Source organism: Cydia pomonella, chromosome 7 (assembly GCF_033807575.1).
Source record: "Cydia pomonella isolate Wapato2018A chromosome 7, ilCydPomo1, whole genome shotgun sequence".
NCBI lineage: Eukaryota > Metazoa > Arthropoda > Insecta > Lepidoptera > Tortricidae > Cydia > Cydia pomonella.
Window position 1 is genome coordinate 14,488,376 of NC_084709.1, and position 113,569 is coordinate 14,601,944.

A 113,569-nucleotide genomic window follows, 5' to 3' on the forward strand; every position below is an offset into this window, starting at 1 on the left:
CTATCAGTTTTCCTGAAAAACATGAGTGGCTTACAGCTATGAGAATCGAACTTGATTCAATGGTAAGAAATAATGTATGGGAACTAATAGACCGGCCTATGAATCAGAATGTTGTTAAAAATAAGTGGGTTTTTAAAAGAAAATTAGATTCTGCAGGTAATCTTGTTAGATACAAAGCTCGTTTGGTTGCCTGTGGTTACAGTCAAAAAGAGGGTAAAGATTTTTCAGATATCTATGCACCAGTAGTAAGACATCAAACCCTCAGACTTTTGTTTAGCATTTCAAATCAGCTGGCACTACATATGGATCATATAGACGTTACAACCGCGTTCTTAAACGGTAATCTTGATGAAACAATCTATATGGAGCAACCGGCTGGTTTTAAAACTGACAAAAATAGTAATAAAGTATGTTTATTGAGGAAAAGCATATACGGCTTGAAGCAAGCAAGTCGTATGTGGAATGTAAAAATTCATCAAGTGTTAAATGAAAATGGCTATAAACAAAGTAAATGTGAGCCTTGTGTTTATGTTAAGAAAACCAAAGAGGAAAATATTATCTTAGCATTATATGTTGATGATTTTTATGTGTTTCATAATGGCTGTATTGATAAATTGATTTTACTTTTAAAGAACCATTTTGAAATTTGACATTTAGGAAATTTGAAAAATTGTCTTGGTATGAAAGTAACTGTAACAAACAATATCACTGTATTAGATCAGTCAGACTACATAAGGCGCATTTTAGCTAAATTTAATATGAGTAATTGTAAACCTGTATCTACTCCATTGCCAGTAAACTGCAGGCTGGATAGATCTGATAAGCCATGTTTAGAAGATGAGAAATATAAATACAGACAGCTTTTAGGGTCACTTATGTATTTATCAGTGTGCACTCGCCCAGATATATCTTACGCTTGCAGTCAGCTGAGTCAGTATAGTACATGTTTCGACCAAAGTCATTGGCGTGTTGCTAAACGGGTACTTAGATATTTGGCTGGAACAATAAATTATGGTCTTTGTTTTCAAATCACTATCGGCATAAGCTACTATATCAGTTTCGATATTGTAGCTTATGCCGATAGTGATTGGGCAAATGACTTGTCGGATCGCAGATCTTATACTGGCTATGTTATAAAAATTGGTGAAAATGTGATTAATTGGGAGGCTAAAAAGCAGAGATGTACAGCCCTGTCAACATGTGAATCTGAGTATATTACCATAAGTGATGTTACTGTACATAATGACAATCAGAGTGCTCAGAAATTGTTATTAGTTAAAGAATATTCCCATAAAAGAACTAAACATATTGATTTGCGATACCATTATGTTAAACAGCTGATACAGGATAAGAAAATCAATGTTATGTATTTACCTACAGATAAAATGCTTGCTGATATATTTACTAAGCCTTTGTGTATTGAAAAACATACATGTTTTGTAAAGGGTCTAAAATTGAAATGTATAGAATGTTAGTGCATTCATTGACATTTGTAATTTTGCTTCTTCCTTTTTAGTTTATTAACATGTATGTACCAATAGCTATCACAGAGCTTTTTATTACAGGAGCATATAAGGAGGAGTGTTAGAAAAATACACTTTTCATGGTTGTCTATGCTCCCTTCCTATAAAAAGCTAGGTGACCATAGAGTTCTCTCTCTCTCATTTCTGACAAGCCGCCTATGTAGCTGTAAGTTATATGTGTCGTCCATTAATTTATTTTAAAACATAATTGAAATACGAAGTCTCTACAGTCGTTGTGTGTACCTAATTCCAAATGCATATTAATTATTCAATATAATTCCTGCATGAAGATGATTGTTTGATTTGTGTCCGCAACCACGAAAACCTTCCTGCGCTCTCAACTCTGCTAAAAGTATCGTTTCCAAAAATCTGAAAATTATGATAATTTTCTATTATTCTTGTATTATCAATGTTTGTTTTTCATCATAATATGTAATAAGTATACACTATTGCATCATGAATTGAAAAAAATGAATATAGGTTTACTAATTAAAAAGTTTTCCTCAAATTACTGGGAACTTTACTGCATGCTCACACTAACGTTTTTAGTATCGTTTCCAAAAATCTGAAAATTATGATCATCTTCTATTATTCTTCTATTATCAACGTTTGTTTTTCATCATAATAATAAGTATACACTATTGCATCATGAATAAAAAAAAATGAATATAGGTTTACTAATTAAAAAGTTTTCCTCAAATTACTGGGAACTTTACTGCATGCTCACACTAAAAACTGATAACTGTGATTGCTGTAGGAGAGATCGGCGCTGTGAAATACGGCGTGTTAGTGGCTGGCTAGGAGGTTGGCTTCTTAAATACACACATGGTGCAGATGAAGGAATCTGTATTATATACAATACAATCACTTCATGTTTGTCAGGCAGGTAACAGCAGGAGACAAGATAACACAATTCTACTATTAATTATAATATTAAATAAGTTTAACATACAGCGGCCATCATGGTAAGCCATCAAGGAAGAGAAGTAACAGAATGAACACAGGTGTTGCCAGTGTTGAGCATACAATTGTATGTGTGGAAAAAAAACCAACAATTGCAATAAATTTTTTTTCAAGACGCCGCCTTTTTCTACTGATGGAAATCGAAGATAGGAAATGATATAATCGATTACGTATATATAAATACATTGTTTGAAAAACCGTTTCAGTAATACAATATTATGTATAAATGTGACTGTGCAATGTTAAAGGACTTAGGATTAATATTTTGTTAATTATTTATTCTGTAATAACTCTCATTCCACCGATTTAAACATGCCGAAATAAAAATATACCAATTTAGATAAACTTACTTTTGAGTACGTAATAAGAATTGTGTAAAGCTGGTCCACATCGTGCCGACATCATAGTCACCCTAACGAGTTTGACAATATTGTGTTGTATCTTTATAATAAATATGAATGATTATGGCATACCGGTAAAAAGATATACCACATTCAGCAAAACTTTCACTTCTATAACCTGCCACACATAATTTTTTACCCATTTTTTAAAACATTTCGCTATTAAATACTGAGCGTGGCCATTCACGTATTTTGAAAATATCTCCAAATCATGTCATCAAGTTGGGGATACCAATTAATATTCAAAGTTAGTATAATGTCTACCATATTAAAATTAAAAAATATTCATAATTTAATCTAAGGTCCGACCGAGAACGCTTTTTTTGTCTCGGCCGAGACCGAGACCGAGATTCAATGGGATTCTCGGCCGAGACCGAGACCGAGAATTTATAAAATAGAAAAAAAAATACGAATTTTGCACTAAAAATGTTTTTGTGTTTCGAAATTCGAAACACAAAAACATTTTTAGTTAATATCGAAATTCGACGATTTATCAGCAAAAAGTTATCATAGGTAATCAATTCGTAGCGCTATAAAATAGTATTTTCAGGGTTCCGTAGCCAAAATGGCAAAAATGGAACCCTTATAGTTTAGTCACGCCCTTATGTCTGTCGGTCTGTGCGCATGTCACAGCCATTTTACTCATCAACTATACAATATATTTTATAAACAAATTTGGAACGTAGGTGTAAATGTATTATGTAAGTTGCTTCTTAGTTTAGAAAAAAATTGTAAAATATATTTTCAAATATATAGGTACTCCATACAAATGTAACTAAAAGTTAAAAATAATTCATGTGGCTCATCATTATATAGGTCTTTACAAATACATAAAGATTCATAAAAATGTTTTTATTTTTATTTTATTAAGTCAATATTTTTAGAAATAAATGCTCCAAAAAAATTGTGTGATCTCCTCTAACTTTTGATCCGGGAGAGCTAAACCATTTTCAAAATATCTAAATAATACCTAAAGCTTCATAAGCAAATAATTTTCCTGAAAAATTATTTAGAATATGGTCGCGCGGTTAAGCCATTTAAGAGTTATAAAAAACTGATCTTATTAAAACGACGAAAGTGCTAATAACATATCCTCTTTTGCTTGTACGGCTTTTTTGTATTGTGTGAAGGTACGGAACCTTCCATTATGCGTGGTCCGACACGCACTTGGCAGGTTTTTTCAGTACGGATGTGCACAAAAAGATGTACAATAATAATACTCAAAATAAAGAGTTATATATTGTAACCCAAAAAATCCGCTATAGGTGTCGTTTTGTACTTACCTACTGCTTTGTTTTTCCCGTTAACACAAATATATCCAGTGTCATCTTCCACTCACAAAAAGTTAATCTAAGTTACATCCCGAGCACAATATACACTCATTTTTTCATCAATAACAACAACCACAAACGAAAAGACCCAAATGAAATGAACAAGTCATTACTTACAACCGCGCCTATCCGATCCCAACACTTAGTATTTGGTACGTAATTGGCTTCAAATGTGGGTACTAAACCAATCAATATTACAAAAAACGTCACACCAATCGGGCGATGCAACCAACGGGTGGCTTAGATCCCGGTGCTCGTGCGCGGAAAATTCAAATACACCAATGATAACTCATTGCCTAGTCTCGGTCTCGGCAGGAATCTCGGCCCATTTTGGCCGAGAGCCGAGACCGAGATCTCGGCTCGATTTTTGGCCGAGAATGCCGAGACCGAGACCGAGACCGAGATCTCGGTCGGACCTTAATTTAATCAGTTAATAATATTGACATCATAAATATTTACAAATTACTTAAAAGATATCAGAACCGCACTCTGAATATAGCACTAAAATAGCATAAGAAGGTATTTAATTCCAGTAGTATATTGATATAGATACTACCGCGATGGTATCTTTTAAACTAAGAGCTTAGTCTAAAACTTTACTTAAACAATTTATCTGCCACTGTTTTACTTGGTGTTTAAATGACTTATGAATATTACACTCTCTTATAACAAAAACCTAATTGTAAATTATATTACTGCAGTTCATATCGCTTGTCATGCTTTGCTACAAAATGCCGTTGATTTTACACTATATCACCATAAAAGGTAATCACGGTTTATATCGCGGTCGATTTAAGTCTAGTGAAACTAACCGTAAATCATTCAAAACTGTTATTGTATTCAGTCCTACCCCTACAGCTCTATCGCATGAGATGACTAGTGGCGTAAAGGAGGCTCTTAGGTCGTCTGTTGCCCTGTCGTATTTTAGATGGTTTTCCCGGCTCTGTGCTGTTGTTTGCCAGGTGAGGTTGCTGTAAGAGGAAGCGTCAGCATTTATTATGCAAACGTCGAAGAACGCTTTCCTTGCAGGTTTCCACACTGTTTAGTAATAAATCCCCTGTGAGGGCTGGTTGAGTCGTAGTGGTATCACGCATTACGGTTTCAGTTGTGCTGGTTCCCCAGGCAAGTTCAGCCCAGTGCTTCGGGTTGTCTCTATATTGGTCGTGGGTGTCATGGCCTTGTTTTATTAAACCGCCTTTTTTTACGGTCGAGTCCGTGGTTTAGGTCAAAGTTATCCCCCCATCTATCGCAGGCCTGAGGGAGACATGCAGGTCCGTGCGCGTAGGGAATAGCTAGGGCATCTTTGAATTGAAATGTCGGTCTTGTTCGCGGTGGAAGGCATAATTGATAGCCATTGTGACGAGGTCGTTTCAAACACCCTTTGGGCACATCTTTTCATTTTGTTTTGTAGTTTGGATATGATATCTTTGCTTGTTTCGATTTCTCTTATTCGCCTGGTCAGCTTTTCCCCTTTCATTGTGTCCGTAGCATGAGTATGGTGATCTAACAAGTATAGGTTTTCAGCATTTTTTTATTGCATTATTAAGTATCTTGTTTGCTTCTATGGAAGTCTAGAAGTAATCCATATTTTTTGTTGGATAATTAATGCCAAGGCCTCCTAGTTTCACTGGCAGAGCGAATAATTCATGTTCTAATGGTGTGATTTCTCTGTCTAAAATAGATGGTGTTAACATTGTAATTATAGTTTCTCTTTAGGTGTGGAATTCTTTGTCATGGTATCTTTTTAACATTGGCAACATGTGCGAGTGAGACACTGCGCCCCACTTTTGCTATCTCATGTGGATCGTTTTCTGTCTGGTACGAACACCTTTCTCGCTCAGTGATAAGGTTCAATTTTGTATGACAAAAAAGTGAAAGCGTCCACTACTTTATATCTCCATGCTTCAGTTGGCTTAAAGGCTTCGAATCCGGGCAAAACATGTCACTGTCACTACTACGCTTGTCAAGTTGTCATTGTTCATGCTCAATACTAACCTGCATAGGCAGTAAAATTCTCGCAAAAATACAGTATAATATAATAAGTACAATGAATATTCCTGGCATCAGGAGTCTAATTAAGACTTCAGTAGCGCTGTACCACCAGTCTTACAATGTTGTTGGTGCCTGTGTCCCTGTTTTCAACAGAAAAACCTTACACACAACTAATGTTGTTCAAGATTTAATGGAATTTTTCGATAACAAGAAAAACTGGAAGGAGACTAATGTTAAAGTAGGAAGAGCGTGGAAACTAGATGAGCTGAGGATAAAATCGAACACGGATCTACATAAGCTGTGGTATGTGCTCTTAAAAGAACGCAACATGCTTTATACTATGGAACATGCATGTAATGAAAAAGTGAGATTGTTTCCTAATCCAGAAAGAATAGATAAAGTGCAAGAGTCTATGAATAACATAGAGACAGTTGTGAGGGAGCGTAATGTCGCATATTACCAGTTGGAGACGGGCGAAACTGGAGAGAGACCAGTAACTGATGTTGTAAATGTTTTTGGTTTGCCTGAAAAGTACGAAAAGAAGGAATATTTTATCCCGCAATTCATGAATAGTCGGTGGGTGAAGCCTTATTTGGAACATGGAATTGTTAACAGCAGGGCTGTGAAAAAGTTCTTCCGATTATATAGAGAGAAACAGCTCAATGAGAAACGCAAGGCTCGGAATAGGGACTTTAATCATGTGCAACATCTTTTGAAAAGATTCCCTGATGTGGATATGGAAAAACTTAAAGCAGAGTACCCTGACGTTGATATAGAGAGAGCTAAACGCAGCAGGAAGGCTAGAGGTCATTTCATGCCGAAATATTAATTAGAAATTTATGTATGGTAGTTTAATTAAAACATTTGAAAAGACAGAAGTATCATTTATTTTTGAAGGCTCATGGTAACTTTTTATAACTTATTTAAAAATAGTTTAATCAGCAGGTACATCTGGGTTTAAAACATGGAATCAAAAAGTAAAAATAGGTATTGAGAATGCTATTGCAGTATATTATTAAACAGGTCTAGAACTTCTGGCCGCCTTTCATCTTTCATCATTCTTTCCTTCATCTTTATAAGTTCTTGCAGGGATGCATAAATTGTCCTGTATTTCTTTATGTAATCTACAGAAACAGAATATATGCCAGGTTTGGGCATAACAATATTGAAAGGTTGTGAAGAGTCTTGCAGTAATTTGTTATTGAGATCATCTAACGTCTCTTGTACGGTTTTGACACTATAGGCATGTAAAAGAGCTTCAAGTGTTACATATAGTACATGTACTACATGATATTCACTGACAACTTTATCGGACTTCAATGGTGACATTTTTGGAAAGTCATTATTGTTATTGTTATCCGAGTTAAAAGGACTAACTTCATCCAGTCTGCATTGTTCCATCAAAGAGTGTAACATGTCATATGTTTTATCTGTTGTGGAAGATTGTGATTTCAATACTTGTATTTCACTGCATTGAGGATATCCTTCCTTTTGGCCCTTTTCAATGTAGTCAATTAAAACTCTAATCACATTGCCCTCTTTTTCTTTGACTTTTAAAAAAGATTTGGTAACATGCATTCCTATCAAGTATCTCATGAATGAGGGCTGAATTCTTTCCAATATATGTATTACTGAATCATTAGACAGACCTGCAAAATAAAGGCAATTGGAATGTATTCAGACTGTCAGTAAAAATACTCAAAGACAATAATGGAATGTTAACTATTAGATATAAAATAAGTAATGCAGAAATACAAATACATATACAACTACATAGCAATTCATATGGCTTGCTGCTGTGAGAGTGAAACAGTGCTATGTATGTATCTATGTATGTATATACTTTATTGTACATAGAAATAAAAACACGATAAACACAGTTACAGAGTAAATTAAATACAACAAAGGCGAACTTATCCCTGTATGGGATCTCTTCCAGTTAACTTTTGAGGAAATGAGTAAAACAGAAGTAACAGTGAATGGTGATGTAATGGCTATGCATATCAATAACAAAATCTCACTCATACTAATGTTACCATAGGCTCAGACTTTATATTATTCTGTAGTATTATTAGCCAGCACTTGTAAATAAATTTGTTCTTACCTTTTTCGTTACTTGTCATGCTTTCATAAAATTTTGTTGCAAATGAATTGCAGTATTTTCCTAAATTGGGGTAGTCGCTATTGGAGTTAGTTTCACATATATAGATAATTTGAATCATTGTGTTCAGCCAGGTCTGAAAGAAATAAACACTAATAAAAGCATTTACAATTTTCGTTTTAATCGTAAAATGTAGTCCATATTCAACAAATATTCCACAACAGTAAAAATGCTCAGTATATTAGATACTCTAATATTATAATATAGCCCATAAAACCCTCAAAAGTGGATACGTGTAATAAGGCGGGTCCACACAGAGCAAGCACGCGTGAGGCATTTCCTCACGCACAGTGCCGGATTAAGACATTTTGGTGCCCTAAGCATTTCTAGACCATGGTGCCCCCTCATCAAGATTACATTTAATTTTCTTGGTAAATTGAGTGACGTTTATTGCCGCATTGCTCCTGAGAATAGAATTTTCAATCCGTCACATCATTTTATCACGGAAATTGACAGTACTGCAGCAGTAATGTTCCAAGAGTAGGTAAGGTGAAGTGTAAGCAAATTCGAAGACCGTGCTTCGCATAAGTCCGGAGGCCGAGCCAACCATTGTCCAAGTGTAAGCGAAGACGTAAGACATAGGCCGTTCTCCGCACAGGGTTTTGCAACCTCTAGAGCTTTCCTGCGAAGCTCATTCATGTGAGGGCAAAGGCCGAGCTTCAGTAGGGGCTTAGCCATTGGCCATTGGTTTTTGTCAGAACAAGTACCAATGGCCACAAATGTCTTAAATAGCAAATTATTGTTTACGAAAACGGGACTTAATAGGGTAAGTTTTAAAATGACCTCTGACCAGACGTTTCAAGGACGGCGTTGTCCCCACGGTTTCGGAGAAGACTGTGTAAAGTCGACATCATTATTTTGACGTTGGAGGTAATTTTGGAACTTAATCAAACGCGATTAAGTCCCGTTTTCTTACATAATAATGTGTCACAATTAGGCCAATACAATTAGATTTTTTCCACCTAAAAATACGTATAATCCGAGTTTGCTCCATTCCAGGAGATTTTCATTGTTACCCAAATAAACATTTTCATTTTCAAATCGAAAACGGTACGGCCGACGGAAAAAATGTTTTAATTACGAGTATTATTAAAATTGATATCAGAGGATCCAAAATGTAATTTAACTATGTTCTTGCAATAAAATATATTGATTGATTGATTGATTTAAGGTAGGTACCTTAATATGTATTCGTAGTAAATTGTAAAAAACCGGGCAAGTGCGAGTCGGACTCGCGCACGAAGGGTTCCGTACCATTTATGACGTATTAAAAAAACTACTTACTAGATCTCGTTCAAACCAATTTTCGGTGGAAGTTTGCATGGTAATGTATATCATATATTTTTTTAGATTTTTCATTCTGTTATTTTAGAAGTTACAGCTTACAGGGGGGGGGGGGACACACTTTTTTTCACTTTGGAAGTGTCTCTCGCGCAAACTATTCAGTTTAGAAAAAAATGATATTAGAAACCTACATATCATTTTTGAAGACCTATCCATAGATACCCCACACGTACGGGTTTGATGAAAAAAAAAATTTTATTTTATTTTATGACGTATTAATAAAAACTACTTACTAGATCTCGTTCAAACCAATTTTCGGTGGAAGTTTGCATGGTAATGTATATCATATATTTTTTTTAGATTTTTCATTCTGTTATTTTAGAAGTTAGAGGGGGGGGGGGGCACAAATTTTTTCACTTGGGAAGTGTCTCTCGCGCAAACTATTCAGTTTAGAAAAAGATGATATTAGAAACCTAAATATCATTTTTGAAGGCCTATCCATAGATAGGTACCCCACACGAATGGGTTTGATGAAAAAACATTTTTTATTTTATAACGTATTAAAAAAAACTACTTACTAGATCTCGTTCAAACCAATTTTCGGTGGAAGTTTGCATGGCAATATATATCATATATTTTTTTTCGATTTTTCATTCTGTTATTTTAGAAGTTACGGGACACACACACACACACACACACATTTTACCACTTTGGAAGTTTCTCTCGCGCAAACTATTCAGTTTAGAAAAAAATGGTATTAGAAACCTCAATATCATTTTTAAAGACCTATCCATAGATACCCCACACGTATGGGTTTGATGAAAAAAATTTATTGTTTTTTTTATATGTTTGTGTAAAAATCCAAATGCGGTTCATAGAATACATCTACTTACCAAGTTTGAACAGTTATAGCTCTTATAGTTTCGGAAAAAAGTGGCGGTGACATAATCGGACAGACAGACGGACATGACGAATCTATAAGGGTTCCGTTTTTTGCCATTTGGCTACGGAACCCTAAAAAAGGTCGACATTTTTTATTTTTGGTAAAATCATGTTAATAATCCGAAAACGCTTTCTTACCAGTGTCGGATCCACCATAATTTATAGGGAATTCCTTCTACATCGAGTGGTTTGGCAATCCAAAGGAAAAAATTATCTCCTAAGGATCCCAAAATGTATGCACACCTCCTGGGATAGAGTAAACTTGAATTATACGCATTTAGGACCAAATAAATGTATTAAAACAATTTCCAGTTCCATTTCCTATTTTTGGATCTAATTTGATTGGCCTAAATCGTGATGGTTTAAATCAGTGTATTTAAAGGCAAAGTCTAGGCTGAATGCGATGAGCGTTCGATCGGCGCTTACGGATGAGGCCAAAGGTCGAGCTGGAAGAAAGCAAGGCTTGAATTTGACCAATGGCGAGGTATGACTAGCTGGACTTCCGCAGCGTCCGATTGCGGCGCGTTATCATATAATACAATCAATGGCGAGGTGTGAGCAAGGCAGCCCAGCTGCGAAAGAGGACAGCATGGATTTGGATCCATGGCCAAGCGAAAGTGAGGCAGTTTGCATAAAGTAAAAGGCCTGTGGCGTCGCATAAGACCTAACGCCGAACTGCAAAAGAGTGGCTTGAAATTGAACCTATGTAATCACGGTCCTCCTACTGCTCGGCCTTTGCCTTAACTCGAAAGCGCAACTTGATAAAGATGCTTTTATTGCCATGAGCTTTGATGGCCTCCGCGTAAGGTTGGGGATGTGCTTACGTGTCCTCACTCACTTTACGACCCTTCGTTGTTAGATGGGTACACACGTATCAAAAAGTTTCGTGTACATAAGTACTACACTTTGAGTGCGACGCTGATGCAGCCTGCGCGTTTTTTTTTTTCTACGATTTTGGTGCCCCCCTACACGTGGTGCCCTAAGCAAGTGCTTATTTTGCTTAATGGTTAATCCGGCACTGCTCACGCACAAACCGGCCAGTGTAGACGTGCCTCCGCCGAGGCGCCGCGCGCGTTTTCCTCGCCTGAGCGCGCCACCTCTGCCAAGGCACGTTCACACTGGTTGACTAGGCCCATTGACATATATACCATAGTTACCAATTGGAAGAGCGAGACTTTCTGACACAGGTTCTATATACCTACTAGAAGGTCTCAACCCCTTGTATTATTGTATCATTTTATATTGAATGAAATAAACTTTATTATTATTATTATTATTATTATATATATATGGACGCGCCTTATGGGCACTAAGAATGTTTCTAGTTCAGTGGTGTCAATCACGAATTCGAGCCAATCGTGCAGTCTAACGCAACTAGTTGCGACCAATCGCGTGCGTGATGCGAACTCATCAACCAATCGCGTTGTGGCGTTAGACTGCACGATTGGCTCCAATTCGTGTGCGCGACACCACTATACTGGCCCCATTCTAGTAGTCTTTTTTGAGATAAGTCATTGGTACAGTCAGCATCAAAAGTAGCGGATGAAACAACGCGCCAAAAGTATCTGATATGCGGGATAACTTTTCCAAATATAAATAAATTTCTAGAATTCGCGTTCCAAAGTATATCTTTTACAGTCTTTGTTGTTCTATATTCAAGACATCACTTTTTGTTAAGCTGTTACCGAATGGTAGATACTTATGAATCATTATTTGATCCGCTACTGTTGATGCTGACTGTACAGTTGATATCAAATATATTTCTAATCATATTTATTTATTGCCTCTAACATACTTACAGTCATCACCTGAATGTGTTCCTCCGGATACTGCAGGTGAATGACGTATATAAACAAGTCTACTATCTGACGACAATTTTTGGTGAAACCCCCAGTGTTTAGGGGATTAGTTGGCCACAGAAGTGCAGCGAGCAATGGTCTTCCCTTCAAATTCATTATATGTCTGCCCATATTCCTGGTGTGCCTGTAACAATTTATTATTAACTACAAACTCCCTTGAAAAGAAATTTTACCATCCTTTTTATATGGTTCAAAACTTCAAATACATGTAACAACAACAACACATTCTGTTATCCGACTGCCACACAGACCTATCGTCCTACATTACCCAAACTCGTTATCTCAGAACGAGCCGTTACATAGATTTGAACCTTAATACTATCAAGATAGTTGCTTTTTAACAATATGGTTGCTTTAGCATGTGCCTAGGACGCCTCTCCATAAAAGAAACAAAGGCTTTCGTTTAACAGATTAGGGTCTGAGGCGAAAAATAGTTAAGTAATTACCTAATAATTAAGTTAGTAATTACCAGGCAGGGTATTTAACTATTGTATGATTAGCATTGGCAATGAAAATTATCAAATTATCAGTCTTTACCACTTATGTTTGCAGCAAAGTCACCATTGCTGTATTTAAATAGGTTAAGGTGTCAATAGGCGGGTCCACACAGAGCGAGCGAACGAGCACGTAAGTGCGAGGCACTTACACGCTACACCGGGCAGTGTAGACGTGCCTTAGCCGAGGCGGCGCGCTCGGGCGAGTAAAACGCACGCGCCGCCTCTGCCGAGGCACGTCTACACTGGCCGGTTTGTGCGTGAGGAAATTGCCTCGCGCGTATGCTCGCTCTGTGTGGACCCGGCTAATGCCAATTTATTGAGTGTCAAAAATGGGGTAGTTTACCCTGTTATCGATGCAACACTCAATGTTGCTCACACATTCACTTTCTTAGTCTACAAGTTTTCAGATGCATGCATGGAATGTAGAATTCAAAATATGCCTATGTCCAAAGTATGACAATAAAATTGATGATAATAAAAATAGAAAACCTTGTAAGCCATATGGCGAAGTCGTACTGTATTAGTTCAATAGTGCTCTCAAGGACAGCCAGCAGCCTTTTTATTCTTTCCGGTCTTTCAAGTCCTTCAAATATTTCGAAATTTTTCTTTTGCCAATGTAAGCCTTGAACACCTTCCTTCATTTCGCAAGGTGTATTCTCATAGAGATTAACTATGGGTTCATTGCTTTCAGCGTTTATATCATTTTCTAGCCGGTTCATAGAATATTTAATTATTCCTTCGTTATACCCACATTCCTTCCGGTTTGTAAATGTGTTGCCTTTCAAATCCATAGGTGTTGTAAGAAAGTTTTCGTAGCACTTTCTTAGTGCTATGGGACATGGAGGGTGAGTGCTGAAGTTCACAGCAAGGACTTGTTGGCATTTGTCTATAAGCTCCTCCACTGTGTAGTTAACATAACTATCATCATGTGCATTCTGAAATACATAATACCAATTTTTGAATTGTTACTAAAAAATTTTAGTATTAGAAAAAAAGGTAAACAATCTTGACGTGTCCTTTTATTGGAAATTATTGCAAAACCCATTTTTTTAATGAGATTATATTACGTATGTTATAAACGTATGTTATGAAAGCAAAAGAATGTAAATAATTGTAATTTTAGCCCTTTTATAATAAAAAGACATGTCAAGAACATTTACATTCTTTCTAATGCAAAAAAAAAACTATGGTCAAATTTACATATATCCCCTTTATCACCTTATTTATCTTGCCTTGGCTTATAGTGCCACGGCAGCCCAGTTATTCTCAGCCATTGTAATAAAATGCGGTATAAAAACTGACGCTTACCAGCATTATTTCAATAATTTCTTTCATGACTTCAGCCGATAAGTATTGATCACATGAAATGCTGACTTGGCATACTTCTAATGCATCATACCACATTCCGCTTTTTATTTCAATGTTGAACGTCTCTGCAGCATAACAAGGCATTTCTTGTACAGTCTGAAATAAATTGAACAAATATGATTAAATTGATAATTATTATATTACTTGTTATAAACTTAAATAAATGTCATGTACCAAGAAATAGTGACCAAGGGCCACCAGTGCTCCAGGCTGTAAACGACCCCGCATCCTCTTACTTTAAGTAAGTAAATATTCTTTATTGTGCACCATACATTTAAAAATAGACAGGAAATGAAAAAACACATAAAAGTTAGGTAACAACAGGCGGTCTTATCGCTAAGAAGCGATCTCTCCCAGACAACCTTTGGGTAGCAGGAAACTATGAACTTACAACATTGAACGGGAAGTGCCGATATACATATAATTCAACAAAATGAAGACGCAAACAATATAATACATACCTACATACTAATAAAATAAATACATATATACATACATACATTATATATTATACAATCATAAATAAAGGCAAGTTAAGGCAGCGAAAGGTAATGAGTCTTCAAAAGATTTTTGAAAACGGGAAGGGATTTAGCACGTCTAATGTCTAATGGCAAATACATAATAATATATTGTCTTACTTGCTGTTTTCAAAAGCACAAATATTCATACATATTTCATATAACGAATATTTTTCATTTGTAGGATTAAACAGTTAGGTGATTATTAGTAAAACTGTTCTAGTTTTACCCAAACTATTAAAACACTCACTTTGCCATTTGACATACAAACTCCAAACTTGGACAAATCCTGGGATATCTGAGTAATTACAGTCCCAGCCTGAATTTATACCTATAAAGTTCTATAGGGCTCTAGAAAGAGAGGACATCCACTAGCCAGATGGCAGGACGAAATTGCTACTACTGAGGGCATTGCAACATATAATAGATGGCAATAGCTGGAGGAGGCTTTTAGCCAGAAGGAAGGAAAGTTATATACATTCCCTGTAGAATAAAGAAGCTCCAATAAATAAATATAGTTCCTTATCACACATTTACTATGTTTATAGGTACAGTTATGATACATAAAGATACCTATTATTATTATTATACTAAACGTTGGACATGTAGCTTACCCCATGTTTTAAATGGTTGCATTCACTTTTTGCACAGTCTGGTAAATTCAAAATTTGTAGTCGTTTTTGCCGATTTAAATATGCTTCACATGACACCTTTTCACATGCATTTACAAAATTTTTCCTCTTCATGGTTTGCAGCTCTTTTTGCCGCTCTAATTCTGATTTTTCTTCAGACCTTGTCCGCTTTTCTATTACATTTGTGGAATCCACAAACAAACGTTGTACTTGATTTTTAGGACCATATTTCATACGTTTCTTTTCGGGACTCGACATGGCTTGTTAATTACTAGGTGTAGAGCATGTTAAAAATCTGGATTTAGGTTGATTTCTTGTAAATTACTGAAAACAAATGGAAAACAACAACAAATCCAATAAATCAACAACGCGCCAACTTCTCACTGTCAACTGTCCTCATACTCCTCATATATTATTATACTCTTTGCAACTGTCATAACTAGTGACTACCAAAGAATATAATACTCACTAGGAGAAGAACGATAACTCCATACAAAAAAATGTCCCTTTCAAAAGTTTGTTTATACTAGTGGCGCTCTCTTTGTATCTCAGTACTAAAATTGACAACCGGTTTAGCCTGGCGGGTTTTGGTAGGTAGTGATCCAGTTCTAGCTAGTGGTTCTGGGTTCGAATCCCGGCGACGGAATTCCTTTTTGTATTTTTTCATTTTTGTTTTTGTTGGGTGAGGTTTTTAAATTAGCATTTCACTAAAATATTATGTTACATATTAATCAAAATCACAGGCATCTTTTGTCCTAAGAGATAATGATATATATATTATGAAGTTTTTTTCAATATAAAAGGTAACAAAACAGTTTATTATCAAGTCATAATTTTTTTTATTCCTATATATTAGGATCAAAAGAGCTTAATTCGTTCGAAAAACATACAATAGGCAGGAAAAAAGTAATTTTCTAAACAAATTTATGTATCGGACGGGGCTTGTTGAACTAACTGTGACACTTCCATATAATATCTACATACCTATATGAATTTTATTCAATAAGACCACAGGTCGGTAATTTCGGTTCATTATTGTTGTGGCTACCAAATAGTTAACCTATCCTGTGCGTGTGATTATTAAATTTTGATTTTTTTAAAGCGTTATTTATGTTTAGGTCGCCTATATATTAGCGCATGTTTTAATTCCCAGATTGCCTTCATAACAATAATCTTCATGATATAAACAATTTTATATACACCGTGTTTTTAATGAATTTCGTTAACTTCAGGGTATAGGTAAGTACGTTTAAGGAAACTAAATGGCATAGTTAATTAAAAAAATTTTTTTTTTTTACTATTTTTTTTTTATAAAAAGTAACTAAATGTTGCATATAGCGTTGTTGTAACACGGGCATTACATTTAACTCAACCAAACAATTGAAAACTGTGACATATCAATGTCATTTCGAACGTCAATCGTCCGAGATAGTACTACGTTTAGTAGCAAATGTATGAACTCGCACTAAACACTAATCAAAAAGTAAACAGGCTCTAAGGCAAGTGTACATGCTCGTAAGGGCCTTATAAGATAAAAAATAATGATTGATTATCTCCGAAATGGAGTTAATTAGAATATCGGTGTCTTTGAGAAAGTTACTTAATTTAAGCTCAGGAATGCACCCTCGAAATTAACGCAAATAAAAAACACGGTGTGTATATATATATATATATATATATATATACATATACTATTTATTGCATTTAATATAGCTTTTTATATATCTAAAACATGATCTTTGGCATATCTGATTTTACTTCATTACAATTAGTGTAAATAGTAATCATATCATATATATCAGGCAAAAAACTAAAAATACATGAATATATGACAGCCAAAGTTGTTATTACATCTATCCGATTGTCGGACACTCTCTGCTCCATAGCTCAGAGGGCCTACCGCGAACCACGTTCGACGTGTTGCCTCCCTGTCACACTTATGTACAAATTTACAAGTGCGACAGAGAGGCAACACGTCGAACGGGGTTCGCGGTAGGCCCTCAGTGCAGCGGTCTTGTTGATGGTCACCGGGAAACTACAACTAGTCGGAACTATGCGGCTGATCCGTGCCTTTTAATTTTGAGACTTTCCAAGGAAATTATATGACGGCCAAGGATTATTTTTTCACGTTCACCCTCTAAAACAAAACAGTCACATTTTAAACAACCCTAATTTAATTACTAACCTTGCTAATAGCTACCAGAGTTCTAAATTGCCAGCTAAAACAATGTTAAATTTTACATCTATGATGAATTTTGATTGTAATTTTGGACGCGATAGGGCGTCCGTGGGACTTAAGAGGGTGGTAAGATTAAATTTATGTATTTGAATTTGGCAATAGTACACTTATTTTATTTATAGATTAAAACATGGACCTAGAAACTAGAAAACTAAGGACGTAGTTTCGCTAAAACACAAATAGGATTCCATCATTCACCAATTTTCTAGTATTTAAGCGTGCCACACTCACATTGACAGTTATCTCTATGGCCTCATCCACCAATCTGCCGTCAGTCGAATTGAAACGTCAGTGCATTAATTGTTCGAAGAAAAAAATTAAATAAGCGAAAATGCGAAGTCGAATGTTGCAAAAATTATACCGATCGAAAGAAAAAAGAGGCAGGATAAGTTTTTATACATAAGTTAATCAATTATCACATTACGATCGATATTATCGTAAAATACGATATTTATCCATGAGGTTGTACCTAAAGTCGAGGGCGCTCTCACTTTTTTTGCCACACTAAATTGAATCTTATCCCCGAGATAGAAAGGTGTTCGTACCAAACTAGAGAAAATGTACTCAATCCGCCTGGGTACACATTCGTGACACGCACACATTGAATCGGCCAGTGCTGCCAGCGCATGTCTCCAATTTCGGACGGTGTGTAATCTGAAAAGGGACGGTTTTTATGACAATGGGACGAAAACGAACTTGGAATATTTTATCATAGTTAGTGTATCTCAATATATGTTTAAAACAAATGTGTATTACTGAATATGTATGTGTATGTGTGTTAATATGTGATACTTATGATAGTTATGATGTTATGCATTTGTAGATGTGCAGAGCCATAGATGGTAGTATCCTACAAATGTGATACGCGTGCGTCCATGAGGAACAGAACATATGCAACACAGCAAGATGATTGGTCGGATATGGTGGGCAACAAATAATTCGACCAATCATCTTGCTCAATTTAAGGTGGGGAATTTAAAAAATTGTGAGACTGACAAGGACAAACAATAATATCGCTTTTTCGCTACTCCTACTGAAAGATACATAAGACTATCCCGTTCTGTCAGTTCTTCCCACCACTCATGCCCAATCCATACTTAATACTAGATTCATGGGCAGAGCAAAACAAATTATTTCATATTACCTATTTATTTCTTCATACATTTACATAAAAAATGAAAACAACATTAAATATAGACCATATTTAATGTTGTTTTCTTTTTTTTTTCTCATTCTTCTCAGATTTTGATTTAAGTTTTTGGATATATAGAGTTCCGTTATCTGTACAACTCGTGCGCCACCGTGTCCTCAAAAATATTCTAGCGAAAACGTATAGAATTTCCATAAATAAAGGGAACATTACATACATATCTTTTGTCCATAATTGAGATTTCGTGTTTATTCTGATCAGAAGGGAAAGCCTGAACCTACCAATTTTCATATCAATCGAAATCTGAGAAAAAAATATAAACTGGCACATTTACTTATTCATTTTATAAACGTACCGTCGAACCTAGCGACGTCGCTATTTGGGCTATGTATTTGATTCAGATACTGTTAGTTAACTTTGTTTTCTCTCGCAAAATAATCTAGATATGTTCTTCTGAGATAATGTCAGAGATTATCATCTCCTCTGTAAGACTAAAAGTCTATATTCCCAATGCAAACTACATAATGAAACTATAGCAGTTGTACCCAAATAATTACGAAGAAATAGACAATTATTTAATTTAATACTTACATAAATACAATAGGATTCACCACGTTACCAAAGTTTGCCGTTTCTTTGACCGACCGATCAAACGGTTGTAGGAGTTTCTATACTTTCAACTGAATGAACGCTTTAAAACAAAATCATTTTGGAAAACTTTAAACTTTACCTTGATCACAGTGTTTCTCTGACTCTCTCTAGTCGCTTTTAAAGTTTTCAGTCCTCGACGTTACCACAGATAATGGCTACAACAAAACAAACTAAAACTAAACTAAGGCGAGATGTAGATTAGATACAAACGCGGAAACTATTTTTGTTACTTAAGTTACATTTCTGATGTTGGTACACCTGTAAAACACTATAGGCTACTACAAAGTGAGATATGAAGCTTTATAAAACTATATATAAGCGAATGCTACACATTCGATATTCGCCGTGGATGGAAGATATTTATCGACCATGTAGCAAAGTAAATTGTCGTTCGTCACTTTAAAATTAATTATTTTAGGCACTTGATTCCCAAAAGGGACGGTAGCTTGAAAGGGGCGGGAAAGGGACGGTGTGGCATTAAAAAGGACGGAAAACCGTCCCTTTTAGGACGATCTGGCAACGCTGTTGAATCCTTCCGCCATTCCAGTGTTGTGACACTGGTTGTCAGTTGCGCGGCCTCTGTCAAATCGTTCCTCTATAGATTAAAATATTTCTTACCTTGAAATAATTGTCGTTTCTTAGTTTAGTACAAATACGAGTAGTAAAATGGATTAAACTTTAACCGAGTTTGAGCGGACACTCTGTGCGGTGGATTTTTAATTTTAAAAATTAATCAATAAATCTATTTCAAGAACATAAATCGTTATTTAATCATTTTATATGAAAACTGATAGTTTTGAAAATGAAAATAGTTTTGCGTCAATGACTTTGACAGCATTGACATTGCAGACTTTTTTTTTTTTTTTTAATGGCTTCGCGCTCCTGGCGCACATTGCAGACTTTTGTCTATGTTCTAACCGGCCAGGGCGGCTACCGGGAAAATCGAAATTCGACAATTGCGGGCATTTTTCTCTGTCACTCTAATTACGTGTTAGTGAGAGTAAAAGAGAAAGATCCCCGCAAATTGCGAATTTCGGTTTTTGCGGTAGGCCCCCAGACCCAAGTGCAAGGCTTTATTGAGGGTAATATGTGCCTCTGACCTCCATAGATTTTATGAACATAGACAAAGACAAATTGAAATAGGTAATAATTTATATAAAATAATAATAATTTACATATGGTAGTGTGACATAAATCAAAATATTTGATAAAAATGATTTCATTTGTTCCCAAAGTTGAATAGACAAAGTCAGATAGAAGCAATGTTGCTGTAGCTATCTCAATTGGACTGTTTTCTCTGTAGTATTTAATTTATATCAATATAATACTGAAATTAAATACCTTCTTACACAATATACTGCTATATTTAGAATGCGTTTTTATATCTTTTAAGTAATTTGTAAATAATTATGATGTCAATATTATTAACTGATTAAACCAAGCATGTGCACAACAACAAAAAAAAAAACATTAATTTTAATATGGTAGACATTGTTGAAATTTTGAAAATTAATCCAAAATACGTGAATGGCGACGCTCAGCATTTGATTGCGAAATATTTAATAAAATGAGTACCGTGACACGGGGTAAATAGGTCCAATCTTCACTTTCAACTGGAATTTTAGCCTGGCTTCTTCCGTAAGTCATAGGGTATTTTATAGAACTACATAAAAATGTGTGATAAACTCATTTAGATGCTTAGTAGCCTTAGATTCCCAACTTATTGCCATATTTTGAAAAATTAAACAATATCCCTATCGGATTCCAATTTACCCCTGACGGGGTTAATAGACTCGAAAGTGAGGTAAATCGTAATTTTGCCTAGGGCTGTCACTCAATCCATCCAAATCTAAGTAGGTACCTACTAAACTAATTGAAAAAAATGATTACAATAGGTACTAAAATTAAATAATTTATTTGGCAATGTCAATTTTCCCCATACACACACCGAATACCGCGTTGTTCCAATTATACCTGTTGACATGCCAATTTTCATCTACTACTACTACTACTGAAGACTTCGGTGGTTTTCAGTAGCTCCAACAAGTCTTGGCTATTTGGTGCAAATAATTTGAGGTCATCCATGTACACAATGCCGGATTTAGAGGTCTGGAGGCCTCGGGCAATAAAGGAGTGGAGGCCCCCTAGCCCCAATTTTTTTCCAAATAAAATGGTAAATTTACCGAATTGTCTATTGTGGGGGGCCCCTCTTTTGTGGAGGCCCGGGGCAGTAGCCCCGGTTGCCCTCCCCTAAATCCGGCCCTGCATGTACAGAAGGTGAGAAACGACTTCACCCTCTCTCCGAAGCCGACAACCTAGTCCCGAATCCTTCAGCAGGGTGCTGAGGGGATTCAGAGCTAGGCAGAACCACAGGGGACTCAGACTATCACCCTGGAATATTCTTCGCTCAATCCTTATAAAGTCCTGCGGGCTAGGGCGGTCATCCCCGCCTCCTGGTTGACGAAGGACTGTGGTCCACTGCCTCATACACGCGCTTAGAAAGGCTCTTAAAGCTGTATCAACTTTATACAGCTCTAAGACTCTCCGCAGCCATGGGTGAGGCACCGAATCATAGGCCTTCTTGCAGTCAATCCAAGGAGCTGAGAGGGCCCCCTTGTTCCACCGGGTTTGTTGGCAAATGGTCATGTCTATGAGGAGGAGCTCTTTAGTACCACGGGACCTTACCCTACATCCATTTTGAGCAGTGTCCAAAATGTTATTAGCGACAATATGCGCGTTAATTTTTGCTCTCAAAATGGATGTAAGGAGCTTGTAAAGTGTAGGCAAGCACGTGATGGGTCTGTAGTTCTTCGCTTCTGTGGTACTACCGGACTTGTAGAGCAGGAAGGTTACTCCAGTTGTTAGGGAAGGCGGGAGGGAACCAAGCTCGAGGGCTTGTTGGAACTGCGTTGCCAACCGTGAGTGCGAGCACCGAAACCATTTTAGCCAGAAGTTGTACAATCCGTCTGGTCCAGGACTTTTCCAGTTCTGGACTGTACGGATGGCACAACTTACGTCATCGGGGCTGATGATGATAGCCCCTAGGTTCGATGTTCTCGCACTCACGTTCGACAACGTTTATCCACTCGCCCTCCGTCTGTTCAACGGGCACCGACCAGATGCTACGCAAGAAATCAGTCATGGCAGTAGCATCCGGCAGCCGCACGTCGGACACATACAAAATACAAATACAAAATTCTTTATTTCCTTAAAATACATATGGCCATGATTTAGGGGATGGAGCCGCCCGGTAAGCAAAGAACTGCCTGTGTTTGGAGGCACCGCTTTTCCTTAACACCAAAACAACAAGTAAATTTTTTATACTAGATATGATAACCTAAAAATCTAAAAATATAATTTCTAAATATTTAATAAAAACAATTTTAGTTACTTTAGACATGCTTATAAATTAAGTATTAAATTTTAAGACTTATTTTATTGTATTATAAATATAACTACTTAACTTAAATATGATAGTAGCTGTACATACATGAAAACGTTTGCTGTACGTACACATGAGGGTCGGCTTCCTCCCACCTTCTGTATACCTTCCTTTGGTCACTTTGAAAAAGACGATTCCGCTGGAATCGGTCCACACGCTCTCTGTAGCGGCGAATACGGTTTGCCCATGCATAGACTTTCTGCTTTAGAAAGTCGATGCGCTTTGTGACATTGGCCATGTAGTCGCGGGGCCTGATATCCGTCCCGCGAACGCCTGGTTCACAAAGCGCATTACTCGGGGGCGGTTGTTGCCCCCCCCCCCCCCCTGAAGCAGGTCAGCTTTGCAATGAGAGTCCTAAACGAGGTGATACGTCTCTCGATCCGCGCTTGCCATGCAGGCACACCTCCGACAGTCCTAGGTGCACGTTCAGCGTCCGGAAACTTGACTCGAGCAACACGGCACGCCACGATGGCTCCGCAGTACATGATCGAGTGCGCATCATCTAAATCTTTACTAGTCCGTATGTGTGGCTCTAGTAAAGCGTTCAGGGCTCCCACTAGCGCTAGGTTGCGTCTATTCATAGGCAGACGTGGTAATCGTGGCCTAGAGTGGGTTGTGGAGCAATACTGCTTAATTGCCTCTTCCAAAGTCCTCCTCAGTTGCTCATTAGCAGGGGTGCTCATGCTCTGACTCGTAAAGTCCCCCTCGTCGGTACTGAAATCGACCCGCGGCGCCCCCGGTGCCAGGTCGGGTGCGGGCACCGGATCCGGCGACGTGGCGGGCAGATCCCGCACAGAGGTGGAGGCCGCACGAGCAGAGAGAGCCTCCAGGCGAAGCCGGTCAAGTGTCGCGTCGTCCAACCGCTTTAGCTGTTGAATGACGCGCACCTGATCCGATAGTCGTTGCTCCGACACGGTGATGGTACGGTATTATTATTATTTCCCAAATACGTAAATGGTGGGGCTCAGCCCCAAATATTTAAAAAATGAGTAAAAAATGTGTGTGTGACAGGTTGTTGAAGTGAAAGTTTTGCTGATTGTGGTATATATTTTCACAGCTGCACTGCTTACACTCAGGCGGGCGGTATGCTTGTTTGCCACCGTCGTGGTATAAAAAAAACATTTGTCATAAAAATATTGATTTATTTCGGTCCAATAATTATCGAAATAAACAGTTTTTTGTGTCTCCTGTAAAGTAGGTTAAAAACACATGGCGACTTTTGTACGCACAGCGACGATATGTGGCGTACATACCGAAACCCCGAGTCGCAAACCAGTCGCCAGTCTTAGGGAGGTCGGATCCAAGAAAGATGTACTTACTGTAATTTATGTATTGTATTAAATTAAAATAGGTTCACGTACAAATTTCGCAGTTTCTAATACACAATGTGTTTGTCCACGTATAGTGGAGCCGTTATAACCACGTAATAGTACGATGAATTTTATCGACAAATCACCCCCCCTACCTATGTTTTTAGGGTTCCGTAGCCAAACGGAACCCTTATGGATTCGTCATGTCTGTCTGTCTGTCCGTCCGTATGTCACAGCCACTTTTTTCCAAGACTATAAGAACTATACTGTTGAAACTTGGTAAGTAGATGTATTTTGTGAACCGCATTAAGATATTAACACAAAAATAGAAAAAAAACAGTAAATTTTGGGGGTTCCCCATACTTAGAACTGAAACTCAAAAAAAAATTTTTCATCAAACCCATACGTGTGGTATATCTGTGGATAGGTCTTCAAAAATGATATTGAGGTTTCGAATATAATTTTTTTCCAAAGTGGTAAAATGTGCCCCCCCCCCCCCCCCTGTAACTTCTAAAATAAGAGAATGATAAAACTAAAAAAAAGATATGATGTACATTACCATGCAAACTTCCACCGAAAATTGGTTTGAATGAGATCTAGTAAGTAGTTATTTTAATATGTCATAAATCCGACGTTTGACGAGCGGTTTGGCCTAGTGGGTAGTGACCCTGCCTACGAAGCTGATGGTCCCGGGTTCAAATCCTGGTAAGGGCATTTATTCGTGTGATGAGCATGGATATTTGTTCCTGAGTCATGGGTGTTTTCTATGTATTTAAGTATTTATAAATATTTATATATTATATATATCGTTGTCTAAGTACCTACCCTCAACACAAGCCTTATTGAGCTTACTGTGGGACTTAGTCAATTTGTGTAATAATGTCCTATAATATTTATTTATTTATTTATTTTAAATAGTACGGAACCCTTCATGGGTGAGTCCGACTCGCACTTGGCCGCTTTTTTTTCAACCATTTTAAACCGGCAAGTATTTAACCGGGCAACTAATTAATCGGATTTCGGTAGCTAAAAAAAATAGAAATAGGTACTAAAATTAATAGTTTGGCGACCAAAACGGAACCTCAAAAATATTTCAATGGGCGAATTGGTTAACTAATATGTGCGATCTGTATGTATGTAGTGGTTTTTCAGGGATAATTCTTTATCATGTGAACCGATTTAAATAATTTTTATTTTATTTGAAAGATGGTGCCTTTAGTGTACTCTCATAGGAATTTCAACTGTAATAAACAAACGGTAATAAATTGAAAATTGAATTACAAAATGTTTTTTGTTAATTAAAAAAAAGTTATCAAGATAGAGGTCTGATTTTATTTTTCCTGTAATCTTTATGACAATGTTATTATTATGTAAACATTTCATAATTTTTTATTCGTAAACTTCGGAGATAAGGGGGAATGGGGAATGGTATTTTTTTTCACATTTTCCTACATAAATCAATTTTTTTTCACTGTGAAAAAAATTTTTTTTTTTTTTGTAATGTTAAATTTGAGCTCTTTCAAATGATATCCCACTTGACCTAGTAACTAGACTTTGAAATTTTGCCCCCTCTTTATATTGGGAATTTTCCATAATTAATACAAATAAAATAACAAAATTACACATCCAATATGTCTGGGTTAGCGTTATTCATTACTATTCCTAATTTCAAATCGAGAGCTTAAGTACTTCTCGAGATATTTAGCAATGTGACAGACGGACGGACGAACGGACGGATGGACGGACGGACGGATGGACGGACGGACGGATGGACGGACGGACGGACGGACGGATGGACGGACAGAGTCGCACCATAAGAGTTCCTTTAGTACCTTTTTGGTACGGAACCTTAAAAAGGATCCTTAAAAAGTTATTGTGATCGTATAAACATGGAATGGAACCTATGGGTAGAAAACTTAAAGTGTTGGTTAAAATAATGTTTGTGGAATAATGACGGAACGTTAGTGTGTACATACAAACATCACTTTTATAATTTTACAGTACATATGGTGTTACTTTATGGCACTAGTGCGAAAATTAGCATATTACGTTACTGTGTCGAACATTTAAAGGGCCGTATGTACTGTAAAACGTTGTACGATACATGTGCGAATAGGTAATTCGCCACTCGTTTCAAATTTCCTATTTTTCGCATTGTATCGTAATGTACTATTATTAGTTTGTTAGGCTACTAGTAAGCCGCGATAGTTTCAAGCGCGTGAGATAGACTAGGTACAGTCGATTTCATAATTATGTATGCATATTTATGAACACGACTGATTTCGTCTTTTTCTTAATGTATCAATTAAAGAGGGAGGGATAGTCTATCTCATGCATGAGATACTGTCTATTCAAGCTTACAAGGACACTTCTTAATATTTTTTAAAAAAAAATTTTAGGTGTAGGAATAAAAAAATCAGCATCAATTATTTATTGTTATTCCTACAAAAAAGCCTTAATAATATTTTTCGTATGTCATAAATGTAAACAGCTACGTAAAGTAGCATTTTTTGAATAATTGTATTAAAATCGTTTTACCTACTTAATGAAATATCAAATTTTAAAAACCTTATGATTATTTAAACTATATTATACCCAATGAACGAATTACCTACCTTCCTAAGGTAAATTCTTATCATAAAGCACCTTTTCTATACAGGGTGATTCAGGAGACGTGAGCAGGATCAAGCCTGCATATTCGGTAAAATATCAGCAACTGTTTCATACCAGTATTTGTGAGATTAACGTTAATTTAATTTTTACTGTTAAAAAAAAAGAGTTTTATTTTATTTACGATATGTATGGTCACCCTCTTTGTTTTATCCATAATAAGTGACAAATTGAATGTCATCGGAGTCTGGTTACTTTTATAAAATCGTATCTCACTCAAGTGTGACATTTTATTTTCTTCATAATCAAAGTGCTGTCATAACGGTTAAAGAGGTTTTATCTTTGTTAATTAAGTGTTGTAGGGTGTCCATGATTGTAGATAATCAAATTTGTCCTTAAGAAAAAGTTAAATAACAGATAAAAAGCGTGATTGTTTTACTTAAATATGATGGTGAACGATTCATTAACATTTACTGATTGTGTAGGCTTAGTCCAGCTCACGTCTCATGAATCACCCTGTATAAACTATGGTGGAAATACTTAATTTTGAAAAGTTTAATGGTCGTTATGCCTTAAATTAGCCTAATGAACGAATTATCTGAATTTAATGTCATTTAGTATGCTCGCTTCGCTCTCTCGGTACTTACTTGAGTATTTAAGTCCCAGTTAATTCTTTCTTACATGCTCTTCCCGGCCTCACTCACGATCACGATAGTTGATATCCTAACCCAGGACTTAAAATTTTATATTACCTACTCAGAAATAGGAATATTTTAAATTGTACCTTGTAGAGTACCTTGAAATATTTATGTGTGCCGAAGAGTGCAGCGAGGAGGAACGTGTTAGATTTTACTTAAACTCGTATTAGTACCTATAACCCGAACCAAGTGCCAAAACAGAGTGACATGCGTTTTCCCGAATGAAAATAGCTGTAAATAATAACTTAGTTTTAGGTAGATAAGTTGGTGATTAAAAATTAGTTGTTACTTTTATTATGTACATTCGTTCGATGTTATGTATATCAGTTTTATAGGTATAATGGATGTTAGGAATTTCGACTAGTCGCAGTCAGTGTTATCATAAACAAACGATGTGTTTTATTACAAATAAATCAACTAATATTCATTAAATTTAGCTGCTTCCGTAATTTAAATACTACCTGCAACGATGTGCTCAATACGATTACTTAGGTGTAAACAACTATATGACAACAAAAATAAAAAAAATCATACGCGCATATATATTTACAATAATAGGTGCCAATTTATTATTTAGTCGCCAAACTATCATTTCAAGCTCCAATAAAAAAAATTGTGGCTTGAATTTGCTGCCTTTTTTTTAATAATATGATGCTTATATTTGGAGCTTATATATATTTTTAGGCTCTAAAATATTATTAGTTATTACACGGCCAAATAATTTTATTATATACCCAATGAAAATTCCTGGTTAATATTTTAGTTGCCCGAATAATAATAAGCCTTTTAAAACCGCACCCTCTCAAAGTTTTATGGTGCAATACACTACTGCACTTGGTTAATGTACCATTATCTGCCCATTTACCTATCGAACATCTAAAAACTATTAATCATTCGATAGCTTATGAATCAGGACATAAATCTGAAGCATTAATGTCACAAAGAATTTTTCAAAATTACTTACTCGATAATTAATAACAAAGGTAAAAATCGTCTTCAAAAATTGTGGAAAATTATTTGTGACAAAATTATTTCAAACGTTTTATAAATTGATGAACACCGGTAGCATGCACGAAAAGTGCCAGATCTCCATGGTAACGTTGTGGACAGATCTCCATGGTAACGTTACGGCCACCTTGTGGACAGATCTCCATGGTAATTCCTTCTTTGTATTATACAAAATAATGATATTTAATTCAGTTAAATAAAAGTATTCAATTTTTCATCAATGTTTTCTTATGACGTTATCATGCAAAATAAGATCATTTTGCGTGATAACGTCATAAGAAAATCGACTTTACACACAACCATTTTTTTCATATTTTTTTACATTTATTTTATATATATAGATAGCATTTTCTCACGTTACCATAGAGATCTGTCCACAACGTAGCCTTAACGTTACCATGGAGATCCACAACCTGACACTTTTTCGTGCATGCTACCGGTGTTCATCGATTTAAGGTAGAAGTACTAGTACTCGACATGGGCACTTTATGTCAAAGTGATAAGGATTAAGTTCGAATACAGAAAAATCTTCGTTGTTCAAATTTAACCTATATTTCCATGAAATAAAGTGCCCATGTCGGTGACTAATGCCACGTCGAGCACTAGTACTTCTACCTTATCACGTTAAAAATTAAAAGTGCTATCAACCTTAGTCTTTGCCCATACAAGAAGTGTGATAGTTTGTGGAAGATATTCGTTCTTTCCGATGTAATTCCGCCTTTAATGGATGTTTGTGCAACTGTACATTAAAAATCAAAAGTGCTATCAACCTTGGTCTATGCCCATATCAATTATTGAGAAATTTATAAACTTATTCATAAAACTTAGCAAACCTCTGTTAAATTTTCCCACTTTCTAACAAACACAAATGTCAATATTGCAGACAGGGATTATCGATCATCAACGGCATTTTAAATTTAACAGACGTTTATGAATAACGCCATAAATATATAACTGTTACCAATAAGAAGTATCATAAAACTGTAAATATTAGTTTTTAATTTTATACACCTTGTAGGGGTTGAATTGAAAGGTTAACTAATATTTTTTCAAAAAATAAAGAGCGATAGAGAGACAGACAACGATTTTGGATTTTACTAGCTGAACAGATGTCGTATTCCTTTAGGATGCATCTGAGTAAACGTTAACATGAGGAAAATAATAATAGACTCAACTATCGAAAAAAAAACCTGTGTTTATACGTATATCTATAAATTTCAACTGAATTACTTGACCAGCTTACAGATGGTCCACCTTGATCAGACTAGCACGCTAAGTATATCATCGTATAGGAATCCAGTCACCTCAGCTTACACGGAGAAACCTCGGAGCCCTTACTGAAAATTGTACGCAACGCCTATTGTAACTGCGTATCCAAATAGTTATTGAAAAATTATTGATTCATAGTTTGGCGCAATCGAAGTGGCAAGTTCACGATTGCTTGCATAGAGTAGGTAGTATAAAACCGCAGCCCCTGCCTGCAGACGTCAGTTCCGCAGGACTCGCTGCAAGCCCCACTTGTATACTCGAAATGGCATTTCTGTTCAAGGTAAATATGACAACGTATACATATCTATTTATGATATTAAACAATTGCCATATTTAATTAATATACCAACTTAAAAATAAAATGTAATCTTACTCAATAATAACAAATAGAAAATGAAAAAAATATTTATTTACCTAAAGCAATAACGTCCGATGAAAATTGCGTAAGTCTAGCCAAAATTCTAGGAAAAAATGTCATACAAAATTAAGTATACAAATGTCTAATTCAATTACTTACTTCTTAAAATAGCATAGTTAAATTGATTCGCTTTTTCTCTTTAGGTAAGAATAAAAATTTCCACGGTTCATTTTTCATTGCCAATGTTATTGAGTAATAGCGAGACAGTGCCCAAACACCGTAAAGGTCGTTGCGTTTTTTGTCGAGAAAGCGTGGCTAGAATATCAAAATAATAGAACTATTTGTTGTTTTTTTCTGCAGTCAACAACGTTCCTCGCTTTGGTAGCCGTCGGGCTAGCAGCCAAGCATGGGGGTTATTCCTACAACCGTTTTAGTGGTCCCGTTAGTGGTCAGATCGTGGAGGTTCAAGTGCCAGCAGCTGAAGGGATCCCAGCTCAGCAGCATGCCGATTACGGTTACGATCACAAAACAGGTCAAATCCACCCCGATACTGCTAAATATGCCCATTTAAAAACAGTAGATTACGTGGTAAGTAAAAGTTGTTATATGATAAACTTGTAAGTAGATAGTTATGCGAAACGAAAGAAAACTTACAATGTTGTTTATTAACCTTTATATTTACAGATGACAATGTTTATAAAGGTCTCAGATGATTAGATTGAGGACGATCGGCCTTATTAAGCTTAGAATAAATTTAAAAGTGGAAAAGAGATTTATTTATTAATACCAACTTCCGGTTACATGGGAGAATATTTAGTATAGGTTCATTGATCTAGCTGATATAGATCATAGGAGCATTGAGCTGGCGTGAGCCGAGTTAGTACTAAGCCGCGGCCATTTAACACTATGGTTGACTGGTAGATAATGTCTTAAGGCATTAAGTCCGCCATTTATACAATTTTATTTCGTGCAATAAAATTTAAATAAATAAATTTTCCTAAATCAACCTATTTCTAATTCCCAACAAATTGTGGCTTGTACCTTTTCTATGTATGCTGTTCTGAATATTTTTCCTCGTCTCCTATGAATATATTTGATAATAAAATAACGGTATGCTTACAGTTTACAGTACCTAGAATATGTCATATCCCCAGGCTAAACCCGACTACCAATACGCGTACGGAGTGGAGGACCCTCACACCGGCAACCTGCAGAACCACAAGGAGTCCCGCGACGGTGACGTCGTTCACGGCGAATACTCCCTGGTCGAGCCTGACGGTTCGGTCCGTCTGGTGAGGTACACTGCTGACCCGAAGAACGGTTTCCAGGTGAGTTCAACAGTATTAAGTGTATCATCATACTCATTAACAGCTCACGACAATATAAGACATAAATCTTATGAAACAGCGCTATAAAGTGCGATCTTTTGCTTTTCGAAAGCAGTCGCATCCCGATTTCTTGGGCTGCGGCGTTTGAAACTATGATTTACGAAATGTTAAATCATTATTCATACTTATAATTTTACCTGTTGTATTATGCACTTTTTCTATTGTAATGATATGCATCTACTTAATTACAATCAGCACACGCCAAATGGTTGTAGGTCAACTCTTTTGTTTCTAAGAGATAATATTAACTATTTTACAGTCAGCGTCAAATACTTCGTAGCAGTCAAAGTAGCCAAATAGTTCGGTACACCATATATTTAGTATGGTGTACCGAACTATTTGGCCACTTTGACTGCTACGAAGTATTTGACGCTGACTGTACCTAACTAAGTATGGTACATTTACTAGACTCTTATCAGATATCCAAGTTACAACCCTTATATATATTATGCCCCAATCATTTAAGGTATATACTGTTTCTTCCATAATTTGATGGAATTATTAGTCATGTATGAAATTATGAGATCAGTTTTAAATAAGTACTACCTTTTACACCGGAACAATTATTAGTTTTTCAAATCCTTTCTTATAAACCTCCTTGAATCCCAGATGCAATTGTTTTGGCTTTAAATTTATAACATTCTATAAAAGTTCAAAATAGAATGTGTAATATGTACAAACATTTTTACCCCAGGATGTTAATAACAAGAAAAATTAAATCTACATTTAACTGGTTTATCATTTTAACAGCACAGAACTTGACAAAGATGTCTCTGCTAATCAATCTACTTTATAGTTTCCTATTTTATATGCCAGTGCTTGAAATTCAACAGTCATGCAACGTTGTCGGTAAAGCGAATGTCATACAACCGTGGTCCACTTTCCCGAAAAACAACATCGCAATACAAACAGCGTTAAATTTTTATCAGTATGTTGACAAAGCAAGCTGTGAAAAAATTAGAGACAGTGTAATTGCGAGTAATTGTGCATTACGTGGTCAGTGACTGTGCAATGCTATTATACGGGCTTGTTACATGTATGGCAAATAGTAATGTGTTAACTTTTTTTGCAGGCAACGGTGCATAAAAAGGAGGGCGGGCAAGCCCAAAGACTGGTACACTATGGCCGTCCCAAAGAACAGGATGACTCTCGGGAGTACTAGTCGTGTTACGGAATAAGCTGTTGTTTTAGTGTTGCCTATTTATTATTGTGTTTTTTACTCTTTAATAAAATGTAAGGAAATAATTAATTGGTTCTTTTTTTAGGGTTCCGTAGTCAACTAGGAACCCTTATAGTTTCGCCATGTTCGTCTATCTGTCTGTCTGTCCTAGGCTTTGCTCCGTGGTCGTTAGTGCAGAAAGATGAAATTTGGCATGGGCATATAAATCAATAAAGCCGACAAAAACGTACAGTTAAATCTAAAACTTTTTTTTTAGGGTACCTCCCCTACATGTAAAGTGGTGGTGAAATTTTTTTTTTCAACCTTACAGTGTGGGGTACCGTTGGAAAGGTCTTTCAAAAGTAATAGGGGTCTTCGACAAACATTTTTTGATAAAGTGAAAATATTCGGAGATAATCGCTCCGAAAGAAAAAAAATGTCCCCCCCCCCTCTAACTTTTTAACCGTAGGTCCAAAAATTATGAAAAAAATCGTGGAAGTAGAGCTTAAGAAAGACATATGAAAACTATAGCGGACATGATTAGTTTAGCTGTTTTTGAGTTATCGCAAAAAGTTTCCCCTTCATAGTAAAAAGACGTACATCCATAGTTAATAGTACATTATGATACAACTGTGCTAAGTTGGTCATTACATACGAGGCGATATTGTGCGCGCGAGCTGTAAGCGAGCGCGCAATAAGAAAGCCGATGTGGATAATGACCAATGCACACGCGTTTCATACGACGTTTTTCAACACACTTGCGAGGAAAAAACAAAACTTATAAAATAGATTTTTTTGTCAAAACAGTAAAGGTACAATTTTCAAAATGATGGGTTACAGTTTTAACATCGAATAATTGCACCAAAGCGTGCTGGGCTTGTAGGCAATAAGCTACTAACACGTTTTCCAAGAAAGACTGGGCGTTTTTGCTGGTTTTTCATTGAATAAAAGTTTCATATGCCGCCAATTATTTTTCACCCGATTTTGATGGTAAAAGGCATGATTCTCGGCTCTTGCGACGTTATTACGACATTAAATGGGTTGTTAAAGATATTTGGCATTATTCATATAAATAAGCTAAAATTTAAAATAAAAATTTACTCATTATATTTTTATTTAATATTTAATTTGTCTAGAACAGTTTCATTGGCTGTATTAGTAAAGCCGTTGACTATTGTCAGTTTTAGAACGAAAGAGAAAAAATTAAAAAGTAAGAGGCAATCCCGCTAATTTTATATTCATATTAGCTTATTGCATTCATGTAGATACGATGCATTATGTCTAGGACTTACTGTTATACTTTACTTTTTCATGCTTTAACCAAATAATTTTAAAATTACTGCAGTTTGCTAAAATATGTGTTTTATTCATCTATATAGCAATCTAAATGTTATTCGCTATGGGATATTTATCTTTAGACATGCAAAGTCTCCGATTGCAAGTAAGTCTGTTACTTTAATTAGGTACTGATTATGCATATTTGCCTATTTGTTTGACTCGGGTGAAAGGTACCGTTTCATTCCTTGGTTAACAATCTACTATACTTTAAGCTCTAGTTTAGCTTATTGTGACGGAAGAGTAACTACGGAACCCTATACTGAGCATGGCCCGACATGCTCTTGGCCGGTTTTATTTTTTTTACTAATATCGCAGCATCCGCCATATCTTTGGTATCTCTTGTTAACACTTTACACCAACCACTTATGACCATTATATTATGGCGAAATTTACATTTTGTCATGAAGATAACATCAATAAAAAAAAACAATGAAGGTAATAAAATATAATTAATACATAAGTAACTAAACAGCCGTACAATACAAGTAACTTACAAAACAAATCTATATAACTAGGTAAGCACGTCCTACTACCTACTTATACATCGTATATTAATCAAAACATAGTAAGCAATAACACTTGCTACATGATCTTTGCTATTTATTACCAAACAGACTGCGCAACATATCTTTTGAATACGGAAACACTATTGAATGAGTTTTGTCTCCAGCGATCGATTGGAGAGATTGTAAGTATCTCAACTGAAAATAATAATATTCTTATTATAATACCTATGCAATCTTGTGAAAAATTTAACTAACGTTCAAAGTAAAATTCTGGCCTTAGGTTTATTAAAGCTCTTTTTCAATATCTATTCCTGTAATAAGTTAACCTTTTTCTTTCACTATTTATCGTTTTCCCTGGTTTTCTTTTTTGAGAAACAAGTTTTAAATTTTTATTAGGTGGGTTATTGTATATAGTTAGCAAGGCAGTGAATAATTATGCATATACTAACATAAGCCTTAAGAAAAAACTATCACTAACACAAATTGATCCAAGTTGGTCGTAAATAAATTGATTTATTATTATTATTATAAGGTTCGTTGCGCATCTTTGGGTTCTCGAGTCGAGAGGAAAAGCGCCTAGAATTTATTTCTCACCGTGCGTGGTTTTATCGACTTAGTGATAAAAGAGATACTCGTAAGTATTTATTAACAGAGTAAGTAGTTAACTTTCTGGGAGTTACATAAAAACCGCTGTTGTGGTGTAAGTATAGCATATAAGTCCTAATGTTTGTTTGTATTCAGTCTCTATAGTATATTTAATGACTAACCTATTTAACCCTTTGAACACCAAGAGCCACTGACTGTGCCTACCTCGACAACGACCACTAAAAGGGTCATGACAGACGCTGTCAAAGCAATTTTACTCTTGACAGATAAGATTTAAAATATTTAAATTCGTTTCGCACTAGTTGAGATGTTGGCATGTATGCCACATTTTGATGCGAGAGAGAAAGCGTTCAAAAGGTTAAGCCTATTTATACTAAAATGAATTCATCTACGAATTTCGTAGTCATTACTTGTCTTTAGCTCCCTACACATCGATTCTACCAGGATAATTACCTGGAGGCCTCCCGTCCCTCCCGGAGAGCTCTCGTCCCCACACCGCAATCTCATTGAAATTAATAGGACCTGAAGCTCATAACAAACTGAAAAAAAAATCACCTGCATGCCAAGGGGATTGTCCATCAACATAGACGTAGCCTTTTCTAGACTTTTGGTTGACTCTATTTCGGCCTGAGCCACCATGATATTCGCATTGGATAGTCTTAATGACACGGCTTCCGTCGCCATAGCCTGCTTTAATTGGAGCGGTATTGCTATATTGTTCCTGTTAAATGAAAGTAATGTTAAATAGGTACAAGTGAAATATTTACAATAGATTCATAATTTTATCTAAACTTATCTATCTTATCCTGGAGAATCGAAACATCATAGGTATCAAAGGATTGAATTCACCCGCGACGCGTCGCGATTTATTCGCTCAGGTTAGACACTGCCTAATAAGGGTAAAAAAAACGTACAAATAATAATATTCATGCTTACATTTCAATTCTTATGACATAAACACCCCATTTACTTGTTAATGGTTTCATAGCCTCTAGAACTTCAGTACATATTTCAGCTCTATTCACGAGAAGCTCTGACAATCTATGTCTCCCAATAGTATTTCGAAGAGCTGTTGCTGCCAAATACTTAGTTGACATGCTATAAAGAAATTATGTCATTGTCTTTAGGCAATATTTTGGATTTATTTTATTTAAAGAATATCCAGTGTATCACGAGGAATCCGAAGGATTAATATCCTTAATAATACCACGTATTTCTGAGGCCAAAAGAAGAAAAAAATGTTATATTACTTAAGGTCAATTTCACCAAAAAATGAATTTGAACTTTTTTTTTTCGAAAAACCTAGTTTTTTAAAAGTGTTAATCGTCACTTTTTTACAAATATCAATGAGTATATTTAGACTACATCCCATAGTAACAACATCGCCATAAAAAAGGCGTTTAGCCCTAAGTAGCAATGCTCACCGAGTGAGACAAAATAACATTCAAGTGACCTTTAGATTCGAATGTCATTTCAACGTGCGGGGCCTAATACAAGTTCGAAATATTTGGATTCTATTGTCTTTATCCCTTTCACGTCATTAGCAAAAAGAAAGAGACAAAAAAGTGCATACGTAATTCAACGGTATATTGACGGTTTATAATAGACCCCCGAAATAAGTCAGACCGCATCGTTCCAAAATACCCTACGAGTCTTCATTCGTAATAATTAATTAATGAAATAAAAGTTTAAAATTTAATAAAAACACCATATTTTACGTATTTTATTATACAATCAAAACAATGAGCTTATACAAAATTTACGCAATTGTTACGCAGTAAATAATTCTACTTAACTACTTTTAACGATCTCTACTATAGTTGACAAATAGTAGTATTCGCAATTCGGACCAGATCTTGCAAATTTTTATTTTTACAAAAAAAAGTTGTCGATTGAACTGTCAATTGATGTTCGTTAATTCATTATTTTCGTATTATTTTATTGAAATTTCTTTCGTTTTGTTTTATTGCGGTAATTATAGTTAATTGTTAGAATACCTTCAGAAAACATGAGTGAAATAGTGATCCGTCCGTCTGGGTTACATTTTTTCAGGTTGTATTTTTTGACGTGAAAATTTTTGTGTACTACACGAGATCAAAGTTATTTACATCTCGTGCGCTTTTGAGTCCCTTACTACGCTCAAGATTCTAAATTTGATTCACTCGCTACGCTCGTGAATCTATTATAGAATCTTTCGCTTGCACGGGACTCAAAACAAACACTCGAAGAAATATCAAACTTTGCTCTCTTGTTGTACAAATAACTATTTCACGTCAGCAGCTCGAACAAGGGTAACTTGCTCCTTAAAAACAGTGAGCAAAATCGCATTTTGCTTGCTACAATATTTCGGGTTCCTCGTGAAACACCGTGTATGTATTGTTAGTTATTTATGTTACGAGTATAACTTATAAACGGAAAATATGGAAAGAAAAGTCCAGGTGCAAATAAGAAATTTATTGTGACTCTATAGGATATAACATTGTGTGGTAGTACATTCAGAATCAAAAGTGGCGTAGAGTTGGATCAAGCTAAGTTGGCAGCGATTTTGACAGCCCAGACTCTGAATGTGTTATGTAAACGTCATCCTTGCACAGTTTCGGCTACCAAAATCGCTGCCAACTTAGCTTGGTCTAGCTCTATCAGACTATACGTCAAAAGTATCCATCATTCTCTGATAGTTTAACAAAAATAGATGTCTGTATATATACATAGATCAATTAAACTGTCCTTATTAGAATTATTAGCAAAAGCAATCAAGGGTGGCAGATACTTTTGGCGCTTCATACGCTACTATTAATGCTGACCGCAGCTAACAGGCGTATTCTAATAACGGGATTCTATTACCTATAGGATAAGAATTCAATCTGGATTAGATATGGTTCGATTTTCTATTTTATTAATTAAAATTAGAATTTAAAATACTCCCGTAAGTCGCATGTATTTTTATGGATAGTAACATTTCACTTATCGAGTCAGCATTAAGATGCACTAATTTGCACCCTTATTTTTTATATTGGGTGCGTAGCCAACATGCATCCGTACGAAACGCCACTGTCACTGTCACACTAATATGGAATAGAGAGACACAAAGCGTTTCGTTGTCATAGCGCAAGCGATTGTGACCTTTTAGTTACCTACTCATACACTAAAGAGCAATAAAAACGGGTCACATTTAATTACAATTTCAATTTGCATAAACTTATTTTCATTGCTTTTGAGTGTAGTTCACTTACTTGAAATCAGCCACGTTAATTATCGACCATAATGGGTCTATTACTCTGTAGTAAACCACCGCTTGCACAGTTAGAGTTAAAGAGTCCTTGGTCAAACACTGTATCAGAAAAGTAACAATTAGTTTCAATAATTATATTACCAAGTGAGATCACAAGCTTTAAGACGAATGCAAACTTAAATAATTCAATTACTGACATGTTACTATTACATTGATATTCTTATTTAATAACTACAGTATAAGAGTAATTAAAACACAATGTGTTTATTTAAAATGGCTGTGTTTTTCATTATAGTCGTTTAATACATAGGCATTTAGGGGATGCCGGCTCGATTCCGAAAATGCTACCTATGTTTATTGACGGGAAATATCGGAGGTAGAGGAAAACTGTAATGTAATAAATGAAATATGAAAGTATATACCAAAATATTGAGAAATATTTCGAATAATATGCTGAATGGTCTTCATTTAATCACTTTGCCTGTATTGTGGTAGGGAGAATATTCTGGTACGAAGTAAGTATTATCCCTAATTTTTTTTAAAAGGTGCCCAATTCAGTGTTAAAAAAGTATCGAACAGACTATTTGCAGGAAGTTTAAAAATCTTTATCGGACACAGGTACAATTAGCCTGAAAAAAACAAGTTTGTCATGTATAGTCCTAAACAAAATTCAAACTAGAAGCGACAAAACATTTTTGTCGTCTATTATTAGATATATTAATTGTGAGAAGTGTCTCCATCGATCTCTGATCTAAATCTTCTTGGTTGTTTTCTGAAGACAAAATTAACTTTGTTTGAACAGGTGAAAGAGGCCGTTTAAACCTGATGTGTATTTCAACTCAATCTTACCGCTCCTAAATGAGCCACTATAAAAGAAACAAAATAATTCAGTACAAAAAGTTGCATGCCAATTATCAGTCAAACAAATGAAAACGAAAACCTATTTATATAAAAAACACTCTTGTATCAAAAAGGTATTTATAATTAACTTTATTAATTTTTATTACAATATGGTTGTTGATTAAAAGTAATATAATATGACGCATTTCAAGATATTGTTACTTTACTTTCTTTCGTCTTAAAACTTATGAGCACACGAGTTGTACCTATATATACTTCTAGAGCACTAGAACGTAATTGAAAATACTCGCTTAGATAATGTGCTTATTAAAAAGTTTTATTTTTATTATTACATACTAGTCACCATCTAAATTTACGCATTTATATGCGAAGACAACCACTATAGTGTCGAGTTTCTCTAACACTTAACGCAAGTCAGCACACCAAAATCAGTTAGTTGGGAGGTTCTTTTATGCAGTCGCACAACTCAAACCGTTAATGCGAGAATTGGAGACTCTTGCCCTTACCTCTTCCGGTGGCAGAGCGTGGCACATAATCCGAAGGTCAATGTATTTAATATTATCAATACAAGGCAAGTAGCAAATCAGTCCTGGGCCATAACATCGGTTGTCCAGAATTTTGCCATTTCTTAATATTACGATGCGCTCAAATTGGCGGACACTCTACAATGCAAAACAAATACAGTTATTATACATTTAAGTTTCTGATTGTTCTAATATAATGGAAAAGGAAATAGCAAAACCAAGTTCAGCGACAAAAAAACAAACAAAACGATGTAAACTTACTATAAAAATGCATGCCAGAGAAAATGGAAATAATAAGATAACTAATATAACGGATAAAAATACTAAAAACTTCTCTATCATTGGATCACTTTCTGGAAACGAATTAAATAATTGTGTTAGACTTTAAAACATAATTTACGGTAAATACAACAGGGTGCGTACCAACGTGCCGATCGTTTACGCTCCGAAAGAAATGCTACTATCGCACTAATACGGAAGAGTGATAGAGAGAGATGACTACGCTACGCTACGGAGCGTTAACAATTGGCACGTTTGCTAAGCACCCAGGTTATCTCGGTGAAAATAACCTTTGTGTTCCAGTTGTGGTCTTGCACGCGTAAAATCTTGATAAATCCCACTCTCCGAACTAACAGCCGAGGATTGCATTTTCATATAATTAACCATTCAATGCTGTTCAGTAAGTTACAGTACGATTTCTACAAAAAACTGAGACGTATTTTAATCCTATGACGGATGTGACACATTGACTTATGAGGATGACATTAAATAAAGAAGACAATATATACATTACGATTTCATTCAAAAAAGTTTCTAATTGAAAATCACGTCGGGGATTTGAAAAGGGAACGGAAAAAGTATAGAAGTCGATTGCTGCGCTGCGACTGCATTAAGTGTTTGCAGATATCTTAGCTGGAAAAGAAAAAAATAAACAACGGGATGTTTATCTAACTTAAATGAAAAAGCTAACTCGGGTTTCACACCGCTCATCACACAAGTATAATTTTTTTCGCTTTTCGTCTGGTAATAGGTTACGTGAAACTCTGCGTAGGGGGCGCCACTACCACAACCCATTACAATCTGAGGGTCTACCGCGAAACAAGAGAATCGAAATTTCTATTATCTGTGAAAAATTGTCAAAAAACAGATTAAGGCACATTATGTATAGGTTACTCGTATGGTTTAGGAAAGGTGCTAGTGCTGCACTCTGACGGCAGAACATTGCAGTAATACTCCCTATTATTATATATCTACTCAGTTTACGATTAAAGACACAGTTAACTTGTGCTAGCAATTCTGAGTATCAGTGAAAGTTGCGTTTTGTCATAGTAGGTACTTATGTTATGATGTATAAGGTGATTTACAAGTTCAAATTTTATTATAATTTATAGGTGTATAATGGCTCTTTGTTCTGTACGATTAATAATAATGACCCAAAATCTTAAGAGTTAAGATACATATAAGTCCATTTTTGTTCTTACGAAATAAAACGTACTTCATACCAAAGATAATTTAAAATAAAGGTGGATTGTCACTTTCGACCCAAGATTAAAACTTTTAGAACGCTTTTAGACTTTGATCCTTTGACCTTTTGATTGAAGATCTTTCACTGATATGTGTAAAAAGTGGCGCCATCTACTAGAACATAGGCCATACCTTTGGCCTTTGCTATAGAACCTAATTATAATGGACCATTTTTTATTTATTTGGGGTATTTTATTCAAAAGCTCTTATAGTTGAGCTCGTACGGGATAATTTCTTTTCACTTTATCACTCCAAGGCTAATAAAGTTCACCTGCTGATATTAGCTCAACTCAAAATAATACGTTAGATTCAAACGATAATACTAAAATTAGCTATGAAACAGTTTCTAGTTATGTAGGTAACGGTTTTACCAGCATGATTTGAGGGTTTTGCAGCATCATATTTGACGCCTCTTTTAAGTATTCAGCGGTTTTTACTTCCCCCTCAGAAGCAATAATGTTTGCTTTCGCAATTCGCCTTCCTTCAGCTTCAGCTGCCATAGCTTTTTGTAGTTCCACAGGTAATCCAATGTCTTTTCTGAAATTGCGTAAAATTAGACTTAAATCAATCGGGATATGGACCGTGATCAACTTTTGTACTGTTTTCGAGCTCAAAAACAATACAAAAGGTAATCACGGTCCATATCCCAGTCGATTTAAGTCTAGTGAAACTAACCGTGAATCATTCAAAACTGTTATTGTGTAAAATTGTAGTCGAAACTTCGATTCTTATTGTTAAGTCCATAGAGGAACGTTATGTAAGTCATTTATTTATAATTATGATAAATGATAAATGCCAAAATCTAATCGAAAATATGAAGACGTCGTAGACGTTATCAAAATTCTTTATTGAATTAGTAGGTATATTTATATTTTACGTAATAGTTCGAAAAGCAAAATGCGATTTTGCTCACTGTTTTTGAGCACCGAAGCACCGTTGTTCGAGCTGCTGAGGTGAAAAAGTAATATTCGTTGAAAAAATTAAAAATAGACCTACAGGAAGCCGCGTTCAGTACAGATCAAACGAAGGCCGGCGATAGACGTTTAGCGATAATTCGCATTTGTTCGATCCGTACTGAACACGACATCCTGTAGATAGTGACTGCCTAAATGGCTAAATTTATCGTCACATACCTTTGTTACCATAAAAATAAGGATATATCACGATATATTTGCCCTCTTTGGTCGTCACTATCTATTTGTTGATGCCTGTTACAATGTACATACATATATACATTTCAACTTGTTCTATTTTGACGCCCCACTCAGCTGCTGCTCTTGCCACTTCAGTCTTCACCTGCAGACTAATTGACTCTCGAAGCGCAAGTACGTCCGTTAGTGAATGTTTACTTATTATATTCCTTAAGACAGAGATGGTCAACATCTCTGTCGCATCCCTAAAAAAAGTATGATCATTTTATTACTTTGTGATTCCGTGATACGTAGACTCTTTACAAAAAATAATTAAGTAAGTGGTATCGTAGATGTTTTTAGCCTTTCTCAGAATATTGTGTCTGCTCTACAGTCAGATAACACGAGTCTTAATTTAATTACATTTTATTACTCGTAGTATTTAGAAAACATTATCTAAGAATGGCCGCGATGATAACAAAAATAAATTACATATGTGATCGAATGTTCAATAAACAATGGAGGGGCTTATAAACACGGTAGTTTACTATTGCACCCACGTTAGCCGTCACATAATCCTTCGTTAATATCTGAAAATATAAATAATAAATATATTTTGGGTCATAATCGGCTGGATTAAGTATCCATTAACGGGCTTAAATATATCTTGATAACGGTGACAGAATAAACCTGATGATAAAAAAATTGCACTGACATGGCAGTGAAAACTACAAGAATATCATATTTGTATTTGACGTGAAAATTTTCCGCCTTGGAAAATAGCCATTTAACATGTACTATATTATGTAGGTACGTAAAAATGCTAAGAACCTATCGGTACATGTTTGAAACAACTAATGTCATTAACTCATTAGATTAGATTAGATCAATTTATTTATTGTTGATTACCAGTTGCGGTGGCAAGTTGATAGACTGCGTTCTGAGGTCTATCTGAATGACGGAGTCTGTGCACGGCACCACCCAGATGATACCGGGACCGGCAGGAGAGTCATCGCGCACTCTCCCAAACCGGAGGATAACTGCTCGTCTATATTCCTTTACCACCTGTGTATAAATGAGGATAAGCGTGGAAAATTTTAAGCAGATGGCGCAGCTATCGAAAATTTGTCTTTCAGGTTTATATAAAAATATACCAATTTGTTGATTATACACTTAAGAACGACTTATAGGACCCAATAGGACCTAGTTGACGGCATAGAATCCATAAAAATGATATAGTTACTTTTTAACAATGTTTCGAATTAGTTCAATAAGATAAATAAAATAAATAAAATAAATATTATTATAGGACATCATTACACAAATTGACTGAGTCCCACAGTAAGCTCAATAAGGCTTGTGTTGTAGGTACCTAGACAATAAATACTTAAATACATAGAAAACACCCATGACTCAGAAACAAATATCCGTGTTCATCACACAAATATATGCTCTTACCAGGATTTGAACCAGGATTTTTTTTGATTTTAGATTTCTGTACAAAAGGTGGAGCGAAATATGTACGCAGCGACTGCACACGACAGTATGCATAGGTGGATTTCTTGTCTTCGAACTGAAATATAAGCCTCGGGGATGAAATCCAGTTTTATTAAAAAATATACTCCTAAGTACAGACGTGCAAGTTGCGGAAAGTTTCCAAAAAAAAAGGAAAAGTTCTCAGAAATATCTTGAAAATATCACAGAAATATAAGAAATTTCCATTTTATGTTTCGGATACTTTCAATCCCCATACAAAATAATAAGAAGTTTCCGGAACTTTCCAATGTGGAAATTTAGCAATTTTGGAAAGTTTCCTTCGGCACATCAGTAGGTACTCCTAGGCATGTAAAGAACTTCGAAATTTAATTATTCCGATTTGAAAGCTAAATGATCATCTTCTGAATATCGTTCATCTTTAGAGGCCACTACCCTACAAAGTTCGATAGCATTATATTATAACTTACTTTGAAGCAACATAATAGTGCTACTGGGCACAAAATAATTAGTATTATAGCCAGTATTCGTATTATTCTTTCCTTTAAGATCTCTTTTTGGATATCTGAAATTATGTTATAATATTAATTTTAAGCTAATACTCATATTTAGGTACTCTTTTCAGCTAGTTGGATGTGGGTTGTGTGGATTCTCACTGAATAATTATAACCGCTAATAGTTGTTCCAAAATTTCATTACTGCCATGAAATGTAGCGGAGACCGGAACGATTATTTAATATAGGTACTCTGGCACAGCAACATTGTCAGTAGAGAAAGGCGAAAATAAAAAAAATTGGCGCGAAGACTTCCCATAGAAAATGTGAATATAGAAGATATTTATATTTATACTGACAAGTTGGGCGTGTTTTAGTATATTTATTGTTCTGTGCTTAATATTAGATTAGTAAAAAAAAGCTCTTTACAGTTAGTTGAAACTTGAATACACAGTTTTTTTTTAAATTTTAACTAAATTAAGTTCAAATATTTTTAAGTATTGTTTTAAAAATATATTATTCAGGGTTGGCAAATACACGCGGAACATAATGTCTGACATACGAGTATGTTCACCAATAACAGTAGGCAAATGTGAGCCCTTATCATCGCAATTTTCAGCATATTTTCGAACATTTTCGGCGTTATATTAGTAAATTTGTGTCGGATGGTCGGTTTTAACTGTTTAAATTTCATCAGTTTGTTAGCATAGCACACGTTATTTTAGGTAGCTCCACAGATATAAGTCAGGAGCTGCAAATTTTGGGAATTTGGGTGCCAATCACTGTCACTGTTTCTGGAAATTAATCGAGCAACGTGTTTAAAACAACACAAACATTTGAGAAAAACCGGCCAAGAGCATGTCGGGCCACGCTCAGTGTAGGGTTCCGTAGTTACTCTTCCGTCACAATAAGCTAAACTGGAGCTTAAAGTAACCAAGGGATGAAACGGTACCTTTCACCCGAGTTAAACAAATAGGCAAATTTGCATTATCAGTACCTAATAAAGTAAGTCTTTTTACTATGAAGGGAAAACTTTTTGCGATAACTCAAAAACAGCTAAACTGATTATGTCCGCTATAGTTTTCATTTAATGTCTTTCTTAAGCTATACTTCCACGATTTTTGTCATATTTTTTGGACCTATGGTTCAAAAGTTAGAGGGGTGGGGGGGGGGGGGGCACATTTTTTGTTTCTTTCGGAGCGATTATCTCCGAATATATTTACTTTATCAAAAAATGTTTCTGGAAAACCCCTATTAGTTTTGCTTTCCATCAATACCCCACACTCTAAGGTTGAAGCGAAAAAAAAATTTCACCCCCTCTTTACGTGTAGGGGAGGTACCCCAAAAAAAAAAAATTTTTAGATTTTATTGTACGACTTTGTCGGTTTTATTGATTTATATTATATATCCATGCCAAATTTCAGCTTTCTAGCACTAACGACCACGGAGCAAAGCCTCGGACAGACAGACAGACAGACAGACGGATATGGCGAAACTATAAGGGTTCCTAGTTGACTACTAGTTGCTGCTAGAGGTATCCATTTGGCAGAAATTATCTTCCGTATACCATTGCCAACCCTGAATAATATATTTATGAAAAAATATTTAATATATTTTGCACTTAATATAATTAAAATTTATAAACAAAGTGTCTCACTCTTATGTGCCCATCCTGTATATTTAGAGTCAGTTAAAGTATGAAAATACCTGTTAATAATGTTTGGACAGGTGGCAATCCAGTAGACTTCATACGAGGTAAAGACTTGGCCATGCTTAAAGTTTGTATAAATTATAAACGAAAAACTTGAGTTTAATTGCAGGGGCAGACTTTTGACAGCTCAGTTTTGACAACAAACCAAAGACTAAAGTATAGAGGATTTATTTTTAATATGATAAAGGTAAGTAATAGTTTTGTTTAGTTTGAGTTTTTATGCAGTTGATTACAACAGAAACCTACAGGACCAAAGAGTAGTATAATAATTATATAGGAATAATTTTTAAGAAAAAAATAACCGACTTCAATAGGGTTGTTTCCAATTTTTTGAAACGCTTGTATTAAGTTCTATATTAACTAAAAGTTGCCCTAAAATTCAACTTTTATACTAAAAACGGCTTTAAATATGTTAAATTAACAAAATAGATTTTGACGGATGCTTTCGCGCCAAAAAGGCTCTTGAAAATTGTGAGACGTCACAGTTTACGGTTTGACACATAACTACATACACACGTAGAAGATGTGAGCTGTCAACTGACATTTGTCATTTGTTGTTTATCGCCTAACTGTCAACAGTGTCAATCCGAGAGTTGTGACGTCATCAGAATCTTCAAAGACGTTTCGAGTTTGGTCACGTGACGTGTGCCAAAAGATATTTTAAATTCAATTTTTACAAAAATATGGTCATTACAGGTCCCCTAAAAGTAGTTTAACATGTTCTTATAATCCAAAAGAATTTATTGGGATACAATTCTGCTCTAAGATTTGTAGATGGAAACAACCCTATTAGGGAGACCGGTGAAAGAAAGATTATTGTTGATTTTGGATTTCATACAATGATATTAAAAAGACAACGTCCTACGCCTAATTATATAGTAGAAAAGGAGGTAAAAGGAGGTTTGTCACTGCACCCACCTTGACACATTTCAGATTTGCTGGTTGACTGGCAAAATACGCGCAATAGGGTATTCGACCAAAGAGTAAAGTATTTGACTGTATTTAAAATAAATAAATAATTTCACACCTTGCATGAAATAATAATAAAATTGGCTATAAGTTTACTTAAAAGAGTTGAGAAGTACCCACAAGTCCTCATGGAATCCATCATCACAACTCAAGCTTGACTAAAATGTCCCTTGAAAACCTAACTGCTTCACAAACATGCGAAGAGAACAAATTGCCAAACGTGAACTATGCGGCGTTGAAGAGTTCCATTCTGTTCATCATCAGCAGTTCCGCTTCATCAAATGTACTTCTACAAATGTAAATGCTTGATTTGATGATGAAAATACTAAGATCACTATATGTAAGCTCTTCACATTTGAAGAGTTCCCTCGAATCCTCATGGATCCCATCATCAGAACTGAGTTTTGACAAAAACGGTACCAGTCTGTAATAAAAAGATTCAATAAAAAAATAATTTTCAAAATCGGTTCAGAAATGACGGAGTTACGAAGTAACAAACATTAAAAAAAAAACATACCAACCGAATTGATAACCTCCTCCTTTTGAAATCTTGAAGTCGGCTAAAAAGAGAGCTCTCTCGAGAAACTTTTATGTACTTAACCATTTTTGAAGCGCCATCTGCGATTCTTATCCAAAACTATTGACGTCTACTATATAAGTCAGTGCAACGTAAGAATTGCTATTTGACAGTTGTTATGAAGTGACAATGTGTTAGGACCATGGTGACCACTTATCGTTTCGTATATTCCGATGAATTTTACTAATAAATCACCCACAAGATATATTTTATCTTATGTTATGGCGCAAAACACGGGCGCATTTGGTAAATAAACCGTTATCTGTCCAAATTTAAGAAAGATTGGTTATAGGTCCTAAGGCACTTTTAAGCGTCCAAAATTCCTTTGTAATTTTTTTTACTAAAAAAATGCAAATATATTATACGATGAGGGTTGTAATTTTTGTAATTTGTCGAGTCGATACAATTAAGAGACTAAGTAAAAGAATGATTAATGTAAAAATAGTGTTAATGCTTACGTCTACAGAAATTAAAGTGACTCCAAAGTAAGAATCCCTTGAACCGATTACCCTTAAAACGTTTATAAATTTCCTCACAGTAGACGTCAAAAAAGCACTTTGTAATATAACTTGTCAGAAAGGCAAAAGATGGATTCGTATTTTCGAGGGTGTGTCCTGACGGGTCGGTCCTCGAACTTAATATGATTGTTCTCACTAGTTACCATCAAGTTGTTATCAGTTGTACCAACTGAGAATTATTTCTACATTTTAGGTGGGGAATAACTTAGAAAAAAACCCAACCACACCATCAAAGCGAGTTAGTTGGTGGTTAGGGAGTTAACTACTGGGAATCATTTTTCTCAGTAGTTAAAATTGCAGTTGTTATCACTGGTAACAACTTGGTATTAATTAGTGGGAATAACCAAAATCTACCTTGTCCATCTGTTGGTCACTTTTTACCCTCTTCATCTATATAGAGTCGACGTCAAAGATATCTTACAGTTTTGCACCTTACTCCTTTAAAATAAGGCGAAAAATGTAAACATATCTTTGACTATAATACTCCAGCTTCCATAAAATGACTACGAGTAGGATCATTAAGCAGTTCTCAGTAAAAATAAAAATGTAGCAATAACGCGTAGATATGTTTAATTAATTATATGGGTAATGATGGATTGCTTGGACCAGGAACTCCTAAGAATGTCTTCAGGAAATCCATTGGGAATGGAAATATTATTGTAGAGTTTTTCTCCGCTGAAATGGTATTCAGTGACTGGAGATACCGGAGCTGAGGGCAAAAAAAAATATGATTACAAAATACACAGTGTTCCTATTTAAAAAAATATGGTATTTTGAAGCGGTCAGCTTTTCTGAAACATTTTGTCAATTAGCCGACTCTGCTTTGATAAGATAAGTATTAGAATGTTTCGGAGGCCTCTTTGAACTGTAAAATTATATCTTATCCTCAAATTTTCTCATATTCCTGAGAAAAATGAAGAGACAATTCGATTTGTCCTATGCCATGTTGCGTATTTTTAGTGGTAGCTACTAGGGCTTATTATATAGGACAATATCGGACAGTTTCCAATTCTGGGACTGATTTTCGATATTGGGTCCCAATTCCTGAATTCTGGAACTGGTTCCGGAATTGGGGTTCACCATATTTTTATTAGATTTTTAAGTAAAAAACTAAAAAGAATTGACATTCTGATACTCTGTTTTAAATGGATTTGTTATAAAATATCCATTGTGATATTTAACTCTCCATGCCATAAATAACGAAACTTTTACCTACATGGTTAATTGAAAATACCCTCAAGAAATGTTTAAAAAACTCATGTATTTTACTTTCCTCGTATTCAAAAAGAAAAGTAGAGTGTTTAACTCGGGTGAAAGGCATAATTTCGGACTCGAACTATTGGCTACCTCGGCAGAAATGAGTGCCTTTCATCCCCTGTTTAACAATCTACTATTTAAATACAATAAAATATTTACCTACATCAAAAAAGGACGAAGGATTGGGATGCATTCCAATGAACAATAACTTAAAGTGGGTCTTTTTGTTTGTAGCGCCACTATCTCAGATCAAATTCGAACGTGGTGTTTAGGATGGTTGTCGTTGAGATTCAAGATGGCGAACACGTCTCTAGAATATTTTTTTGTGTTTTGCTCATTCATGTAGTTTAAAGTGTAATATTGATAGCTTATTATGCAGTGAACTATCGTAGAAGTGTGCAGCTAATGAAAAACTAATCTTGAAACGCGTTTAACCATATTTTAATCAACACCCGGCAATCCATCGTGGCTTTTAGTAAAGTCCAGCTATCTCTTTACTAAAAGCAACTACCGAACAACGTCATGCTCTACGAGCACACTTAAAACTTACAACATAACTTGACATTGGCAAAATCATCATAGATTTGATGGAAGCCATATTTTAAAAGAAGAAGAAGAACGTGGTGTTTATATTATGCTTGTTGATCAAATTTTAAAATCCAAATTTGCCTCCATTTATTATCTGTCTGTCTGTACTTCGGAGTGCTTCTGTGCCATGACGGAACACATTTTGCAATGTCACGCAATTTATTTCAAAGTTATTGAACATAAATTATGAATTACATTGCTAAAAAGGGAACAGGATACTGACACCTATTCTCTTTGATTTTATATAACGTAAGTATCAGTACAATTACGCGAACTAACCTGAAGGGCCATAGGGTTATCAATCATGACTAGTGAGGCCTCTTTCAGTGCCCTGGAGGCTTTGATCTCGCCTTCAGCCGCGATGATCTTGGCGCGTGCCTCGCGATCTGCTTCGGCTTCGGCCGCCATTGCACGTTGCAGTTGCACTGGTAGCCTCACGTCTTTGCTAGACGGCAGAGGAAATTGTTGATAGTTACTGAAGCTTGAGGTTAATATAACTGTGCATAAACCTAACTGTAACACGTTGGCAAGATAGAAGAGAATCGGGAATAAGTAGTAAAATGTTACGACGTACATACATAGTAGGTGCAAAAATAGAATTAGATAAATCTCGTGTAATAAAAAAAGTCTGGCCGTGCACCTAAGTGTCACCTCTTTGTCTGACCAACATTTCCAAACACTCACTGCTGCTCGTGTCCAAATATGGCTAACGGTTTTCTTGGCAGACCGTAAAAAAATCTGCTGAGGTTACTGTATCATCTGATGCTTTTTATGTAGAATTTACACACCACGAATCCGTGGCCTCGTCCTGATTAACTTACATCATGTGGCGAAAGGCTTACTCGTCAGGCAGTCGCCTATCACGATTTTTTTAATGATATAGGAGGCAAACGAGCAGACAAATCGCTTGATGGTAAGATATTACCGTCGTTCATAGACACCCGCAACACCAGAGGGGGATGAAAGTGCGTTTACGATGTGAGTACGCTCTTTACTGATGACTCTGCCCGATATTTTGTCTAACTTACATTTCCACACGCTCCACCTCAACACCCCAGGGATCCGTGGCCTCATCCAGATTTGCTTGCATCATGTGGCTGATGGCTTCTCGGTCGGACAGCAGCTGCGCCAGGTCGCGCATGCCCAGCACATTGCGCAACGTCGTCGCAGCCAACAGTCTTGTGGATGCGCTGGGTAGATTTGTGAATATTATAAAAATATTTTAACTATTTACCAAGATTCATGCTGTGTCTGTTGTGGAAATATAATATTTTTTATGTGTGAAATCCATATTGGTAATGGATGTGTAATGATCCATTTTCACTCGATATAACAACATATGGTATAATTTTGAAGGATATATTAGCACTTAACTCAAAATTACATTCAGTGTAACGATTACTCAATATAAGTTATATTTTTCATTTCATTTGCGAATGACTGAAAAAGGTAGCATTTTTTGTTGATGTGAATTTAAATTACATGCTATAAAATGAGCTTAATAATATAAGCTCTGCTTAAATTAAAAAATCATATTATTTTTCTTACTAAACGATTTGATGACGCTTCGCGGGGCTCCTACTTTCTGCTCTGAGGTATAAAAGGTGACTAAGGAACTTACCCAATTTAAATAAAAAACAGGCCAAGTGCGAGTTCGTTTTACTCGCGCACCGAGGGTTCCGTACAAACTTTGAATTATTTCGTGTGATTGAAATGAAAAGGCGAAAAACTTTTGATCAGTACCCCTAGTGTAACTTTGATCGACATCATAACGTAACGAACGCGTTTGCGTTAAGTCTCATTTTGTATAGGATTTTGAGGTTCCAAAACGTCCCGCTTGGCGCGCTCTTTCGAAATCCAATACAAAATGAGACTAAACGCAAACGCGTACGTCACGTTTGGAAATCGAATTTATTTACACTAGGGGTACAGGAGTACCTATACTAAGTATAATTGTGCCCAGGGCCACCGATCGGTAAATTGTTTAACTAATTGGCGCGATGTAATTTATGTTGATTTTTCGAGGATAATTCTCTGTCATGTGAACCGATTTCAAATTTTGTTCTTTTATAAATTTCAAGTGTAATAAATATACATAAAGTTGGTTAAATTGCAATTCTACGCTACGCTCGTGAATTTATTATAGAATCTTTTGTTTGCACGGGACTTAAAATAAGCACTCGAAGAAATATCAAACTTTGCTCTCTTGTTGTACCAATAACTATTCTCTCCCGCTGCGGGAGTTCGGCACACGAAGGGCATCCTGTTATACCGCATGAGAATCATACCATTATACCTGATAAGAATATGTCATTCATATGTATCATATCATTAGTTGTTATATAGAGTGAAACGTACCCGAATCGTATACGAGTATGACGTTGATGTTCTTTATGGAATAGCTGATTTATTTACGTTAATTCAGGGTCGACGCCATAGTTAAAGTTATTCAGTGAGACTTACTTCTGAGACAGACATCAATTTACATCCTTTACTTCTAGGGCTTGAAGAAAGTAATAAACTTGCTGAAATACAGACATGAACGCGTCGGCGTAAAGAAAATCCTTGACAAAAGTGTCGAGTTTCTAATAATATTAAATTTCAGAGAGAAATGTCTCAAAGAAGGAGCCGTCTAGACAAAATCTTCATTTTTACTTTGTTCCCCTTTTTAGGGTTCCGTAGCCAAATGGCAAAAAACGGAACCCTTATAGATTCGTCATGTCCGTCTGTCTGTCCGATTCTGTCACAGCCACTTTTTACCGAAACTATAAGAGCTATACTGTTCAAACTTAGTAAGTGGATGTATTCTATAAACCGCATTAAGATGTTCACACAAAAATAGAAAAAAAAAACAATAAATTTTGGGGGTTCCCCATACTTAGAACTGAAACTCAAAAAATCTTTTTTCATCAAACCCATACGTGTGGGGTATCTATGGATAGGTCTTTAAAAATGATATTGAGGTTTCTAATATCATTTTTTTCTAAACTGAATAGTTTGCGCGAGAGACACTTCCAAAGTGAAAAAATGTGTGTCCCCCCCCCGTAACTTCTAAAATAACAGAATGAAAAATCAAAAAAAAAATATATGATATACATTACCATGCAAACTTCCAGCGAAAATTGGTTTGAACGAGATCTAGTGAGTAGTTTTTTTTAATACGTCATAAAATTAAAAAAAAATTTTTTTTCATCAAACCCATACGTGTGGGGTATCTATGGATAGGTCTTGAAAGAAGAAAATGATATTTAGGTTCCTAATATCATTTTTTTCTAAACTGAATAGTTTGCGCGAGAGACACTTCCAAAGTGGTAAAATGTGTGTCCAAAGTGGTAAAATGTTGAACAAGATCTAATAAGAAGATTTTTTTTTAATACATCTTAAATTGTACGGAACCCTTCATGCGCGAGTCCGACTCGCACTTGGCCGCTTTTTATGCTATGATGTATTGTAGAAATCATATTAAATACTACTTTTTAGGGTTCCGTAGTAAACGAGGAATCCTTATAGTTTCACCATATCCGTCCGTCTGTTCTTCCGCGGCTTTGCTCCGTTATCCGATCTGATATTTATATATATATTTATATACATAAATCAAGCATGGCGACAGAACGGTAAAAAACTACAAAAAAAATGGTTAGGGTACCTGACATATAATTTTTTTTTTCGTCTTAACTCAAAGGTGTGGGGTATCGTTCGACAGGTATTTCAAAACGAATACGGATCTCCAATTCTCCAACAACCATTTTTTGATAAAGTAAAAATTTTGGGAAACAAACGTTAAAAAGAAAAAAAAAATGTGTCGCCCTCTAACTTTTGAACCATGGGTCCAAAAAATATGGAAAATCGTAAAACAAAGGCTTTAAATAAAAGGAATAAAGAAAACATTAATTAATTAATATTTTCAGTGAAAACTATAGCGAACATGATCGTTCTAGACGATTTTGAGTTATTGCCTTAATGCAGAAAGTCTTCTCTTCTTAGTAAAAAGCAAAGATAATTTGAAATAAAGGTGGATTGTCAAAGAAAATGTTGTACCCACAGTAAATTCATCAATCATTCATCACATCTTTCGACAAATGATTAACGCTTTTAGAACGCTATTGGTTTTGAACCTTATTCTTTCACTGATAGGTATGTGGCAAATTTGTTACATATCAAAAAGTGGCGCCATATAACCGGGCATAGGCTAAAGTTTGTGGCGCCATCGCTCGAAACGATGCTGCCCAGTTGCTGTCCTAGAACCATATTAAAATATTGTTTCGTATTAAGAGGGATTTATACCACGTACTCCCATATAAAAAGATAATGTTTTTCCACTTCTAAATATTTTCCATTCTACGTACATGATTTTTTAAATATGTTATTGAACCAATGAAAAACTAAGGTGATTTGTTAACATTTAGTTAGTGGAAACCGTTTTCTCCCGAAATGGAATTTCATAGAAAAAGTACCGTTATTTCGTTAGGATACGCAAAGCTATTCTTTACCCTTAAGGACATCGGAAAGAAGAGATTCCGCTTTTGCGAGAATTATTTAGTCATGGTACAAGAACAGCTAGTTATATTGGCGTAGGTATGTCGAAACGACGTTCTAGCTGAGCCGATAACACTTGCTTAGTTAGATTGTGCATGTAACATTAGTTACCTGTAGTCCGCCACCCGGACTACTGCGTTCAAAGGCTCCTTTATCCTGTAGTACACTACGGCGTCTACAGCTACTGTCACGGAGTCTCTCGTTAAAACCTGAAATTAAGATCACATTATTCTATATTTATTTATGTATTAAGTTTTTGTTTTAATAAACAGTATGTATCTGAACGTAACGCAATTACTCAAACCCGTTACTGAGCATCTTTCACAATATGGCCAACCATGAAATAGTGAAAGAAAAATTTGACTCTCCCATAGTAAATTTCGACATCAGACTGGTCTGATCTTGAAATTTACTCTGGGATCTTCATACATTTTACTGGTAAAATGTATGAAACAGCCAATTTTTTTTTACGATTTCATGGTTGGTCCCCTGTTAGTAAAAGTTGGTCAGTATGACCTAAACATTAACGGGTTTAGTAATTGCTTTACGTTCAGATAAATACAGTAGGTATATGTATATCTGTTACGTATGCTTATTGAAGGCGTATGTGTTTTTGTGTGTTTATTCTCTAAAATTAGCTCCTTGCACTACCTGTTGATTTTCCCGCTACCCAAAGGTTGTCTGGAAGAGATCGCTTTTTAGCGACTGTTGTTACTTAGTTATATTTTTCTTTTTACTCTCTTTGTGGTTTTACATGTACGATGTACTGTTATTAGTGCAATAAACAATAATTACCTACACTTACATGTCGCCCTAAGAATAATTAAAATAGCAACATTAGCGTTTACATTATGTCAGTCAAAATACCTGTACCCCTAGTGTAACTAAATTCGATTTTGAAACGTGACGTACGCGTTTGCGTTTAGTCTCATTTTGTATGGGTTTTTGAACAGCGCGCCAAGCGGGACGTTTTGGAAAGTCAAAAATCTCATACAAAATGACACTTAACGCAAACGCGTTCGTCACGTTATGATGTCGATCAAAGTTACACTAGGGGTACTGATAATTTATTTTGAATGTATCGTAGTTGGTTATAATTATTAAGCTTATTAAGTATGTGCCCAAAAACGTTTATAATGAATTAATGATCATTGTATCTGCCTGATTATCTTAATACGAATGGAACAATACGGGAAAATGCTAATACATTGGTTATATTCCGAAGTTCGGATAGATTTGGATTCGGATTGACTCTCTTTATTTAAGGATGGCTCACGTTAGAACGGTCCCGGTAGGGCCGGGCTGTTCAAGCGTGAGTCGTCTTTTACACGTAACATGCAACAGCAAATTTTTTTGACATAGCGTGGGGACCTTGTATTTTGACAAGGCATGCTCTACGCTTTTGTTTGGCTTGACCGCACTCGGAGTACCCAACTGGCGTGAAGTGGCATCCCACAAGATGTATCTGAGGCCAATATCCTCTTTGGGTCACTGAGCCAGTGCATTAAGTACATTTATATTGATGCTGGTTTATCAATTAAAGGTTGTGAGTTGAAGTGGTGTCAAGGCTGATAGCACGTAGGTGCCTGCGTCTGCCAGCTTCCCACGACTTTTGAACTTAGAAAATGTCACCAGGCACAAGGCACAAACTAAGTAACTTGCGCCTAGATTCACAGATCTAATCTATTACACGTTGTAATTGATAAATGTATAAAATGAATGATCAAACATTTTACCCCGCGTATCTCTAAACCTAATAAATTTACCAAATGTCTGCGAAGCACACGACGAACAAAAATAACATCACTGAGACATATTTAAGAGTCTGGTCATCGATCGATCGCTGGCGAACCCCTGGGGTTCACGTGCTACACTTTGAAAACCTTTGGTATTGTTAATCAATTTTACATTACCTCTTCTGTTTATTTACAGGAATCTTTTGGTAAACAGTATATTTTGTTAAATATATAAAAAAATAACTGAAAACCGAACCCTTACTAGGTACCTGCCTGTACATAGGTATTTAACACTGAATTTTTTAAGAAAGGGCCAATTACCTATATAGATCATATAACAAAAAAAAAAAAACGATCAAGAGCGAGTTCGTTTTACACGCGCACCGAGGGTTCCGTACAAATTTTGAATTATCTCGTGTGATTGAAATGAAAAGGCGAAATACTTTTGATCAGAAGTACCTATACAAGTATAATTGTGTACAGTGCCATATATCGGCAAATTGTCTAACTAATTTGCACGATGTAATGCACATATTGCGCTATGGTTTTTCGAGGATAATTCTCTATTATGTGAACTGATTTCAAAAATTATTCTCTTATTTGAAAAAAGGTATCTCATAGGAATTTCAAGTATAATAATTAATTACACTTAAAGTTGATTAAATTGCAAACTAAACTCGGAATTGTTTTTTGGTAATTAAAAAATAATTAAAGACAGAGGTCTGATTCTATTTTTCCTGTACTATAAATCTTAGTAATGGTAATATTATTTAAAAAAATTATAATTTTTCTTCGGTAAACTTCGGAGATAAGGGGGGAATCGTATTTTTTTCACATTTTCCTCCATAAATCAATATATTCCATTACCAAAAAAAATTTTTTGGAATGTACAATTTGAACTCTTTCAAATTATACCCCACTTGACCTAGTGATTAGACTTAGAAATTTTGCCCCCTCTTCATATTAGGGCATTTTCATAAAAAAATAAAAAATACTTTCAATGTGTCTGGGTTAGCGTTATTCATAACTATTTCACAAATCGATAGCTCAAGTAGTTCTAGAGATATTTAGCGTTGTGACAGACATACGGAGGGACGGACAGAGTCACACCATAAGGGTTTCTTTTGTACCTTTTTGGTACGGAACCCCAAAGGCATATAATTTATGTTAAACTAACTTAAAAATACCGACTTAAAATAGGATAAAATAAATATGCCCTTTTATATGCGCTAGCAACTGATTTTTTTTTAATTTCACGATTAATATAATGGAGATGAAATAGTCTAATATGCCTGTCGCATGCCAATACTCCGCCATTCCCTTAAACCCTAGCTCATAAAGTATATTTGAATATTAATAAAAACATGCAAACCCGGAATTTAAAATCAATAACGGCCGAACTGCAGAATCCCGTTCAGTTTACATTACGCTGCAGATTGAGGTCGGATCTGCGATCCGTCCGTTCCCGCGCGCATATTCGCGTGTCAAAATAAACGCGCGCGCACCGATTTATGATATTGACCATTTATTGGCGCGCCGCAATTATAATCTGCACTTTGCACTGATTATTGATTCTTCTCATAAACCCAGTAAATAAGCCTACCGCTACTACCTACCTGTCTAAAAACTTTTGTTCATTATCTCCTGACCTATAAGTGAGTATTAAGTATTAACGTTGTTTTTAATTTCACAAAAACATTTTTTTTTGTACCGAGTAAGTGTCATTTGAATCTCTACTACAACTTTTTAGAACGACTCCGAGGAAACTTTTGACCCACACGTGTATTTGCAATGCATATTAGTTTGGGTGCAATATCCAGCAGTCGCAACGAGGCGGGGGTCATATTTGGATGACGTCATTACGCTGAAACAGATGTTCTGTCGCTGAAGCAGTTTAGGGGTCTCAATACTTTGCCCTTTAAAATTGGTAGTGGTTACTCTGAACTGTCTCTTCGACCGATTCCCTGATGACTATTATGATAATTTTGAGGGTTCCGGTCGCATGTTACTTTTTGGCATAGACCTGTGATTCGCCTTTCTAAATTCAACTAGGTATTATTAGACAATGGGATTCAAAGACCGATTGTTTGTACGCCGTAAACCGTTGATTGATAGTTTAGAAGCCCATCAATTAATCTCAGCAGGAATGGGGTTAACTGTTTCAATACTACTGAATTCGTGGCAATAAAAATCATTGACGCGTTTACCTTTTTATAGTCGGGATGTTCTGAGAAAATGTTTACAGTGTTATAAGATACGGTCGCTGATATTTATATGACAATCTGCTCTATTGATGTTAAATCGGGCATTTCAGGCTTTAAATACAAGGATAAATTATACTCAAAAGTTTAGTCTACGACTTTACAGTGTAACGAAATATATCTAAATAAATGAGTGACTTACACGACTAAGTATTAAATAATGCTTGAAAGTTATCGATTATTATGTACCTACTTCTTTATACTTATCACTATTCCTTATAAAAAAAAGTCCTCCGCCACGCCTGTGTGTATGTATCTTCGTGATAAACTCAAAAACTACTGAACCGGATATGGAGCAAAATTATGTAAACTTTTGAATAAAATGGTATTTGGAATCGGCAAACATTTCTAAAAGTAAAAGTAAAAGTGCCGGAAATGGAGCAAAGTTATATAAACACAAATAACTTTTGCATAACAAGGCATTGGGATATGAAAAAAATATGGTATGTACATACGCGTTATTAAGAAGAACCCCAAGACCCCAAGACCCCAATACGCTGTTATGGTTGAGAAAAGAATTAAAACTGTTTTTTTTTTTTAAATTGCTTTATCCTAATTACTGTTGCGTGTACAGAGCTGAAACTCAGCAGAATTGTGTATTGTATAAGGATCTAATAATAATTATAATTAAAACCCATTTTTTTTGTAGTTTTATAACGAATTATTCGTTTTTTTCCGGTATCGGAATTTCGCTAACTTTGAAAATTATTATTTCATAATCTATGTGCACTAGCGACGCGAGAGTTTCAGTCTAGTGTTTAAACCGACATAATCTATCATAATGTGGAATAAAAAGACCAGTTCAGTTTTTTGGGGTGTTTTAAAAGACAGTGCGTTGTGCATTTTTGATATTTTGGAATGGTTAGGGAATAATTTTGCACGAATTGCTTTACTTATCAGTATAAAAGTACTAACATTTATGTCGTAAAATACAATATTTATTTATTGCGCTATCGTACAAAACATGACAATTTATATTACATTATAAATTTAACACTTCAGAACTATTACAATTATTTAACATTAAAAAGTTTATCTCTCACAAAAATCAACTTCCATCCATAATTTTAACGACTCTTACACCATCGTCATTACTAGAACCATCATGGAGTTTTTCGATCAGGTCACGTGTCTGTCTAACGAATTTTCAATCTGACGAATCTGTCGGTCACGTGACCTGTCGCAAGTTTAACATTTTTCCCCATCACAAAAAGTGCACAGCGCCGCTAAAGAAGTTTTCACTTCAAAAATGTTTAACAACAGATTTTTTCAGATTTATTGCGGTAAAACGTTAAAACCTTCACGATTGCCATATCTTCTGTCGCTAATATCGTGCGGTGCGCCGTTACGTTTGTTATTTTCTAATTTCCTGGCTTTACCTCCCCCCCCCCCCCTCTTAATCGGCAAACACCTATCTAAATATGGATTCATTTTATATTGGACATTTGGAAATTATCAGCGACAATGATTGACAGTGACTGGTGATGTGATTACCTATTGGAATTACAGTGGTGTAGTCTAAGCGCCACTTGCACCATCCCACTAACCCGGAGTTAACCGGTTAAACCATTAACCCAGTGTCAAATTGTACTGGTAACCATGGTAACTCCAGGATTAACTGGTTAACCCCAGTTTAGTGGAATGGTGCAAGTGGCCCTTAGTGATATTGTATACAGAGTTAAAATAAATGCTACACATTAAACAAACAAACATTATACCTAATACAATTTCATGTATCTATACTAATACAATAAATACTGTTTTTTTTTTTAAATATCGAACTACAATAAACTGGTATAGACTTAATAGTACAGTTACGCACTTTAATAGTTGAGCCATTTATGGTTTACTTTACACTGAACTGTTCATACAGTTAGTTGACTACTTACCAAATTAGCTTCAACCCTACCTAGGTGTAGAGATATTAACATTAAAAATGTGAAAGTTCTTGCTCTGCCTGCTGTTACTTTCGACCGTTAATTTTGGTAAAATTTGGCATATTTAGGAACTTGAAGCTATGAGTCAAGTAATTTTCGGAATTACATCTCTAGTGTGTATCATTAGGTTATTAACTGTATGCGAAGCTCTGGCCACACCACTAAGACCATAATGCTTGATGATTTTTCAAATATTTAATGAAACAATAAAAAGTAAATACTTACTTCTTGAGGTGGCACATCAAAAGACACAGTTCTTAAGTCCACCTTCCTATAGGTGTCTATACATGGCAGCACAAAAAATAATCCGGGGCCTCTCGCGCCGCCTTTTCTCAATCGGCCGAGCCTGAATATCACGGCTCGTTCAAACTCCTGCACCACCTGGAATTAAAGAGGTTGTCTGTACTATCATCACATTACCAGTCTAAGCGCCACTTGCATCATTCCACTAACCCGGCGTTAACCGGTTAAACCGTTAACTCAGTGTCAAATTGTACTGGTAACCATGGTAATTCCAGGTTTAACCGGTTAACCTCGGGTTAGTGAGATGGTGCAAGTTAAGGGCCAGTGTCTTATTTCTGGGCTTAGGCCTCACATGAACAAGAAATTCTCGTCATATCATTTTTAATTTTTATATCTGGGGACAATCTTAATACACAGACATACTAAGCAAAGCTTGTACTATGGGTACTAGGCGACGAGATAAATACATACTAATACTACATAGAAAATATCCATGACTCAGGAACAAATATTTGTGCTCATCACACAAATAAATGCCCTTATCGGGATTCGAACCCGGGACCATCTACTTCATAGGCAAGTCACTACCCATTAGGCCAGACCTGGCCGCGTAGCTAAAGTGCATATCGTTCACGCTCCGTGGTGAACGAAACGCAACTGTCATAGTCGCACTAATATGGAAGAGTGATAGAGAGAGATAGCTACGATACGCTACGTAGCGTGAGCGATTGTAACGTTGGCTACGCGGCCGATGTTTACTGGTGACGTTTTAATTGAAAATTGTAAAGAATGTTATCAGATCCAATCCTTTTTTTTTAGGAAATTTTGGCGACGTGGCTCCCGAACCGCAGAAACACTACACTCTTTGGACATAAGCAGCATAACGAATGTGCGGTGTTCATAGTTCGGCAACGTGCAGGTAACATCTCTGCAGTTGCAGACTTCAAATCCTCGTAAGTACTTCAATGATTTGCGTACTTATGCGTAATGCAAGTTTTACCTTAAAACACTCAAACAGCGAGAACGGGAATGTGATGATGACCAGGAGCAGAGACATGAAGGTCGCGAACCGCTCCACGCAGCCCACCGCCTCCGGGTTGGCTGTCGCCGATAAAACACTCATTCAGCTCTTTATTCATTATTACTACAAACTAAAAACGAATAAAGGTCTTATGACATTATAGTAGAGCCAAGCTTGAGCCAATTTGGCGTTGACAACTACCTACAGTGACGCTTACGTTATAAAGGCGCAGCTTTTTACGTAAGAAGAAATCGTCCTTAATGACGACGACAAAGTAGCACCTTGTGCTTGTGCCCGAGAATATTAAATTTATTACTATGTACCTAGTAAGTATGAAACACTGTAACATTAAATTTTACAAATAAAGTTACAGTTAACAAATAAAGTTAAGTATAACGTATATACGAGGATATTTTTTTTTATAATTGCAGTTACCCAATAAATAAATAGGTATTGTTGCAGCCGAAAGAATGAAGTAGGTATGGCAAATAAAAGTTAAGGATGCTTCTATTCAACAATATAAAAAAAGGGCATACATTCATTAGAAGGACGACCAGGAGTCCAGAAACAAAAAGGATAAATATTATAAATATCATAGGTATAACAATATACATAATGGATATATACAGATGATTACTATAACTAGCTTATATCTAAAATAGGCCCTTGAGGCATTGTACCAAGGATGCTGGCGGCATTTCCTCGTTGTATCGCAATACTGATACGTTGTGCGAGGAAGCCGCCAGCTCTTCGGTCACCAGTTACGTCAACCAGACGTTTCGCGATTTCTCCAAAAAACTTGTGCGCGCTGGGACCCCATGGACCTAGAGTATAAGATTTTCTACTTATAGTAAATATGTAAATCGGTCAGCGTCAATATATCGATGAGTAAAAATTGCGATTAACTTTTTTCTACATAGGTAAAAGATAGATAGGTAGGATTAATAATGCACACTTGTTATGAAATCAAGCAGGATGCTAAGGCAAGTACTTACGCATTTGTATCGTGATTGCGCAAGAAGTACCCGTATCACAATCTAAAACGTTCAGACGCAAATATTAGAGCTTTATAACAACTTGGAAAATGAAGCCTACCTACGGATAAGTACTCACGACTGGGTATATTGTCACGTCTAGTACTCATCGTTCTTAGTTCCCTGCGCATCTCTCGCGTTAACTTCACTCACTATTGTTACTCCAAATATTATAACAACTAATGCTCATAACAGCGTTTGACTCGGCAAACAAGCTCAGACTGCTCTGACACACGGACCTAATGCCAGAACAGCCCGACCTGTTTACACAACCCAAAAAGCCGATTCCAACTAAAAATATAAATTACAATGCGATGTTCCACAACAACAATAAAGCTGCTAAATCACCGGGTGCAAGCGCTTAGTAAAAATTATTTACGTATTTCGAGGTAGCACTCCACTTCGCCAGAGTTCTTGTCGTAGCAACCGAAATCCATGTGGCGAGAGAAGTGCAGCGTCACGCGCATGAATATGACAATATTAATTTAACTTATAAGTGTCTTCTAATCGGTGGCTCTTTGGATACTAAGGTGTGCTGGCAAGTGAGGATGTTATAATAAATAAATAACGCACTTTCAGGCATGTCGGTACGGCGCCGCCGGCGCGGGCGCTCCCGGCGCGAGATGATCCTAATTGTGGGATTTAGGTATTTCTGAAGCGGCTTGCGCTTGAATGCTATTTATTAGAGGATGTTTACATAATTTTATTAAGGGTCATGAAATCTTTTGGTTTATGTTGCAAGTATTCGTTTTGTTAACGCGTAGTGAAAGATAACCTTTGTGGACCAAATGATCAACTTCCGAAGAATTAATTACTGTCCGATGTTTGGTTTGCTAAATTTTCTTTAAGCCCATATAGTATTTTTAAACTATTTAATGTTTAAAAGGGTTTAGAATCTGATCTGACCTGACCTGCGTATTAACCGAGCGTTTCTTCTCTGCAGGTTGCATTTCTCATTTCTGATGAGTAGGTAGCGTGTTTTCTTAGTTCAGATATAATGAAATTATGATTTAAAAAATGTGTATTCGGGTAAATAACATTTCGGCAGTTGATATGTGTATGGGAGAAAATAAAATACCAAGCATAACTATTACGTATCTACGCTACACCACTATATCTAAACTAAGAAAAACAGACTTGATTTTCATTATTGAAACAGATATGTTTATTCGCTTAACATAAATATCTCCAGTCAAATATTAAGACGTTAACCAAAATAATGTCAGTGAATTATACATACATTAGACAACTCTCGTTAACCTAACTTCATTTCCTCGAATATACGTCAGAGTCGCATCGCTACGAAAACTGCGACAATAACAAGCTGAAACGTCGGATACGTCTGTTAAATTAAATATTGTAAGCTTGCATTGCTGTGGTAAAAATACCAAATTCACTAGCTATGCGAATATAGTTTGTAGTAGACTGATTTTAAATACTTGGGTTACATTTTTTTAAATCTGGACTTATAAACGCGACTGATGGCAAACATCGGTCTAATTAGGTCACAGCTCTGTCAAACTTCGAGTCAATGTCTGATGTCCATGCATAACCTCTTTGATCTCACTCGACTCTGTTTGAATGCTATTTCTGTTTAATTAATATGGAAGGTGTAAATCTGTCCGGAACCGTCTTGTCGACATATACATTACTTTATTTCATTGACGAAGACAGCTATATGAATTGTCTACAGTGAAATTAACGTTTATAAAATAAACTTATTTTTACATTTTAAAAATGAAAACATAATACTGCAGTTTCATGACGTCATAATTGACCGAATCGTTAGCGAAGGCCTCCGTTTTGATTCGGGCAACTGCTTTCGTATGTCCGGATGTTCTCCTCTATACTGGTCGCTATTCTCAACCGATTCACGTGAAATTTTGTGAGCAGGTTCAGTAGTCACAGCTCGAGACACAGATCGAGCTTCGCAAGCGAAGTTCGATCATTATTATATGACTAGCTTCAGTGGAAGATATAATACGTTTATAATAATACTTTAATTTTGCCTACCTAATATTCTTTTAGGATATCATTTGCCTACTGTAAGTACTTATAATTACTAAACTCTTAAGTTCACATATTTGTTGTCATGAAAGTAACACACCGAATCTATATTTAGACTATTTAGAGGCTCTAAATGAAAATGTAAGTAAAATTTTAAATTAATTAGTAGGTATCTTAATACATATACAATAGGTGTAATAAGTTTTCTGTAGAATGCCCTAGATGGTTCATAACAACCGTTATGACATGCTGTCGGCAAAATGTTCATCAAATGCCTATGATATATTATCCTACTTTGTAAAACATACGTAACTATCTAGGATACTGTAATTATTCGAGTAGTCTCTCGACTTCAATATTATCTAAAGTAGGTATATGGTTCACTCCATAAATTCCCATGGCGCTGTTATTGGTTCTATTTGGCCTCAAATGGTAAGCGGTTCACATTTTTCTCTCGAACATTGAAGAAATGTATAGATTTAGTGTGAGTATGAATTTATATATACATTGCTGGGTCTAAAATATTTATTAATATATAATATAAGAATCTAGTAGAAAAAACAATTATCTAAATCTAAATTAATTACTAAGGTAATTTTAGTAGGCAATACTGTATTCATCCTTTAGCCCAGTATTTACACATTGGTAATAACTTTTAAATATTTTTAAGGTAAGAACCTACATTTAATCCAGTTTAGCTGGTATTCTATAATAGTTGGTATTATCATGTATCTATTATTTAGTGTCATGCCAAGACACAATACATAATAGTTATTATTAAGTATGTGGCTTTACATTTACATTAGATTGTTACTCTTTTGAGTGTTTTGTTTGGTTGAATTATCAATATTAAACTACGTCATCGGAACGCAAACGCGTGAGCCTAAACAAAGTAGAAATTTCTTTTTGCTCAGTTTTACATTTTGTTTATATTGCATGCAATCTTGTATTATTAAGTCAAAAAATGATTGTACCTTCACAGAATCTTCACAGAATTCGCCTTTTAATCTCTTATACAAACTGCATAATAACTTGGTCATACATAAAATAGCTGTCCCTCGCACAAGCGAGGATGACCACAAGGTCAGTGCGGCGAAATAGTATAAATATTTATTACCCGTATTACCTCTACACTGTTCATGTTTCAATTTGACAGATTTTCAATTTTTGCTATTCGCAAGGAAATATTGCGTATGCTCATTGCAACGGCCCGATTCGAAGAATGAAATACGATAACGATAATTAAGTTCTGGTTTAGATAAGTTCTCATTTAGATATCGTTTGTATGTCGTATAATTGACAGAAGCAGCTCGATTCGGGCAATCAATGTCATTTTGACGTTAGAAATATCGTAGATAGATCTTATTGGGATCACAGCGGAATCGAAATAAACGTCAATTTCGACATGTCGTTTAGTTATCGATCTTTTAGAGATCTTTCCAAGATCTTAAACGTGTCTTTTTATTTTATTTATACAAACAAGCATACGGCCCGCTTGATGGTAAGCAGTCTCCGTAACCTATGTACGCCTGCAACTCCAAAGGAGTTACATGCGCGTTGCCGACTCTACCCCCCCCCCCCCCCCCCCTTGAGCTCTGGCAACCTTACTCACCGACAGGCACTTGTGTCTTAATCATTCTTCGAATCGCCGCAAGTTTTATTTGTTTTATGTAGCTATTATCTGGATCCGGATTAGTACGTTTGGAAGAGTCAAGTATTTGTTTAAAACTTAATATCTTCGGTCAAGTTTATGTGTATAAGGGCCCGTTTCACAATGTCCAAGTAAAGAAATAAAATAAATATTTTATGGACATTCTTACACAAATTGACTAAGTCCCACAGTAAGCCAAGAAGGCTGTGGATACTCAGACAACGATATATATAATATACAAATACATAGAAAACATCCATGAGTCAGGAACAAATATCTGTGCTCATCACACAAATAAATGCCCTTATCGGGATTCGAACCTAGGACCATCGGCTTCATAGGCAGGGTCACTACCCACTATGTCAGACCGGTCGTCAAAGTATTGGATAGCTAATTAACAAATAAATTAACTGCCAGACAAAACTTCCTGCAAAACTTAGCACTTCATCTACCAGTTGAGCTTATTTTAAGATTGTGAAACGCCAACGTTGACTTTATTCGTCAGATAAATGGCAAGTAGCTTATTCAGGACTTTACTTGAACATTGTAAAACACGCCCTAAGCATATATATATATTTGTTTTATTACAAGTGATTTAGTGCTTTTATAACTACGTCAAACGGGTTATGCTTTTAGGAGTGTTTGTATGTACGTGTGTATACGGGATATTATTTCTTTGCCTTAAGCTGACAAAATACTTAAGTGAACTCTTTTTCACGTATACTAAATCAGTAACGTAAGCGACTGACTCTGGAGATGCAAGGGTACATTTGTTTCGGAATCTGCTTAAGGTAGGTAGTGGCACCAGTAAATGAACAATGAAGCGATTACCCCAACTTTGGAATGTTTCTACTATCTGTTAGAACGCGTTTCCAGTATTTTTTTATATGATTCAGCATAATGGAAGCATAAAGAGTAAACTACTTCGAGCCCTCTTATTATTATTCAGTATTTTTATACAAAATAATAAGTGTCAGAATAGCCCAATTCGCTCAGAATATTAACAATGTGCCCTAATTATGAGCAATTTGATTCTACTATATTTGAACCAGTATAAATGCTAGCCTCCAATATAAAAATATAACAAATAGGTAAATAATATAAAATGGCTTACATGAATACAAAAGAGCTTTTCATAGAAACGAATGATTTAAATTGCCTAAATAAAGCAATATAACTAAAAATCAAAATAGGTAATTAATAATGTTCATCTTATAGATCATGTCCTAAAACATGAACCAATAAAACTGTTCGTTCATGTTTTGATATATGAACTAATTAACTGAATTAATGAGTGTCCATTTTAGGAATAAAAGCTAAACGTTCATCTAGAACATTTTCTTCGGTCAAGTATGAGGCATACAAGTAGTTGAACCAACTAAATCAAACATTAAAATAACCGTGTTACATATGTCGAAAGTTACTTACGTACAGATGATTAATTTAAGAGATGTAAACGTTGTGCGGAGACATAATAAAAGCATCTGAAAGACTAGGCCTTGCCTAAAAGTTGAACGCCGTTTTAATCTTATACCTTTAAACGAGCAATTCTTGTATATATGTATATATATATATATATACACCGTGTTTTTTTTGATTTGCGTTAATTTCGAGGGTGCATTCCTGAGCTTAAATTAAGTAACTTTCCCAAAGACACCGATATTCTAATTAACTCCATTTTGGAGATAATCAATCATAAATTTTTATGTTATAAGGCCCTTACGAGCGTGTACACTTGCCTTAGGGCCTGTTTACTTATTGATTAGTGTTTAGTGCGAGTTCATACATTTGCTACTAAACGTAAGTACTATCTCGGACGATCGACGTTCGAAATGACATTGATATGTCACAGTTTTCAATTGTTTGGTTGAGTTAAATGTAATGCTCGTGTTACAACAACGCTATATGCAACATTTAGTTACTTTTTATAAAAATAAAAATAGTAAAAAAAAAAACAATTTTTTTTTTTTTTAAATTGACTATGCCATTTTCTTTTCTTAAACGTACTTACCGATACCCCGAAGTTAACGACAAATTCAATAAAAACACGGTGTATATATATTTCCGTGATCTCGGAAACGGCTCTAACGATTTCGCTGAAATTTGGTATATGGGGGCTTTTGGGGGTATACAATCGATCTAGATTAGTCTTATGTTTGGGAAAACGCGTGTTTTCGAGTTTTCATGCGTTTTTCTTTCGACGCAGAATATGGTCGCTAATTTCGTGTTACCGGCCACTGTCCGTCTGGTCCAGCGGGTTAAGACGCGGACGGCTGGAAACGAGTGTTACGGGTTCGTATCTCGCCCGGTGACTAACTTTTTTTTTATATGTTCAAGTTTATATATAATTTTTTAATTTTTATTGTTTTAGACAAGTTTAATTTAGTAAAAAAATGTAGTTAAGATTATCACCTATACACCACCATATTACAATAAATAGTTATAACCGAGCAAAGCTCGGTCGCCCAGGTACTATTGATTTATATGCGCTATATTGGAACCGTAATTTTAACGGAAAATTCTCATATTTTAATTTAAAAGATTATAAATAACGAAAACATTAGAATAAATAGTTAAAAATATATATCGTATCAATAAGATGTATTATTCTATTTCATACACAAGGCTTACATTCTGAACGGCGATCTTAATAACGGGCATTTTAATTCAAACGGTTTTGTCGCAAAGTTGGTGACCGCTCACGACACGATTAATTGTCTTAGAGCTGAAATGTTAGCCTCGGGAAAGAGTTACAGTTTTAGGAAAAAATACTACTAAGCGTGTTAAATACGTCAGGAATTAATTATTTCGATTTTAAAGCCAAACGTTCTTCTTATGCGGGTCCTTCATCTTTTAGTGCGTTGGTGAGTTATTAAAACATTTTCTGCTATATACTTACTTAGAGGATGATTACTTTTGTACGTAATCAATATCATTTTAAAGTAAGAAGCAGTTTTGTAACTTCGTACATCTATGAAGTATAATATTAGATGACTATGACATAACCCACTAGGTGGCCAACAAGACAAATTGCCAGCATTCGCCCCTTCCTCATATTACGTAACATTTATCGACGTCTATTGTCAGTAATATTATAATAGCAGAGTATAAGATCACAGCAATCAGCATCGCTCACTGAGTTCATTCGCTCTAGGTATTTTATAAACCAGCATAATTTGACATCTGCGACGTCGGAGATTATATTTACATTTACATAAGGTCATGGACCCCTACCCTATCGCGAACTTTGATATTTGATTATCGTCTATTCCGTCCTTATCGCTTAAATATTGCGAGCGCGATGACGTTAGAGATCCTTGGATTTTGGATGTTGCGGAAGCCATCCTAAGGCATATGATCGGTAAGCCGTGGAAATAACAGTACAAACCAAGCAACTTTAGAACGAAATAGTTGTTGAATAATCTACCATAAGTTTGCTTTAACACATATTTATGCACATTGCACTTTCAATTTGTTAAAACAATCAAACCAGAAAACTGATCATCCTACGCCTATAATTTATGATTAGGCTGACTACCTACACACCATTAGAATCAAGCTTTTGTTCACTATAAATAATCATAAATGTACAAATATAAATACTGTATAGTCACATATCGCATGGCAACTTATACTATAAATACTTACTTCTTTCTTCTAGTCGTGTTTTTTTTGTCAAAAATCATAGAGGCACAAAGTCTTTAATATAGGTCTAAAAATAAATCGACGGTTAAATTTTAAGTTAGTGGTATTTTAGGCCTGGGCTAGGAGAAGAAATACCCGTAATGTATCTAAGTACCATAATACATAGTACATTATAGGAAGGGCACAAAGCCATAAAGCGGCGAGTTCAAATGGAGAGTTCTTGAGTCAGAAGTCAATAGGTTAGTATGTACAACGAACTTGATTACTATGACCTGAGTCTTAGTTATTACTTACTTTTGACTTAATGACCTATGTCCTCTCGACGGCGTAGAGAGCTTACTCACTGCGCTCCTATCTTGATTATTCTTGAGTTTCGTGATTCAGGAACCACATTTGTATTTCTATCGCGCTTTTTATAATGTAACCTGTTCATATTTATATATTTATCCGAGTGAAATGCAACGAAGCCACCAAAACTAAAAAATCCCAGTTATTCTAGGTGTTAATTATGCTTATCACTGCGCAACCGCCTTAGGCTTTCTTTGCTAATTATATTTACGAAATCGTATCATTATTTCTAGAGGTACTTTCATAAGGTATCAAACTTAAATAAGTTTCGTCAATTTTGAAAAAGATACGCGCCCGTATTGCAAATCAAAGTTGCAGTTATTAGAATGCATAATCTATTCACTGGTCGCAGAAGCATCGCTAAGCTACTCTGCATCGCCGTTACAGTGGAATTCGAATTTCGAATTCAAGTTCGAATGTATATTCTCATTCCTATTGCAAATATAGATAGTCGCCGCAAGCTGCAAAGCTAAATTGACTACTTTCTAAAGGACACCAATGGGTACCGAGTGGGCCCTGATCGGGTTTCGTAAACTCACTCTAATAACTCATGTGATGTCGGCCATATTGCGACAATCTAGACTAGGCCAGCAAAAATGTACGTATCCAAAGTGCTCAATTTACTTACCCTAAAGAAGGATTTAAAGGTGACAAGTTAAAGCTAACACGGATTAACTGTTACCTACAAACCATATCTAATTAATTAGACCATTGGACACGTTTTTAATTTGCACTTAATGTCATTCAAATGTAAGTAAATAAAAAACAAGTTGTAGCTAATATTAGACTAATGATCATTTTTAAGGAAACATTTGAATCCCAGATTTTGCTAAGACCTTGTTTGCCTATAATTTTATATTTTTGAAAACCAAATTGTACCTGATTAGCTGAAAATACCCACGATATTTGTTCCACTTAGTTCTTGGCGATTCGTCGGGGAAACATAATGTAGACTATACATGGATGGTATGGCATAGGTATGGTATATTCAGTAGGTATTATGGTTTGCCAATCAATCACAGCACAATCGGAATAGGACAAACCTCAAAATCTCTGGAACAGTCCTGAAATTTGGTATGTATGTTAATTACGCCCCTTTTTCATGTTCACGCAATTTGATATTTGGGGAATTCGAGGAATCGCAGCCATCTTGGAAAATGTGTACCATCCTAAAGAAATTCGCGTTTTAATCTAAATATTCGTTCTCTATGAAAATATGGTGTACGGCAACATTAAAGCTAAATAAATTCTACACAAAAAAGTCGTCGATATCTTTGCGGAAAAAATACATCTTGTTATAAATAATACTTGCTGAATCTAGGTTTGGCACTTATACACTTCCAGGGGACATTCTCTTTATAGGAAACTCGAAGGAATATAAATTACACTTTTGTCTATACATTTGTTTATGATCTACCCCAATATCAACATTTTACTTGACTGCGACTTGACCCGAAAGTAGGGTTTAAGACTTAAGTAGTGATGATTCAGTACACCCTGTAGCATAGGATACTATACGGATTTAAAAAAATGACATATCGGTAGATTCCTCTTGCCCTTCACAATCTGTGTACATTTATTTTATTTAAAAAAATCTGTACAGCCGCCTTGAGAGGATGCCATGTAATATAGTCTGGCAAACCGCTTTTGTTTGTAGAAATATGCTGCAAATTTGAAAAATGTAAGGGCAAATGGTAGGTCTCCCAAAAAACTTTTGAATTTTGCGCCTTTTTCGACTGACATATTGGTTTGCCATACTCCTTAAGGTGGCGTAGGTCACTCTCTGAGGACGTCACTTTCGATTTAGGACACTTTCTGAGAACGAACCCCATATTCTGAGGATGTCACTTTCCGATTCCGTTCGTAACTTTTATAGCATATTTGCACGAACTATGAACACTAGCAACGAGATTAGCTGTCGGACATACGGTCGATTTTATATCCGACATACAGAATGTTTTTTTAATGGGGGGACATTGAAGGGAAATCCGAATATACAGATAATAAAGAGAAACTGTTTTAGAAACCCTTCTATAGTAACGAAACCCAGATTAATCCCTTTTGACGAATTTGACATAAGGGGTCTCTCGGATCACGACAAGAAAAAAATGTGTTCCGCCCTCTCTAACTTTTGAACCATGCGTCCAAAAAATGTGAATGAAACCGTGAAAGATTTAAATGAAAAAAAAAAACATTGACATGACAGCTGTTACCGTACCCTAGCTGTGTGAAAAATACTATAGTACCAATTCTAATGTATTGGTGCGATTTTAGTAATTATTACCTGAACGGATAATTGAATTTCACGAATTCTTTCGTAGTGTTGTCACTTTGACTTACATTAAAATTGATATCAGATTTTATTCTGATTGTCCATAGATAAATTAAAGCTATGATATTTATTCTCTTTCTATCTAAGTTGTTAATATACAAACTATTAAGGAAAAATCGGTTTCATTAAGCCCCAAGTGGCATGCACCCTGGTGCATCTATGCAGGTGTGTGGTGGGGCTTTATATTTATAAGCGAGCGGCGATCGGGCCCGCCGCCCGGTGTGCAGCTTTTAGCTAGTGCGGAGAGAACATGTGGGTAAGTTCCGCAATGCATGACCACGTAATTATCTTGATAATGATAATCTATTTACTATTTTTAACTGGTAAGGTGAAGTCAATGTAATTGTGTCAATTTTTTATAAGGATTACAAGTAATTTATATAAATTAATCCTGTTAATGGATGTCATTGGGTCATACTGAACTTCGATATTTTTTAAATTTGTTGATCATTAGTAGTTGTCTTATAAATGTATCAAAATTATAGTTCATTATAATTGTTGATGTGATAGGCCGGTAATTATTATGTAAATTACAAAATGCCATATTATCAAGCAACTGCAATTGAAAATGTGAATTTAGCACTATCTTAAAACATTATCATAATTGCTGTCAGCCTAATCGCAAGTAACTTTACCTATAAATCTGGAATAAAGCCCTAAGTTCTGTAAGATAACAATATAAGCACTTCTGAGTTTTCCGTTTTCCGACGTTATTGAAAATTATGTGATGTCGATGTTATGTCGGACATCTTTAATCCGAGATACTAAGACATTTTTAGGGTTCCGTAGCCAAATGGCAAAAAACGGAACCCTTATAGATTCGTCATGTCCATCTGTCTGTCCGATTATTTTTGGATGCGCGATCTAAAAACCGAAGAGCAACAAACTCAAAATATCAGTTACTATTCAATTTAGGTACAATATATTCAGAGGTACTATTTTAGTATGTTCTGGGTAATATCCGTTTAAAAATACACCTTTATTTAATTTACTATGGTTAATTATTTATTTAAAAATTAGATTTAAGAGAAGTGGATTCTTACCGAAGGAATGTACTTATTAGGAATTATGGGTGAAAAATGTAGTAGCCTACAGAACTTAAGATACTACTTTTATCTGTATCTATAACAATAATTCATGTAAAAGTTTTAAAAACCAACGATGCCTAATCAATAGCCAATCCACACTTTCATACTTTTACTTCCATGCGTTTCGTTTGGTTCCATTATTTTTTTTTATATCGATTTAAGAAGGCAAGTAAATAAATAAATAAGAAAGAAGATTTAAGAAGGTAAGTAAGTAAGGTAATTAAGTATGGATTAAAAAAAAATTGTAGACTACATAACTTAAGAAGCTATTTTTATGTTGTATATAAACATTATGTAGGTATAGGTCCTCCTTTTTAAGGTTCCATAACCAAAATGGCAAAAACAGAACCCTTATAGTTTCGTCATGTCCGTCAGTCCGTCTGACTTTTGGAAACATAGTCGAACCGAAAGTCTACAATATTCTGTCCCCCTCCCCCTCTAACTATTGACCGAAGGTGCAAAATATATAAAAAAGAAATAAAACTTATTTTATTAAATACTTTCCATGAAAATATTTTTTTTTCACTATTATTTTATTATAGATGCCGTTAGCCTACATGGTAATTATATATTTTAGCATAACACATGATTGCTTTAAAAGTTTAAATCAAAAACAAACACTTCTAGTTTTGTTATGCGGATCTATTTGTCCACCTGAGGATCATTTTCCAATTTCTTTTTTGTGTGGCTAGTACTAAAAATTACCGAGTATTCAATACAAAACTAGATTTGAAGATTCTACCGTAACATACGGAGCATGCCGTAATTCGACTGGACCATTGTTTATTGAGAACTAGCTTCTGCCCGCGACTCCGTTAGCGTAGGATGATGATGTTGATGATGATTGATAACAACTTATCCTATGTCCTTCCTCGAACCTCAAATTATCTTAATACCAAATTAGGTACCTGCATCTAAATCGGTTAAGCGGTTTAACCGTGGACTTCGCTCTACCTTGTCACGTTGCCCGTCGCACCACCCGTCGCTAAGACAAATGTCGTAGCCAGGATGTTACAGCCAGACAGAGTTTATTTCGCATTTATAATAGGGATGTTTCTGAAGATTAGTATTAACATTTGTCATTAGATGTCACTGTCCTGTTGGGCTAATATGGTCGGCTCTTTATCATTTGTCACCATGCCTGTCACGTTCTAACAAGTATGTAAGTGCGATAGTGACGGGCATAGTGACAGGCGATAAATATGGATTCATGCTGCCACTGCTGGCTGTTGAATCGCAGGAAAGATATTTTCCCGTAGATAGGATAAAAAGTAGCAAACGAACGTTAAAATCGAACGTTGACAAATAATTTCTTTTGGGTAAATAGGGCGAAATTTGTACGGCCGGCTCCAATTTCAATGTCAACATAAGTTCGAGAGAGTTTTAATGATACGATTGGGGTTCCTTTCTTTAGTTGTATTATTTAGGTATTTATTATCCGGTATTTCATAAATCTTCAAACTAATGATGTTTTATCGGTTGTCAGGTTACAAATATAATCTAGCTCGAAGGTCTGAAAATGTTGGAATAATTAAGCACCTATTGAAAAATATAATATACATACATACATACCTACTTATATGTATATCATCCATTACTCGGGATTCTCGGGAAAAAATGGTCGTTCTCGTAAACATCACATACAAATTTTCCTACCAGAATTCGAACCCAGGACCACTAGCGTACTAGTTAATGTATTATACTCGTATTATACGCCAATATACCGATCTACAGCTACGGAACCCTTCATTATGCGTGGTACGACCTACTGACTGATAGGTGCAGACTTTGCGAGTAATCTAAGGCAAGTGTGCACACTCGGAAATGCCTTTACAAATAAAAATGATTTTATTTTATTAATGCCATAAATATTTGAAAGGTACTCGTGCTACTAGCGTGCGTGAGCGCCGGCTGGGCGGCGCCACAGTACGCCTTGCCGGGCGCAGTGTACGGGCATGCCGGGCTCGTGCACGCTCCCGTTGTCCACGCACCCGTCGTCCATGCCGAACCTGTGGTGAGTCGTGTTAATTTAGCAGAGAGAATGCTGGCTGGGCTCCTAGTTTTTTTATGGATCCGTGGATCCGTATGCGAAGCCTGTGGGGATACTGCCACTTTAATGCAACCTGATACAAAAACTGAAAGGGTATCTTCGTTAGGTACAATCGTTACAATTACAGCAAGCTGGGGTATATATTAAGCAACTATACTTGTGTTACTCCAGCAGCATATCTTGGTGGCGTTATTTTAAGTTGAGCAACATTATCAAGTTGAATGTCGAACTTCAGAAGACACTGAGATCTAGTAGTCTGTATCTGTAGCTTTTTCTTTTACAAATGATCAAAATAGCAAACTATTATTGTAACCTATTCTGATACTGTACAGTATTTGAGAGTCACGTTTGGATTATTTCTCATGAACTTTCTCATGAAGTTCGTTCAGTTTTTTTTGTCTTTTTATGTCCCATTATTTTTTATACTAAGACGCCAGTGTGAATGAATGGCATTGTTACTTGTATGCATACGCCTTATTAACATTGTTCTTTTTACAGGCTTATCCAAAGTACGCGTTTAACTACGGCGTAAAAGACCCACACACCGGCGACATAAAGTCGCAGCAAGAGGAGAGAGACGGCGACGTCGTTAAAGGTACTTTTCATCCAAGAATGAGGTGCTTTCATGAAATATAGATGAAACTTTGTTACTAGCAGAACAAAGTGATGATGAATGAATGTAATGTTGTAACAAGAAGACGTACTATTCGTTTGAAATCCGTGATAACAAATTAATATTAATCTTAGTGCGTTCGTATTTTTCCATGCTACTTTAGTCAGCCTCAATATTTTAACAACTTTTACTTTGCAATAAAATTTAAATATGTATAAATAAATATTTAATAATTTTCTATTTCGAACTCATAGGCAAATTCATCATCATATTGTCTTCAGGTAGCTACTCATTAGTGGAGCCTGATGGGTCGACGCGAACCGTGGCGTACTCGGCAGACGACCACAACGGATTCAATGCGGTTGTACACAAGACCGGCCACGCCGTGCATCCCGCGGTTAGTATGCTATACTCGTATCTGCAGCCAGCTACTCTTTAACGCCTCGGTCACGAAACGCACGTTCCAAGCGTACACGCTCGACGCTGCCTGCCACCAAACTTTGGTTAAAATTAAAACTACAGATCACTTCAACTACAAGATGGAGCATTATTTTAATAGTTCGCAGTCACAGCATATAAGCGCTCTCGTTCTAATTTATGATGACAGCGCCACAGCTTAAGTACTTATTACACTTATACTGCTTTCGGGCCTTACAATCGTCGCCGACGTCGGTACCGACGTCAATAAAGATCGTTTTCCGTTTCACGAATTTAAGAAATTCGTAAAAAACACTTTGTCTGGAATTGCCAAAAATGTTAAATGTTTGATATTTTTTTGCAGTTGAACTATTTTTTTACGTCAAGTAATATTGTAAGCTATGTGCTAATATTTCGTAAAATGGAAAACGTTCCTTTGGCCCGATATCGGGCCGACGTCGCGGTCGATCGTTAGCCGTCCGAAGACAGGAGTCATCCTCGTACGTCTTAACTTAACGTCGTAATAAGCCCTTTATATAAGTTGCGTCTACGTTTAATACCTACACTCATGTTCTCATGTATATTAAAATTATCTGAAGATATTGGGCCATACGGGTGAACATGGGTTGTTGTAGTACTTGTAGGTAGTATAAAATGTTGTAGGATACAACTTAGTAATCCTGTCCTCGTCGTATAAATTTTTCAAGTAAAATTGAGCCTATATGTGGTACCTTGCACTCTTCGTAAACGCTTCTTAACCATTTGACCGCCATAGACGTCATCTGACGCGCGCGGCTACAGCCCAATATTAACTTTCATGCATTCCGACAAGGTTCAAGATGACGCGCCGCGCACTATAGGCGTAGCGTTAAAAAATGCGGTGCATATGTCAGTCGAGCGTTCATGCTTGAAGCGTGTGTTTCGTGGCCCTCGGCTCACAGAGTCGACGTGTACTCAACGTGACCGTTGCGGTGGTTTTTTACTCAATTGTTTGGGTGCATTCGGCTCACGACTGCTCTGTGCAGACATTAAAGAAAAACGCGAGAAAGAGAACTTGTTATCGGTGCCAGTGGTGTGCCAGTCGAAATATGATTCGTGCGTGACCTTTCGTTGTCAAACATCGCTCGGCTTGTTAAGCGCCAATTGCATCCACATTTACCGATATCGGCCCGAAATCAGTCCCGATTTCGGGCTTGATAATCGTATTGTAATGAACACAATATTTGAAATGTAAAAGATACTTTGTTTCTAATTGCCAAAAATGTTCAATGTTTGATATTTTTGCATATGAACCATTTTTTTTACATTTCAAATATTGAAAACGATGTGCTGATATTTGGTGAAACGGAAAAATACTATTTCTCGCGCCCGAAATCGGGTCTGATATCAAGCCTTACAAATTGTGGATGTAATTGGCACTTAAAGCCTGATTTACATGCGTGCCCAGATTTTGCGGTGAAGAATGAGATAGCAATATCGCTTTCTCCCTGTAATACTTCGTCCCTGACGCTTGGCAAGTTTCGGCACGCGTGTAAATCAGGCTTTAGAGTGATAACTCTGTTCTACTCAGTGTCTACTAAAAAGTCCGAATTCTCACTTAAAAGTCGATCACATTCACGATATAATTCGCGCGTATTTTTTCGAACAGTTCCTTTTTAGTTTGTGTTTGACTACTCAAAACCCGCCAAGCTGGTGCTGGTTTAAAAATTCATATGCCTTCCATATTAAAGTTATGGAACTTGTAAAAAATAAAATATGTAAAAAAAGTGAAATGTATTGTAGCGTAGATTGCAGAAGTCCTTCGTACGATGACACAAGTGAAATCAATCCAGTGTGTTCAAATTGTGTTATTATTTCCCAAGTAAACCATAGATATAATTCGTTCCGCCGCGACAGACTGGACAACTAGATAAGTCGTCAGGGGGCGCAACATTACACAAACTCGATTTCTCTGCAATCTGTGCTTGCGCAAGGCTAATGGCGCGTAGGCTTATAAGGAAACAGGTAGAACTTGGACAACATATTTCACCGAATTTCCTTGATAAGGCAAAAGAATCTAGGGGACTATGCACAGTCCAGGAGCCGCATTCCAAATTGAAAAATCGGAACTTGATTTGACATTACTCATAGTGCGTCGCATGCGCACCAAATTAGATTGTAAATCTGCAAGTTGCAATGCAAGGAATCTCAAATCAAAGTCAAATCAAGCTGAGATTTATATATGTAGTTAGAATGTAACTTGTAACTACTTAAGCAAGACGAACGCTATACGGTAGAAATACACCTATATAAAGTTTTAATCTAAAAATGTTTATTAGTATTTATTTTAACGGGACTTAATCGCGTAGGTATAGGCGTTAAAATTAGATACCTCTGACGTTTCGAGGCCCTCGATTTCAAAGTAAGTCTAAAATGTTTGTTACGTTGCTACGTTATATATTTATCCTAGGTATCGTCATATATCTGAGTACTGATTTTGATTGATTTAAGTTAGAAATATTTTTTTCTAGTATTTTGACTGCAACGGCTTTTATTGTTCTTTTCGCTTTTGGCTTAAATTCGTACCTATAAATAAGTATAATTTATTTCTAAACAGATAAATTAAAACTAATATCCGACCGAAGAGTCGGCTTCGGTTTCGGGTTTGACCAGTTTCGGCAAAAAAATCATGTTTCGGCCATACTTTCGGTTTCGGTAAAAAAAAGCCAAACCTTTCGGTCGGGCCGAAACTTATGAAATGTTACTTCATACTATGAAACTAAACTAAGTGACAAAGATGAAACCCCATACAAAGTAGGACAACAAAGTAGTATTGATGTATACAGAAATTAGTTGATTGGAAAACACAACAACACAACCATAAACAGGCCAAGATTGTGTCGAATCGCAATTCGCATACAGTGAAAGCTACAAAACAAAACGTACCTTGCTTAAGTAAAGAGGACAGTTTCAAGCATTAAGAGGATAGGGGACGGCCGCTTCTCCATACAAACGTAGTCTCCATTTTCCTCTCTGGATATTAACATTATGGAAAAGATTTCTACATAATGTGATGCATAATAAAATTAATAAACATAGTTATGCCCCTACGTTTGATTTTTTGATTAATGTAAAAATTAGGCGCGAAAACCAGATTTCATACAAATTTTTAATGATCCTAAATATATCCATAATAATGGAAATTTCGAAAAAATAAAAACAAACGTAGTGGTATAGCTGTGGTTGATATATAACAAATTGTGTCAAAATATTTTCTATAATGTCAATATCCAGAGAGGAAAATGAGGACTACTTTTGTAATAAAAGGCAATTTCGCACCGGTCCACCACTTTCGTCTTAAATGCGGTGAAATTTCAAACATTCGTCCGCCATATTGGTATTTTTGACAGGTTAGGCATCGAAAGCGCGGACCTCGATTGAAAATTGTATATGTATTTTAAGCGGCTATTAAACTAATCAAATTAAATATTCATAAACATAAACAAAAAAAATATTAGTCATATAGTCATTATTTTAAAATTATTACTCACTTATACCTCCATGAAAAAAACATTTTGCACACATGGCACATGGGCGTAATGAAATTAAAAAAAATACGCCCATGTGCCCAAATAGGTACGGGCATAAAGCTGTTTCCATCTCAGTATGCTGGCATACAATAGCACCGTTTACGAGCAAGTGTGATGAAAAAGAATTTTCTGCCCTCCGGACGGAAAGCGTCAACTTTGCTCGCTTTGCAGAAAAATAGTATGCGTACCACGGGAAGAAACGTAGGACATTCCATCCCGCGTGTTAGCCACCCTCGCCTTCGGCTCGGGTAACAATTTTACACGCGGCACGTAATTTCCTACTGTTCCTCCGCTGGGACACAAATAACTATTTCTGCCCTCCGGTCGGAAAGCGTCAACTTTGCTCCCGCTGCGCTAAACGAAGTTGCCGCTTTTCGCCTCCGTCGAGCAGAAAAATAGTATGCGCACCACGGGAGGAAACGTAGGACATTCCATTCCGCGTGTTTGCCACCCTCGCCTCGGCTCGGGTAACAATTTTACACGCGGCACGCAATTTCCTACTTTTCCTCCCTTGGGACACAAATAACTATTACAGTCCATGTGGTGCTAATTTTCCGCACTAGTGCATAAATTAGCACATTATGTAACTATGTCGAAAAATTTTCATATGTACTGTAAAACGTTGTAGGATACATTTGTGAATAGGTAATTCGCAACTCGTGTCGATTTGAAACACTCCCTTCGGTCGTGTTTTAATTTATCGGCACTCGTTACGAATTTCCTATTTTTCGCACTAGTATCGTAAATAACTATAATGTAACTTGGCAATGAAAAAGAAAGTGCGTAATAATTGGCCAGTGACAGTCACGCTCGAGTACACCGTGATCTTGAACTAAATTGATTCGCCCCATTACTAGATGTAGCTTTTGAAACCTCGCATCAATTTAAATGAGGTTCCGTAAAATCAACCTGATTCTATCTTCATGAAGTAAAGATTTCACATTCACTGTAATGTACTAAAAATATTTACAAATTATTATGGTGAACTGCTACGTGTATGTATATTTTTGTATTATTTTGTTTCAAAATAAAATGGATTTTGTTATTTTATTTATTTATTTAAAATTAAATAGTTTAGGTCTATATTTCGCAGGTACTTTAATTAGATTCACTCAAATACATAAATGTAACTGTATGTGAGAGAATGTTTTCGGTTAATCTATACATAAGCACAGAATAAGTAATAGTACTTACTACCTTACAGAAAAGAAACTTCCTACAAAATCGAAGTTCGACAGCGATTCAGGGACGAACCATTCTGTCCTTTTGTAATGTATAGCACTATGCCTTTCGGCTATTTAGGGTTGTCAAAATTAAATTCCTTATTTTATCTGTGGTTGTGCACGCAAAGGGACGTCAAGTTGTGCCGACCTTAATATTTGCTTGGATTTGACCGAATGGAGCCGAGAATGCCCGAAAAGATCAGTTCCGTTCCCCTGACATAAGTTACATTTCAGTAGTATGTAAATGTACTTATAAAAGTATACCACGTGATCGACCATTCAAAAAGAGAAAACGTTTTTCCACTTCTAAATATTTATGAATATATTATTCTGAAGCGATCGACATCAAAATCAAAGTGATTTGTTAAGATTTAGTTAGTGGAAACCGTTTTCTCCCTAAATGAAATTTCATAGAAAAAGTACAGTTACTAAGCTATTTCCTCTTAATATTCTAATTATATTTGTTATATCCAGTAATAGTAATTGAATTATCTGTGTTTTACAGCCAATAGCAGTAGCTCCACACTACGCTGCGCCGGCGCTCGCCATATCACCATACGGACTACACTAACGCGACTACGAATGTTACGGCTCGCATAGCATAAAGTCGGAAAATTAATTCATTTTAGTACACGTTACCGATTTTTTCGAGCGAGATAATCACCGGTAAAGTGTTCTATAAACTTTATTCCCTTATTCAGGTGAGTTAGCATATGCTCTGTAATGTAAGTGCACTTTTTGGTATTTAGACAATTAATTAAATATATTCATTAACTCTCAAGGTTATGACAATTTGTATAGATGCGTTGTTTTGTTTTGGATCTTTATAGATTTAAAAATATATATGTGGGATAAAGAAAATGATTAAGTAGGACCTTATTTGTGACGTTCCACGGGTAAAGATACCTTATGGAGGTCGGCGCTAACTTCGCGTATACCGCATTAGTATTGGAGCCTAAGCGGCAACCGCCAAGGGCACCTTGTGAAACGCTACTTTTACGGTTAGCAAAACAAAAGACACGAAAAAGTTTCCGTGGTAGGATTAAATAAGACTTAATATATTCGTGGAACACACAGGGTTATGTATAAGTACTTGATAAGAAAAACTAAAATATTATTGTAGTTTTGAAAATATATGATATTGCGAAGAGTTTTAGGATTTGCTACTGTGTGTTACCAATTAAATAACAGCATCTGGAGTACAATTTATTAATGTCTTATTTTGAGGTTTAATATACATAATGGTTGTTTATTTAGTTAGTATTTATGAGCTTCATGTAAACCATAACGATGTTTATTCTATATTCCTCAGTATCATTACTCGATTCGTTGCTTCTTCAAATTACCTATTGATCTCAGATACTATTTTATTTATCTGATTTATGTTTTTAGTTTATCGAACTCTATTTTTTGTATAAACTATTTTATGAATGTTTATTTTTGAACTCGACGACAATATTTTTTAATAAATTACTTTTTTTTATATTTGGAGTGTTATTATTAATAGTAATACTATCCATTATTAGCAGTATAATCGATGTTGATCAATAGTTGAACTATATCTCGTAATAAGGCAAAACTTGTCACGGTTTTTATAATTACGCTACCTATTCATAATATCCATCGGTATAACTAAAACTGATTAAGTATATTTATTTATCATAGACTTAGACTTATGCTTAGGTGGCATTGAAGTTACAACTGATAGAAAGGTATTAAACTACTTACCAAATCGACCGAAAGGTCAAAAAAGATCAGACAATATACAGTTGAAAACGTGATTAAAATATTTCATTAAAGGGGTGTGTGTAAAATGTGTGTGTGTCACATGTGTAAAAATAACCCTAATTCGTTTATTAAATACAAAAAAATACTTAAAGTTGGGTCAACCAATCACGGTTGGGGTTGGCTGAAATTCCAACACTAGAAAAATTAAATAATATTCTGAAGTAAAACACTACTACGGTGACTAACGCTAACAACCCAAAATTAAAAGCCCATATACTCGTATACTGACCCAAGCACGTACATATACATAAATAATGGCCTCCTGACAGAGTACGTTGAAAAGAAAAATTGTAGCAATATAAAACACTGGTGGTTCGCTGCGGGCCTTAATAGAAAACAAGATAAATACGCCCCGGCGGGGTCAAAGCACACATGACGAATGGCCTGATATTAAGTAGATTGCTGTTTTATCTGACTAAGTACTGCGGCGTTGAATCAAAATGTGATACTGAATTATTATGTTTTGGCACAGCTACCGGATCCCATGGCTTGGCATAGTAATATTATCAATTCTTTCATCAAACTTTCAAGCGTCAAAATAAAGTTTGTCAACATTACTATGAGGCGAGTTCGTGAAATGAGTATAAGCCTGAATGTTTGCTCTCATAAATACGTGGGAATGGCCAATAATGCCACCTCGGTTGCTGACTTCACATAATTCATTAAATTGAATAAGTTAGGCAAATTGAGTCATATATAACTTTAATCGATTTTATACATATTAATGCCTCGATTAAAATATGAAAATTAATATGGCGCTTAGTCATAGTTGACGTACCGTATAAGATCATAGTTCAAAAACCTTTCATTTAATATTTATGACTAGTTGTAAGATTTCTAAATTTATGAGTTCTATAAACGATATTAGGAACGGGTCTCGGGCAAGCTCCGTTTATGGAGACACATCATTTACGCGCTTCTAATCTTAAAAGGATTTACATAGCGGCATATACTCTTTGAAAGGATAAAGGTAAAGGTGCGAGTATTTGACATATACTTAATATGCCAGTTAACGTTGATAGATATAGCTGGAACACTTGGTAACCGGTTTAATTTAGTTCAAAGGGTTAATATTAAACTAGAATTAGTTTGATCTTGTGGCAGTGCAATGCGAATAAATCTAACCCGGCTTTAACCACCGACGTTTCTTCTTTAAGGTGTCTTAAACGAATCAAATGGTGGTGATTAATTAGTTTCATTTAAATTACCGTTTAGATCTAGAGATCACAGTATTAATAGAGGTTAAATATATATTAAATTTAGCCATTATTGTACAACTTTTTTTAGATATCTGGTGGATTTGAATAAAAAACAAATATTAAATACATATATACATACGTAACAAATATTAATATGAGTTATTTAATCGCTAATATGTGTCTACACAATTCTCTAGGTAGGATCAAAATATGTGCTGTCATGTAAGGTAACATTCTCCTCAACAATATGTAAGTTAGCAGGTCATCTGATATGACAATTGATGATATGATAAAATCATTTCGCCTTTTGCGGAAATCCGGGTCTTGGCTGATTAAAGAGAAAAAGTAAGAAACGTGTTTTGGATTTCTAGAAAACAATTTTAAGGTTTTAGTACGATGTAGATGAGCAAATGTTTTTTTTAGTAGGTAGCTCAGTTTAGGACTAAAATGAAGATTTACAATTTATTTTTACAGTAGGTATAAGTCATACGTACAAACACAGCTACCATACCATTTGTGTACCAGAGTGTCTTCTCGACAATCATCAAAGTTAAGTGTAAAATCGTATACGAGCAATTCTTGTATATATATATTGGACGTGTCCTTTTGACACAAAGGCCTCCTCCAATGAAAGAGGATTTTATTATAAACGTACCTGGAAACACATCTAATATATATTCGAATTACATTATTACACTTATATTCCAATGCCTTCCATGCCTCTCTGTCTCTGGCTAGTCGTGTCCATAGTGGACCAGCAGTTTTCTTTAAGTCATCTGACCATCTTTTGTATTGTCTGCCTCTTTTTCTTTTTAGGGTTCCGTACCCAAAGGGTAAAACGGGACCCTATTACTAAAACTCCGCTGTCCTTCCGTCCGTCCGTGTCACCAGGCTGTATCTCATGAACCGTGCTAGACAGTTGACATTTTCACAGATGATGTATTTCTGTTGCCGCTATAACAACAAATACTAAAAAGTACGGAACCCTCGGTGGGCGAGTCCGACTCGCACTTGGCCGGTTTTTTGTGTTGTAGCGTGGGGTCCAACGGATCTAACGATATTGATGAAAATTATATAGGTATATGGGGATTTTTGAGGACGGAAAATCGATCTAGCTAGGTCCTATCTCTGAGAAAACGAGCATTTTTGAGTTTTTATATGTTTTCCGAGCACAGCTCGGTCTCCCAGATATTTAAGTGTATTGGAGAAAACCATAATACTTTTACTTTTTATCAATTTAAGCAAGTATCTACATTTAGGAGCAATAAAAATTAGTTATTTAGTATAGAAATGTCCATAAATGTGTGTGAAGCTGCAAAGTTATAACTCTTTTTTAGGCTGCTAAATTACAAAATACTGCTAAATTATACAAACGAGCAAAATAGCGCGCAAAATGTGCTATTACCTGTATACGTTCTAACACAATTACCGACCGGTTGAACACCTGTTATTTTTAATGAGCCATTTACTAGAGTTACAAATTAATGACTGAATTACGAGTAAGACAATGAAAAATAAACAAATGCATCCACCAACAATTTGTATTATGGTCGAATTGCATTTATGGCGCTTTTATTATGTTTAACAGTTATTTCATAAAAAGGCATTGTGGGCGTCGGCGGTCGTAAATGTCAAAAAAAGAATATTCCCGCCTTTTATCTAAAGCCAGAGCTAAACTGTGTTGAATATAAGTTCATTATATTCAACGTTTAAAATGGTTGTTCAACGCAAATATGAGCGTTTTCATTTTCAAATTTAGTATGAAAAGCTAATAAAATTGAGGTGTTATTGCGCTAACTTACTGAGCTTGTACGTTGTTAAGAATTTAATACAAATTCGCATTGTTACCTGTGGAAGAAAGATGTAAATGTATATTGTTGATCCTAACAAATAAGATAGATACTTACAAATTAATGTTTCTTACTCTAAATACCCTAATACTTTAGATGCATGTACAGTGTGCATCAAACTTAGCGTACCAGGCATCAGACTATGCGTTAAAAGTATCTATCATTCTCTGGTATCTTTAAAAACAGATATATAGTAAACACCCCTATAATGGAACAGGCACCAGTAATGGAATGGTATAGACAAATCCTGTACAACAAGTATTTACCATTAGTTTTTAATCGCTGGCAACATTTTTCCATAAACAAGAGCCAAAGGGCTGCTTAAGTTTAACATTTCATTGATATTTGTTATTGTGTAAATGGATGGCGCCATACATTCCATGATTGGAGCAAAACACCACAATAAATAAAAAATAATAATAATTATAATAATTGTTAATAATATTGAAACCAATTGCAGTAGCTTTCATTAAATACATAGAAAACATAAAGGACGAATTGGACATTCAACTTTTAAAGCGTAAAGCGGTAGAAATTTTACAGGTGTCGGTGAAATATCATAAACACTCTAAATTTTCTCTTAAATGTTCCATGATTGATGCCGTTTACATAGTAAACACCCCTATAATGGACGTGGTACCAGTAAAGGGATGGTATAGAAAAGCCCTTTAAAATAAGTATTTATTATCAGTTTTAAACACTGGTAACATTTTACCATAAACGAGGCCAAAGAGATGTTTAAGTTTTAACGCATAAAGAGGTAGAAATTTTGTGGGTGTCGGTGTATACTAAAAATACTTCAAATTTTCTTTTAAATATCTCATGATCGGTGCCGTTCACATATGTCTCTACTATATATAGAACAATTAAACTATTGCAGATACTTATGAACGTGAACTATCGAGATATATTTCTATTCTGAAAAGTATTCGAGGGTGGCAGATACTTTGGTGCTTTCAAACTATTGATGCTGACTGTACAGTCAAGGGCATAAATATATGTACGTTCCCAGAGCTTCAAATATTTATGTACTATTTTTTAGCCAAAAATTTCTCTACAACAATTAGATCCAAGATATATGCACAATGATCGACTCATTGAAATGCGTACTAATACCGTTCATTAATATCAATACAATGACAGACAAAAATATGACGGCAAACAGGCAGCCACAAATATCTAGGCAGTTGTTTCTCAAATACATGTGAACAAAGCAGGCGTCGAAAATATCAACACAAGCATGTCATAAACAAGTGAACATAACAGAGGTCTAATATATCAATACACAAAACAGTTACGTACAGTCGAGTTCATAAATATCTGAGCAGCTAAATGCAAAATATGCAAACTTTTGCACCTTATTGTCAATGTCATAAGAGTGTACATATATTTTTGTACCCTCGGATCTGCTCATATATTAATGAACTCGACTGTACATATATTTATGAGCTGTATTCGTCTGAAATAAATGCATTTTATTTTTATTTTATATATGCTTGCCCGCAACCTTTTCCTTTGTAATGCGTGCCAGAGAACGTCTTTTAAAAATTCAGAAGCCGTCAAATCATAATATAATAATTCCTTACAATTATTATATTATGATTTGACGGCTTCTTTAACTTAGTATCTTTCGTAGTAGCGCTCCTAGTAAGTTTAAATATTTGTATGATGATCACGATTTTTTTCTGAGTTCTAAATATGTATCTATGTATATGTATGTATATCGTCGACTAGTATATATCCATAGGTACAATTATGCTTTAGTTTGTGCTTAGGTCGAACTGTGTGATAAGTATTCATTGTTATCGCATCTTGAATATTGTTTTATATACTTAAACAGTTAAAACATGTCCTTCGATGTAAACTTTTTAAGTGTTTTATCAGCACTCGTTTATAAATACTACTGGCCACTTATTCGTACATTCTTAATTCAAATAATTCATTGTAATTTGAAGTTTGCTGTAGATATCCGTCAATGTTGATTTCTTTGGTAAAAACTATTTCACGATAAACCAAAAATAATTACGACGATGTACAGGGTTTCTGACTATATAAAACATCGTATTATTTTTATGTGGGAAGATGCAGTCCCTATTACACAAATCGCCGAAGAATTGGGCGTACAGGTAAGTGACCTGAATTGTTCGAAATATATTTTCTATTGCTTGCTGGTAGAGCTCATTGATTTACGATTCCTGTTTAATTGTTTTAGAGGAGCACTGTATACCTATGGGTGAAAAGGTTTTTAGGATATGGTAATGTTAAGAATCATGTATCTAAAGGACGACCGCGGAAAACAACGGCTCTTCAAGATGGCCAATTAATCGACGTTGTAAGAAATCAGCGTTTCATTTCCACTGCAAACTTGGCAGTTCCTCTTGGAGTATCAACCCATACAGTGCGACGAAGATTATGTGAGGCTGGCCTTAGACATCATACACCAGCAAGAAAGCCTTTGTTGACTCAAAGACACAAAGATATGCGTTTAGCATTCGCCAATCGGTATTTAAATTACGACTTTGAAAATGTTTCATTTATGGACGAGAAAGTGTTTGTGTCCTCTGCTGATGGAAGAGTATCCCTTTGGCGGACTCCAAAAACGAGATACGAAGAACAAAACGTACAAACAGACCGACGTAGTGGTCGAATTTCTATTGGGTTTTGGGGTTTTATGAATGCTGGTGGACCTATAGAGCTATGTGAAATTAGTGGTCGATTAAACAGTCATGGATACTTAGATTTATTGCGGGATGTATTTCTGCCTAGTGCTAGAATAGTTTATCCTGATGATTACGTGATTGAATTCATACAAGATAATTCCGCAATTCATAATGCGAGACACGTCCAAGCATGGATAGACAATGAAGATAGTTTAAATTTAATAAAAATGCCCCCACGAAGCCCAGATTTAAACCCCATAGAAAATCTATGGGGTTTAATGGTACAAGACTGGGATGCAACTAAAGCTCGTACAACTAACAGCTTAAGAGCACACGTTCACGAAATTTGGGAGGGATTCAGAGGCACTAACGTATGTGAAAACATGGTCCGGTCAATGAAAGACCGTTTGCAAGCGGTGAAAGATGCAGACGGAGGATATACTAAATATTAGGGGTAAATTATAAGTTGCTTAAGTGGAGCAAGTTATTAAGTTTTTCTTTTTGTAAGAGGAATAAAATGTTTTATTTTTATTTGTTATTAATAAGATGAAGTCCGGTAACATGCATACATTGATTTTATGATAAGATTGCCAATAAAAAAAGGCGAATTTGGAACATAATTTGATTTCTCATTCCTACTCCAAAAACTACTTTTTACACGCCCCGACATATTTAACTCTTTGATCGCTAATGACTTGATATTAGGTCCAATAATTCCTTTAGTCCCATCTCGTAGCCAGATTTAGTAGCTAGCTATGAAATGAGAAACGTGTTTTCCCATTTTGTACCTAGCTACTAAATGGGAACAATTTTCCCATCTCGTAACCAGATTCGGTAGCTAGCTATCAAATCTGGCTACGAGATGGGAATGGGACTAAGGGCGATAATTTCATGCCCCACACGCACGTATTGTCACATAAGGTTTACTTTTCCGTGCTTGTTAAATGACTTGGCGTGTGTGACACGAATGATGTTTCTTGACGTGGCTGCAAAAAGGTTAAGTGCCTCACGAAATTTTAGTTATAGATTCCAAAGGGCTCAACTCCTAAAGTATATTTTCAGAATAAACATGAAAATGTTGACTGAAAATTGGTAACAGCGTCATGTTTACTGCAGGCTAGTTTGTACACGTACATTTTTATTTGCATTTGGTAGACTCTTAAAGGACCCAACTAATTTGTAAGATTCTGCACATGTACTGGACAACGTTGTTCTATAATCAAACATAGCTTAAAATAGAGTGAGTAATAAAATCAATTAATTTTTTTAACTTAGAAACACATTTATTCATTCCAAAAATAAGTTTGTTTCTTTTACTGAGTGCGAATGGTGGCAACTTTAGGACTCCATTATAGCATTTTGATTCGAATTGACTCGAACCTTAATGCACTCGTTTTATCTATTTATAATTTATCACGTATGAAGATTAATGCGAATATCTTAATTTAAGCTAAACTAGCGTAAACGACGATTCTCATCAGTCTCATCACGTTATCTGAATATGTACTCAGACGTCGATATTCCATAACATTTTTTTTTTTGCTTTTTACATTGAACTGTCTGTTACAATTTACTCTATAATTGGTAGTGAAATCTAAATATACAAAAAGCGGCCAAGTGCGAGTCGGACTCGCGCATGTAGGGTTCCGTACCATTTGAGACGTATTAAAAAAATCTACTTGCTAGATCTTGTTCAACATTTTACCACTTTGGACACACATTTTACCACTTGGAAGTGTCTCTCGCGCAAACTATTCAGTTTAGAAAAAAATGATATTAGGAACCTAAATATCATTTTTGAAGACCTATCCATAAATACCCCACACGTATGGGTTTGATGAAAAAAGATTTTTTGAGTTTCAGTTCTAAGTATGGGGAACCCCCAAAATTTATTGTTTTTTTTCTATTTTTGTGTGAACATCTTAATGCGGTTCATAGAATACATCCACTTACTAAGTTTGAACAGTATAGCTCTTATAGTTTCGGAAAAAAGTGGCTGTGACAGAATCGGACAGACAGACGGACATGACGAATCTATAAGGGTTCCGTTTTTTGCCATTTGGCTACGGAACCCTAAAAACGTATAAAAAGCGATTCCCATTAACAAATGAAGGCTTGATGACGTCAGGTCCAAAATAAAAGAGACGGATGTATCGCGTGACATTTCTGCACTCTTTTCGATGAACGTCAATTTTTGAAATTAGAACAAAGGCTTTTAGTGCGGATTTTTGTGATCATTGCATGCTTACATATATTTACAGCTCATAAATATATGTACAGTCAAGTTCATTAATATATGAGCAGATCCGAGGGTTCAAAAATATATGTACACTCTTATGACATTGACAATAAGGTGCAAAAGTTTACATATTTTGCATTTAGCTGCTCAGATATTTATGAACTCGACTGTACGTAACTGTTTTGTGTATTGATATATTAGACCTCTGTTATGTTCACTTGTTTATGACATGCTTGTGTTGATATTTTCGACGCCTGCTTTGTTCACATGTATTTGAGAAACAACTGCCTAGATATTTGTGGCTGCCTGTTTGCCGTCATATTTTTGTCTGTCATTGTATTGATATTAATGAACGGTATTAGTACGCATTTCAATGAGTCGATCATTGTGCATATATCTTGGATCTAATTGTTGTAGAGAAATTTTTGGCTAAAAAATAGTACATAAATATTTGAAGCTCTGGGAACGTACATATATTTATGCCCTTGACTGTACTGTATAGTAGAATATTAGAAAGTAGTGAAGCCTATTACAAAATTGCTGTATTTATTGAAAAATCCTCATATTTCTGATTAAAGATTAATTTAAACAAGAAATAATAATTGTTAACATGAAAAAATATAACGACTTCACAAATTAATACTATATTTTTAGTTACTATCCAAGGTGTCACTAACCTCCTATGATACAAATACCTCCAAAAGGCTGTTCCTTGTCCTACTCTTGCTAATGGTATGACATCAGTGTAGCGGATATGGGCGAAATTGCCTTCACCCACAATGTTTACGAGAAACAAACGCTTTACTTTTAGGGTTCCGTGCTTGGGTACTAAAATTAACGATTGTAGATAGGCCGGGCCATGTGAGAGTAGGTAATTAATTGATCATAAAGTAAAATAAAATAGTCATAGTTTCCAAATACGAGCATATGTAAACATTTGTAAGTTCTTAATCTTTATTAGGATTAGGGATGAGAACTTTTGGGTGTACCTAAATGAAGGACTCGGGGATGAGATGAAAAAAATAACTAGATGCTTACGAGTAGAACACTCGATTATTTAGGTAATTACGTAGCTTCCCTTATTTATATACGATTACTAGAAACTAATTAGTGTACGTTTAACCATAGGTATACCTAACTTATATAAACTGGTTTATAAGTTTACATTCCACGCTCCTTGCAGTTCAAAATATGTTTATATATAATACGTTTCACAAAACCCATTAGTATGAACCAGGGTCATCCAACAAAGTCCAGTTTGGAAGCAACTTGAATGAAACAAATCTTCAGCGGATCCTCTACGGGCCCTTTAGTTATCACTAACTCGCGCTTGACCATCCTTTTTTGTCAAGTAAAATCCACTAAAAGGAGTCGTTCATAAAAGAGTCCACGCATGTGGCCAACGCCTGTTTGCCCGTCAACACCCGCTTCCTTCGCCGTTGGTGAACCGACACCGCCGTGATATAGTGCTTCTGATGGTCGTTTCATTGTTTTTAAAACTTTGTGAAAGAAAATATTATAAGAAAATTAGTACAAACATGACATATAAGGATTTTTTCATGAAGGTATGTGATATAATTAAATTTAAATACAACAATTCCACTCAAGTTGTATTTTATTTAAGTGTTTTAACTAAAGTTGCATTAGCCTTAGCCACTCAATTAATGTTTCGACCTGACTTTTTAATCCGTTATGAGTTATGACCGCATTTGTCTAAAATTTTCCAATGGGCTAATTTACTCACCAGGTCGATATTTGACGGACATGGTATCAAACCATAATAAATACTGTGAACAGTGCTATTGCCTGAAAATAATTTTATTTAAACTGTAGTATAATCAAGGTCGGATAAGTAGGTAACACTATACATTCAGGTAAAAGGTAAAAATGGTGGCACTTGCTTCTATTATCTCACTGGGCAATTTCCCTAGTCTTCGAGAAAAATTACGTTTTTGGTTCTTGTGCACAACCTTTACGTTTTACCTTTATTGATAAGATAGAATAAAAGCTTAGGAGAATTTAATCCACTTGTTAGTTAATCTTAGATACCAGAAATTAAGTTACATTTAGAAGTTATTTGAAATCTAAGATCAAAAGAATGTCTATTAATTAATCTCTTGCAAAATAAGGTGCTTTTAATAATTTTAATGAGCAATTTTTTGCTACTGGTATCTTAATTACGACTGAAGATTATATCTGGTTATTACTCACGATGACGTAAATTTGCTATGTCGGACCCGTAGGAGTGGATTATATTTACATGAATATTACTTTGTTACTTGCTATATACTTGTACTTGCTATATTGTATTGAATTGTATTAATTGTAGACTAATACCTAATGGCGGGGATGAATATAAATAAATGTTACCCACAATGCCTATTTCTACAAACCTGATAAAACAATTATTTGTATAGGTGTTACTGCTGATACTTTCGATGACTCCTACGTGGGTTATTTCTGCACCAAGGCAGCCCAGACTTAGTCTAGCGGAGCCAATGCCTAGCTACTTTTACAATAATATAGATGGTAAGATGGATTTTATTATTTTTTTCTTTTGACACATTAAGTATACCTATTAGACTTTTAATTACAGGTAATTTGTCAGGCTCTTTAATTTACAGAGTTTGTCAAAGAAATAGGCAAGCATACCTACGTACTTTATTAAGTATAATAGATCAAGCAATTCCTTTCTTTCTTCGTCAGAAAAAAAAGGTTTTTATTGGAATTTTTTTATAGCGCATTATATGTATTAATTTTATTATAGTGACCCATATGTTGTTTCTTGTAATAAATTAACATGTGCATTAACCAGGTTACCCTGGCACATACGCATTCGGCTACGACGTATTAGACGCAGCCACCGGCCAAACCCAGTACCGGAATGAAGAGCGGTACCCCAACGGTACCGTGGTGGGCAGCTACGGGTATCTGGACCCGGTGGGCCGGGCTCATCGGTACCGATATGTGGCTGATGAGAAAGGATACAGGTTAGTACAGATATCGAATTTCAACACTGACCTTACAATGAATCTGTAAACGTCAAGAGATAAATTTAGTTTACCACCCATTTTCTTCCTAATAATACCTAAGTTAGTACCCATCATCAAGCATCGACAACGAGTAAAACGGGATTGTGTAAAGATTATTAACGGCCCGATTCGAATTTTAATATACGTAAAGTAGCCTTTTTTTTGAAGAAACTAAAAAAAGAAAAGTAATTGTCAGTGACGTATCCTATCCATATCGTATCTAGAGTTAATTTTTGAAGTTCAAATCGTGCCGTTAAAGAGGACGTAACGCTAGAAAATTAGAAGTGGATAAAAAACATGGCGCGCCGCGTCAAATTTGCTGCGGACGAAATGGCTATCGCGCAGGTACCTTTTATTACTCTGAAAAAATACTTTTGTGTAAAATTTTGCTCGTCAAATTCCTCGTTAATATCACTATCATTAATTAGCTATTTTATACTTAAATTATACTGCTATGGTATTATGCAGGGTAACGATTCTGAAAATGAACGAAAATAAGACCTGTTTTCGATATTTATTTCTATAAAGCCAATTTAACTTTTTAAGGTTCTGGTTGGAGTTTGCCCTGCAAATATAGTATACTTTCTGAATAATTTTTTTCATCGCATTAGCCCTTGATGTAAAATCCAATAAAAAAAAACAAGTTTGCATTAGCTCCCACTTAAATTAAAAAATAATAATCAAAACACTAATAAATGTCCTAGAACTATTATATTTATCAATGGGCAAATAAACACCACTAGCAGTGCTAAAATGGACGGTTTTACGTTGTTATATTAGGTACTATCATAGAATATGTAATAGTACTACCGTATACTACGGGATGTAAAGCACTGGTTCACTATCAATGGTATGAAACTTAATCTTGAAAAAACAATGTAATCCAGATCAGCCTTAGGGGTTTGCCACCCCAAACATTGAATATTGTGCTTGATAATATCGAAGTACCTTTAGTAAACAAGGCAAAATATCTAGGCTTTACATTGGACTCTGCATTAAAGTGGGGTACCCATATATATGAGCTTTGTAAGAGGTTAGGCAAAGCGTGTTTTGCAATTTCTAGATTAACGAAAATGCTTGAGGAGCAATGTGTCAGAAATGCATACTATGATTACTTTCAGTCAATTGTAACGTATGAAATTGATATGTGGGGACAAGCAGCGGACAGACAAAGGATGTTTATTATGCAAAAAAGGTATTTAGGATCTTGGCTGGGGTGCCCTGGGACACACCTGCCCGCAGTCTATTTCGGACGGTAAGGATCATGACTGTTCCAGGTCTATACATATTTGAAGTGGCAAAAGTAATTCGTAAACATCTTATTGAATTTAGAATGCGTGGTTCTAACTGCCGAAATGGAAATAATCTCTTCCCTAAAAGGCACAGACTTAAAAAGTCAGAACAATGTGTGTAGTACATAGGTCCTAGAATCTATAATCGTTTGCCAAATAATTTGAAGTCAGTTGAATTATCAGGTAATACATTTATAAGTAAGCTTAAGTAATATTTAGTAGATAAGGTATTTTACTCATTAGATGAATATATTAATCAGAATAATTAACGTGATTATTAAAATGGGATAGTTATTATTATTATTTATAGTTGTTGATATATAAAAATAGACATAAGATGTAAATAATTAATGTAAATTGACATGTAACTTGCGTTATGAATAAATAAATTGAAATTGTAAAGAAAAGAAACTTAAAAAAACCGAAGGTTGACCGCGATTCAGGGACGAATCATGCTGTCTCTTTCTAATGTATGGCACTGTTCCTTTCAGCTATTTAGGGTTGTCAGATTTCAAGTAATTATATCTTATCTGTGGTTGTGCAAGCAAAGGGACGTCAAGTTGTGCCAACCCTAATTGCTCGTAGCAGTGCTTAGCCAAACGGAGCTGAGAATGCCCGAAACGATCAGTTTCGCTCCCCTGGTACGGAAAACGTAGATTCCTGTTTCAGTATTTAACATGATGCTTTGTTTTTTCTTTCAGGGTAATGAAAGACCGCCCCAATCCCTACACTGCACCAATAGTTAACCCTAACGCCATTTTGAATACCGATGAAGATACAGTCACTTGGAAGAGGAAGAAACCACGCCGTACTACGGAAAAGCCTGAACTAAGGAGAAACAATTTCATTCCATTTCCTGGCCAATATTTTATTTAACTTCTCTGAAAACATAAATTATTATGACAACATTATTGTTTTATTTTCCCTTAAAACTCTTTTCTCGAGTTTCCTTTTCATAGAATTAGCAAAAATATTTTTTATTAAAAATATTTCTTCAACCAGTTCAACCCTATTTATATTATTATATCCTTGGATTTCACGGGCCTATAAATCCCGGTCTTTTGATAGGCTTGCGTGGGGATATAGATCCAACACGTAGAGGCCTCTTGGAGAGCTTTAATGTCATGTAGAACGCCTGCTGGACCCCGTTCACGGGCGCAACAATAGACACCCATGAACCGGTCGCAACAGGCATTGGGACTATTGTAGTAAAGTGAACAGTATAACGGTCTATGGATTGAAGTTTGGGAGGACAATGAGACTGGGTTATTGCAAAGATATCCGGACACCTGCCATAACAATGTTTCCACTAGTTATCGAGGCAGGCGGTGACTCGCCGCCCACTAGATGGGCCCCTGAAAATGCCGTCGTGAAGACGACCAGGAGCAACACCGGTGTGAGCGGCTCAGGGGTGTAGAGAGGTGTACGCCGCTTTCTACCCAGTGGCTGATAACAGCCACTGTGCCAACTCGCGTCTTATGCAAGTTTTCACTTCCACCCCTGGAGCATTTAGCTCTAACGACTCCTCTCTGGACGGCCAATGAAGGCAAGCCAGAGCTGAGAGTCCTGCGGGTCCCCTTGGGGTCCATTCCGACTGACGAAGACACGCCGGAGACGGAGACCCTGACCGACTCTCGGGAGTACTCGGGTCCGTGGGGTCGTATATTATTATATTATTATTATGGAAGGTGGAGATAAGGAATACAATCTCCATAGGCAAAACTGTTGCAAAACTGTCCAGCTGTCAGCTATAAATGATAGTTCCAAATCTCTCCAGAGTAGCGCTAGAGTAGCTAAGATTGAATGATTTGATTTTTTTATATGAATTGATTTTTTTCTTCAAATATTCTAGGTATTGTAGCGCCACCTATTTAAGGTTTTTTGACGATCAATTTTTGATACATGGAGATTGTATTCCTTCCCTTTACTTTCCATAATTATTACACTCTTTGGCTCAACCGTCACTTTGACTTTATGAAAATGGTATACAGAATTATTCGTATCGTGTTATTGTTTTTTCCTACAATTGTGAAATGTAAGCTTTTTATTGCATTAACAAAGTAGAAGGATATGTTTTGCAAATTATATGTACGATTACTTTTGTTTGCCAGGTTTAAATCTCGAGGCAAGAAACGAAAAAACTTTTCCGAATGGAACGCTGGTTGGGACATATCAATATGTAGATGCACAGGGTAACCAAGTGCATGTGAAGTACTTTGCTGATGGAAATAGTTACAGGTGTGGTCTTTTGTTGAACTAAACATACTCACTATTAAAAATATCCAGTGGGAAGTAGTTCTAGTATGGTGTATAAATAATTGATTTGTTTTCATTTGAATTGGAATTGTGGGCGTATCATACTAGCGACAGCACATCAGAACCTTCAATAGTGATGGCGAGGGTTTTTAATGAAATCCGATGTTCAAACCGCAATCTTTACTAGGCAAGACTGTTTGCAAATAATAGCACACGTTACATTTCTTATCTTAAGCAAGCCAGTGGGTTTGACCCAGGAACCGCCACCGACGTCATCTTTTCCCGTTCTCATCTGGAGATTGATAGACAGCATAACGTCAATTGTTCTCGATCTCAATTATTTTAACAGCGCACTCTATGACGCCCTGGCGGATCTGCGTCGAACGCCACTCACGAGTAATGTAATACCCTAGCTTGCTCTATTTGTCAAATATGGCGTGATGAAACTTAAAGGCATATAGATGGCACGATTAAGTCGTTCACCGACATATATTATATACTAGGTATGTTCACTCGTCCCATTCACTGTTCATTTTTAATTACCCTTTTGAACGTTTTATGTCATAAACACAAAGATCAGTCAAACGCCAAGCTCCCAAGCGCAAGGAAGCTAATGGAAACCTTACTTGAAAGTCTGAAAATTACTTAGACAGCGTCTGCCGTAACACCTATATACTTGGCACTGTGGACACGACTGGTAACAACGACTTTAGGTGTTCTTGGCATTCAAAAGGTGAAACGGTTCTTTTTTAGGTTCTAAGCGTGTATAACATTATTTACAGTAAATATGGTGCTACTTTACCGCACTAGTGAGAAAATTAGCATATTACGTTCTTGTGTCGAACATTTAAAGGGCCATATGTACTGTAAAACGTTGTACGATACCTGTGCGAATAGGTAATTCACAACTCGCGTCGATTTGAAACATTGTTTTAATTTATCGCCACTCGTTTCGAATTTCCTATTTTTCGCACTTGCATCGTAATGTACTATTCCAGCATCGACTTAAAAGGATACAAGATCCCAGAAACCGCAGAGACAACCCAGAATCTAACTTCCTCAATAGCTAAGCCAACCACCGAGGTAGATACATTGGTACCGCTAAAATTAGACTTTCCGGCCATTGACAACATCTACACAATTGAAAACCCGCACAACTATACTAATGATATTTCCAACAATAATGAACAAAATCATGAATATAATGAGGACCAAACCATAGATTATGATGTTTATGACTCTGTGTTGAAAATACCTAAGGTTAAACCTTATGAAAAGGTCAAGGAAGTGAGGAAAACCGTAAGGAAGATTCGACAAACGTTGGATATTTTTATGAGAAAAATACCTAATGCATAATTACTTTTACATCGGTTATGTTTAGTTCGTATTCTATTTGAATAATATTTACTGTTACTTACAGAACCTTTTTAATATTCATAGGTTTATTTCAGGCTACGTAAATTTTGGATATACGGTATACCTACGTTTTTAGTTAATAAAAACCAGGGCTGTCAACACCGCTGCCTATTGGGCTTCCATCGTATAAAAAAAGGAACCTCGACACGAAAAGAAGAAGTTAATAAAATAGTACATTTCGATGCTAGTGCGGAAAGTATGTCATTAATTCACGAGTACCGAGATATCTTGCCAAGAGTCGTAGGGAAGTGGCAAGACTCGGGACGAGTGAAGAATGACATTTCCGCACGTGTATCGAACGACGTTTCAATACAGTTGCGAAAAAATAAGAAAAACAACAAGTACTGTTTTATGCATGTTCTATAAGACAGAAACTATTGTAAATATACAATGTTATACTATTATTACCTAAATATCGTTATTTACGATTATTTGTGTATCTTTTATTTAAATTGTATAAAAACGTTATATTGTATGTCTATGATAAAAACAATATCGAATGTTGCCTTCTTAAAACATTCTTGCAGTAAGAAAAAACGCCTGTGATTTGACAGGCGTAGGCGTTTCGGCAGCTATTCCGTTCCATTCAGACAACTTATTATGAACGGTTTTTCAATATTCAATATTAAAAAATAAACGTGTTATAATGATGAAGAGGTAAGTAATAAAATTTGAAATGTGCTTATATTTATTATTTTTACATTAACAGTAGGTTTTTATGTTAATTACGACTTTTAAAAGAAACTAACATTAACACTCATCAATAAGTAGTCAGGAATTGAAACAAGTGGAAAAGTAAAAAGCACTAGTTCGCGAAATACAACTTTCCGCACGCTAAACAGCTACGTATAGTAGCACTTTTTGAGGAACTATATTAAAAAGTATTTTCCAATATTTAAAAATTATCATATTTATTTATTTTTTCAAAAGTCGTATCAAGGCATTTCCATTAACTTGTACTTTATAGTGTGACATAGGTTGTGTTTAAACCACGTCTAATGTCACTTTCATAACAAAATGTGTGGAGTTAGATATTGACCGTCAGTTTTGTGACGGTTGCTTACCGGCCATTAATACACAGAATAGGTGACAACGCCGAGCCTCGGTCGTAGCGCTACGTCGTAGCTGATAACGTGGGTTTCCCGGTATGTAGCGGAAATGCTTCGTAGAGGCAAAACGATATTACCGACGTTACCGTCGTGTCGTGATTAGCTCGAATGAGTTAATGGCAAAAATAATTTTATTAAACTATTGCACTAGACACCAATGACGGTCATGGTGAAGTAAGTAACGACATCGTGGTGAAATAGTCGACACTAGTGATTGCAGCGTTGTTCTCGCATGGTGTTAGTTATAGCATTCAGACACAGATGGAGCTAAAATCAAATCTGATAAAAGTATGGACTCAATGTGACTAACAGTGACAGAAGCAGGGGCGGATTAAGAAGGCGCGGGGCCCTTAGCACAATAGGTCGCGGGGCCCCCTGCGGCGGTATCATGGTTCCATTTTTATCACTTGTCACTATGTCCGTCACTTTCGCGCTTACATATTTGTTAGAACGTGACAGGTATGGTGACAAATGATAAAGAGCCGACCATCTTAGCCCAGCAGGTTTGAAAAAACAGATTAAGTGCGAGTCGGACTCGCACCCCTAGGGTTCAGTACCATCACGAAATTTTTACGATGTCTTCATTTTTTTCGACTCGTTCTCGATTAATTTTTAACATGTTATGCAGTGTATTTTTTAGGGTTTCGTAGTCCTAGAAACTCTTATATAAGTAGTTTCGCCATGCCCGTCTGTCAGAGGGTTTGCTCCGTTATATTAAGTGCTAGATAGCTGTCATTTGGCATGGATACATAAATCATGCATTGCGACAGAACGAGTAAAATAAAAACTATAAAAAAATTGTGTGTACCCTACTCCCATACAAAATGCGTTTAATTTGATTTTTTTTTTTGCTTTGATGATAGTGTGGCGTATGGTTGGATAAGGTCTTTCAAAACGAATAACGGTCACCAAAAACCTTTTTTTTATAAAGTTATTATTTAAACAAAAAATGTGAACCATGGACCCTAAAAATATGAAAAAAATCGTCAAACAAAAGCTTAATAAATAAATACTTTTAATAAAAACTATACCGAAAATGATCGGTTTAGTCGCTTTTGGGTTGTTGCAAAAATCTTCTCTTCTTACTAAAAAGACGTACAAAGCGCTGCAAAGGATACTCCCTTATGCTTGTAATGTAATGTAAAAAATACTTACTAATAGACCCCGTTTGGCCTTTTTTGACTGAATAGTAATAATAATAAATATAAAAAAAAAACCAACGGAGCCTCTACACAAGAGATGTTTTTGTCTGTAGTTCGTGTCATCTACGAAGATGCGCCCCACTCCTCCTCCCAATCGCCTATAGTACTTACAAGTGTGGGGTGCACCCTTTTACTAGTATAGTACTCTGTCTATACACATTAATTAGTAGACATAACTACTACATTGCCAAAAAGTGGCAGATTTGTACTATAAGCGATTAGGAAGAAGAGCGGGGCACGTCTATGTGGATGACAGGAATATGACGTCATTTAAAATCCGAATTATTTTCCTTATTTATTTATTTTAAGAAATTCCGATTTATTTGATTATATTTTTTTTTATTTAGCCATTTTAAAAGAGCCTAATTTTGATGAAGTTGTGTTATTTTATCACAGTTCCTTTCTTCTATATAGGTTTCCTCCTTACCTTCGGTGTTCATGATCAGATGTGGTCGATTTTGGCAAATTTTGACAAATGGTAAAAAAAATAGTTTGCAGATGGTTTGCAGATTTTGAAAACAACTTACAAGTATTGCAAGTTAAATAAAAGTATGTAGGGATACTGTTCAACAACATCAGTTTAATAAAAGCTTGTAAAAATAGGTGAAAAGTGAGTCGGACCTAAGAAGTGGGAACTAATGGCTAAGTGAGTCAAAAAACAAGCCCAAAGGCTGAGCCCCACTAGCTGAATATCCGGACCACCCGATTTCGTAGTCTTCCCGTGCGAAGCTGAAGGCCAAGCTGCAGGAAAGCAGAGCCTAGAATGAAACCAATGCCATAGTGTGAACGAGGCCGTAGGCCGAGCTCCGTATAAGGGCGGAGGCCCAGAGCGTTCTATCGCGGCGCGCCACCATGCAAAGGCTGAAATTGACTGAATTGTAGGAGAACAGAGTTTGGAATTGAACCATGTGGTCTCGGCTCGCCTGATGCTCGGCCTTACTTCTTGCTCGAAAGTGCGACTTGCTGGTATGCTTTGGGTATCGGGCCCTATGTAGGACTTTACATCCGGCCTATGCGAATGCAAAGCCCTGCATAGGGGCCCCGCTGTTTTCTTTTTATAACATTTTGACAACTAGATCATATGTATCAGGGCTTTGCAGCAACTCTGCATATTTTGGGCGCCCGGCATGCCGTAGAGGAGCGCGTCCTTTGGCCTACTAAGTACGGGCTCAAAGTTGATCATATTAGGCATTAGCTGTAAGGTGCAATTTGTTATTTGAAATAATAATTAATAAATAAATCATCCTTCCCTGCTTTTCACTAATATCTTTTTAAACACAGTATCTTCTTTTGTTCGTTTCCGAGCTCTGTTTCCTGCAGCTTAGCCATGCATAAAAGTTTTGAGACACTACACCTACGGTTTAATGCTAATAAACTCTGTTCTTGGTCTTTGCGTAAGCCTAAAAATTCTTTAAATTTGGTATCGTCATAAATAAAAACAGACAGGAATTGATCGATTGATTGTTACTGACATACTAAAAAAATACATTGTAAATAAAATGTGGTAGTACAGGATCCGTGGAGTGCGAGTTCTACTTGAACTTGGCCGGTTCCGTGTGCCGAAATCGCATGGTCAGGGTCGGAGCGCGGGGCCCCCCCTAGGCGCGGGGCCCTTAGCATATGCTTTTTCTGCTGTTCGGTTAATCCGCCACTGGACAGAAGCTATCATATCGATTTCAGCGGCGGTAGCACTGTCGCATTTTTATCACCTGTCGACATGCCTGTCACGTTCTAACAAGTATGTAATTGCAAAAGTGACAGTAGGCATAGTGACAAGCGATAAAAATTGAACCATGCTGCCACCGCAGCAGGGCTAAGATGGTCGGATCTTTATCCTTTGTCACCATGCTTGTCACGTTCTAACAAGTATGTAAGCGCGATCGTGACGGGCATAGTGACAAGTGATAAAAATGGAACCATGATGCTACCGCTGCAGTGGCAGCATGGTTCCATTTTTATCGCTTGTCACTATGCCTGTCACTTTCGCACTTACATACTTGTTAGAATGTGACAGGCATGGTGACAAATGAAAAAGAACCGACCATCTTAGCCCTAGGTATACTTATACATATATTCAGAGACATGTCAGTCGCTTCGCTTGACAGACAGATGAAGTGTGCGAAAGGGAAGCCATGACGTAAATGAACAAGCCATAAGTGCGAAAGAGGCAGACTACATATGAGAAAACGTAACCAATTTTGAGTTCGAAGGCGGCCGAGGCGGCCAAAATCATATTGCCGTATTTTTTAACGTGAAAAATATAAGAGAATCAAAAAGAAAAATATATATTAAGTAATTTAGTGACGATGGTGTCATGTTGTGTGCCGGGTTGTAGTGTTTCAGGGCCAAAAAACCCAGGAAAATACTCATTTCAAGGTAATTATGATATTCCTAGCGAAATTTTCGTAACGATATTTTATCAAATGAACAGCATAAAAAGTGTAAAAAACCAATTCATACAGTTCATTATAAGTTTTTCTTCAATTGTGTGTTAATATTTCATCATATTAGTCAATATTTTAGAATATTTTGTGTAAAAACCTAAACTGTTACTTTACGCTAGGGCTTGACAAAATGTTCATATGACTGTATCGATAACTTGTCGGTATATAAGTAGGTATGGAATTAGTTGTTCACAAGATATCATTAAGATATTACCTTTACAACCGACTTAAAATAATAACGATTGTTATAATACCTTTTTTGAAGGTGCACATTTTTAGCGATAAATTTAAACTTCACTTTCCAACACAGTACTTACATTTTAAACACTTTTCCACGGCTTTGCCGCCAACACAAGGAAACACAAGACAGCGTATACTTGTACACAGCGTATACACACCCAACCCAACTTGTCAGCAGGAAAAGGCGCGAAATTCAAATAGTCAACTCTTTGCGAACACATTTTCAAACAACTTCAACTTTATCATTTTCAACTTTTTCAAACACATTTGAAAAAGTAGTCGATAAAGCAGTTAAACATCGATAGATTATTAATATGTTGTAACATGACATCACTATTTTTGTTCGCACATAGACAATTTACGCACACACTTGCATTTCATTTTTGGTCACACTTTCGAAGCTTGACAGTCGTTCTATACTATCCTATTTCTATGCATATATTATACATATTATGTTTATTACTGTCACATTTTGAAAGAAGACGTGACAGGCGATTGCTCATATGCAAAATTTGACTTTCAAGTGTACGGAGGCTAGAGTCTTTATTAAAAATAAATAGGATTTGCCTAACCTTATGTAGCTGGAGTTAAAATAGGTCCCATGTTAAATATTCGTTGATGGTAAAACTTAAGCTTTATTTTTACTACTGCAGCTCGTTTTTAAACTGCAACTTGTAATACGAGTGGACGGCTCTTACTAATGAAAATAGTTAAAAGAGGCTTGCGGTCATAATAAAATTTACAAACTTTCTTAAGCAATCAATTCTTACATTAAATAAATATGAAATAGATTAATAAACAGGCCATAAGTTACCAAAATGATGAATTAATTAAAAAGTTACATTAAAAAAGTGCTTATAAGCGACCTCTATTTATTTTTATTACTTATACATATAAGTAGTAGTATGTGTTTGTGTTTAATAGTCTCCATTTTTAGCTCCTTGCACTACCTGTTGACGTTTGTATGAGTTCTACATTTCCTGCTACCTAAAGGTAAAGGTAAGCGATCTCTTCCAGACGGAAGAGATCGCTTTTTATCGATAACACCGCCTGTTGTTACCCCTTAGGTCGCGTGGTCCGATCGACTAGTCCGATCAATCGGAATACGAAGTTTTTTTTTTCCTGTTGGCTCGATTGATCGGACTATAAAGACTTAGAAAATCCTGTCAGTCCTACTATCGGTGTAATGGGATTTTAAAAGTTCGTCTAGTTCGATCGATCGAACCACGAGACCTTGAAAAATCCTCTTAATCCGATCACACAATTTTTATTTTTCCTGTTTGTCCGACCGGTACTTTCATGGTTACTTTTGTAATCTACCAACATCTCAAAAGTGTTTTCTCACTTTAATTAGCCATACACGAACGGTTTTGCCCGTCGGATCGGGCACATCCGTGGCTATATCTCACCACACACCGACGGATTTGCCTGCGGACGGGTGCCCGGCGGGCAGATCCGTATCTATATTTCTCGACACACACGCACGGATGTGCCCGCTGGCGGTACATCTGGCGGGCTGATCCGACGGGCAAAACCGTCCGTGTATGGCTAGCTTTTCGACGCGGAATTATCTACGGTTATTATTAGTCTACGGTTACGTCCGATCAGTCGATGCAACAGGAAAAAAAAACGTCCTCGTGGTTCGATCGATCGAACTAGACGAACTTTTAAAATCCCATTACACCGATAGTAGGACTGACAGGATTTTCTAAGTCTTTATAGTCCGATCAATCGAGCCAACAGGAAAAAAAAAACTTCGTATTCCGATTGATCGGACTAGTCGATCGGACCACGCGACCTAAGGGGTTGTTACCTGGGTCTATTTTTCTTTAAAATTTATTTGTAGTTTTACATGTATGTAAAATGTATAATTGTTGGTGCAATAAAGAATATTTACTTACTTACTTATACATATATATATATATATATATATTTTTTTTTCGATGATTTTGGAAACGAGTCTAACGATTTCGACGAAACTTGCTATATGGGAGTATCGGGAGAAAAAATAATTAAAATAAAATACCTCTAGGAAAATGTGTATTCATGAGTTTTTAAATGTTTTCCTGGCTAAGCTCGGTTTCCCAGATATTTTATTATATTATGTGTTTGTGCACGTATAGTGGAGCTGATAACCACGTACAAGTACGATGAATTTTATCGACAAATTACCCCCCATACCGATGTTTTTTTCTCAACCATTTTAAAAATGCACCCCTTCAAAGTTTTATGGCGCCAAACACGACTGCACTTGGTTAATGTACCATTATCTGTCCATTTACCTATCGCACATTTAAAAAATAATAATCATTCGATAGCTTATGAATTAGGGTACAAATTTCAAGCATAAATGTTACAGAGAATTTTCCACAAATACTCGAGAATTAATAACGAAGATAAAAATTGTCTTTAAAAATTTACTTTTTTTTCTCATTTTATCTTTTTTTTCGAAAACGAGGTCGCTGACCTGTACTTTTTTATTCTTAAAAGATAGTACAGGATATCAGCTGAAAGATGACATTAAAATGATAGCTTGTCCAACCACGTTCCGAAATAAAAGTTTAAAATTTAACAAATTCACCATATTTTACGTATTTTATTATACAATCAAAACAATGAATTTAAAAAATAACGCAATTGTTACGCAAAGTAAATAATTCTACTTTAAACGATCTCTACTACAGTTGACAAATAGTCGTATCCGCAATTCGGACCGTAACTTACAAAGTTTTTTTTTACAAAAAAAAGTTATCGATTCAACTGTCAACTGATGTTCTTTATTTCATTATTTCCGTATTATTTTTTGAAAATTCCTTTCATTTGGTTTTATTGCGGTAATTAAACTTAATTTTTAGAATACTTTAAGAAAACATGAGTATAATAGTGATGAAGACGGATTAGGTACATTTTTAACCGACTTCATGATTTCATAATTTTTAAGAAAAAAAACCGACTTCATTGAGGGAGACCGGTGAAAGAACGATTATTGTTGATTTGAGATTTCATACAATGAAATTGAAAAGACAGCGTCCTACGCCTAATTATGTAGAAAAGGAGGTAACATGATTTTTTTTTTGCCACTGCACTCACCTTGACACATTTCAGATTTGGCCTATGGTTGACTGGTAAGATACCTACCCGCAAAAGGGTATTCGATTGTATTTAAGATAAATTATTCCAAACCATGCATTTTTTTTTCATCGGTTTCCCTCATTGAAGTCGGTTTTTTTTTTCTTAAAAATTATTTAGGTTGTATTTTTACCTTCAAAAATGTTCTAACTTCTGTCGTGTAAATTTTGTGTACTACACGAGATCAAAGTTATTTACATCTCGTGCGCTTTTGAGTCCCTTACTACGCTCAAGATTCTAAGTTATAGAATCTTTCGCTTGCACGGGACTCAAAATAAGCACTCGAAGGAATATCAAACTTTGCTCTCTTGTTGTATAAATAATAATTATTAATTTAATTTATACCCAAAATTGAGTAAATTATAATATCGATTTTTTGAGAAAGTGACTTAATTTTAGCTCAGGAATGCGCCCTGGAAATTAAGTGACTTTAAAAAAACACCGTGTATAATTATTTCCTCTCATATACACGTTTGGTATTTAGAAACAATATCGTCAGAATTTACTTAAATAAAAAAGTAGCGACTTGAGTTACTAATAATAGTAAGAATTTACAGTTCTATACATAAGTAAATATATTATAATTCCAGCAAGTAAAATTTAGTAGTTTTGTCACCTTGAAAGGCAGCGCCCTTGCGTTCTAAGTAGCATAATGGGAACATCTTTTCATTCTATTATTATTCACCTATGAACTCGGAGCATCCGTTTGCGTTTGAACGGGCTGTATAGGACCGCGTTTGCTTCCATACGGTTTTTTAATTGTTTCCGCGCTTCCCGCACGCCCATTAAAAGAAAGGAAGCGTTTTTATGCCCGCCATTCATAAGAGCAGTCAACTGTGTGGTACTGAAACGAAACACATTTATGTATATAATGTATATACTTTACGGTCACGTTCCCTAAACTCTGTGAGCTGTAGACCTCGCGAGCATAGGTTAAATTATAACTCAATAAATGAATGGCTCCGCCATTTTGAAAATTATAAAAAAGAACAATTGAAAAAAAAATTTACCTACCTATAGGTAATTTAGAATTGCGACCTATAGAGGAGAACATCCCGACTGTGCTATATAGTTACACGGTGAAATTTAATCGGTGATCAGGAGCTGGAGTTGAATATTAATATCAACCTAAATCGGTGTACGTTGGTGTACGTCAGTTGTGTTAGTGCTACATAAATGTGATCTCCATCGATTATTAAATTGAATAAGAAGAATGGGTTCCTGATACCCTATAACATTGTACTGGTGTATCTGGTTATAATGGGTTATATTGGTGAAAACATAATGTACACGGAGTGATATCATATCAGTCTCAAATTTCTGTAGACTCACTAGTTTTGTTACCCACGCTTGTGTAACATTTACAAGAACTGAGACAAAAAGAAATACAATTCGTATCGAAGAAAATAAATGTATTTTGACATTTTTGTATCATATTGACGCTTGTCTGGCCTAGTGGGTAGTGACCCTGTCTATGAAGCCGACGGTCCCGGGTTCATATCCTGGTAATGGCATTTATTCGTGTGATGATCATGGATTCCTGAGTCATGGATGAGTTCTATGTTTTTAGGTATTTATAAATATGTATATATTATATTATATATCGCTGTCTAAGTACCTGCAACTCAAGCCTTATTGAGCTTACCGTGGGACTTAGTCAATTTGTGTAATAATGTCTTATAATATTTATTTATATTAAGTAGGTTTTTGACTTGATGACTTGAAGGAAAATATGAAATGATGCATTTGAAAAAAACATTACCAGGTACATGCCTATAATTTTTGTGCACCAACTGGTCTAAGGCCTGCCATTACATATAGTCTATATGCAATGAAGTTTCGGCCAAGTCAGAGCTAAAAATATATGACACGCCTCCGACCAGTTGGTGCACAAAAAATGATGGCCAAGTACCTGGTAATGTATTTTTCGAGAAAAGAAAAATCATATCATAGAGCATCACATAGTATCCATAATCGTTCTCGATTTTCCTTTCGGCTTAAAGATTTTAACTTAAGATAAGTCCTACTAAAACGTATGTTATAATTTAAAGAAAACTCGGTAAGTATTACACTATGAGATTACGTAATCTTGTATTGTTCAATACCGCTGTTAAGTTGATACGGTTTAGTTATAAAGATACCCTAGTGAGGTAATACCTATTGACAAGCGATGGACTACTTTACCTATAGTAAAGCATGTGTTGTTTGAATGTGCTATGAGGATAGTATGTACGGAAGGACTTGTAAACGTTAGTCTATTGTTATTCCAAATGCTGATCTATGCTAATCAGTTAAGGATTGTGCTCTGTTTTAAATGATTCATAAGGAAATATAAACAGTAAGCGAAAGTTTCAAGGAAAAAAAAAACGTAACCATAATAAGACGTTATTTCCTAATACCTGATAGTAAAAAAAAAAATTTTTTTAACAATTAATTTAATTTATTTAATTTGGATACCTTAAAGATACAAGTACACAAGTTTTAAGTAATATAGTGAGCACTTTAACTTATTCAAAACAATAATAAGTGTAATTACTTGATTGGGATATAGTAACTACGTTTCACGTATGACGTGCTGCAAGGAAACAGGGTAACGACATTGTCATACTTCCCGATATCCCTCATCAGTGATACGATTCTAAAAGTATAAAGATTGAACAATTAAAATTGAATGCTGTTTTTTAGTTATGACTGTGTGTGATTGTGTTTTAATAGAAACCTTATACCTAATGTCAGCATACGTTTTTTTTTATACTACGTCGGTGGCAACACTATGAGTAGGGTCTAGTGACACTATGAGTACGTGTGCTAACTCATGGCACGAAAACAAAGTATTTTATCGACAAAAAAATATATCGATGTTACTGTCATCATCTAGTCTGTCTGCCTCTATCATCACATCAACATAAAACAATATTATTAATTTGCTATTCGTTTAAAAAAAATATGGTACATGTATTATTATTTTTATTTTAAAATGGATTTCATAGTATGATTATGTTGATTGGAATTACATCGGTATACTTTCACACATCTTTAAATATGTATATTATTATACCGACTCAACATCTTATTTATCGATATCAAATCCCTAGAACGTGCCCCGAGTTATCACACGTATGCAGTATCGTGGCTTTTATACAGTTTATAAGCTGAAGTTATCTCCCCATGATTTGTCAGAGTTATATTATTAATGTTATTGGAAATCTGATCAACCCTGACATACGATAATACTCACAGTTTGCAATAATTGATTTTTAATTTCTCTCTAATCCCACAAAAACATCAGCAGAAATTTTAAAACCCCTCCTTTCCTAATTCCATTCATTAAACCTAGATTTTATAGTTACTTATACAGTGTGTCCTTAGCCATTGGACAATCACTGAAATCCCACGTAGGGTTACTTGTTAGGAATGCTCTAATTTTAATATTTTTTTAATTATAACATATATACAAAAAATAATGTTCAAACAAAAGTTATTTCCAATAATTGACAACAAAAATAATTATACTGTATTAATCATTGGTAGTGTTTTTGTCAATTTGTTCAAAATGTTCGGATCTATGAGGATATAAACCTCAAGAGCTACTTACACATACAGGCTGCTCCTAAGTAAAATTCGTAATTTGTTAATTTCCTCATAACCGCTACACCGGTTGTTATGATACTCTGTATACTGGTTCTAAATATCCTAATACATATGTACATTTCGGCTTTGTCCAATGGCTAGGGACACACTGTATTATTTCTATACTTAGTTGAACGTAATGATAAGTTACACTTTGGCAAATATTGATAGTAAGTAATCACAATCAGGCTATAAAACTAGTACATTCATCCCATTTTAGTGCTAGTAATGCTAAACTGGCAATAATTACACTTAATTATTAGAAATTGTGCAATATTCACCGTAATGACTGACAGCATTATGACTCGAGGATCATAAATAAACCCGTTTTGTGCAGATGTACTAGTAACATCACTACAGTAGAAACGAACGCACAAAGTGGAAATCAACAAGTACAAAACCTACTCGTATTTAAGTGCGCTAGGTACCACAGTGTCGTGGCAGCCCCAAAGTCATTTTAAAATATTCATTCTGAATGGCATAATACGTGTGATTTTGGGATCCCGAATATAATAAAATGTATTAAGATGGTCATACTGAAGGAAAAATGGAGAATAAAATATAGGTACCTCAGAGACCGTTTCGTCTACTAGAGCCGTTAAGGTGTACATTAGATATTTTTTTCGCAATTTTATACTTCCTATAATATGCAGCAAATTGACTAGCTCGCCTGCCTCTGATACTACGCCGATATGGAATACTACGATATGTACCCCTAGTGTAACTAAATTCGATTTTGAAACGTGACGTACGCGTTTGCGTTTAGTCTCATTTTGTATGGGTTTTTGAACAGCGCGCCAAGCGGGACGTTTTGGAAAGTCAAAAATCTCATACAAAATGACACTTAACGCAAACGCGTTCGTCACGTTATGATGTCGATCAAAGTTACACTAGGGGTAATGGAAGACTTATTTTAGATACTTTATGTTATTCGACTTTTAAAATACTCAGGTTTTCATTTTTCTTATACTATGATATGATGTGGCTAACATACATGTTGCCCGTCGGATGGTAAACGGCCACCGCAGTCTAGCTATGCTTGTTTGCCACCGACGTAGTATATAAAAAAAAGCTAGAAAACACTCCAACCCAATTTAAATATATATATGCTGTCAGATTTCGATGTTTTCTCCGACACCTTTAATTACACATACAAATGCATGAGGGTCAAATCAGTAGCTCTTTATGTCTGTTATGTGATGATGTATGTTCTTTCCTGGTTTATGTTTCTTTTTGTACAATAAAGTGTTTTACTATCATTACTACTATTATTGGCCTTCTTTTTAGCCAGTAATACGTGATATCATCAACGTGCATTTGAGCAGAAATTTAACCGTTAAGAATGTTTGTAACGTCACAGGACTGTTTGTCCATTTGTGAAGAAACGTAACTGATACACGATATAACACATATATCTACCACTACCTATCTCACACTAGTGAGGTAAAGCAGACCAAATCGCACTCACTGCTTATGTAACTCGTCTCGCGTATTAGTGACATATTGTAATGTAATTTTTCAACACTAAAATTGGAAAATGTTAAGTTGCTTTTGCAACGTCGTATTTTACTTAAACTTATTAATTGAAAAGAAGACTTTATGGCAAACAGCACAAAGCACGAATTTAAAAGAACGAAACGAGACGTAAGTGGGTACAATAAGTAGTGGATATGTGAAACCATTCCGATTCCGTAACTACTTTAGACAATGACTTCAACGCGCGCTTGTATTGGCTTTGATACAACATAATACCAAATCTTCTAATGTTGACAACCTCGTATAAATAACTCATTTTATTGTTCAGTACCCCTAGTGTAAATAAATTCGATTTCGAAACGTGACGTACGCGTTTGCGTTTAGTCTCATTTTGTATTGGATTTAGAAAGAGCGCGCCAAGCGGGACGTTTTGGAAACTCAAAATCCTATACAAAATGTGACTTAACGCAAACGCGTTCGTCACGTTATGATGTCGATCAAATTTACACTAGGGGTACAGTATGAGAACGTAACTTACGTTTAGATTTCTATTATTAAATCGAATAAGTACCAGATATTACAGGCTACATATATATATATATATATATATATACCTATATAGTATATTTTGAAGAAAGTCAGATTTCAATAATCGAAACTTTTAAAACATTTTTCTTTGTTATAAGTACATTATTTAATATAACAAAAAAATACAGTAAAAAATTGTCTTTTGTATTGTTATTGTTACTTAAATAGATGTATTAGTTGACTTTTAGTTTTTTTTCAGGATCTGAATCGTGGAACCGGAAATTTA

The 113,569-nt window shown here is 35.6% G+C and overlaps 9 protein-coding genes across 14 annotated transcripts; 5 read left to right on the forward strand and 4 right to left on the reverse strand.

The window, feature by feature from the left end:
- The first annotated feature begins 6,176 nt into the window (after positions 1 to 6,176).
- LOC133519895 (large ribosomal subunit protein uL29m) lies at positions 6,177 to 7,088 on the forward strand. Its single transcript, XM_061854084.1, has one exon. It carries the CDS (start codon positions 6,266 to 6,268, stop codon positions 7,037 to 7,039), a length of 774 nt encoding a protein of 257 aa, XP_061710068.1. The 5' UTR covers positions 6,177 to 6,265; the 3' UTR covers positions 7,040 to 7,088.
- On the reverse strand, positions 7,080 to 16,274 carry LOC133519894 (uncharacterized). Its single transcript, XM_061854083.1, has 6 exons — positions 15,454 to 16,274; positions 14,262 to 14,417; positions 13,443 to 13,888; positions 12,397 to 12,580; positions 8,315 to 8,447; positions 7,080 to 7,859 (listed from the first exon to the last, which is right to left on the reverse strand). Exons 1-6 carry the CDS (start codon positions 15,727 to 15,729, stop codon positions 7,210 to 7,212), a joined length of 1,845 nt encoding a protein of 614 aa, XP_061710067.1. The 5' UTR covers positions 15,730 to 16,274; the 3' UTR covers positions 7,080 to 7,209.
- Positions 16,275 to 30,000: 13,726 nt separating this feature from the next.
- Positions 30,001 to 32,839, forward strand: LOC133519897 (cuticle protein 19-like). Its single transcript, XM_061854086.1, has 4 exons — positions 30,001 to 30,128; positions 30,567 to 30,794; positions 31,361 to 31,534; positions 32,667 to 32,839. Exons 1-4 carry the CDS (start codon positions 30,111 to 30,113, stop codon positions 32,754 to 32,756), a joined length of 510 nt encoding a protein of 169 aa, XP_061710070.1. The 5' UTR covers positions 30,001 to 30,110; the 3' UTR covers positions 32,757 to 32,839.
- A 1,682-nt stretch (positions 32,840 to 34,521) lies between these two features.
- On the reverse strand, positions 34,522 to 39,885 carry LOC133519896 (stomatin-like). The gene is made up of 5 exons (XM_061854085.1): positions 39,803 to 39,885; positions 38,437 to 38,534; positions 36,140 to 36,301; positions 35,759 to 35,924; positions 34,522 to 34,792 (listed from the first exon to the last, which is right to left on the reverse strand). Exons 1-5 carry the CDS (start codon positions 39,827 to 39,829, stop codon positions 34,688 to 34,690), a joined length of 558 nt encoding a protein of 185 aa, XP_061710069.1. The 5' UTR covers positions 39,830 to 39,885; the 3' UTR covers positions 34,522 to 34,687.
- A 748-nt stretch (positions 39,886 to 40,633) lies between these two features.
- Positions 40,634 to 43,149, reverse strand: LOC133519898 (stomatin-2-like). The gene is made up of 3 exons (XM_061854087.1): positions 42,579 to 43,149; positions 41,716 to 41,881; positions 40,634 to 40,732 (listed from the first exon to the last, which is right to left on the reverse strand). Exons 1-3 carry the CDS (start codon positions 42,725 to 42,727, stop codon positions 40,634 to 40,636), a joined length of 414 nt encoding a protein of 137 aa, XP_061710071.1. The 5' UTR covers positions 42,728 to 43,149.
- A 5,635-nt stretch (positions 43,150 to 48,784) lies between these two features.
- LOC133519899 (band 7 protein AGAP004871-like) lies at positions 48,785 to 64,184 on the reverse strand. 6 transcript variants are annotated; one of them, XM_061854094.1, is made up of 8 exons: positions 63,230 to 64,184; positions 62,812 to 62,853; positions 61,796 to 61,896; positions 60,778 to 60,933; positions 54,730 to 54,827; positions 51,111 to 51,272; positions 50,362 to 50,527; positions 48,785 to 48,946 (listed from the first exon to the last, which is right to left on the reverse strand). In XM_061854094.1, the coding sequence occupies exons 1-8, from the start codon at positions 63,315 to 63,317 to the stop codon at positions 48,815 to 48,817; spliced, it is 945 nt and encodes a 314-aa protein (XP_061710078.1). In that variant the 5' UTR covers positions 63,318 to 64,184; the 3' UTR covers positions 48,785 to 48,814. The 6 variants fall into 6 exon arrangements, with proteins under 6 accessions (XP_061710078.1, XP_061710075.1, XP_061710073.1 ...); XM_061854091.1 differs by having other exon boundaries at positions 63,424 to 64,181; XM_061854089.1 differs by lacking the exon at positions 63,230 to 64,184 and adding an exon at positions 62,930 to 63,194.
- Positions 64,185 to 73,000: 8,816 nt separating this feature from the next.
- LOC133519903 (cuticle protein 8-like) lies at positions 73,001 to 83,278 on the forward strand. The gene is made up of 5 exons (XM_061854099.1): positions 73,001 to 73,089; positions 75,801 to 75,935; positions 76,470 to 76,566; positions 76,866 to 76,981; positions 82,299 to 83,278. Exons 1-5 carry the CDS (start codon positions 73,084 to 73,086, stop codon positions 82,362 to 82,364), a joined length of 420 nt encoding a protein of 139 aa, XP_061710083.1. The 5' UTR covers positions 73,001 to 73,083; the 3' UTR covers positions 82,365 to 83,278.
- A 9,770-nt stretch (positions 83,279 to 93,048) lies between these two features.
- LOC133519902 (cuticle protein 6-like) lies at positions 93,049 to 96,805 on the forward strand. Its single transcript, XM_061854098.1, has 3 exons — positions 93,049 to 94,058; positions 94,345 to 94,519; positions 96,555 to 96,805. Exons 1-3 carry the CDS (start codon positions 93,968 to 93,970, stop codon positions 96,727 to 96,729), a joined length of 441 nt encoding a protein of 146 aa, XP_061710082.1. The 5' UTR covers positions 93,049 to 93,967; the 3' UTR covers positions 96,730 to 96,805.
- Positions 96,806 to 97,823: 1,018 nt separating this feature from the next.
- On the forward strand, positions 97,824 to 99,531 carry LOC133519901 (uncharacterized). The gene is made up of 3 exons (XM_061854096.1): positions 97,824 to 97,888; positions 97,965 to 98,091; positions 99,108 to 99,531. Exons 1-3 carry the CDS (start codon positions 97,828 to 97,830, stop codon positions 99,463 to 99,465), a joined length of 546 nt encoding a protein of 181 aa, XP_061710080.1. The 5' UTR covers positions 97,824 to 97,827; the 3' UTR covers positions 99,466 to 99,531.
- The last annotated feature ends 14,038 nt before the right edge of the window (positions 99,532 to 113,569 follow it).

Coding starts and splice junctions, on each gene's coding strand:
- LOC133519899 (XM_061854094.1), bottom strand. CDS start 63,317: ATGCGCGTGACGCTGCACTTCTCTCGCCACATGGATTTCGGTTGCTAC. Junction 54,828..60,777: donor TTGATGTGCCACCTCAAGAA/GTAAGTATTTAC, acceptor TCTTAATTTCAG/GTTTTAACGAGAGACTCCGT. Junction 48,947..50,361: donor ATAACCCTATGGCCCTTCAG/GTTAGTTCGCGT, acceptor TTTTGCCCTCAG/CTCCGGTATCTCCAGTCACT.
- LOC133519896 (XM_061854085.1), bottom strand. CDS start 39,829: ATGTGCCACGCTCTGCCACCGGAAGAG. Junction 36,302..38,436: donor ATTAACGTGGCTGATTTCAA/GTAAGTGAACTA, acceptor ATTTCTTTATAG/CATGTCAACTAAGTATTTGG. Junction 34,793..35,758: donor ACAATCCCCTTGGCATGCAG/GTGATTTTTTTT, acceptor TATTATTTTCAG/TTGAGATACTTACAATCTCT.
- LOC133519895 (XM_061854084.1), top strand. CDS start 6,266: ATGAATATTCCTGGCATCAGGAGTCTAATTAAGACTTCAGTAGCGCTG.
- LOC133519897 (XM_061854086.1), top strand. Junction 30,795..31,360: donor TAAAAACAGTAGATTACGTG/GTAAGTAAAAGT, acceptor TCATATCCCCAG/GCTAAACCCGACTACCAATA. Junction 31,535..32,666: donor ACCCGAAGAACGGTTTCCAG/GTGAGTTCAACA, acceptor CTTTTTTTGCAG/GCAACGGTGCATAAAAAGGA.
- LOC133519898 (XM_061854087.1), bottom strand. CDS start 42,727: ATGTTGACCATCTCTGTCTTAAGGAATATAATAAGTAAACATTCACTA. Junction 41,882..42,578: donor AAAATAGAACAAGTTGAAAT/GTATATATGTAT, acceptor ACGCAATTTCAG/AAAAGACATTGGATTACCTG. Junction 40,733..41,715: donor AAAACCCTCAAATCATGCTG/GTAAAACCGTTA, acceptor TTTCTTTTCCAG/CTAAGATATCTGCAAACACT.
- LOC133519902 (XM_061854098.1), top strand. CDS start 93,968: ATGACTCCTACGTGGGTTATTTCTGCACCAAGGCAGCCCAGACTTAGT. Junction 94,059..94,344: donor CTTTTACAATAATATAGATG/GTAAGATGGATT, acceptor TGCATTAACCAG/GTTACCCTGGCACATACGCA. Junction 94,520..96,554: donor GCTGATGAGAAAGGATACAG/GTTAGTACAGAT, acceptor TTTTTCTTTCAG/GGTAATGAAAGACCGCCCCA.
- LOC133519894 (XM_061854083.1), bottom strand. CDS start 15,729: ATGTCGAGTCCCGAAAAGAAACGTATGAAATATGGTCCTAAAAATCAA. Junction 12,581..13,442: donor TTCGCCATATGGCTTACAAG/GTTTTCTATTTT, acceptor AAATTGTTACAG/GCACACCAGGAATATGGGCA. Junction 8,448..12,396: donor AACACATTCAGGTGATGACT/GTAAGTATGTTA, acceptor TATTTCTTTCAG/ACCTGGCTGAACACAATGAT.
- LOC133519903 (XM_061854099.1), top strand. Junction 76,567..76,865: donor AGACGGCGACGTCGTTAAAG/GTACTTTTCATC, acceptor TATTGTCTTCAG/GTAGCTACTCATTAGTGGAG. Junction 76,982..82,298: donor GCCACGCCGTGCATCCCGCG/GTTAGTATGCTA, acceptor TGTGTTTTACAG/CCAATAGCAGTAGCTCCACA.
- LOC133519901 (XM_061854096.1), top strand. CDS start 97,828: ATGAAAATGGTATACAGAATTATTCGTATCGTGTTATTGTTTTTTCCT. Junction 97,889..97,964: donor TTTTCCTACAATTGTGAAAT/GTAAGCTTTTTA, acceptor TTTGTTTGCCAG/GTTTAAATCTCGAGGCAAGA. Junction 98,092..99,107: donor GCTGATGGAAATAGTTACAG/GTGTGGTCTTTT, acceptor GTACTATTCCAG/CATCGACTTAAAAGGATACA.